General features: G+C 46.8%; 20 protein-coding genes across 20 annotated transcripts; 13 read left to right on the plus strand and 7 right to left on the minus strand.

Annotated features, from left to right (window-relative positions):
- Positions 1-298: 298 nt before the first annotated feature.
- Positions 299-1,862, plus strand: ACRALDRAFT_2045052 (uncharacterized protein; the record flags this gene model as incomplete). The annotated part of the gene is made up of 3 exons (XM_071021491.1): positions 299-532; positions 667-1,188; positions 1,269-1,862. 3 exons carry the CDS (start codon positions 299-301, stop codon positions 1,860-1,862), a joined length of 1,350 nt encoding a protein of 449 aa, XP_070870826.1.
- An 8,773-nt stretch (positions 1,863-10,635) lies between these two features.
- ACRALDRAFT_213747 (uncharacterized protein) lies at positions 10,636-12,993 on the plus strand (the record flags this gene model as incomplete). Its single annotated transcript, XM_071024133.1, has 1 exon — positions 10,636-12,993. One exon carries the CDS (start codon positions 10,636-10,638, stop codon positions 12,991-12,993), a length of 2,358 nt encoding a protein of 785 aa, XP_070870827.1.
- A 997-nt stretch (positions 12,994-13,990) lies between these two features.
- Positions 13,991-15,080, minus strand: ACRALDRAFT_1066296 (uncharacterized protein). The gene has a single exon (XM_071017317.1). The coding sequence runs from the start codon at positions 15,019-15,021 to the stop codon at positions 14,047-14,049; it is 975 nt and encodes a 324-aa protein (XP_070870828.1). The 5' UTR covers positions 15,022-15,080; the 3' UTR covers positions 13,991-14,046.
- A 1,568-nt stretch (positions 15,081-16,648) lies between these two features.
- ACRALDRAFT_1073120 (uncharacterized protein) lies at positions 16,649-17,443 on the plus strand (the record flags this gene model as incomplete). Its single annotated transcript, XM_071018066.1, has 1 exon — positions 16,649-17,443. One exon carries the CDS (start codon positions 16,649-16,651, stop codon positions 17,441-17,443), a length of 795 nt encoding a protein of 264 aa, XP_070870829.1.
- Positions 17,444-17,805: 362 nt separating this feature from the next.
- On the plus strand, positions 17,806-18,605 carry ACRALDRAFT_1078269 (uncharacterized protein). Its single transcript, XM_071018754.1, has 2 exons — positions 17,806-17,923; positions 18,004-18,605. The coding sequence occupies exons 1-2, from the start codon at positions 17,872-17,874 to the stop codon at positions 18,429-18,431; spliced, it is 480 nt and encodes a 159-aa protein (XP_070870830.1). The 5' UTR covers positions 17,806-17,871; the 3' UTR covers positions 18,432-18,605.
- A 241-nt stretch (positions 18,606-18,846) lies between these two features.
- On the minus strand, positions 18,847-19,411 carry ACRALDRAFT_2045057 (uncharacterized protein; the record flags this gene model as incomplete). Its single annotated transcript, XM_071021492.1, has 2 exons — positions 18,847-19,110; positions 19,223-19,411. The coding sequence occupies 2 exons, from the start codon at positions 19,409-19,411 to the stop codon at positions 18,847-18,849; spliced, it is 453 nt and encodes a 150-aa protein (XP_070870831.1).
- Positions 19,412-19,893: 482 nt separating this feature from the next.
- ACRALDRAFT_1037654 (uncharacterized protein) lies at positions 19,894-20,899 on the minus strand (the record flags this gene model as incomplete). Its single annotated transcript, XM_071015068.1, has 2 exons — positions 19,894-20,679; positions 20,738-20,899. The coding sequence occupies 2 exons, from the start codon at positions 20,897-20,899 to the stop codon at positions 19,894-19,896; spliced, it is 948 nt and encodes a 315-aa protein (XP_070870832.1).
- Positions 20,900-21,963: 1,064 nt separating this feature from the next.
- Positions 21,964-27,618, plus strand: ACRALDRAFT_1058992 (uncharacterized protein; the record flags this gene model as incomplete). The annotated part of the gene is made up of 4 exons (XM_071015964.1): positions 21,964-22,322; positions 22,399-23,806; positions 23,906-26,263; positions 26,326-27,618. 4 exons carry the CDS (start codon positions 21,964-21,966, stop codon positions 27,616-27,618), a joined length of 5,418 nt encoding a protein of 1,805 aa, XP_070870833.1.
- A 21,416-nt stretch (positions 27,619-49,034) lies between these two features.
- ACRALDRAFT_1073124 (uncharacterized protein) lies at positions 49,035-50,740 on the minus strand (the record flags this gene model as incomplete). The annotated part of the gene is made up of 4 exons (XM_071018067.1): positions 49,035-49,728; positions 49,801-50,068; positions 50,134-50,559; positions 50,620-50,740. Coding segments are annotated over 4 exons (1,509 nt in total), but the record flags the coding sequence as incomplete, so codon positions are not given.
- Positions 50,741-51,796: 1,056 nt separating this feature from the next.
- On the plus strand, positions 51,797-62,075 carry ACRALDRAFT_1053174 (uncharacterized protein; the record flags this gene model as incomplete). Its single annotated transcript, XM_071015766.1, has 9 exons — positions 51,797-52,327; positions 52,402-52,529; positions 52,600-52,882; positions 52,950-54,028; positions 54,104-57,065; positions 57,184-60,482; positions 60,519-60,660; positions 60,729-61,705; positions 61,786-62,075. 9 exons carry the CDS (start codon positions 51,797-51,799, stop codon positions 61,898-61,900), a joined length of 9,516 nt encoding a protein of 3,171 aa, XP_070870835.1. The 3' UTR covers positions 61,901-62,075.
- A 578-nt stretch (positions 62,076-62,653) lies between these two features.
- ACRALDRAFT_1073126 (uncharacterized protein) lies at positions 62,654-68,686 on the minus strand (the record flags this gene model as incomplete). Its single annotated transcript, XM_071018068.1, has 10 exons — positions 62,654-63,925; positions 64,027-64,539; positions 64,608-64,856; positions 64,888-65,157; positions 65,225-65,450; positions 65,524-66,704; positions 66,803-67,104; positions 67,205-67,444; positions 67,515-68,280; positions 68,372-68,686. 10 exons carry the CDS (start codon positions 68,684-68,686, stop codon positions 62,654-62,656), a joined length of 5,334 nt encoding a protein of 1,777 aa, XP_070870836.1.
- A 9,801-nt stretch (positions 68,687-78,487) lies between these two features.
- ACRALDRAFT_1078271 (uncharacterized protein) lies at positions 78,488-79,755 on the plus strand (the record flags this gene model as incomplete). Its single annotated transcript, XM_071018755.1, has 3 exons — positions 78,488-78,708; positions 78,766-78,785; positions 78,844-79,755. The coding sequence occupies exons 1-3, from the start codon at positions 78,573-78,575 to the stop codon at positions 79,753-79,755; spliced, it is 1,068 nt and encodes a 355-aa protein (XP_070870837.1). The 5' UTR covers positions 78,488-78,572.
- Positions 79,756-80,443: 688 nt separating this feature from the next.
- On the plus strand, positions 80,444-82,059 carry ACRALDRAFT_1045432 (uncharacterized protein). Its single transcript, XM_071015396.1, has 2 exons — positions 80,444-80,854; positions 80,941-82,059. Exons 1-2 carry the CDS (start codon positions 80,564-80,566, stop codon positions 81,874-81,876), a joined length of 1,227 nt encoding a protein of 408 aa, XP_070870838.1. The 5' UTR covers positions 80,444-80,563; the 3' UTR covers positions 81,877-82,059.
- A 329-nt stretch (positions 82,060-82,388) lies between these two features.
- Positions 82,389-82,891, minus strand: ACRALDRAFT_213758 (uncharacterized protein; the record flags this gene model as incomplete). The annotated part of the gene is made up of 4 exons (XM_071024134.1): positions 82,389-82,441; positions 82,550-82,656; positions 82,691-82,762; positions 82,803-82,891. The coding sequence occupies 4 exons, from the start codon at positions 82,889-82,891 to the stop codon at positions 82,389-82,391; spliced, it is 321 nt and encodes a 106-aa protein (XP_070870839.1).
- Positions 82,892-84,405: 1,514 nt separating this feature from the next.
- ACRALDRAFT_1037560 (carbohydrate-binding module family 1 protein) lies at positions 84,406-85,254 on the plus strand (the record flags this gene model as incomplete). The annotated part of the gene is made up of 1 exon (XM_071015065.1): positions 84,406-85,254. The coding sequence occupies one exon, from the start codon at positions 84,406-84,408 to the stop codon at positions 85,252-85,254; it is 849 nt and encodes a 282-aa protein (XP_070870840.1).
- Positions 85,255-86,196: 942 nt separating this feature from the next.
- On the plus strand, positions 86,197-86,481 carry ACRALDRAFT_2062822 (uncharacterized protein; the record flags this gene model as incomplete). The annotated part of the gene is made up of 1 exon (XM_071022006.1): positions 86,197-86,481. A coding segment is annotated over one exon (285 nt), but the record flags the coding sequence as incomplete, so codon positions are not given.
- A 607-nt stretch (positions 86,482-87,088) lies between these two features.
- Positions 87,089-88,132, plus strand: ACRALDRAFT_2114879 (uncharacterized protein; the record flags this gene model as incomplete). The annotated part of the gene is made up of 1 exon (XM_071023710.1): positions 87,089-88,132. One exon carries the CDS (start codon positions 87,089-87,091, stop codon positions 88,130-88,132), a length of 1,044 nt encoding a protein of 347 aa, XP_070870842.1.
- Positions 88,133-88,777: 645 nt separating this feature from the next.
- ACRALDRAFT_2128524 (uncharacterized protein) lies at positions 88,778-90,825 on the plus strand. The gene is made up of 2 exons (XM_071023963.1): positions 88,778-89,146; positions 89,220-90,825. Exons 1-2 carry the CDS (start codon positions 88,990-88,992, stop codon positions 90,617-90,619), a joined length of 1,557 nt encoding a protein of 518 aa, XP_070870843.1. The 5' UTR covers positions 88,778-88,989; the 3' UTR covers positions 90,620-90,825.
- A 950-nt stretch (positions 90,826-91,775) lies between these two features.
- On the plus strand, positions 91,776-93,212 carry ACRALDRAFT_1073131 (uncharacterized protein; the record flags this gene model as incomplete). The annotated part of the gene is made up of 1 exon (XM_071018069.1): positions 91,776-93,212. One exon carries the CDS (start codon positions 91,776-91,778, stop codon positions 93,210-93,212), a length of 1,437 nt encoding a protein of 478 aa, XP_070870844.1.
- Positions 93,188-94,418, minus strand: ACRALDRAFT_1066303 (uncharacterized protein). Its single transcript, XM_071017318.1, has one exon. The coding sequence runs from the start codon at positions 94,288-94,290 to the stop codon at positions 93,493-93,495; it is 798 nt and encodes a 265-aa protein (XP_070870845.1). The 5' UTR covers positions 94,291-94,418; the 3' UTR covers positions 93,188-93,492.
- Between the last annotated feature and the right edge of the window lie 12,527 nt (positions 94,419-106,945).

The raw sequence follows: 106,945 nt of genomic DNA on the forward strand, positions 1-106,945 counted from the left end.
GTGAGTTCCACCGAACCAATACAAGTGGGGCGGGCACGGGTGGGTGGCTTTGCTGGTACGTCGCGTTCGAGAATACGGAGTACATACCGGGCTTTGTGAGGATCTTCGAGAACAAGAGCCAAGTTATAAACTACGAGTGAATGGCCGAATCGATATTGATGAAAACTCGATGCGAAAGGTTGATAGTAAACGAGTTTCTTTACGAGTTTCTTTCTCTGATTCTTTCTTTACACATAACAAGTCATTGAACCAATAGCCATCTAGTGGAACACTGGAAACTACTAGTAGTCTATCTAGCATGGATTTCATCGCCCAACTCGTCGACTCTGCAACGGCCACGGCCGTTGATCTTAAGAAATTCGTTGCAAGCTGTCAAGAGACATTCGGAGGGATATCTAACGAAACCGTGGAATTTCCACGACGCCTTTCGAACGAGCTTCGGCAGTCAAAACAGGTAGTATTAGCTGATATTGTGGAACTACAGCGCTTAATCATGGGCCCGTCGGATTTAATCCAGCAGCTCGCATGTCATGTGAGTCTCTCTCTCTTATATCCGTTTCCCGTTACGTTGCTTCGCCCCATTCTCTTTTCTCTGGGTTTATGAAAGAGGACGGACAAAAAAAAAGATATATAAAAAAAAAGCCATGGCTGAAACAGTATTCTTAGGCCCAAATACTAGCTTGTCTGCACTGGCTATGCCACTTTCAAGTCTTGGCTTGTATTCCGCTGCGCGAAAGCGCGTCGACCAGAGACATCGCGGACCTAGTCGGCGTCCCCGAGCCTCAATTGAGTCGTATTGTACGCATGACAGCGACCTATGGCTTCTTACGTGAGCCGGAGCCAGGCAAGGTCGCACACAGCGCATTGTCGGCCGAATTTGTCACGAACCCGTCACTTCTCGACGCTATCGTGTTTCTCGCCAATACGGCGGTGCCGGCAGCCCTCCACATGCCAGCCAGTACCCAACGATTCTGCGATTCCAGATTCCCGTCCGAGACGGCCTATAACCTGGCCAGCAATTCGCCCGTCCCTTTCAGCACGGCGTGCGAGCAGCGACCCCAGCTAAGGCGGCAGTGGGCTGCTTTCAAGGAGCACGGCACCACAAATGTCGACGGGACCCTGGTGGGACTGCTAGAGTCGTTACAATGCGCCGATCGACTCCTTAGCGAGGCTAGCGCCATCGTGGAGGTATGTAAAGCCAACTCCTGCCGGTTTGGGTCTAGCCGCTGCTGATATACATTTCCCGGCCACTCTACCCCGCTCTGAAGATTGGCGCTAGCTCAATGACGCAGGCCGTCATGATCGCCAATCACTTTCCTTTACTCAAAGTCTTTGTGCAGGTAGAGGAAACCAATTCGGTCTTGCAAGGCCGATGGCCGAAGCCACTCGGCCCCGGCTCAACGCCAGAACCGCAACAAAGCCTCATGGATGGGCGGGTCTCTCTCCAACGGCGCACTATGGGTACCCCCCAGCCGGTACGCGATGCTATCGTGTACGTTTTCCACCTAAACGGGTTCGCAAACGGAGGCTTGGGCGCCACAGCTCGGGAGCGCATCCAGAGCGAGCTCAAACAGCTCGTGGACATGATGAAGATGAACAGCTCGGCAACGGTCGTTCTTACCTCCGGCTTGATCCCGGACCTGGGCAGTATAGGCGCCAGAGCGGAAGCTCGGGCGCGTTTGCGTGACATGACGCTTTTTCAACTCACGAACCAGCAGGATAATGAGCTGGGCGAAATCCTGGCAATGCTGGCCACACTGAGCGACATCACGGGTCGGCTGGTTCTGGTTAATAAAAATTGCTTACCGAGAACTGGCGACCTGGCACTGGAGCTTAAGTATCAGGCGTTTGTGCAAGGGTAGTAGTAGGTATACCAGTCAGGGTACTCCGTAGAGAGACAAAGAACAAGACAATGTTACCGCCGTGCCCCATCCCTCCCTGACAGTTCTTGGACTGTCCTGAACCCTCTATACTCCACACACACAGGAATTATTATTAATCTTAGTCCCTCCCTAGTCTATTTCCTTCTCAGCGAGTCGGCGCTAGTAAAAGCTTATAGCTCGGGGCCCGCTATGACCCGTGCGCCCGATGTTAAATCTGGCTAAGCTTATTGGTTATATTACTCCGACCCGGTGGCTATTGCACTTAACTTAATGTTGTTTTGGTTCCCGCAGATAGCGTTAGCCACTTTGTGTACAAGCCGCCGTACCGTCGTTCCCCGAACTGCGCCAAGATAATGGCCGGAATCCGAAGAAACAGGCTAATGGCGGATACAGGGAACTTTTTCTAATACTAGGACCTGCCCCTAGGGCAGGCTGCTAAGCTTATAAGTTATCGGACTATATCGGTATAATAAACGGTATGCGTTTACGGTAAAGAAAGTTATAATCCGTATCGAGAGACAGGCTTAATACCGATCCATCTAGTATACCTCCGATAATCTAGATTAGGAATAGCATAGATCTTATCTAGTCGATAACGCGTAGCGAGAGCCGATAATTTTTAAGGCCCGTGAGAATATCTTAACACGTTAAGGGGCAGATTATTTATTATTAGCTTTATTCTAGTATCGTGATAGGCTATACAATAAGAGCGGCGCTCTATACCTATACCTCTCTAAGGATTAAATATATTAGTTTATATATAATATAATATAACTAGATAAGGATCGGTAGTGTTATAGGCTGACCCTATAGAGATAATCCGGTAAAGCACCGGATCTTCCGACTAATCATAGTATACTCCTAGTAGGTCGCCGTGATATTATATTTAGGTCGTAAGCACCTATAGAGTTTTCCCCTTTCCTTCTTTTCTCCTTAGCTTTAGATAATTTAATTATTTAGCCTTACTCTATAAATAACTCGTAACTAGCCGCTTATATATCTAAAGCTTAGCGAAACCCATATACTACGCTAATAAAGATAGACTATCACTTCGATCTACCTCCCGGCGCTCCGTTACGCTTAGCGGGCGAGTCGCCTAAGGCTACGGAGTGGAGGAGGGAGATTATTAACCTTTTATAGACTTAAGTCGTGACCTTAACCACCTAGATCTAAGAATAATAGAATGCTATTAACTAGCTACTATAGGCGATATAAAACTAATAATATATAACCACGCCTTATCTCGCTATACTATTAGAAAAGACTATATAGGGCCCTTAGCCGCCCGTTACTACGCCTATACCCGATATAACGCCTATTCCGAACCTTAGGACTAAAGCGCTTCCACTACCCTAGAAGTTTAATAGTAAACGCTCTGAGTATATAAGCTAGTTATCCGAGATTCGTAAAAAGCTCCTACTTAATTAATATCTTTTCTAGAACGCTCACGAAAAGTGGTATTTTATTAACGCCTACTTAGACGAAGCTCCCCGCCGTGTTATCGCCTCCTTCTAGGCCGTAGGCGGAACCGATAGTTAATATAACCCCGAAGACTTCCTTAATTACCTTAACCGTATATATAAAGACGTTAACGAATAACCCTATGCGGCTAACGCCCTAAGAATATTATACTAGCGTAAAGACTAAGTATTCGGAAGCTTTATACCCGGTTTCGAATAATAGCTTATTATCGCTAAGGGAGGTTAATAGGATAATACTACGAAGATCACGTTCCTAGAGGGAGCTCTTAGTAATCGCCTTCGCGCCGCCCTTATTACCGCGAAACTACCGAATAACTACTACGCTTAAGTAACCGAAATATAAAGTATCGCTTAGAGACTCGAAGCCCTCGCTATAAGGCTATGGTTTAGCTAAGCGCTATATAATAATAATAATAATAATCACGCTCGTAATCACGATAGCGATATAAAGATAGGAGGAGTTAATCGAATATAAACTAAGAAAAAAAAGATAAAAGAGTGCTATAACTACGGAAAAAAAGGATACCTCGCTAAAAGATACCGCTTAAAGAAAAAAGACGCCGAGGATTATAAAGAGAACCGCGTAGCGAAGGTCTTAGTAGCCTCGGATAATAAGATAATCTATACATAAGTCACGGATAATAATAAAGACTCGGAAAAAGAATAGCTCTAGTATAAAAACGGGTACTAGAGCCTATTATAAAGGAATAAAGGGATTAAAAAGAGTTTATATTATAATCGCGTAGTAATTATTTAGCTCTTATATAAGCGCGGATTAATAAAAAGTTAGTTACTACTCTTATAGATACTAGATATAACTATTATATAACTATAAGTAAACGTCTTATAAAGTCCCTCCGCCTCCTATTAGTTAATAGGACTAAAAGACCCCTTTTAGGGTTCTCCGATACTATAAGGTTTACGAGGAGTTCCGGTATCGCTATATACGATCTTAAAATCGGTGGATATATATAACGATTATTCGCCTATATAATACCAGGATTAGATTATAATATATTCCTAAGGAAACTATAAATAAAATATAACGATATTACTTATTACGCGAAGAGATATCGCCTTTACTATAAAGTAGCCCGGATAAATATCCGACTCTAAGGCGAGGAAGAACCCGATAATATTAAAGCTATCCGTGGAGCTTAGGTAGTAACTAGGTCGGTGTTTATTAGTATTATATAGCGATTATAAAGGAGATAACGGTTTAGTAAAAAGGAACTCGCGCTTTACGCCGTTAGTATTAAGGATATCGATAAGGCCCTCCGAAGTAAGTCCCTAGTTAACCCCCGGAAGTATATCCTAGAAAAGATACTATAACGATTTCCGGACCTATTCTCCGACTTATAAGCAAACCGCCTTCCCCCTTATCGACCTAGGGTTAACTATAAAATAAACCTTATATAAGGGCCTAACGGTAAGGAGCCAGAATTACCCTAGGGCCCTCTTTATAATATATCCAGAGAGGAACTCTTAGTCCTACGGAAGACCCTTACCGACCTTATCGATAAAGGGTTTATATAAGCTAGCAGCTCCGCCGCTAAAGCTCTAGTTTTATTTATAAAGAAGCTAGGAGGAGGGTTACGATTCTATTACGACTACTATACCTTAAATACGATCACCCAGAAAGACCGCTATCCTCTCCTATTAATCACGGAGACACTCCGAAACCTAGAGTAAGCTAAGTGGTTCACAAAGCTTAATATAGTTACTATATTCTATAAGATCCGAATAGCCGCTAGCTATAAAGCAAAGATAGTGTTCCGAACTCGATTCGGCTTATTTAAATAGTTAGTATACCCTTTTAGACTTAGTGGCGCCCCCGCGTCCTTTTAATAATATATTAATAAGACGTTATAACGCTACCTTAACGACTTTATTACTATATATATTAATAATATCCTGATTTACTTAAGCGGGTCCCTCCGTGACTATAAGAAGAAGGTTAACCTGGTACTATAATCGCTAAGCGACGCAGGATTAACGCTTAACCTAGTAAAGTACGAGTTTAGCGTAAAGACCGTGAAGTACTTAGGGTTTATAGTTATTACCGGCTAGGGCGTTTTATACGACCCCGATAAACTAAAGGCGATCCGAGAGTAGGAAGCCCCGACCTTAGTAAAGGGAGTCCGAAGCTTCCTAGGCTTTATAAACTATTACCGTATATTCGTGGAGAACTTTGCCTATATTATATCCGCCCTAATAAGACTAATAAAAAAGGATCGAGTATTCTCCTAGGGTCTTAACGAATAAGCGGCCTTCGAAGAGGTTAAGAAGAGGTTCTAGGAGGAACCGATCCTACGATAATAGGTCTTAAGTAATAAGACCTTTATAAAAACCGACTATTTAGGATTTATACTAGGAGGTATATTAGTTTAAGAAAACGAATAAGGACGTCGTTATATAGTCGCCTATTACTTAAGGCGACTTATAGGAGCCGAGTATAATTACCCTATCTATAATAAGGAGATATTAGTGATTATAAGTTATATAATGTATTAGAGAGTAAAGCTCCTAAGTTATAGTCGCTTTATAATCCTGTTTAACTATAAGGCCCTGGAATACTTTATAATAAAGAAAATACTTAATAAGAAGTAAAGCCGATAGGCCGGTAAGCTCGCCTAGTTCGACTTTATACTAGAATACCGTAAGGGTGCCGATAACTATACCGCTAACGCTCTCTCGCGAAGAGAATAAGATAAACTAAAGGACTTCTTTAATAAATAGGAATAGGCGCGATATATATAGTTAATCCCCGAGACCTTAATTCCCCTAAAGATCCGCCTCCTTCGCGAACACCCACGAGTATTTAAAGCTAATAACGAATTATAACGGCTATAGGACGCCATGGCAAAAGAAGATAACTAGTATCGCTAAGCTATATAAGCCGTATCTAAAGGCGATCGATAGTTTTCCCCCTTATTAGGTCTCCGAGCCTAAATTACCGAATACGGGATTACCTTATAAGGACTACTAATATTCCGAGATCGCTTATAGGTACTAGGAGCCTAGGAAGGGAGTATATTACGAATATAAGTAATCTAATCTATACACGACTCTATAATTAAAGGTTACCCGGGGTAAGATAATATAATTACCCTTATAGCGAGACGCTTCTTCTAGCCGGGAATAAACTAAGACGTACGCAGGTTTATACGTAACTATAACGTTTATAACTAAAGCTATATATAGCGGAACGCTTAATAAGGACTCTTAAAACCACTCCTAATTCCCGAATAAATAAGGAGCGACCTATTAATAGACTTTATAACGGACCTGCCCCCCGCTAAGGAGAAGAAGTATAGATACTTATAGGTTATAACCGATCGACTTATAAAGGCTATTACCCTTAAAGCGATAGACTCTATAAAGGCGGAAGCTTATACTAAACGGTTCCTATACTATTATTTTCGGTTTTATAGTATACCTCGCTTAATCGTAAGTAATAGAGGTTCTAACTAAACGAGTCGCTTTTAGCGATACTTCTATAAATTAGCTAAAATCGAATAACGATTAAGTACTACGTATTACCCCTAGACCGATAAAGCCACCGAATAAGTAAACTAAGAAGTATAGGCGTACCTCTAAGCCTTTATCTGCTATATATAAGATAATTAGGACCGGTTATTACCCGCCGCCTAACTAGTATTAAATAACTAAGAAAGCTTTACTACTAAGATAAGCCTATTCTTCCTTAAACACGGATACTATATCGACCCGATCTAGATCCACGAGGAACTAAGCAGCGATACTCGGGAGTTTATAGCCTATAACCTGCTTCGCTATCTCTAAGAAGCTATAGAGTTCGCCTAAGCCTTAATAGCGGCCACGTAGCTATAATAGGAAGAGTCGGCGAATAAGCGCCGTATCCCCGCTAAACGCCTTCGTAAAGGCGACCTTATATAACTCTTACTCGCGAACTACTTTACCCTAAGACCGTTATATAAGTTAAGCTAGCTATACTAGAAGTATAGAGTTATTAAGGTTATTAACCCGTATATTATAGAACTAGATATGCCTTTAAACGTATACCCGAGGTTTTATATAGACCTCCTATAATATATAAGCGAAGACCCGCTTCTTAGTTAAATTCTACACGACCCCTAACCCGGACTAATTCATAACGGCCTTAAAGAAAATAAATAAATAGTAAAGGAAATCTTATACGCTAGGAATAGGAGGGTAGGTAGAGGCGTAAGGAGAGAGGTATTAGTAAAGTAAAAAGGATATACCTAGATATCTTAGGAACTAATAGAGTCCTTATAAGAATTAACCGCCCTAGACTATTATAAAAAGAAGTATAGCCCGATTAAAGTTAATAACGGACTACGCGAATAGTATAAAAAAAAGAAGAGTTATAGGAAAGGTAATAAGAGTTAAGTAAAGGTTAGGATAATAGTAAAGCCGTCTATATTAATTAAGTCGGGGCGGATAAGCCCCGCCCCTAGCTATCGGGTTTAGGTATCGAGATTAATATCGTTATAAGTATCCTTATAACTATTAACGCTTTTAGCGATAATAGGAGATAACGCAGACGCTATAACCTTAGCCTGCCTATCCTTTTTTTTTCCTTTAAAGGACTTAACGTCCTTTACCTTAACACGAATAACCCCCACGATATTCTTAACCACCTATAAGAACCGGTTAAGCCGGCGTAGGCCTTCTACCCCTATAAAGGTAATCGTTATACTAGGAATAGGCGTAACGATAATAGGAGGCGCCGCGATAGGTATAGGTCTACCTGCTATAATATAAGAGTCCTCGCGGGGGGGGGAGGCGGTGGCTTATACCGATAAGTAAGGCTTACTAGTACCCGAATCGATAGGCGTTAAGATAGGCTTATCCTTTTACGAAGTGCTAAAGGTCTTTTTTAAAACCCCGGACGCCTTTTAAAAGGCCGAATAAGCCGCTATAAGCGCCTCTATCGCCTTAGGGCTATAAAAGGGGTTATCGTTAACCACCTTCGCCGCCTCTAGGAGTGCTACCGACGGACTAGTTATCCTAGGCGGAGGAGGAACGCACCTATAACCGCCCTTTAAGTAATTATAGCACTTAGGATCGGGTATCCTTACTCCGGGTCCTAACTAATCGCGGTAATACCGCCTATCCTAGCTATTTATAATAGCCTTTACGTAAGAGTAGTAGAAGACTAAACGGGTCCCTTTAGGAGGATGTTTTATTCCACGAGCACGCTTCGCGGGGCTCTTAACCACTATAAAAGCTTTGCCCGCGGAACGCTTACCCTTAGCCTTAGCGGCTCGGGCTAGCTAGGCGCGGCGGTCTATAGCCGAGGCAGGAGAAATAATCTCCTTACTAGCCAGGGCGGGAGCAGGTGCCTCCTTACCGGTATTATTATTATTATTATTATTAGCCCCCTATATTATATATATAAGTTAGTAAACATCGCGCGAAGCTCTTAGGAAGAACAGGAAACGTACCTTAGGGGCCGGAGATAATCCTAAAAACTTAAATATCTTCTAGAGAGAGAGATAAGGGGTTAGAATAAAGAAACGGCGTGTAAAAGGGTGGTGGGCGATAGAAAACGTACTATTAGTAATAAGGGATATTATTAAAGAAAAGAAAAAAAAACGAGAATATAGAGGTAATAGTAAAGTTAGTATTATTAATAAACGAGTTACACGGTTAGGGAAGGTACGCCTATCGGTTCCTTATATAAAAGGAACGATCCTATAACCCGTCTATAAATAATAATAATAGCTATATATAACACGTTAATTAATCGTATAACTATAAAGGCCTACCTTAAGCGCTCTTTAACGAATAAAGAGGCTATTCGGGATTAAAAAGCCACTAAGGGTTATTATATAATTAATAAAGAGGCGTTATTCGATTAAATAATAACGCTCCGCGAACCTATACCAAAGACTAACGACTTACCGAGGGGGGAGGGGGGTAATATTACGGGCTAACCCTATAGAGATAATCCGGTAAAGCACCGGATCTTCCGACTAATTATAGTATACTCCTAGTGGGTCGCCGCGATATTATATTTAGGTCGCAGGCACCTATAGAGTTTTCCCCTTTCCTTCTTTTCTCCTTAGCTTTAAATAATTTAATTATTCGGCCTTACTCTGTGAATAACTCGTGACTAGCCGCTCACAGGTAGTAGCCCTATAGGTATAAGCATATTTAATTATAGGGGGAATACTTATATCACGATATATATATACCTATTTAAATTTTAGTACCTTAACTTAACCACTATTAATAGTCTATATCACCGCTATCCCTCTTAATAAACTAATATATTCTTAATAACCTAATGTAGGCGTATAGGAGGCTATATATTCATAGAGGTTATCGTGAAGAGCTTATTCTAATAAATCTATTAATATCTTTAAAATAGGGGTCGTTAAAAATTTAATAAAGTTATAACTAATTCTAGTTCGAGCGTTTTAGTCTATATATAAGCAGGAAGTAGTAATGGCTTTAGATGTTCTTTACCTAATAGACGTTAGTCTTATGCTATTATACTAGTTTATACCTCTCTATATAAATTTATATATAAAGATACCGATCTACGGTATAAACCAATAACCGCTTAGGATATAGGACCAAGTTATAAACTAACGTATTTAATTCTTATAGAGGTATACTAAGTATAGCTAGTATAGTTATATCTTATATCTTCTCCCGACCTAAAATAGTAACTCGTCGTTTTTAGTCGCTCGCCTAGACTACTTTAACTCTCTTATCCTAGGCTAAATAAATATCGGGGAGAGCATAGCATAACTATGTTTATTATAATCAGCGGGCTTGTTTAATATAGATACTAATAGAATTAGTGACTGTTGCTTAAGTTTAAGGGCCGATTGAAAGAAGAAAACAAAAAGAAAACTGTTAACGAATTCGCCAATCACTACCTATCCCGACTAATCCGTCGTGTATATCGACTCTAGTCTCGGTACACTCCGAAAGACAGTCATGCCCGGGCGCCCGGCTTCATATGTTAAACTTCGGCTTCTCGGGCTTGCCACTCCCGCCACTCCCAACACCCCGATACTGATGAGCGAGTATAGACGATAAGCACCCGATAGATAGCTACTAACGTTACATCTAGACTCTTAAAGTGAGGAAGGCCGAGTGGGAGCGAAGTATACGGACTGGTGCTTCTAGTCAATATATAACGTTCCTTTCACAATCGAATTTATAAAAGAAGCACACATCTATCAAAACCAATCACCCCCCCTATTGACTCGGTCAAGGTAGCTACTGCTACTCCCAAAGATACCATCGTCATGTCTACGACCACTGTGGAACCGACAGTTGAGACGCCATTCACTTCGGGCGCCGTCAGGAGTGGCAGCAACATTGACTTCTGGCGTTCGTACATCGAATCTCGTCCAAGCCCAACCGAAGACTTCTTCCAGCTCATCAATGAGTACCACCAAAAGCACGGAGACAACACATCCGACATTGCTCACGATGTCGGGACGGGCCCCGGAAACATTGCCGCGAGACTGGCAGCTTACTTCAAGCACGTTGTTGGTTCCGATGTGAACAGCGAGGCCCTGGCGGTAGCACCAGCACTCATGCCACAACACCTCCACGGCAGGCTTACCTTCATCCACTCTCCGGCGGAGGACTTGGCAGATAAGACACCCGCGACCTCGGGAGGAAACGGGACCACCGACTTGATTACCGTCAGCGAGTGCATGCCTCTCCTCAACGCGCCCAAGGCGCTCAAGGCGTTCCATCACCTGCTTCGCCCGGGGGGTACGCTGGGCATCTACTTCTACGGACCTTGCATCTTCGCTGATGGCGCTGTTGAAGAGTGCAACGCGGCATACGACAAGGTTGCCACACGCATCTGCGCCTTCAACCAGCCGATGAAGGGCACACCCGGCTTTCCCTTCCACCTCCACGCTGCAGAGACCTTGGAGAGCTACATGGACAACATCGCCTTTCCCGCCGAAGACTGGGAGAACGTGGTTCGTTACAAGTGGAACTGCGACATGCCCCTTCTTTTCAACTCCAAGGCCGGATTTGACTTTGACTTTGGTGCCGTGGATCGCAGATCCGAGGGCGAGGTTACGGAAGAGGCCATCAACCGTGACTTTTGGGGTGTAGAGTGGTCTGTTGCCGATGTCAAGGCCTACCTGGACTCGGTCTATCCCAACTATCGCGACAAGGCCGGCGCCCGCTACGCCGAAGTCGAGGCACTGCTGCAAGAGCTCGATACTGCCATGGGCGGGGAAAAGAGAAAAGTGACCTTTCCCGTGGTGCTGCTGCTGGCGACAAAGAAAGGAAGAGCCGTGTCCACAACCAAAGCTAGTCGGGTTCAGCTCTCTGCCGATTGTGGCAGCCTGGGTCGAGTCAACGAGATTCTAGGGGACGCTGTGCGAAAGACGGAAGAGCTGTTGCAGAAGAACCACGACGAGTTTCATGTTTTCTGGCGTGACCAGAACGGCCACAACCACATGGCGCACTCTCTGCTGACAACGTTTGCCCTCGGAGGCGACGCTCAGGAGGTGCAGCGTGCCTACGAAGACGGTCTGGCCGTGCAGCGCGCGCAGCCCGAAGCCGACCATGAAGTGATCAAGGGACTGGCCAATGACGAAAACATGTTTGCCATCCTGGGTCAAGTTGCCCAGTATACCAATGTCGTAATCTTCTTCGAGCAGCAGATGGATCAACGCGGCTGGAGAGACGTACTCGACAAGTACTGTTTCAGCGGAACCAAGCTGGCCGATATCATCTTGGCTCGTATGTACGAGGGCGCCTATCATCCCATTATCCATCTAGGCCTCGGCGTGGAGTTTGAGCAGCCAAGTATTATCGCCGAAGCCCTTGCCCAGGCCATTACGCATCCGGTGTCTGGTATTCCCGACTGTCTCCTCGCGACCTCGGAGATTGCCGACCAGGCCAAGGGTGGTCGGATGGACCTCTCGCTTATCGAGTTGTTCAACACGGCTCGAGAAAATGATGTTATCTTCCGTGGTCCACGCTGGGAGGACATGACTCTTAAGATGAAGGACGGCGTCTTAGGCAGGTCGAGAGAGGCCATTGTCAGACTGGCAGCGCAGTTCCGAGTGGACCCGTCTGACTTGGAGCGACGCGCCGCCGAGTCCCTTAATGGCAGCGCTTACCTCGCCGGCGCATCACAGCGACCCGGCAAGGCAGCCAAGATTGACTTCTTCCACATGCACGCCGTCACAAGCTCCATATTCCTTACCGTCTTGGTCCGACAGCCTTGGATCAGCCTGGAGAAAAAGGTTCGCCTGGTGGAATGGAAAGGCCGTACCGATCTTTTCTGGTATGCCGCCAGCGGATGCAGCAAGCTCGACGTCCGAGAGATCAACGACTACAAGGCCGGTGCAAGCGCCGGCATGGGCTGGAGCGAACTGTACCGCAGCATCAACAAGATGCACGACGATGGGCACGTGGCCAAGTTTGTTCGTGCACTGAAGAGCGGCCAGGATGTCTCTGAACCGTTTGAGCAGGCCAATCAAGCCACTTTCCGCCTTCAGGGAGACGCCTGGTTGAAGTTGGCTCGGATGGCATACGACTCTACTGTCGGCCTGCCTGACGAGATCAAGTGGATTTGGGGTGCTGGATTTGCCCAGGCCTGGGGCAATGTGCCTGCCAGAGCGTAAGGGGGTGCGAACAGCAAATCACGTAGTGAATCTCCTAGGTTAGCTACTTACATTCGCTTACGAACATGGTCAAGAAATGGCTACTCGTCAATGTCAACTGGTTTCAAAGTGCGCAGTCCGTGACTATAGTACAAATCACTCGTACATAATCCCTATAACTAAGCTAATAGTGCTGAGTTGCTTAGGCGCCGAATTTCATATAGGTACGGTTAGTCCGACTGGGGCACTTGGTTATTCCGACTGGGGCAGTACTGATAACACCTGATGCCAGCCGCCACGACTTCTTTTTGTACCTAGATACTTATACTGTAGACACGTATTGAGCGTATCGTCGTTACGATGAATTAAGCGTCACTACGATTAATTAAGTGTATCGGCATCACGATTAATCAAGTGTATCGTCGTTACGATTAATTAAGTGTATCGTCGGTATCGTTAGTATCGTCGCTATATCGATTGAGCGTATCGTCTCTACGATTAACTAAGTGTATCGTCGGTATCGCCTCTACGATTAATTAAGTGTATCGTCGGTATCGCCTCTACGATTAATTAAGTGTATCGTCGGGACCGTCGCCACGATCGATTAAACGTATCGTTATTAAGATTAATTAATTAAGTGTATCGTCGGTATCGCCTCTACGATTAATTGAGTGTATCGTCGTTACGATCAATTGAGCGGATATCTTGTAGTATGTGAAAGTATCTGGGTATAAGCGGAACACGGGGGCGGGTGTCACCGGCTGTCAACATGGACCCCAGTCGGAATAACCAAGTGCCCTAGTCGGACTAACCGTACCCTTTTATATATTATTATGCTCGCTTATGCCTTAATCTGTGGTGGTGGTACTGTCTTCCTGATCCAGCGGCGAGTATATCCTCACTTGCTGGGCCGCTGAGTGTCGACGACATTACCTAGAAGGCAAATAACGACCTGGAAATATTTCACTGGTGGCATATGGGTGGGGAGGCATAAATGGCTTGGACAAAGAAAGGAAAACAAAAGATCATGTATAATAAAGGTTGTCATATATCTCGGCCAACTTGGAGGCTGAGTTAAAAGTTGCTCATACACTGCGGGTGGATACCCTCAAGCTTCTTCCACAGCTCGTCCCACACTCTCTCCTGTGCCTTCTGCCCTTCCGCACTGGTCACAAAGGCGGACGGGGTGCCCGTTCCGCAGTCAGTCATGTACTGGCCATGGGATTCCACCCCTTGCGAGGCGGCGTGCACCAAGGTCCTGCTGCCAGCCTCGGTCGACCGAGCCAAGAGCAGCTTGATGAGCCAAAATGACCATGTCGGAATGTCACGGCCCAGCTCGGAGTGGCACAGCCCCGGATTGACCAGGTTGATGGTGACGGAAAAGGTCGAGGCAGGATATCTCTTGGCCAGTTCTCGTACGGCGAAGACGCCGAGAATCTTGGAGACGGGATACTGCTCATCCCAACGCTTCTCGCAAGCCTCCTTGTCGCTGACGGCATCCAGGATCTTTCCCTCGGGCGCCGATTTCTGCGGGAATGTGGTGTGGGCGTGGACATCGGACGACACAATGGTGAGCGTGGGCCTGATGTTGTACGCCTCGGCCGTGCTCTTGAGCTTGGGAATCACGAGTGCGGTAAGGAGCATGGTCGAGACAAAGTTGACCGTGATGCTTGCTTCGTTGCCCTCGGCCAGCGCGTATTTCCCCGGAGCGATACCAGCATTGGCGAGGAAGATGTCGACGCGGTCCAGTTCGCTGTTGACGCGCGCCGCGAACTTTTCTACGCTCGCGTAGCTGGCCATGTCCACCTCCCAGACGTCGATGACGTCCTTTAGGCGGCCCGTCATGCGCAAAATGTCCTCCTTGGCCTCCTGTCCTCGTTGGAGATTGCGCACAGCGAGAATGAGCTTGGAGGCGCCCATGCGAGCGAAGTGGCGCGCTGCTTCTTTGCCAAGTCCTACATTGCTTCCTGTGATGATAATGGTTTGGCCTGAATAATCACCGGTTGGGTATGGGAGGTGCTTGAATAACTGGCTATATAGGAAACCCATGTTGAAACTTGGATTGGTATGTGCTGTTGTCGTTGGGTAGCCTTTTTCGTTTTGTTTTCTTTAGGGACTTAATCGACTGTGAGGGAAGAAAAATACCTTGCCCTTGAAGTAAGCTTCGAAGGGAAATGCTAGTGGAGCGCGTACGTGGAGCGGTCCTAGGGGGAGACCCCCCGGACTCCCCTTTAAGAATACGTACCCACGTACCACGGGAGCTAAGGATACTAAAGCCATAAACCGTATAAAGTATATACGCTAATCAGGAGCACCGGTCTTCCCCCACCCCCTGCTCGTTCTTCCGGGTCTTCTTAAACCCTTATAGGCTAGAATAATCCACTACCCTGTATAACCCGAAATTAGGTGTATTTTAAAGATATTTCGAAGTATATAAATATCTATAAAGGAAAGAGTATTAGGAATAATATACTAAAACACTATGCCTAAAGCGGGCATAAAAGCATAATATTATTAATTCGTTATATACGCGCGGCAGCTATTATACTTAGCATAGCTACCTACTTTATAATAGCTATGGCTATAATAGCTGCTACTATAATAGCTATTACCGTAAGAGCTACTACTGCTATAAGAGCTGCTACTGCTTAGGTATAGGGTAACACGTTTAAAGTAAAAGGTAAAGGAGGAGGAGAGTTACGAAATAGATTAAAAATTTAATATAAACCTATAAATTTAATATATATTATATAATATAATATTCTATTATATACTATATAATATATTATATAATATAATATTTTCGTAATATACGATAAGTATAGTGATTATATAATTTACTAGTTACGTAACTATATTACGTAGCTTATATATCTCCTATAACCGATTTCTTACTTTATATAAATATAAAGAAATAAAAAGAATATACTCTCCTTTAAATGCTATACTATTATAGGTAGTCCTCTTTGTTTCCTTACGCGTTTCGCTCTGTTTATACTTATATATATCGAAATACCTTTAAAATATAGCTAATTTCGGCTTATAGGGATATAGTGGATTATTCTAGCCTAGAAAGGTTTAAGAAGACCCGGAAGACCGAGTAGCGGTTAGCGGAAGACCGGTACTCGCTAATTAGCGGCCTAGAAACTTTTGCACTAGTTATTAGCGCCGTTTTTCATTGCCTTAGTTAAAATCAGCTACGCGCTAAGGGGCGGTTTATACCTGCTATTGCTCCCTTTCGCACAGGACGCTCCGCTATACTAGGTCGACTAGTAAGCGGAAGTCGGGGGAGGCCGTTAGGAGGCCCACTTCGCTCACCGAACTGCAGGTCAATAAGGCCATTCCTCCAAACATCCGATAGACAACCTGGCACGCCCTCACATAAAGCATCCGTCAATAATTGTCAATTAACAGTAGTCGGCGTCGTTTTGGAAGTGTTGTACTGTACTGTGCTATACTGTGTAGCAAATATCTTCAAGTCCCATCACGTACCCCGTATATATCGGACAAATATAGCCTGCTTAGGAAATTAGGAATCAGGGTAGTTAGACGAGACGAGCACCAGCCCCCGCTCCCTTTAACAACACCAATTTTTTCTCCTTGCCGCATAGTTACATACCTACCGTCTTTAGCAAAAACACCACTCGCTGTCAGATCCACATTCCACATCGTCAACATGGTCTCCTATGCTATCTTGGGCGGCACAGGAAACTGCGGGTCTGGCCTGATCCAAAACCTGCTCCGGTCGTCAAACGCAGGCATCAACGTTTACTGCCGCAATGAGGCCAAGCTGTACCGCATGCTTCCAGAGACTGCCGACAACAAGCGTGTCAAGGTCTTCGCAGGCAGCATTCAAGACGTTAAGCTCGTGGAAAACTGCATTCGCGGCACCAAAGCCGTCTTCATGACGGTCACGACAAACGACAACATTCCCGGCTGCTCCCTGAGCCAGGATAGTGCCTCGAGCGTGATCCAGGCGCTGCAGAACATCAGGGCCGCTTCCCCCGATACCTTCAAGGCGCCCAAGCTGGTGCTGCTAAGCTCGGCCACAATCGACGACCACCTCGCACGCCGTATGCCCTTCTGGTTCCGCCCAATCATGCTGACCGCGGCTTCGCACGTGTATCGCGACTTGAGGCTCGCGGAAGAGTATCTGCGGCGCCATGAGGACTGGGTGACGACCATCTACATCAAGCCGGGAGGTCTCTCGCTTGACATTCAGCGTGGTCATCAGCTGAGCTTCGACGAGGAGGAGAGCTTCATCAGCTATTTGGACCTGTCGGCTGCCATGATTGAGGCCGCAGACGACGAGCAAGGACAGTACGACGGCAGGAATGTGGCCGTAGTGAACAAAATCCGCGGTCAGGGAGCCAAATTCCCACCAGGGACGCCTTTGTGCATCCTGGTCGGCCTTTGTCGGCATTTCTTTCCATTTGCTCACAATTGGTTGCCCAAGACGGGACCGGCGTAATGGACGCATGTGTTGAATTCAGGGGCTGTGTGCTCGGGGGGGAGCGATGATCTCAGGAATGTATGATTGTATTCGATATAAGAAACGAAAGGAAAAACAGGAAGGTGTGCGTGTTCTAGATACATCTACCCAATTAGCATCTCGTACGGACATCAATAGCTATGCACCAATGAACATGAAATCGGGGAAAACGGACCCCGAGGGCCCGAACCCGATAAAAGTATCGGCACGGGCTTATCATGGTCTTATCATGGTCTGATCGTGACTTTTCCACGTCTCTAGGATGATACCGTAGGTATGTAGATAAAGGCGCTCTTCGCAGCGCCCCTGTGATACACTCCTTCAGGTCATAGCAATACACTCCCTGCTTTAATTGCCAACTTACCACAAGTTCGAACCCTCCGACTCGTCCAAAAAAACCAGCAGCCATGGCGAAAACAATTAACGGAGCGGCCGCGGTTATTTCGGGGTCTTTCCTCTCTGGTTTGTAGCACCCAAGGGCATAAGTCATCGCGGATGTGCTTCACTGGAGTAACTAAACACGACTAACACACTCCTCTCAGGGGCGATGATGTCTCTTTGCTTTATCATGGTCCCCGTCCTCTTGGATCTCGCAACCGACCCTACCCTCCTCGTTTCCCAATGGCGACACATGTATTGGTGCGGCCACAAGACAATGCCATTCCTGGCTATCGGTACTTTCATTATGTATGCCTCGGTGTGCATCCGGCTGCGTCGGGCGAGAAGATCCTGGCGCGTCCCCGCCCTGGCCGCAGCGACTACGCTGACCATGCTCCCCTTTACGTGGATCTGCATGGCTCCCACGAACAACACGTTATTTCGATTGGATGCCGAAGGACAATTAGGACCACTGGATATTGGTATCGAGGAGGCAAAAGGGTTGGTGGTGAAATGGGCCTGGCTCCATTTTATGCGATGCCTGTTCCCCCTATCAGGTGCTCTCATCGGAACGTTTGGACAGCGCTGAATCGCTTGCTTGATCTTGTCTTGTACATCTTGCTCTGCTCTTCTACTTACGAGTCGTCAACTTGCCAGAGCTCAGTATGGACTCTGGAGGGGCGACGAGAACGAATAGGTATGCAGCAGAGGGCACGTAGATAGATAGCAGCTAGGTCCAAACAAGTAAGTGTGACTATCTCCGAAAGGCGTGAAGCAAGCAAAAGACCCCTACGCCGTAGATTTATAAATCATAGCTGTGCCGGCGCAGTTCCCTCGCGCGTGATTGATTCTTTTAGTGCTCCCTGCGGATTCTGGGCTCTGGCAAAAAGCGCGGCGTCTTTAGATCATCTCAATGCTATCACTCGCCATGGGCCATAGTACCGGAAACGTAGTCTGGAGCAAGCGAACATAAACGTCATTGGCATCTATCTAAGCACAGGCTTCTAAGCCTTCTTATCATGGACTACAACCCCATCGTTAATCAGCTCCGTGACCCAGCCAATAGTCATCATGCTCCGCTTAGTATCGGCAAACTTCTCATGATCGCCCTGTAAATGCTCTTTATACCACGGGTCCTGCTTCATTCGCTTATAATCGTCCACGCTGTGGAACACGACCTGGCTAAAGCAGTCAAAGTCTGCGAGCTGCGTCATCTGGTGGTCAAAAAGCCGTGTCATAAGACCGCGCGTCTCGGTAGTGTTGTGGATCTGTGGCTCCTGTCAGAAAATGACTCGAGATTGGGAGAATCCTGGTGCTTCATGACAACGAAAGACGAGATGACGTGGGGGTAAATTGGTAATGCAAGATAAAGCCACTCACCATCGCCCACCTTTTAACGCCATATTTCACCATCAAGCCACTTGTCATTGGTGCCGAAACTTGGGTCATATGATGTCTATAGTCCTCCTCGCTCATGCCAGGTCGTCGATAGCCGCAGATGGTCAAGCAGAGGAATTGAGTATTAGGGTCGCCGGGAGGGGCGGCGGGAATGTCTTGGTTATCAGACATGTTGCAGAGCTTTTGTGAAGTGAAAGGCTGAGTAATAGTAAATGTATCGTTTCTTAGAAACCCATCGGTTTTTACTTAATACATGTACCCTTTGGTTACATATCGGGGAGCCTTATAAAGTCTAAGCGCGGGGTTACCGATAGTTGAAGATAATGGATTTCGGCAACCCACAGAATCTGGTTAGACCGAAGTTGGCCAGGCTGCTGACTGACAATTGCCCGATCGGGCAATTGTCCCTAGTCCGACCCCCGACCCCCGATCCCCGACCCCCGACCCCCGACCCATATTACTTGGCGCATCGGCCGGCGGAGCCATACTGTACATGTTACATGTCACATGCCACAATGACATCCACTGCGAATTCCCAAGTCGGACTGTGGATATATCATACATCAATCAATTTGAAGGAAAAAAAAAAACAGAAGAAACGAAGACAGAGCCCCGAGAGACCGGGAGACCGGGAGACCGGGGGAGATTGAGAATTAGCCCGCAACATCGACTGCATACCACTTCCTCTCCTTCTCCCCCCGTCGGAACTGAAAACCAACCCGACAGTCCCCCGCCAACTTACGGAGCACCTCATCAATAAAGGGCTCCAATGCCAAGGTCCTCATGCTTTTGTCCAGCGATTCGCCGTAGATCTCCGTCACAATCTCCTTGACAGTGACAGTCCTCGAACCACGGGCCCCAAGTCTCCTCAGTGCCTGCATGACCTGCCTCTCTCGTCTCCATTTGCTCTCCAACTCCCTCTCGATCTTGGCCGGCAGGTCCATGATGGTGATTCCGTGCGCAGGATACCCGATGGTGCAATGTTGAGCGTGCATATTCTGCAGGCTGTCCATGAACGTGCCCAGGTCCTCTGCCACACTGGTTCCGTGTCCGAGAACATTGTCACCGGTGAACATGGCATTCTCTTCCTCGAGCACGAAGCACATGTGATCATCCGAGTGTCCAGGGACATGGAGAGCGCGCACAGTCGCACCTTCAACCCGGAACACCTGACCATCGTAAATGTCCTGCTGGCCATCCTCTGGCTCGTTCTTGTAGATGGAGTCTTCCAGATGTGGATAGAGTCGGATCAGGTCCGGTACGCCGCCGGTATGATCTCCATGCCAATGTGTCAGTAGCACGTGGGAAAGGCTGATGCCCATCTGTTGCAGTGTAGATGAGATCAGTTCAGCCCAAGTCGGTTCGCCTCCGCCCGTATCCACAATGAGTCGATGCCTGCCGGTTCCGACGACATAGGTGTTCGTCCCTTGATATGTGAACTGCGTCAAAGTGTGAGCAAAGCAATATATCGTCGAAGCGTAGTTAAAATGTGAATACCTTTCCCGGGTTCTGGCCTAATATGCGTAGGACGCGAGGAGTGAGCTGTTCGACGTGTGGGAGATCGGGGAGATTCGCTGTCTGGCCGTTGAGATAGTCTTCGAATGCACAGATGTTCAGAGATTTATTGATCTGCCTGTAGCCGCCCTTGTCGGCAAGCATGACTTCGGTATCCGTTGTGTGTATCATGTTGTGTCTTGTCGACCTCGCCCAATCAACACAATATTGAAAAATAGACTAAGTATTCCGAATTCAGGCAGTAGTCTTTTGAAGATTTTGCAATATGTGGTCAAGGGATGAGCAAGAGGTTTGTTGAACATGGGAAGTCGAGATTCATGCCATCCATGCTCGCAAAAACCATGTTCACTACCTCGCATGGAACGCTATGGGCACTCAAATGGAGACCGGAGGTCTCTTGAATGCTCGGATAAGTGAAGAAATTGCTTGGTGAGCTTTGGTCCTAGACCCGTCAAGTTCGGAGTCCGATTCGGCTGCCGCAAGTTCACATGGCATGGCGACGTCCAGTTGTCCTGGCATCTAACCAGCCACAGTTTTTCTTTCATTATACTGTTAGCTAGGACTTCGTACAACTTCTTGATGGTATGAAATCCCGAAATCGGCCTACAAGGCATCCCGTCAGCGGTTACATCATGCTCGGGCGCGGTGTATTTGCGTAGTCGCCCACACTCGGGCGCCACTCAGTCTCCGAGTAGCTCAACCAACACGGCACTGGAGGTTTCGGGAAAGCTGTAGCGTCAGTGTCTAATGCGGACACAGAGCTCAGAGCCCGGTCGCTTGCAAGGAACACGCAGAAAAAGCTCAGGTCCGATCCACTCCATCAGTCCGGTCTCAGGTCTCTAGCACCGATTCTACGACCGCTGTCGATATGGCGGGTCGCTTATGTCCCGTTACCGAACTTGAAGTGATAACTTAAGCATAATTGCATGTATTTAATGTATAGACGAGAGGTTCCCTTCTGTCTTTCTCAAGTTCCAAGGTAGTTACAATAGTTTCAGCCGCTAAAACGAAGCGTTCAACACACCATCGAGATTCGACACGGATGCTCTCAACTAGAGTCCTTGACTCCTTGTCAGGACCTTAAAGTGCACTCCCGCATAGTTTTTCGTTTGAGCTGGGCACGTGCTGAGACCCGAAATCCTCAACATTCATTCATTCTTTTATTGATCCCCGTTTTCTCTCCCTCGCGCTCACTGTATCCTCCAGCCATGGTTATCTACACTCCCAAGACACCATCACGGAGTGATGTCGATAGCGATATGTGCAAAAAAATGAGTTTGATGTACTTCAACAACGACTTCCCTAGTGGTAATCTACAAGATCAGCTACGCCATCTGCACAACCATAGCAAGGACAACAACCACCCAGTACTGGCTCGATTCATCGCTGAAGCGACGCGGGTGGTTAAGGAAGAGATCCAGAGTCTTCCGATGGACCTGAAGACGCTGATTCTGCCGTTTGACAGTATCTTCAGCTGGGCCGAGAATGCAGAACTCCGAGAGGGTCTTGTTTGTGGTGCGGTCGAGGGAGTTCTTCTCATCACACTTCAACTCGCAGCGTACATTGGGTAAGGTGTCATCTTCATCTCGGGCTCTCTTGGGTCCCATTACTTGTTTTCCATTTCCACTAACTATCTTCGAAAGGTATCTCGAAAAATATGCGGCTGATTTGCAGGATGCCTCCGGGCTCTGTGGTTTGGGCATTGGCCTCCTGGCTTCCACGGCCGTCTCGTTGTCACCCACAGTGCATGAGCTGGCGCTGGCTGGTGCGGACGCGGTCCGATTGGCATTTCGCTTAGGCATTCATGTCCTCAGCGTCTCAGAGCATCTTGAAGCCCGAGACATGTCAGAAAAGCCCGACTCGTGGGCGTACGTGGTGCATCGTGTCGATCCGGCCGAAGTGCAGAATGAGCTCGACTCCATCAACACCCGGTCCAATACCCCCAGTACCGGCAAGATCTTCGTCAGCGCTGTCAGTCCAACCTCGGTCACGATCAGCGGACCCCCTTCGACACTCAAGAAGCTGTTCAACAAGTCCGAGTTCTTCCGCAAGACAAGGTCCATGCCTCTGCCCGTATACGGAGGCCTCTGCCACGCGCCCCACATCTATCGTCGCGAGGATGTGCAGAGCATAGTCTACGGCAGCCAACTGAACACTGTCACCGCCAAAGCCGTCCCTCTGACTCCGGTGTACTCAACGAGCACCGGACTCCCTTATTCGGCAGCCGATGCCGGCGCGCTCTTCGAGTGCGTCATCTCCGAGCTGCTCGAGAAGGCGATTCACTGGCATCAAACCATCGGCGGTCTCATCGACCGTATCAAGCGGATTGGGGCTGAAGACGTGACGGTCCATTGTTTTGGGAGCTCCCTCCCCCTGAACGATCTTACCGCCCATGTGAAATCTGCTCTCCAAGACGTAGCAGCAGACTCGGAAGTCTTCATCAATGACTTGACATCCTGGATGGGCCAAGCCGCTCCGCCTGCTTCTGTTCCCCGCGGTCCAGGCCAATCCAAGCTCGCCGTTGTGGGCATGTCGTGCAGGCTTCCAGGCGGCGCGACGAGCAACGAAAAGTTCTGGGAGATTCTCGAGAAGGGCCTGGACGTCTCTCGCCAGATCCCCGCGGATCGCTTCGATATCAGCACGCACTATGACCCAGAAGGCAAGCAGTTGAACAAGAGCATGACGCAGTACGGCTGTTTCATCGACGAGCCTGGCATGTTTGACGCTCCCTTCTTCAACATGTCCCCTCGCGAGGCGCAGGTCGTCGATCCCCAGATGCGGCTTTCTCTGGTCACGGCATACGAGGCGTTGGAACAGGCCGGCTTTGTTCCCAACCGCACACCGTCCACGCAGTTGCACCGTATCGGCACGTACTATGGCCAGGCAGCTGACGACTACCGCGAGGTAAACCAGGGTCAGGAGGTCAGCACTTACTATATTCCAGGTGGGTGCCGAGCTTTTGGTCCTGGTCGGATCAACTACTTCTTCAAGTTTGCCGGTCCGAGTTATAGCATCGACACGGCCTGCTCTTCGGGGCTTGCGGCGATTCAGGTATGTACATAGAAGATGTCATTGACCACCAAAGAAACACGCCACACTATGTCCAAGACACATATGTCTAAGACACATGCTAATATCGTCATGTGTTAGGTTGCCTGTCAAGCTCTCTGGTGTGGTGACGTCGACATGGCCGTCACGGGTGGTGTGAATGTCCTGACCAACCCGGACGGATTCGCCGGCTTGTGTAATGGTCACTTCCTCACCAAGGGCCCCAACGCCTGCAAAACCTGGGATGCCACGGCGGATGGGTACTGCCGAGCAGACGGTATCGGGTCTCTGGTAATCAAGAGGCTTGAAGATGCCGAGGCGGATAACGACAATATCCTCGGCGTCATCCTCGGTGCCGGGACCAACCATTCCGCCGAGGCCGTGTCCATTACCCATCCTCACGCAGGCCATCAATCCGACCTCTCCCGTCAGGTCCTTCGGCAGGCGGGCGTTAACCCATTGGATGTGTCCTATGTCGAGCTGCACGGGACAGGCACCCAGGCGGGAGACTTTGAGGAGATGCAGGGCATCATGGACGTGTACGCGCCTCTGACCAAAGGTCGCAGCAAGGACAAGCCCCTTTACATCGGCGCCGTCAAGGCCAACGTGGGACATGGAGAATCTGTCGCGGGCACGACGGCGCTGATCAAGGTGTTGCTCATGTTGCAGAAGAACGCCATCCCGCCACACGTCGGCATCAAGACAGAGATCAACCCTCGTTTCCCGCGCGACTTTGACCAGCGCAATCTTCATATTCCTCTTGAAATGACCGACTGGACCCCTGTTGGAGGTAGGAAGCGGTTCGCTGCGGTGAATAACTTTGGTGCTGCCGGTGGCAATACCACCATGGTCCTCGAGGAGGCGCCGACGCGCCCCGCCACGGAGCCGGATCCGAGACAGACCCATGTCGTCACCGTATCGGCAAAGAACAAGGTATCTCTGGCTGGAAACATCAAGTCCCTGATCGCCTATCTCGAAGACCACCCTGATACCAACCTCGGCAACCTCTCTTACACCACGACTGCTCGCCGGTACCAGCACACACATCGCATCGCTCCCGTTTGCTCGAGTGTAGATCAACTCAAGAAGCAACTGACGATGAGCCTTGACGGAATCGAATCCATCCGCCCGGTTTCCAAGTCCGGCCCGCAGTCCATCGCCTTCGCCTTCACAGGCCAGGGCGCTTCCTATAAATCCATGAGCCTGGAGTTATACCAGCATGTTCCCGTCTTCCGCCAGACCATTGACCGCCTCGACTCTCTTGCACAGCGGCAAGGATTCCCCTCTTTCATTCCCGCACTGGATGGGTCGCATGACAAGGATCACGAGCACTCGGCCGTGGTTACGCAGGTTGCCTTGGTCAGCACCGAGATTGCCCTCGCCAAGTACTGGGCTTCGCTTGGTGTCCAGCCAGACGTCGTCGTCGGCCACAGCCTGGGTGAATACGCGGCGATGCACGTAGCCGGCGTCCTTACCGCCAACGATGCCCTGTTCATGGTCGGCCGTAGGGCCGAGATGATGGAGAAAAAGTGCACAAGAGGCAGCCACTGCATGATGGCTGTCCGAGCCTCCTTGAAGCAGATTGCCGACGCCGCACCGAACGAGCGGTATACCATCGCCTGCATTAACAGTCCTTCTGATACAGTCCTGAGCGGTACAGTGCAGGAGGTGGATCGTGTCGCTGTTGTCCTCGAGGCAGCTGGCTTCCGGTGTATCAAGCTGTCCGTCGCCTATGCTTTCCACTCGGAACAGGTCGACCCTCTCCTCGATGAGTTCGAAGCCGTTTGCAAGACCGCCGTCGGTTTCCAGGAGCCCAAGATTCCCTACATCTCGCCGCTACTCGGCAAGGTCGTCTTCGACGGCAAGACGCTAAATGCCAACTACTGCCGTCGCGCGACGAGAGAACCAGTCGACTTCGTCTCCGCCTTGGGGAATGCCCAGAACGTTTCCACCATCAGCGAGGACACGGTCTGGATCGAGATTGGTCCTCATCCGGTATGCACCGCCTTCGTCAAGACCACCATGCCGTCAACTCTGCTTGCCCTGCCTTCGATTCGTCGCGACCAAGACAACTGCAAGACGATTGCTGAGAGCATGGCTGCCTTGCATCTTGTTGGGGTCAAGGTCGCGTGGGCCGAGTTTCATCGCCCCTTTGAGAACCGACTTCGACTGCTTGATCTACCCACCTATTCGTGGAACGAGAAGAACTACTGGCTGCAGTATAACGGCGATTGGTGCTTGACCAAAGGAAACACGTTCTACGGCACGCAGCAGACCATCGGAGCCAAGCTTGGTTCATCTCCGTCGAGTCGTCTCCAAACTTCAACGGTCCACGAGATTATCGAGGAGATATCGGATAACCCTGGCTGCTCACTCGTCATCCAGTCCGATCTTATGCAGTCTGATTTCTATGCTGCAGCATACGGGCATCGTATGAACGACTGCGGCGTTGTTACATCTGTAAGTAGTTGAACGGGAAAAAAAGAAAAACAAAACATTAACGTGGCTAACACACAACGCAGTCTATCCACGCTGATATCGCCTTTACCCTCGGCGACTACCTCCACAGAAACCTACTTCACCTCAAGGGTAACATGACCGACATGAACGTTGCGAACCTAGTCGTCACAAAGGGTCTGGTCGCCAACAGCAATACTTCATCGCCTCAGCTGATTAGAGTGACCGCAACCACAGCTGACACGAGGTCCGGCGCAGTCGACTTGACATGGCAGAACGTGGCCAACGATGGCTCTGCATCGGAGCCATTCGCCACGGCCAACATCTTGTTTGGCGATGCAAGCGAATGGCTTGCATCGTGGAGCCCTCTGACGCACCTCATCCAGGGCCGCATCGAAGCGCTCGAGCGCATGGCCGCTGAAGGAAACGCCAGTCGCCTCTCTCGCAACATGGCCTATACCCTCTTCGCCAGCAACCTGGTCGACTACGCTGACAAGTATCGCGGCATGCAATCCGTAGTGGTGCACGAGCTCGAAGGCTTCGCGGACATCCAACTCACCAGCAAAGAAAGCGGCGTATGGACCGTGCCGCCCTACTTCATCGACAGCGTGGCCCATCTTGCCGGCTTCATCATGAACTGCTCCGACTTAATGGACTGCAAGAACAACTACTGCGTGACCCCCGGCTGGAAGACCATGCGTTTCGCGAAGTCGCTTCTGCCAGGCGCCAAGTACCGTTCGTACGTCAAGATGATCCCAACCGTGCAGGATCCGACGGTCTACTTGGGCGATGTGTATATCATGCAAAAGGACGAGATTATCGGCATGGTTGGCGGTATCCAGTTCCGCAGCTTCCCACGCATTCTGCTCAGCCGCTTCTTCTCGCCACCAGACAAGGGCGGCGATAGCGCACACGCTAAAGGCAAGACGCAGACCGCCAAGTCCTCCTCGCACACAGCCGCGGCTAGGGCCAGCCATGACGATGCTCTGAGTAAGCCGTCGCCGCCTGTCAAAGCCACAGCGACAGCTACTGCTGCAACACCACCACTCCTTTCACAGCCTGCACCCAGTGCACCCAGTGCACCCTCTGCCACCTCATCCCCCGCTATTACTGCGGGAGCTCTGGGCGACAGCCTTGCCGACAAGGCGTTGCAAATCATTGCGAGGGAGGCAGCCATGGAGGTCTCTAGCTTGGAGGACGATGCCAGCTTTGACAGCCTGGGCATTGACAGCCTCATGTCATTGGTTATTGTGGAAAAACTAAAGATGGAGCTAGATGTTAAGGTAGGGGGCAGTCTTTTCCTCGACTACCCGACGATTAGTAATTTCCGTCAGTGGCTAGAGGAGTATTCTCCTTAAGCGGGAATAGAAGCATTATCCCTTAAGGGGCAAGGGGCAGGCAGGATTAGGGTTAATCACTATTCCAGAGACTTATATATAACACCCCCTCGGGGGCCTCGGATAATAATAGTAAGTTCCTAAGTAATATTAGAAAGATAGTATTACTATAAAAGGCAGCGAAACAGGTAATAACTATTATTAAAAATACACTTATAACTACTAGTATACTTGTTTTAGGTTAAGGGTATAGTATATTATTATAATTTATTAGCTAAATCTAGAATAATATCTTATAATAAGTTTTAGTTATTTATTATATCTTTATAAAGTATATAACCCTTTTAAGTTTTAATAGTTAGCGCTAGGATTAGCGCTATCGTTATAAGCGGCTGGTTACGAGTTATTCATAGAGTAAGGCCGAATAATTGAATTATCTAAAGCTAAGGAGAAAAGAAGGAAAGGGGAAAACTCTATAGGTGCCTACGACCTAAATATAATATCGCGGCGACCTACTAGGAGCATACTATGATTAGTCGGAAGATCCGGTGCTTTACCGGATTATCTCCACGGGGTTAGCCTATAATATTACCCCCCTCCCCCCTCGGTAAGTTATTAGTCTTCGGTATAGGTTCACGGAGCGTTATTATTTAATCGAATAACGCCTTTTTATTAATTATATAACGACCCTTAGTGGCTTTTTAATCCCGAATAACCTCTCTATTCGTTAAAGAGCGCTTAAGGTAGGCCTTTATAGTTATACGATTAATTAACGTATTATATACGGCTATTATCATTATTTATAAACGGGTTATAGGATTATTCCTTTTATATAAGGAACCGATAGGCGTACCTTCCCTAACTATATAACTCGTTTATTAATAATACTAACTTTACCGTTACCTCCGTATTCTTATTTTTTCTTCTTTTCTTTAATAACATCCCTTATTACTAATAGTATGTTTTTTATTGCCTACTACCCTTTTACACGCTATTTTATCGTTCTAACCCCTTATCTCTCTCTCTAGAAGATATTTAAGTTTTTAGGATTATCTCCGGCCCCTAAGGTATATTTCCCGTTCTTCCTAAAAGCTTCGCGCGACGTTTTTACTAACTTATATATATAATATAGGGGGCTAATAATAATAATAATAATAATACCGGTAAGGAGGCACCTACTCCCGCCCTGGCTAGCAAGCAGATCACTTCTCCTGCCTCGGCTATAGACCGCCGCGCCTAGCCAGCCCGAGCCGCTAAGGCTAAGGGTAAGCGTTCCGTGGGCGAAGCTTTTATAGTGGTTAAAAGCCCCGCGAAGCGCGTTTATAGAATAAAATATCCTCCTAAAAGGACCCATTCGGTCTTCTGCTACTCTTATATAAAGGCTATTATAAACGGCTAGGATAGGCGGCGCTATTATAACTAATCAGGACCCGGAGTAAGGATACCCGATCCTAAGTACTATAATTACTTAAAGGGCGGTTATAGGTATATTCCTCCTCCGCCTAGGATAACTAGTCTATCGGCAGCACTCTTAGAGGCGGCGAAGGTAGTTAATAATAACCCCTTTTATAGCCCTAAAGCGACGGAGGCGCTTATAGCGGCTTATTCGGCCTTCTAAAAGGCGTCCGGGGTTTCGAAAAAGACCTTTAGCACTTTATAAAAGGATAAGCCTATCTTAACGCTTATTAACTCGGGTACCGGTAAGCCTTATTTATTAGTATAAGCCACCGCCTCCCCCCCTTATAGGGACTCCTATATCGTAGTAGGTGGACCTATACTTATTACGGCGCCTCCTATTATTATTACGCCTATTCTTAGCGTGATAATTACCTTTATAGGGGTAGAAGGCCTACGCCGGCTTAACCGGTTCTTATAGGTAGTTAAGAATATTATAGGGGTTATTCGTGTTAAGGTAAAGGATATCGAGTCCTTTAAGGGAAAGAAAAAGGATAAGCAGGCTAAGGTTATAGCGTCTATGTTATCTCCTATTATCGCTAAAAGCGTTAACGGTTATAAGGATACTTATAACGATATTAATCTTGATACCTAAACCCGATAACTAGGGGCGGGGCTTATCCGCCCCGACTTAATTAACGTGGACGGCTTTACCGTTATCCTAACCTTTACTTAACTCTTACTGCCTTTCTTATAACTCTTTTTCTTCTTATACCGTTCGCGTAGTCCGTTATTAACTTTAATCGGGCTATACTTCTCTTCGTAATAGTCTAGGGCGGTTAATTCTTATAAGGACTCTATCGGTTCCTAAGATATCTAGGCGTATCCTTCTTACTTTACTAACGCCTCTCTCCTTACGCCTTTACTTACCCTCCTATTCCTAGCGTATAAGATTTCCTTTACCGTCTATTCGTCTTTTATAAGGCCGTTACGAATTAGTCCGGGTTAGGGGTCGTATAGAATTTAACTAAGAAGCGGGTCTTCGCTTATATATCGTAGGAGGTCTATATAAAACCTCGGGTATACGTTTAAAGGTATATCTAGTTTTATAATATACGGGTTAATAACCTTAGTAACCCTATACTTTTAGTATAGCTAGCTTAACTTATATAATAGTCTTAGGGTAGAGTAGTTCGCGAGTAAGAGCTATATAAGGTCGCCTTTATAAAGGCGTTCGGCGGGGATACGGCGCTTATTCGCCGACTTTTCCTATTATAGCTACGTAGCCGCTATTAAGGCTTAGGCGAACTCTATAGCTTCTTAAAGACGGCGAAGCAGGTTATAGGCTATAAACTCCTAAGCGTTACTACTTAGTTCCTTATAAATCTAGATCGGGTTAATATAGTATCCGTGTTTAAGGAAGAACGGGCTTATCTTAGTAATAGAGCTCTCTTAGTTATTTAACGCTAATTAGGCGGCGGGTAGTAACCGGTCCTAATTATCTTATATATAATAGATAAAGGCTCGGAGGTACGCCTATACTTCTTAGTTTACTCGTTTAGTGGCTTTATCGGTCTAAGGGTAATATATAATACTTAATTATTATTCGATTTTAGCTAATTTATAAAAGTATCGCTAAAAGCGACTCGTTTAGTTAGAACCTTTATCGCTTATAATTAAATAAGGTATACCGTGGAACCGAAAGTAATAGTATAGGAACCGTTCGGTATAAGCTTCCGCCTCTATAGAGTCTATCGCTTTAAGGGTAATAGCCTTTATAAGTCGATCGGTTATAACCTATAAGTATCTACACTTTTTCTCCTTAGCGGGGGGTAGATCCGTTATAAAGTCTATTAATAGGTCACTCCTTATTTATTTAGGAATCAGGAATAGTTTTAAGAGTCCTTATTAAGCGTTCCGCTATATATAGCTTTAGTTATAAACGTTATAGTTACGTATAAACCTGTATACGTCTTAGTTTATTCCTGGCTAAAAGAAGCGTCTCGCTATAAGGGTAATTATATTATCTCGCCCCGGGTAACCTCTAATTATAGAGTCGTGTATAAATTAGATTATTTATATTCGTAATATACTCCTTTCCTAGGCTCTTAGTACCTATAGGCGATCTTAGAATATTAGTAGTCCTTATAAGGTAATCCCGTATTCGGTAATCTAGGCTTAGAGACCTAATAAGAGGGAAAACTATCGATCGCCTTTAGATACGGCTTATATAGCTTAGCGATACTAGTTATCTTCTTTTACCGTGGCGTCCTATAGCCGTTATAATTCGTTATTAGCTTCGAATACTCGTGGGTGTTCGCGAAGGAGGCGAATCTTTAGGGGAATTAAGGTCTCGGGGATTAACTATATATATCGCGCCTATTCCCGTTTATCGGAGAAGTCCTTCGGTTCGTCTTATTCTCTTCGCGAGAGAGCGTTAGCGGTATAGTTATTAGCACCCTTACGGTATTCTAGTATAAAGTCAAACTAGGCAAGCTTACCGGCCTATCGGCTTTACCTCTTATTAAGTATCTTTTTTATTATAAAGTATTCTAGGGCCTTATAGTTAGATAGGATCGTAAAGCGACTTTAACTTAGGAGCTCTACTCTTTAATATATTACGTAAATTATAATCGCTAATATCTCCTTATCGTGGATAGGGTAGTTATACTCGGCTCCTATAAATCGTCTTAAATAATAGGCGATTATATAATAACGTCCTTATTTATCTTCTTAAACCAATATACCTCTTAGTATAAATCCTAAGTAATCGGTTTCTATAAAGGTCTTATTACTTAAGACCTATTATTATAGGATCGGTTCCTCCTAGAACCTTTTCTTAACCTCTTCGAAGGCCGCTTATTCGTTAGGACCCTAAAAGAATACTCGATCCTTCTTTATTAGTCTTATTAGGGCGGATATAATATAGGCGAAGTTCTCCACGAATATACGGTAATAGTTTATAAAGCCTAGGAAGCTTCGGACTCCCTTTACTAAGGTCGGGGCTTCTTACTCTCGGATCGCCTTTAGTTTATCGGGGTTACACGAAACGCCTTAGCCGGCGGTAACTATAAACCCTAAGTACTTTATAGTCTTCACGCTAAACTCGTACTTCGCTAAGTTAAGCGTTAATCCTGCGTCGCTTAGCGATTATAGTACCAGGTTAACCTTCTTCTTATAGTCGCGGAGGGACCCGCTTAAGTAAATCAGGATATTATTAATATATACGGTAATAAAGTCGTTAAGGTAGCGTTATAATATCTTATTAATATATCGTTAAAAGGACACGGGGGCGCTACTAAGTCTAAAAGGGTATACTAACTATTTAAATAAGCCGAATCGAGTTCGGAACGCTATCTTCGCTTTATAGCTAGCGGCTATTCGGATCTTATAGAATATAGTAACTATATTAAGCTTTATAAACCACTTAGCTCGCTTTAGGTTTCGGAGTATCTCCGTGATTAGTAGGAGAGGATAGCGGTCTCTTTAGGTAATCGTATTTAAGGCATAATAGTCGTAATAGAATTATAACCCTCCTCCTAGCTTCTTTATAAATAAAACTAGAGCTTTAGCGGCGGAGCTGCTAGCTTATATAAACCCTTTATCGATAAGGTCGGTAAGGGTCTTCCGTAGGACTAGGAGTTCCTCTTTAGATATATTATAAAGAGGGCCCTAGGGTAATTCTAGCTCTTTACTATCGGGCCCTTATATAAGGTTTACTTTATAGTTAACCCTAGGTTAATAAGGGGGAAGGCGGTTTACTTATAAGTCGGAGAATAGGTCTAGAAATCGTTATAGTATCTCTTCTAGGATATACTTCCGGGGGTCGATTAGGGACTTACTTTAGAGGGCCTTATCGATATCCTTAATACTAATAGCGTAAAGCGTGAGTTCCTTTTTACTAAACCGTTATCTCCTTTATAATCGCTATATAATACTAGCGAACACTAACCCGGTTATTACCTAAGCTCCACGGATAGCTCTGATATTATCGGGTTCTTCCTCGCCTTAGAGTCGGATATCTAACCGGGCCACTTTATAGTAAAGGCGATATCTTTTCGCGTAATAAGTAATATCGTTATATTCTATCTATAGTTTCCCTAGGAATATATTATAATCTAATCCTAGTATTATATAAGCGAATAGTCGTTATATATATCTATTAATCTCGAGATCGTATATAGCGATACCGGAACTCCTTATAGACCCTATAGTATCGGAGAACCCTAAAAGGGGTCTTCTAGTCTTATCGACTAATAAAAGGCGGAGGGACTTTATAAGACATTTACTTATAGCTATATAATAATTATATCCAGTATTTATAAGAGCGGTAATTAATTTTTTATTAATCCGCGCTTATATAAAAGCTAAATAACTACTACGCGACTATAATATAAACTCTTTCTAATCCCTTTATTCCTTTATAGTAGGCTTTAGTACCCGTTTTCGTACTAGAGCTATTCTTTTTCCGAGTCTTTATTATTATCCGTGACTCCCGTATAGATCGTTTTATTATCCGAGGCTACTAAGACCTTCGCTACACGGTTCTCTTTATAATCCTCGGCGTCTTTTTTCTTTAAACGGTATCTTCTAGTAAGGTATCCTTTCTTTCCGTAGTTATAGCACTCTCTTATCTCTTTCTTCTTCGTCTATATTCGATTAACTCCTCCTATCTTTATATCGCTATTATAATCATAAGCATAACTATTATTATTACTATTATATAGCGCTTAGCCGAACTATAGCCTTATAGCGAGGGCTTTAAGTCTCTAAGCGATGCTTTATACTTCGGTTACCTAAGCGTGGTAGTTATTCGGTAGTTTCGCGGTAATAAGGGCGGTATAAAGGCGACTACTAAGAGCTCCCTCTAGGAATATAATCTTCGTAGTATTATCCTATTAACCTCCCCCGGTAATAATAAGCTATTATTCGAAACCAGGTATAAAGCTTCTAAACGCTTAGTCTTCACGCTAGCGTAACATTCTTAGGGCGTTAGCCGCGCGGGGTTATTTATTAACGTCTTTATATATACGGTTAAGGTAATTAAGGAAGTCTTTAGGGTCGTATTAACTATCGGTTCCGCCTATAGCCTAGAAGGAGGTAATAACACGGCGGGGAGCTTTATCTAAGTAGGCGTTAATAAAATACCACTTCTTATAAGCGTTCTAGAAAAGATATTAATCGAGTAGGAGCTTTTCGCGAATCTCGGATAACCAGCTTATATACTCGGAGCGTTTACCGTTAAACTTCCAGGGTAATAGAAACGCTTTAGTCCTAAGGTTCGGAATAGGCGTTATATTAGGCGTGGGCGTAGTAACGGGCGGCTAAGGGCCCTATATAGTCTTTTCCGATAATATAATAAGATAAGGCGTGGTTATATATTATTAGTTTTATATCGCTTATAGTAACTAGTTAATAGCGTTCTGTTATTCTTAGATCTAGGTGGTTAAGGTCGCGACTTAAGTCTATAGAGGGTTAATAATCTCCCTCCTCTACTCCGTAGCCTTAGGCGATTCGCCTACTAGGCGTGACGGAGCGCCGGGAGGTGGATCGAAGTGATAGTCTATCTTTATTAGCGTAGCGTGTGGGTTTCGCTAAGCTTTAGATATATAAGCGGCTAGTCACGAGTTATTTATAGAGTAAGGCCGAATAATTAAATTATCTAAAGCTAAGGAGAAAAGAAGGAAAGGGGAAAACTCTATAGGTGCCTACGACCTAAATATAATATCGCGGCGACCCACTAGGAGTATACTATGATTAGTCGGAAGATCCGGTGCTCTACCGGATTATCTCCACGGGGTTAGCCTATAATAATCGTTATAGTAATACTAAGATTCTATATATATAGTATACTTAGCTACTTAGTAAGTATAGATATCTATATTAGATTTCGTTAATTCTAACCCTATAAAGGTATATAACCTATTCTTATATTTATCTTATAGTTCTTAAATCTAGAACTTTACTTATTATTAATATTAAAAATAGTATAATAGTTAATTAATAGATATTATTAAAATAATAAGGAATCGTTAAACGAGCGCTAATCTAATCATTTATTTAATCTAAATATATATATATAGTAAAAGAAATTCTTATTTTTAATATAGTAGTAAGTTTTTTAATTACTAATTAGTTAATTAGTAATAATTATTCTATAACTATTATAGTATTAATTATAGTAGTCCTAAGAATAATTGATACTATTAGTATTTATATAATAAGCACCTTAGATAATAAATAGCTTAGTTATCTTACCTAGATATATATAAGAGGCTTAGTAGCTCTTGTATTTATAGTCTTTTTGTTATAGGTTTTGTGTGAGGAGTAAAGAGAGTCGTTAAGACTATAATAATAACAGATCACGAAGCTAACCTTAGGGGGGGGAATAATTATAATATTATCTGTTAAGCCCTTTTAACTTAAGACTTAACGTATACTGTACTTAGGAACTAGTGACTGCCCTCCCTAGGATCTGTTTATAATAACCTAAGGCTCTAAGACTATAGGTCTTAAGCCAGCTTAATAATCTTAACGCATAACTCGGTCCTGAATATCCCTAGGGTTAACTAAAGGGCCGGTTCCGGATCCTTAATATATTCCTTAACGCCTCTAAGCCCTATCCTAATCCCTTAAATAGAATATCCCTAATATCACGCGCCTCCTTCTAAGGCTAGACTGATTCCTTGCCGTAATCGCTACTAACTGCCGCCGCCGCCGCCGCCTGGCTTGCGCACGAAGGACCTGCGAGGTCACCTCTATGTCTTTAAGGTCACCGTCCTTCGGGCCTGCGTCTTCGAGACGACGTCTTCAGGAATATACTGTAGAGGGGTAGACCCGTGTTCCGGGTCTGGACGTTATGGATATCACGTAACCACGTACGCGGTCCCAGAGATCTAGTCTTATATAGGGCTATTCTTCGGAATAGACCCACTATATCTAGCTAGCTTTTCGTCCGATCTTTCACGATCGTCACCTATCACCTATCATAATCACAATTTGCATTATCCTTCCTATTTCGGATATCTAGACTATCCAGAAGAGCCGACTATAGGCCCGCCTGCCTATCTAGCTATTCGTTCCCCTAATCAGACTACTACCGACCCTTTTAGAGGCCCGGCGACCGTCTCCTCGGGACCCGTTTAGCTCTAGATACGGACCCGTGACGAGCCCGACCCTCCCTTCGGCTAGCCTATTGGTTGGTTGTTTGTTTTGGCCCTGCGCGGAGCCGTTCTGTATAGTAACGGCTTCGCCTTTCTTTACTAATTATCGATTTATATAACTATAGATAGCTCTTTAATTAGCTTATAAATATATACCGGCGGTTTTATATAATTACGCCGGGGTGCCGGTTATTCGGTAAGCTTCTTTATAGTTACTCGATTAATCTTACTCTATTACTAGAAATATAACAAAAATATTATAATTAACGCCTCTTATATCGATATCGAGGGGTTAGTAATAGATTACTAATTAACCTACGAACTACTGCCTTTAGGACTAAGCGTAACCGGCGTGTCTATTAACCCCTTATTCCTATTTTTATCCGGTCCCTGCTCGGGCACCGTTATTATTACTTTAGATATAACGGGCGCCTCCTGCCCGGCGTCCGCTTCGCTAGCTCCCCCGAGGGGGACGCTTATTCTTTAAGTCCTTCTTAGTGGTATCTTCGGCCTAACTACCTTAAAGGTATAGAAGTTAAGGAATTATAATAAAAGGAAAGTCCGTAGACTTTAGTTAAGGAAAAGATATTATAGAAAAGGCTTAATAGGTTACATCTTAGAGTGATCGTAGTATACTTATTAACTAAGCGCTGACTTTAAACTAAGACTTTAACTTAAGGGATTAAACTGGTCCCTTAACGTATATACAGAGATAGGCTCGGACCGGTGGTCCGTGCGCGGCCATCCGTCCGACTATATACCGATAGGTCTACGATTATCTTATTATATTATAATAGTATATTCGTTTACTAGGCGCTAACTTTAAACTAAGACTTTAGCTTAAGGGATTAGACTATATCTCTTAACTCGTATTTAGGATAGGTTCGGATTAGTAGTCTATACGCGGCTATCGGTCTGACTATATACCTATAAGTCTATAATTATCTTATTATATAACGCTTTTACCCGTCTATAATAAAATATAAAATAGGATTACTAGTCTTAATTAAGTAGTTAAAAGCGTTCTAGTTACTATCTTTCTTTAATATAAGTGATTATATAAATTTATATAATATATTAATCTATAGTATTTAAAGGCGTTATAGTTTACTATTATAGCTATATTTAGTATAGAGGGGCAGACCCGTGTTCCGGGTTAGGACATTGGATATCACGTGACCACTCGGTCCTAGAGATCTGGTCTTATATGCGGCTATTCTTTGGAATAGACCCACTATATCTAGCTAGCTTTTTGTCCGATCTTTCACGATCGTCACCTATCACCTATTATAATTATAATTTATATTATCCTTCCTTTTCCGGATATCTAGACGATCCAGAAGAGCCGACCGTAGGCCCGCCTGCCTATCTATAGCTATTCGTTCCCCTGATTAGACCACTGCCGATCCTTCTAGAGTCCCGGCGACCGTATCCTCGGGACCCTTTAGCTCTAGATACGGACCCGTGACGAGCCTGACCCTCCCTTCGGCTAGCCTATTAGTTAGTTATTTGCTTTAGCCCTACCGGAGCCGTTCTATATAGTGACGGCTTTGCCTTTCTTTAATTAGTACTCGGAGGCGGATATAATCGGCGTGGGGGATCCTTCCTACGCATAAGGGTAGTTCCGGCCTGCCTAAACGAACGGCCTGTTAATATTATTAATACGATACGGTCACGGTTTTCCCTTTAAGTCTTTAGTCTAGAGTCTTGGTTTGGTTACGATATAGCTTTGGTTTCGATATAGTTTTGGATACGATATAGCTTTGGTTACGATATAGCTTGGGATATAGTTCGGTTTTAGATATAGCATAGTTTTGGTTATAGATTACCCTCTAATAACGGCCGAAGGGCTTAGGTTAAGGCCCGGAAGAATAGCGCGTTACGTGGGTAGCAGAAAAGAAGAAAGGGAAGGTTACGATATAAGTTCTGATTCCGGATATAATATAGTAATAACTATAAAAATAATAAAAATAAAAACAGTTTCCCGGGGCCCGAGTCTCCGGAAGAGCGATCCCGATAGTGCTTCGGAAGAGCAGAGACTGCCTGCTTAGAAAGAATAGTCTATCCCGACGCAGAGGCCGCCTACAGATTAATAGCCATATACTATCCCGACGCAGAGACTGCCTATATATTAATAGTCGAATATAAAGAGGAAGATATCACGATAGCGATATCGTGGAAAAAGGAGGGCTTAATATCAGGGTGGTTAGAGCCGCGCGTGGGATATATTCTTATTCCTCTTAATCGGGTTAACCTTATATTTTAAGGTCCTCGCGAGAGTTATGCTTCGTAGCTATAAAAGAGCCTTAGAAGAGCTCTACGCTCTAAGGTCTAGTCACGATATCTCTTTGCCGTTATTTACTTCCTGTTCGTCTAATTAGACTAACGGTGACGTCGCTTATAGGTAATCTAGCCTAAGCCGAAGCAGTAGTCGGAAAAGCCGCCGCCGCCGCGGTAGAAGTACGACTCCACGGCAGAGTCAGGAAGAGAGTCCCGCCGCCCGGTATATCCCTGTTTACCTGATTAGGTGCTATTCCTGCGGTTAGGATAGTTATTATCGGTATACGTGCCCGGGAAGGAAGAGCCCTGTTAGCTCCGTGATCCGGAAAAGCTCCTATAATAGCTCCGCGCTTTAGGAGAACTGGCGTATTAAGTCCGTTAATCCCGTTATTCCGGCGCCGAGCTTCTATGCTAGCTTTATTACGCCTAAGGCTTTAAAGAGCTCCCCTACCTTTACCGATTCCGTGGCACCGGCTCCGGTTACCGCCGCCACCGCCCCTCCCGCTATTCCTCTAATCCAGAGTCCTCCCGTAGACTCTATAGATAAGAAGACGCCTACCGTTCCTATAATAAAAAAGAGTCCTCCTATAGACTTTACTGTCCCGCCGTAGAGCTCTTATATTAGCTTTGCCGCGCCTACTATAAAGAAAACGCCCGCTATGCCTGCTATTCCTATAATGGAAAAGAGTCCCGTAGACTCCGCTATTCCCTTTATTCCGCTATAGAGCTCTCGTGTTAGCTCTGCCGCGCCCGCCGTGGAGAAGAGCTCCCGTGCTAGCTCCCCTATCTCCGCCGATTCCGTGGTACTGGTTCCGAAGAGTCCTCCTATAGACTCTATAACGAAGGAACCTGCCGCCCCTCCCGTTCCTCTAACCCGGGGTCCTCCTATAGACTCTACCGTTCCCGCCGTTCTTATCGATTAGTCTTTCCGCCTGCCTCTAGGCTTAGAAGACGAAATACATATATATATCGATAAGTATACGGCAGAGGATAAAGAAAAGGAGCGGCGATATACTATAGGCCTGCCTCCTATCATAAAGACCGTTACTACTAACCCGTTTATTAACCTCCTTACCCGCCTACCTAAGTAGACGGGCTTCCTTTTACCCGATAGCTTCGAGAATCCTTATCTATAGTGGTATATAGGCTATCACAGTCTATTAAGCCGGCTATAAATTAAAGAGATATTCGGTAGCTCCCTGTAAAAGGAAGTAAAGAAGGTGGAGATCTAAGCTTTATAGCAGGTAATAGAGACGATAAAAGCAGAGGTATAATAAAAGCAGGGCCTTTATAATTAGGCGTTAAGGTAATCGTTTTTAGGAGATAAAGACGTTCGTGAGATTATAAGAGCTTTTTCTAGTTCTTAACGGGCGTTAACGTCTTTAGTGGATTTACCTTTAGGGCTAAGGGATTTTTAATCCTATTTTCCTTACTATCTTCCTCCCTCCACCTACCTCTTTTCCCTTTTTCCTTTTCCCGCCTTTCCCTTTACCTGATTAGGGTAATAGAATCGTTTTCGGAAGTAGAAGTTGCTCGAGGATTACGTAGGAGCTATTCTAGCTCCTAACGGGGGCCGTGTCTTCTAAAGTTCGTGGGTTCGAATCTAGGGCCGTGTCTCTTTTTGATTACGCCCTAGGGCCGGATTTTTTTTTTCCCGAAGCTACTCCGTTAACCTAATCAGGATCTTTTTTTTTTTATTATTTTTAGGTTATTTAGAAAGCTACGCTCGAGGGGGACCTCTTCGTATAGCTTTAGGGCCGATGGATATAGAGTCCTGCCCTCCCCCGATTCTACCCTGCCAGCCTCTTTTCTTTTCTACGCGAATACCCTGATCGCGAGGCTATTCCTTTTTCTTCCCTTTCGTGTAGAAAGCTATACGCGCAGGAGCTTCTTCGTATAGCTTTAGGGCCGATAAATAACTAGGCCCAGGGCCTAGCCTATAAGTCTATAGGAGCCTGCCGAATTTTTAGCCTTTTCTTAGACTATATCTTTTATAGTTCTTTACTATTTCTTTTACTTATAACCACGTTAGCCTGATTAGGATAAGCCGAATCGAATAGTGCCAATTTCGATTGATTTAGCCTGCTGGTTATTAAGTTATTAGTTGGCTTAGTGGTACGCGTTGGATATCTTCGTTATATTTAAAGCAGACTATATACCACTAATCCCGCCTACCCTTTTTAATCCTGCCTGCCGTTTTCTGCCGGCAGAGTCACCACGAGCTTAACCTGCTTACTCTTTTCTTTATTTTTCCTCTTTTTCCTACCCTTTTACTACCCTTCTTTTCCCCGATATCTTTATTCCTCTAATCGGCCCGAGCCTAATCCGCCTACCGGTAGTTAATACGGTTAATCCTGTTAATCTGATTAATCCAGTTAATCCCGTTGATCCTGCTACTCTTCTTCTTCCTGTTCCTTCGAGCCCGGCTATAATACTACCGCCTCGAAGAGTCCTGCCGATATTCCTGCCACGAGACCCGATTCCGTTCTTCGCCGGCCGACTCTGCGAAGAACCGATAAACTAACCCTCCTACGTGCCGTGCCACGCTATAAAAAGATCCGACCTGCGTGCTTTATGCCTACGAACTAAGAAGTGGACTGCCTGCCTTAATAATAGATAGTGGAAAGAGATAGATATACTCTATATTATCGCTTAGTTCTATATTCTGCGTCGTTAATCTTTTACTAGGGCCGCCGCCTACCCTATATATAGGTTCGTTATGGTCTTCTCGAAGACTATGCTAGGGCCGCCACTTATTTACTGCCGCCTACTATTACGGGCTAACCCCGTGGAGATAATCCGGTAGAGCACCGGATCTTCCGACTAATCATAGTATACTCCTAGTGCGTCGCCGCGATATTATATTTAGGTCGTAGGCACCTATAGAGTTTTCCCCTTTTCTTTTTTTCTCCTTAGCTTTAAATAATTTAATTATTCGGCCTTACTCTATAAATAACTTATAACTAGCCGCTTATATATCTAAAGCTTAGCGAAACCTATACGCTACGCTAATAAAGATAAACTATTACTTTAATCTACCTCCCGGCGCTCCGTTACGCCTAGTAGGCGAGTCGCTTAAGGCTACGGAGTAGAGGAGGCAGATTATTAACCCTTTATAGACTTAAGTCGCGACCTTAACCACCTAGATCTAAGAATAACAGAACGCTATTAACTAGCTATTATAGGCGATATAAAACTAATAACGTATACCCACGCCTTATCTTACTATACTATTAGAAAAGACTATATAGGGCCCTTAGCCGCCTATTATTACGCCCACGCCTAATATAACGCCTATTCCGAACCTTAGGACTAAAGCGCTTCTATTACCCTAGAAGGTTAACGGTAAACGCTCCGAGTATATAAGCTAGTCGTCTAAGATTCGCGAAAAGCTCCTACTCGATTAATATCTCTTCTAGAACGCTTATAAGAAATGGTATTTTATTAACGCCTACTTAGATAAAGCTCCCCGCCGTATTATCGCCTCTTTCTAGGCCATAGGCGGAACCGATAATTAATATAACCCTAAAGACTTCCTTAATTACCTTAACCGTATATATAAAGATATTAATAAATAACCCCGCGCGGCTAACGCCCTAAGAACGTTATGCTAGTATAAAGACTAAGCGTTCGGAAGCTTTATACCCGGTTTCGAATAATAGCTCGTTATTACCGGGGGAGGTTAATAGGATAATATTATAAAGATTATATTCCTAGAGGGAGCTCTTAATAATCGCCTCCGCGCCGCCCTTATTACCACGAAACTACTAAATAACTACTACGCTTAAGTAACTAAAGTGTAAAGCATCGCTTAGAGACTTAAAGCCCTCGCTATAAGGCCATGGTTCGGCTAAGCGCTATATAATAATAATAATAATAGTCACGCTTATAATCACGACGACGATATAAAAATAGGAGGAGTTAATCGAATATAGACTAAGAAAAAAAAGATAAGAGAATACTATAACTATAAAAAGAAAGGATACCTTATTAGAAAATACCGCTTAAAAAAAAAAGATACCGAGGATTATAAAAAGAACCGCGTAGCGAAGGTCTTAGTAGCCTTAGATAATAAGACGATCTATATAGGAGTCACGGATAATAATAAAGACTCGGAAAAAGAATAGCTTTAATATAAAAACGGGTACTAGAGCCTACTATAAAGGAATAAAGGGATTAAAAAGAGTTTATATTATAGTCGCGTAGTAGTTATTTAGCTCTTATATAAGCGCGGATTAATAAAAAGTTAGTTACCGCTCTTATAGATACTAGATATAACTATTACGTAGCTATAAGTAAACGTCTTATAAAGTCCCTCTGCCTCTTATTAGTTAATAGGACTAAAAGACCCTTCTCGGGGTTCTCCGATACTATAGGGTCTATAAGGAGTTCCGGTATCGCTATATATAATCTCGAGATTAGTGGATATATATAACGACTATTCGCCTATATAATACTAGGATTAGATTATAATATATTCCTACGGAAACTATAAATAGAATATAATAATATTACTTATTACGCGAAGAGACGTTACCTTTACCACGGAGTGGCCCGGATAAATATCCGACTCTAAGGCGAGGAAGAACCCGATAATATTAAAGCTATCCGTGGAGCTTAGGTAATAACCGGGTCGGTATTCGCTAGTATTATATAGCGATTATAAAGGAGATAACGGTTCGGTAAAAAGGAACTCGCGCTTTACGCTATTAGTATTAAGGATAGCGATAAGGCCCTCTAAAGCAAGTCCCTAGTCGACCCCCGGAAATATATCCTAGAAAAGATACTATAATAATTTCCGGACCTATTCTCCGACTTATAAATAAACCGCCTTCCCCTTTATCGATTTAGGGTTAACTATAAAGTAAACCTTATATAAGGGCCTAATAGTAAAAAGCCAGAATTACCCTAGGGCCCTCTTTATAATATATCCAGAGAGGAACTCTTAGTCCTACGGAAGACCTTTACCGACCTTATCGATAAAGGGTTTATACGAGCTAGTAGCTCCGCCGCTAAAGCTCTAGTTTTATTTATAAAAAAGCTAGGAGGAGGGTTACGATTCTATTATAATTACTATACCTTAAATACGATTACCTAAAGAGACCGCTATCCTCTCCTACTAATCACGGAGACACTCCGAAACCTAGAGTAAGCTAAGTAGTTTACGAAGCTTAATATAGTTACTATATTCTATAAGATCCGAATAGCCGCTAGCTATAAAGCGAAGATAGCGTTCCGAACTCGATTCGGCTTATTAAAATAGTTAGTATACCCTTTTAGACTTAGTAGCGCCCCCGCGTCCTTTTAATAATATATTAATAAGATATTATAACGCTACCTTAACGACTTTATTACTATATATATTAATAATATCCTGATTTACTTAAGCGGGTCCCTCCGCGACTATAAGAAGAAGGTTAACCTAGTACTATAATCGCTAAGCGACACAGGATTAACGCTTAACCTAGCGAAGTACGAGTTTAGCGTAAAGACCGTAAAGTACTTAGGGTTTATAGTCACCGCTAGCCAGGGCGTTTTATATAACCCCGATAAACCAAAGGCGATCCGAGAGTGGGAAGCCCCGACCTTAGTAAAAGGAGTCTAAAGCTTCCTAGGCTTTATAAACTATTACCGTATATTTATAAAGAACTTCGCCTATATCACGTCCGCCCTAATAAGACTAATAAAAAAGGATTAAGTATTCTCCTAGGGTCCTAATAAATAAACGGCCTTCGAAAAGGTTAAGAAGAGGTTCTAGGAGGAACTAATCCTATAATAATAGGTCTTAAGTAATAAGACCTTTATAGAAACCGACTACTTAGGATTCGTATTAGGAGGTATATTAGTTTAAGAAAATAAATAAAGACGTTATTACGTAATCGCTTATTACTTAAGGCGATTTATAGGAGCTAAGTATAACTACCCTATCCACGATAAAGAGATATTAGCGATTATAAGTTATATAACGTATTAAAAAGCAGAGCTCCTAAGTTATAGTCGCTTTATGATCCTATCCGACTATAAGGCCCTAGAATACTTTATAATAAAGAAGATACTTAATAAGAGGTAAAGCCGATAGGCCGGCGAGCTCGCCTAGTTCGACTTTATACTAAAATACCGTAAGGGTACCGATAACTATACCGCCGATACTCTCTCGCGAAAAGAATAAAACGAACTAAAGGACTTCTTTAATAAATAGGAATAGGCGCGATATATATAGTTAATCCCTAAGACCTTAATTCCCCTAAAGATCCGCCTCCTTCGCGAATACCCACGAGTATACGAAGCTAATAATAAATTATAATAGCTATAGGACGCTATAGCAGAAAAAGATAACTAGTATCGCTAAGCTATATAAGCCGTATCTAAAGGCGATTAATAGTTTTCCCCCTTATTAAGTCTCTAAGCCTAGATTACCGAATACGGGATCACCTTATAAGGACTACTAACGTTTTAAGATCGCCTATAGGTACTAGGAGCCTAAAAAGGGAGTATATTATAAATATAAGTAATCTAATCTATACACGACTCTATAATTAAAGGTTACCCGGGGTAAGATAATATAATTACCCTTATAGTAAGACGCTTCTTCTAGCCGGGAATAAACTAAGACGTACGCAGGTTTATACGTAACTATAACGTTTATAACTAAAGCTATACGTGGCGGAACGCTTAATAAGGACTCTTAAAACTACTCCTAATTCCTAAATAAATAAGGAGCGACCTATTAATAAACTTTATAATAAATCTGCCCCCCGTTAAGGAGAAAAAGTATAGATACTTATAGGTTATAACTAATCGACTTATAAAGGCTATTACCCTTAAAGCGATAGACTCTATAAAGGCGGAAGCTTATACTAAACGGTTCCTATACTATTATTTTCGGTTCCACGGTATACCTCGCTTAATCGTAAATAATAGAGGTTCTAACTAAATAAGTCGCTTTTAGCGATACTTCTATAAATTAGCTAAAATCGAATAATAATTAAGTACTACGTATTACCCCTAGACCGATAAAGCCACTAAATAAGTAAACTAAAAAGTATAGGCGTACCTCTAAGCCTTTATCTATTACGTATAAGATAATTAGGACCGGTTACTACCCGCCACCTAATTAGCGTTAAATAACTAAAAGAGCTCTACTACTAAGATAAGCCCGTTCTTCCTTAAACACGGATACTATATCGACCCGATCTAGATCTATAAGGAACTAAGCAGCGACGCTTAGGAGTTTATAGCCTATAACCTGCTTCGCTGTCTCTAAAAAGCTATAGAGTTCGCCTAAGCCTTCGTAGCGGCTATATAGCTATAATAAGAAGAGTTAGCGAATAAGCGCCGTATCCCCGCTAAACACCTTTATAAAGGCGACCTTATATAGCTCTCGCTTATAAACTACTTTACCCTAAGACCGTTATATAAGTTAAACTAGCTATACTAAAAGTATAGGGTTAGTAAGGTTATTAACCCGTATATTATAGAACTAAACGTGCCTTTAAACGTATACCCGAGGTTTTATATAGACCTCCTATAACGTGTAAGCGAAGACCCGCTTCCTAGTTAAATTCTATACGACCCCTAACCCGGACTAATTCGTAACGGCCTTAAAGAAGACGAATAGACGGTAAAGGAAATCTTATACGCTAGGAATAGGAGGGTAGGTAAAGGCGTAAGGAGAGAGGCGTTAATAAAATAGGAAGGATACGCCTAGATATCTTAGGAACCGATAAAGTCCCTATAAGAATTAACCGCCCTAGACTATTACGAAAAGAAGTATAGCCTAATTAAAGTTAATAACGGACTACGCTAACGGTATAAGAAAAAAAAAAGTTATAGGAAAGGTAATAAGGGTTAAGTAAAGGTTAGGATAATAGTAAAGCCGTCCACGTTAATTAAGTCTGGGCGGATAAGCCCCGCCCTTAGCTATCGGGTTTAGGTATTAAGATTAATATCGTTATAAGCGTCCTCGCGACTATTAACGCTTTTAGTAATAATAGGAGATAACGCAGACGCTATAACCTTAGCCTACCTATCCTTCTTCTTTCCCTTAAAGGACTTAATATCCTTTACCTTGATATAAATAACCCCCACGATATTCTTAACCACCTATAAGAACCGGTTAAGCCGGCGTAGGCCTTCTACCCCTATAAAGGTAATAGTTATACTAAGAATAGGCGTAATAATAATAAAAGGCGCCGCGATAGGTATAGGTCCACCTACCATAACATAGGAGTCCCCGCGGGGGGGGGAGGCGGTGGCTTATACCGATAAATAAGGCTTACCGGTACCCGAGTTAATAAGCGTTAAGATAGGCTTATCCTCGTATAAAGTACTAAAGGTCTTTTTCGAAACCCCGGACGCCTTCTAGAAGGCCGAATAAGCCGCTATAAGCACCTTTATCGCCTTAGGGCTATAAAAGGGGTTATCGTTAACCACCTTCGCCGCTTCTAGGAGTGCTACTAATAGACTAGTTATCCTAGGTAAAGGAGGAACGCACCTATAACCGCCCTTTAAGTAATTATAGCACTTAGGATTAGGTATCCTCGCTCCGGGTCCTAACTAATCGCGGTAGCGCCGCCTATCCTAGCCGTTTATAATAGCCTTTATATAAAAGTAATAAAAGACCGAATAGGTCCCTCTAAGAGGATATTTTATTCTATAAACGCGCTTTATAGGGCTCTTAACTACTATAAAAGCTTCGCCCGCGGAACGCTTACCCTTAGCCTTAGCGGCTCGGGCTAGCTAGGCGCGGCGGTTTATAGCCGAGGTAAAAGAAATAATCTCCTTACTAGCTGGGGCGGGAGCAGGTGCCTCCTTACCGGTATTATTATTATTATTATTATTAGCCCCCTATATTATATATATAAGTTAGTAAACGTCGCGCGAAGCTCTTAGGAAGAATAGGAAACGTACCTTAGGGGCCGGAGATAATCCTAAAAACTTAAATATCTTCTAGAGAGAGAGATAAGGGGTTAATATAATAAAATAGCGTATAAAAGGGTAATAGGCGATAGAAAACATACTACTAGTAGTAAAGGATATTATTAAAGAAAAGAAGAAAAAATAAGATAACGGAGGTAATAGTAAAGTTAGTATTATTAATAAATAAGTTATATAGTTAGGGAAGGTACGCTTATCGGTTCCTTATATAAAAGGAACGATCCTATAACCCGTCTATAAATAATAATAATAGCCGTATATAATATATTAATTAATCGTATAACTATAAAGGCCTACCTTAAGCTCTCTTTAATAAATAAAGAGGTTATTTAGGATTAAAAAGCTATTAAGGGTCGTTATTTAATTAATAAAGAGGCGTTATTCGATTAAATAATAACGCTCCGCGAACCTATACCGAAGACTAATAACTCACTAAGGGGGGAGGGGGGTAATATTACGGGCTAACCCCGTAAAGATAATCCGGTAAAGCACCGGATCTTCCGACTAATTATAGTATACTCCTAGTGGGTCACCGCGATATTATATTTAGGTCGCAGGCACCTATAGAGTTTTCCCCTTTCCTTCTTTTCTCCTTAGCTTTAGATAATTCAATTATTCGGCCTTACTCTATAAATAACTCGTGACTAGCCGCTCACACCTACTACCTACTACCGCCGCCGCCGCGTTACTTATTCCTTATACGGAACCGAGGAAGCCGCCGCCGCCGCCGCCTGGCTTACGTATAAAGGACCTATAAGGTCACCTCTATCTTCGAGGTCACCGTCCTTTAAGCCCGTGTCTTCGAGAAACATCTTTAGGAATACACGCGCAAGGAATAAAGGAAGCTATTACTGGATAGGTTACTTATAGAATACCCTGATCAGGGTAATAGAGATATATCTAGGACGGTTATCTAGTTATTACTTTTATCTATAATAAAATTATTAAAACCACGGGGCGTGGCTTAATAATTTAGGGCCGATTATAGAGGGGCAGACCCGTGTTCCGGGTCAGGATATTAGATATCACGTGACTACTCGGTCCCAGAGATCTAGTCTTATATACGGCTATTCTTCGGAATAGACCCACTATATCTAGCTAGCTTTTTATCCGATCTTTTATAATCGTCACCTATCACCTATTATAATTATAATTTATATTATCCTTCCTTTTCCGGATATCTAGACGATCCAGAAGAGCCGACCGTAGGCCCGCCTACCTATTTATAGCTATTCGTTCCCCTAATCAGACCACTGCCGATCCTTTTAGAGTCCCGGCGACCGTCTCCTCGGGACCCTTTAGCTCTAGATACGGACCCGTGACGAGCCTAACCCTCCCTTCGGCTAGCCTATTGGTTGGTTATTTGTTTTGGCCCTAGCGGAGCCGTTCTGCATAGTGACGGCTTCGCCTTTCTTTATTAGTATTCTAAAATTAAAAAAGTTTGCTTTATATTAGAACTATAATCGGAATATCTAAATAGTATTCTTTATCTTATACTTTTCTTAGGTCTAGGCTCTAGTTATAACGCTATATCCGGGTCTTTAAATTGCCTGGTTCCCTAGACGCCTCTATATTACCCTTGTCTAGAGGTAAGCCAGACCCAGTGTCTAGGCCCTCTGGCTTAGAGACATCAATTTTCCGCCACTCGATGAACCAACTTACAACCTCTGCTAGAACTGTTACTGCAATGGGTACAATGAAAGCAGTCGTGACAGAGTCGTTCAAGGCCTGGCGGAACTGCTCCCGAAGGCCGACCTCGAGTGTCTTCATACTCTCGACCATACGCTTCAGCCCACTATTAGCAAAGGCAACAGCTTCCTTAGGCCCCACGATCTCCCTCAGCTCGTCTCTTAGCGTGCCGAGAAAGAGATTCTGCGCAATGCTTGCCCCAACAGCGCCCCCGATCTGTCCACACAGCATCTCTGTCACACAAGCCGTGGGCATGTCTTCTGGCAAGCTCACTACTTGCACTGCGACCAATGATACATGAATGCATAGGCCAAATCCTAGACCGGTCAGTACTTGATATCCTAGGTACTGTGCAGTCGTGCTGGACGGCTCCAGTAGATGGAACAGGACACTTCCGGCGAGGAAGATAAGTGGTCCTATCCATATAAAGGGAACGTAATGGCCCCAGGCAGTGATCGAGAAGCCGGTGATAACGATGCCTACGACGCTCACAATCGTCATTGGCATATAGTAGATCCCGGACATGGTGGCAGTCGCGCCATGGACCGTCTGGAAGTATGTCGGCAACAGCATAGAGTAGGTGATGCTCGCGATGCCGTATAAGATGGAGAAGATGCAGCACACAGCGACCGTTCGTTGTTTAAGAATGCGAAGCGGGATAATGGCCCTGAATATAGTAATCATCAGTCCACGGGTTTGGGGAAATTCAACGTCCACAGGAATTAATGGGTATGCTCACTCATCTTTCCTCCAAGTCTCCCATGCTGCGAAAGAGATGGCGAGCAGGCCGAATCCCAGGAAGCACCCCCATACTTGCGGCGATGAGAATGGCAGCACATTGCCTCCCCACTGTAGCGCGAGGAAGAGGCACACGAAACTGCCCGTGAGAATGATAGCGCCTCCGGGGTCGGTTCCCCAGATCTTCTGAATTAAGGGAACATCGGCCCTAGGACTAGGGTATCGCTTCACAACGAGGAACACTGCAATGAATGACACAAAGCCAATAGCTATAAGTCAAATGTTAGCTGAACTGCCTTTGTGTTATCGTCCTTTCGACATTGACAAAACTAACGTAAGTTTATCCAGAAGTTAAATCGCCATGTCAGCCATGAATCGGTCAAAACGCCGCTCAATATCGGACCGGCCAGATAGGCCACTGACTGCAAGGCAGATATCACGGCTAGACCACGGGGCCGTTCTCGCATTGGTGCTGTGTCGCCGAAGATGGCCAGGGAACCGCATATAATGCCGGCGCCCCCCGACCCGGCGACGGCGCGCCCGAGAACCAGGGCAATAGACGACGGGCTTGTGGCACAGACGATGGAACCGACCAGGAAAATTACCAAGGAAACTAAGTAGAACATCTTCGGCTCGTAGAATTGCAACAGCCTTCCAAAAACGGGCTGGCAGCTCATCTGGACCAGCAGGTAGACGCTGCTATACCAGCCGATGTCGTCGACGGTGCGGAACTCGGTTGTGATGGCTGGGAGCGCAGGCGCTAGAAGCGAAATTCCAGTCAGCGCAGATGGACACAGGAATGATCTCGGGAACTTCGTACCCATAACACTGGCATCAAGTGCCATCATGGTGTTGGCGATGCCCAGGGCAAGGAGCAAAACGTAGAGTCGCCATCCTGTTAGCTGCTCCCGTATGGTTGCTGGTATGACTGGTTCGGCCATGCTAAGAGGCCGATGGATGAGACTTCGGAGGTTCTTATGCCCGGTAAGCTTAAATCTGACCCGAATTGAAGTCTGGTGCTTGAATTGGTGTAGTCTCGTCCGAGTCTATATTGTTTAGCGACCTGGAGGAAATCCAGGAGCTGCTCTGCTGCTAGGAAAACCAAGAGACGACGCCCATTCGCATATAGCACGTTAAAAAACCCTAAAATTTCTAACGGACCGCCGATGCTGCGTTCCTGTCCTTAAGGGTTAAGTGTGATTGGTTGCAGTTAGACCGCGCCGCACGCGTGCGGCGTAGCCCCAGCCCCTTTCCCCGGGGACATATTTCAGGGCCGACAAAGCGTCAACCCGGGAATCCGGGATCAAACCCCGCTATATAGGGACAGGTTCCTCTAATGGCCTGCTATTCGAGATCCTGGTTATCTAGATTCAATCTTATTTTCTCGCCAACAAGCCAGCGGATATGTTTAGTCCATAGTCGGCCACGGGTTATATTGTTACACAATGTGCTACATAGCGACATGGCCCCCTATTATGCTCCTTCGCGGCACAGGACTAACCACCATAGTTGCGGCACAGCTTGTCTGGATGTATGCACCGAGCCTTTAAGATAGCTTTGAACGTCGGTCACTGGTGGCGAGGCATAAGCTATGAACCGAAACCATCCGTTCTCGAGATGGTCCGCGTAGCAGTAAGCAACGACACCCATAGACTCGTGCTCGCAATATCCTCTTTGGGCTACTAATGAGCGGTCCGAAACCCGGGCCCTATGTTAGTGTCACGAGGTTTTTTGCTCCAGAACGAGCACACTTAGGGTCCAACGTCCAAAGATGCATGGATAAAACCAAGCTTGGTGGTGTATAGCAAGAGATCCAGGTAAGCGGCAGGTAATAAGCTAGGCGAGGGGAGTAATAGTATCTAGCAATCGTTGTATTGTTTTTTGCTTATATATCCCTCCGCAGTGCGCACCCAGAACTGTCTCTCGATCAGATCTCACTCAAGGACGACTGACTACCTTATATATACGACTAAACCCTTGATAGTTTCCCAGTCATAATGTCTTCCCCAACCCCTATCGCCGTTATTGGCATGAGCTGTCGCCTGCCCGGTGGCGCTAACAGCCCAGAGGAGCTCTGGGATATGTTGTCTAAAGGCCGAAGCGCCTGGGGCCCAGTGCCCCCCGACCGCTGGAACGCTGATGCCTTCTATCACCCCGACACCCGAGCAAAGGAGTCTCTTGTCTTCCGCTCCGGATTCTTCCTCGACCAGGACATTGCGGCCTTTGATGCACGGTTCTGGTCCATTCCTCCTCGGGAGGCTAACGGCATGGATCCCCAACAGCGCCTTCTCCTGGAGTCTACGTACGAAGCCCTTGAGAACGCGGGCATACCCCTGAATAGCCTGAAAGGGTCCAAGACAGCCGTGTATGTCGCCGAGTTTCCTCGCGACTATGATAGGATGGCCTATAAGGATCTTCCCCAGCTTCACCGTCTGCACGTCACCGGAAAGGGGGACGCTATTCTCTCTAACAGGATCTCTTATCTTTTGGACCTCAAAGGTCCCTCTTTGACGATAGACACTGGCTGTGTACGTACCGAGAAGATTCTGTGACATCCAGGTCGTGGCAGTTAAGGTTGGCTGACGATAGAATGGACAAACAGTCGGGCAGTCTGGTCGCTCTGCACCAAGCATGCCAGAGCATTCGTACCGGCGAGTCGGACTTGGCCATCGTCGGAGGCTCACAGCTGATACTGCACCCTGACCAAACTCTTAGCATGAACCAAATTGGGTAAGCACATGCAGTTCCTCGCAGTTTTGAGATATGTTTTTACTCGAAACCCTTCTCTAACTTGACATAGAATGATGAATCCCGACGGAAAGTGCTATGTCTTCGATGACCGGGGCGATGGATACGCCCGTGGTGAGGGCACTGCTGCCGTCGTGCTGAAGCGACTGGATGAAGCTATTAAGGATAACGACCCTATCCAGGCAGTCATTGTCCACTCCGGGGTCAACCAAGACGGCAAAACGCAGGGCATCCAGCTTCCGAATGCCGACGCCCAAGCGGCCCTGGCTAAGTCCGTCTACGAAGAGGCAGGGCTTGATCCGGCAAAGACCGTCTATGTCGAAGCCCATGGAACGGTGAGTGCACGAACTCTCGAGATCAATCTCACGAATACTAAATTAACTCCATGTCCGTTTATTTTAGGGCACACAAGTGGGCGATGCGGCAGAAATGTCGTCCATTTACCAAGTCTTCTGCCACGGCAAAGAACGAGAGAGGGATATTCTCGTTGGTTCCGTCAAAGCGAACATTGGCCATCTCGAATCGACCAGCGGTCTTGCCGGACTCTTGAAGGCCATCCTCACGCTCAAGAACGGCCAAGTCCCTGGGGTTTTGGACCTCCAAACACCGAAGCCGGCTTTGGAACTGGGCCACCGACCGATCAAGGTGCCCCTGGAGACAACTGATCTGGTTCCCCACGACCACCATGGCCCTGTACGAGTATCTGTCAATGGATTCGGATACGGCGGGACCAACGCCCATCTCATCCTAGAGGCGGCACCAGAGCCTAATATCACTATTAATCAGGCCGTTAATGGACATTATGGAATCACAAACGGACATCCCGAACCCAAACCGGTCCAGAATGGTGCCGGCAAAGTCTCTGGCGGCCCGAGTCCTGAGGCCACTCAACCTAGATTATTCGTCCTATCGGCCGCCTCGGGGGAGTCCCTTCGCAAGGGAGCTGAGAATCTGAAGGCTTGGGTTACCGCAGTGCAGCCGGATACCACTCAGATCCGCGACTTGTCTTTCACTCTCCTCTCTCGTCGTACCCACCATACCCACCGAGCTGTTATTGTTGCATCAGATGCGGCGGAGCTTATTGAGAAACTTGGCCGTGTCGACGTCACGAGGAGCAGGGAGCCCTCCAACGTCCAGGTGACCTTTGTTTTCACCGGCCAGGGCGCTCAATGGTACGCCATGGGCCGCGAGCTGCTCACAGCATCGGCCAAGTTTCGAGATTCTATTATCAAGTCGACCGAGTTCCTCAAGGCCTGGGGCTCGGAGTGGAATCTCCTCGGCGAGCTGTCCCGGGACGAGGCAGGCTCCAAGTTGAGCGTCAGCGAACTCGCGCAGCCTGCGACCACAGCACTCCAGATTGCACTTGTTGATATGCTCTTTGACGCTGGCATTAGGCCGCAGGCAGTTTGCGGGCACAGCTCTGGAGAGATTGGGGCTGGATACGCATCCGGAGCTTTGACACATGAGGCTGCACTCAAGATGTGAGTGAAACAATTGAACCCCTTTTCCCAGACGTCACATCACTCTTTGAAAGAGATGCTGATAGCAGCTTCCAGATCTTATCTCCGAGGTATCTGCTCCTCTCTGGCTAAGAAGACCAATGCATGCCCTGGTGCTATGCTTGCTGTTGGCCTGGGTGAAGACAAAGTCGCGCCTCACGTCGAGCGCGTGAAGAGTGGCCGCCTGACCGTGGCGTGCATCAACAGCCCTGAGAGCACTACCATCTCAGGCGATGAAGCCGCCATCGATGAGCTTCGCGACACTCTCGAGAGCTTGTCCATCTTCAACCGCAAGCTGCAGGTCGACACGGCGTACCATTCGCACCATATGATGACAGTGGCCGACGATTACATGTTGTCGCTCAAAGACATCGAGCATTCGGTTCCTCGGCCCGATACTACCTTCTTTTCCACCGTATCCGGCGAAGCGAAATTGTCTGAGTTCGGCCCTTCTTATTGGACGCAGAACGCGGTATCTCCCGTCCAGTTCGAGAGGGCCTTGGCAGCGGTCGCGACTGCCATGAGGTCTGAGAATTCCTCAGCCGCCAAGGTCTTCGTCGAGATCGGCCCTCACTCTGCACTCCTGGGCCCGGCGAGGCAGATCTTCAATAACCTTCAGGGCTCTTTCTCCTACACGTACACCTCAGTGCTAGTCAGGAAGAAGAATGCGCTCCAGACCACGCTCGAGTCGGTTGGGGAACTTCATAAGCTCGGCTACGCTTTTGATCCGGCTTCGGTCTTGTCTCCGACAGCCAGCCCGTCGGTTCACCCCAAGCCCCGTGTTCTCCAGGATCTGCCAAAATACCCCTGGGACCACAGCACTACCTACTGGCATGAGTCTCGTCTCAGCAAGTCCCACCGGCTGCGCCAGTTCCCTTACCATGACCTTATCGGCTTACTCGACGTGGTCGGGGACGCCCAGAGCCCGAGATGGCGGTACCATGTCGGCATAGATCCCTTGCCCTGGCTGCAGGACCACGTTGTGGACGGATTCGTCATTCTCCCCGGAAGCAGCTACCTCTGCATGGCCATCGAGGCCATGACCCAGTTTGTCCAGATGCAGGGAAAGAGCTCGGCTGCCATCAAACGCTTCCTCCTCCGCAACATCACCTTCTCCAAATCTCTCGTCATTCCTGGGGCTAGGTCTGACGGCGACAGCCAGGATGTTGAGTTGCAGGTGTCTCTCGTCTCTGATACTGCCTCGGGGGGTAACAGCAACGCACCTTGGAGAAACTTCCGCATCACCTCCTATAATGCCACCGAGGGCAGTTGGCTCGAACATTGCACTGGCGCCATTGGCGTCGAGCTGGAGCCGACTGGTGGCGGCGAGTTCGACGCTGACAGAGAACATGAGGCAACCAAGACCAAACTCCTGGGCTTTCTGAACGACACAAAGGCGCTCTCGACAACCGAGCTTGATATAGAGGAAGTCTACGAGGACCTCGCTGCTTCGGGCAACGTGTTTGGCCCGACATTCCGCGCCGTCACGGCCATGCATCTTGGCCCCCGCAGCGCCCATGCAATGGTCACCATCCCCGACGTCGCTCGCTCGATGCCGGCCAACTTTATGCGTCCTCACACCATCCATCCCGCGACTATGGATGCGATCAACCACGTGGCAGCTGTCTTATTCAAGAAGCGGTGCAGGAACTCGCCAGTCATGCCGACGTTCATCGGGGAGCTCTCCATCTCCACAAACATCTCGAGTCAAACCGGAGACAGTCTCCTGGTCGCCGCGTCCATGAAACCCCAAGGCAACCAACTGGTGTCTGGCGACACCTTCGTGTACCAGGGCTCGGGGGAAAGCATCCAACCCGTTATTTCCGTGCACAGGTGGGAGCTGATGGCCATCGGCGAGGCCCAAGGAGAGGACGCACTGCTTCCGTATCAGCGCCGCATGACCTACCGAATGGAGTGGCAACCAGATGTCAACCATTTGAGTGACAAGACGTTCCATGGGCTTATGGAGGACGCCGAGCTCTTTGCCGTTGGCTACAGAGACGGCGTTAGCGCATCGGAGGCCATCCAGTTAAACGACAAGGCCGCCGTGATCCTCCTGCGCGACACCCTGCGCCAGATAGAAGGCCGGGAACCCAGCGCTCCCCACTTCGAGCGGCTCCTCGACTGGATGCGCCGTTTCTGCACCGAGGATAACATCAAGAGCATCCTGGGCGGCGAGCTTGATGCTGACCAAGAACAAGCCCTCCTGAAACAGTCATCCTCCACGACCGGTGCTCAGGGGGAGATGTTGGACCGCGTTGGAACGAACCTTCTAGATATCCTGACTGGCAAGGTCGAGGCCCTGTCTGTCATGCTTCAAGACAACTTGCTGACCCGGATCTACACCGAGGCGCTCGTCAAGTCCAGCTACTTGCAGATGGCCGAATACGCCAAGATGCTCGCTTTCAGGCAGCCACGGATGAACATCCTCGAGATCGGGGCTGGAACCGGCGCGGCCACCGCGTCGTTGCTGCAAGCTTTGGACAACCCCGTGGACGGTCTCCTGCTCGACAGGTACTGTTACACGGATATCTCCATGGCCTTCGTCGAAAAAGCACGCGAGCGGTTCCGCCGTTGGGAAGACCGCATGGACTTTAAAACATTGGACATCTCGAAAGATCCCCTGGAACAGCCTGGATTTGCAGGCCTTGAGGGTAAGTTTGACCTCATCGTTGCCTCCAACGTCATCCACGCCACTCCTTCGCTGGATGCTAGTCTGGCGAATGCCCGCAAGCTGTTGAAGCCCGGCGGCCGCCTTATCCTCATCGAGGTCACGCGTCTCACCACCACAATCAACACCATTTTCGGGACCCTGCCGGGTTGGTGGATGTCTGAAGACGGCCGCGAGGACTCGCCGCTCCTTCCAGTTTCTGGCTGGGACGAATGTCTCCGCCGCCAAGGCTTTGGCGGTGTCGAGATAGCTACCCCTGACCATCAGGGCGACACTGCCCTAACTACTATGATTGTCGCGAGGGCTGAAGATCGTCATATCAACGGAGCCAGCGGTCACCAGGTTCAAGTAAGCATCTTCTTTCCTTTTATTATAGCCTAGGAGGCTAAGCCCCTGTGAACCACTAACTGATATTTCAAAGATTGTTTGCGGCAAGCAAAACCCCATAGCCATTGCTCTCTCCAAGCAACTTCATCAGGCCTTGGCTGGGGTCAATATCCAAGCGCAAGCCTCGAATTTCGAGACGCTAAAGATTGGGAATGGCGCCAAGTATGTCTTGCTTGACGTCGCCGAAGACGCCCTCCTGAAGGAACCCTCCTCGGCCGAGTTCAAGACCCTCCAGAGGCTTGTCACCCAGGAGGCCAGCGTTTTCTGGGTCAGCTTCCGAGAGAATGACACAGCCGATATGCAGGCACTGCAAGCCATGGTCCACGGTTTCTCCAGGACCGCCCGTCGCGAGAACGATTCGATCAACCTTGTTAACCTGGATATTCGTGAGGCATTGTCCGCTACCGACACGAACCTAGAGCCCCTTTCCAAGGTTGTCGCCGACTTAGTAAACGGCAACTTCTGGGGTCCCGAGGATGAGAACGAACTGGCTATATCCCACGGCCAGGTTCTCATCCCTCGCATCCGGTCAGACGTTAGGTTCAACGAATGGGTTGACAGCAGACGAACCGACGGGACGACAAGCCTGCAGCCGTACCGCAGTCCTGACCGGCCCCTGAAGCTCGAAGCCGAGACACCGGGTCTGCTTAACAGCCTGCGCTTCGTCGACGACCCGGTGCCCAAGACAGCGCTCGGCCCAGACGAAATCCAGGTCGAGGCTCGGGCCTACGGCATTAACTTCAAGGACGTGTTCGTGGCCATGGGTCAGATGGCCCCCGACGTCGTCATGGCCGGCGAGGCTGTCGGTGTTGTCACAGCCGTCGGCGACAACATGCACAAGCTGTATAAGGTGGGCGATCGTGTCGCTTGTATGCATGCTGAACCATTCGCCAGCCACCCCAGAGTCAACGGCTACCACGCTCACGTCCTACCCCAGGGCATGAGCTGGTCTGACGGCGCCTCCGTCATCGGCATCTTCTACACCACCTGGTGGTGTCTCGACCAGGTTGCGAAACTCCGCAAGGGGCAGAGCATCCTCATCCACGCGGGCTCAGGAGGTGTTGGCCAGGCGGCCATCATGCTCGCCCAGCACGTCGGAGCCGAAATCTTCGTGACGGTTGGGAGCCAGCACAAAAAAGACTTGGTCATAAGCGCCTACGGCGTTCCCGAATCGCATATCTTCTCGACACGGTCCACTACCTTCAAGGACGGCGTGCTGCGGCTGACGGGCGGCAGGGGCGTGGACGTTGTTCTCAACTCGCTCTCCGGCGAGCTGCTCGATGCTAGTTGGGAGAGCGTTGCAGCTTTCGGGACGTTCGTGGAGATTGGAAAAGCCGATATGTACAAGCGCAAGACCATCAGCATGTCGCCCTTTGACAAGTGCGTGTCGTTCGTCCCCGTGGACTTGGCGCTGATGACCAAGGCCAAGGTCGAGATGACGCACGACGGCCTTCGCGAGGTCTTTTCCTGGTTCGAAAAGGGAATCTTCCGGCCTGTCACACCAGTCCAGACTTTCCCAATGGGCGACATCTCGGATGCGTTCCGTCTCATCGCACAGCGGAGACACGTCGGCAAGCTAGTCGTCGTCGCAGACGAGAGCACGATGGTCAAGGCAACGCCTCCCCCGGCGAAGCAGCTGTCTCTCGAGGGCCAGGGTACCTATGTTGTCGTCGGTGGTCTGGGCGACCTCGGGAAGAGGATTGGCCGACTGCTCGTATCGCGAGGAGCCACGCATATTGTCACCCTGTCTCGAAGCATCCCCGGGGACGATATCCTCCAGCCCTGGCTTGAGGAGATTAAGGGGCTAGGCGGCTCTGTCCACATGATCCAGTGCGATGTCACCGATAAGGAGAGCACTAAGAGGGCTGCCGTGGAGTGCGCATCTGCTGGCCTACCCCCGGTCAGGGGTGTCGTGTATGGAGGTATGGTTCTCAGCGACCACGCCCTGGAAAACATGACACTTGATCAATATAACACGGCTGTCAAGCCAAAGGTCCATGGCACCCTCAACGTACACGACGCGTTCACTTCGCCTGACCTGAACTTTTTCATCCTCCTGTCCTCCACTGCCGGAATCTTGGGAATTGCAGGTCAGGCCAACTACTCGGCCGGAAACACATTCCAGGATGCCTTTGCCCTCGCTCATAACGCCAAAGACGGCAACAGGACACGCTACGTCTCATTGGATCTTGGAGCCATCGAGGGCACCGGGGCCATCGACCGACTTTCGGCTAAGAGCAAAGACGTGTGGCGCCGAAGCACTATTGTTATGAGCTTCGAGGAGCTTTATATTGCTCTCGAGTACGCTATAAGCCCCAGGGCCGCCGAGGACGGCTTCACGCACTCGATCCTGGGCTTCGACCGTGAGTCCATTGCCTCCGTTTCACTTGACACGTACACCTTTAGCAACCCCGTGTTCTCTCTCCTCCCAACCTCAGCCGTGAGATACGGCGAAGAGGAAGAGGTCAAGGAGTCCGAGAGCGGCCAGAACCAGGTCGACCCGACGAAGCTGCTGCGCGAGGCCAAGACCATCGAAGAGGCCGAAGCTGTGATTCTTAACGCGACGGCATCCAAGTTTAGTATTTTCCTGGATAGCGACATCCCCACCGACATCCCCGTTGCCCATCTGGCACTTGACTCGCTGGTCTCCATCGAGTTGAAGAACTGGATGGTTCGAACCTTCCAGGCGCCCCTTCAAGCCTCTGAACTTGCTGGCGCTCTTAGCATCCGGGCTCTCGCCAAACTGCTAGCCTCGCGTTCGCGGTGCATCAGCGACGAGATTCGCGGTCGACCCGCCGAAGAATCTATCCCTGAAGATGGAGAGGTGGCTCCTCAAGTCGACCAGGCCGATACGGATGTCGCACTTGCTTCTCACGGATGGGAATGCTGCAAGAACTCCAGAATCCTCCCTCGCTACCCTCTCGTCGGCCTCGATGAGGCCCTGGATTACTTCATGGACAACACCGGGCACTTCTGCACTCCGCAGGAGCTCGAAGTGCTGGCCGATGCCGTGGACGAGCTTCGGCAGCCCGATGGTCCAGCGCGGAAGGCCTATGCCCACCTGTTCAAGCTTTACAATGACAGCTCCATGGACAGTTGGATGTACGATCTGATTTCCGACTCGGTCTACCTCAAGCGCCCGCACCCCGTCGCTCCATTCTCCAACGTGATGGGCACGCACTTTGAGAGCCCTATCCCGCACACCCAGATTGAGCGGGCGGCAGTCGTCACCCTGGCCGCCTTCGACTTCCAGAAAAAGCTTGTCGCCAACGAGGTTGAGCCCTACTGGTACTTTGGCATGTCGTCTTGCACGTGGCAGTGGCGCTGGCTCTTCAACGCCTGCCGCGAGCCCGGCGTCGACGGCGACAAGATGAGGATGTACGACGGCCAGGACTATATCATTGTTCTGCGGAGAGGCCACGTCTTCAAGGTCTCGCTCAAGGAAGCTACGTATGAGAGCTTGAAAGCGACATTCGCCGCCATTATTCGCGCAGTGGAGGATGAGGGTTACTGGACTGGGATCTTGACGACTGACTGGAGGCCTTCTTGGGCCAAGGTAAGAAACCGTGGACTGACCCTATGACTGTTGGTGATATCTGTTCAGGTCGCTAATATACATTATAGTACCGTGCCAGGGCTATGGAAATCTCTCCCAGCAACGTCGAGTACTTCAAGGCCATCGACGAGGCAACCTTCATAGTGTGCCTGGACGAAGGGAGCCCCAAGACCAACGAGGAGCACGTCCGGACGGCGTACCTCAGCGACGGCTTCAACCGGTGGATGGACAAGTGCACTCAGTTTATGATCGCCGAGAATGGCAAGTCTAGCTTCATCATGGAGCACGGGGCCATCGATGGCATCACGGCCAGCCGGGCCTGCGACTTTATCCACGAGGCTATCCAGAACCACCAGCCCGAGTCGACGAGGACCAATGGAGGCACGGTGGGATTGATGGTGGCTCACGAGCAGGCCGCCCCCGACGTCCAACTGCAAGAGTTCCACTTCCAATCCGACCCCGGGCTGGACGAGCACATCATCAAGCTGCGAAAGCAGTACATCGAGTCCGCGTCGAGTATCGGCTACAAGAACCACAAGATCACGGCTTTCGGCACCGACCACCTCATGTCCTGCGCCGTGCCCGTCAAAACCGCCCTCGACGCCACGGTCCAGCTCGCCATCCGCCTTCACTACGGCTACAACACGCCCTGCTGGGAAGGCGTATCCATGGCGCACTACCACAAGGGCCGGCCCGAGGTGATGCAAGTGGCCACTTCAGACGTGACCGCATTCTGCGACCTGGCCCTCGACGAGTCCGTGCCCCTGGCGGAGAAGCGCGCGGCGCTCTTTCGTCTGGGTCGTTCCATGAGCGGCAACATGCAGAAGACGCTGACGGGCCAGACGCACCTGCGCCTGCTGGACCTGCTCAAGGTGTGCTGGCCTACAGATGCGCCCACGGCGAAGCTATTCCAAGGGGACATCTTCTGGCGGAATCCGTTTGTGATTGCGAATCATGCGCCGTCGGGGAATAAGGTTCAGGACTCTGTGTATGGCGTACAGGAGCCGAATTCGATTTGGACCATGATCACGCCGGGGAATGACAGGTATGTTGTCCGCTGACACTTCTCCCCTGATTTGGATCTTCGTTGTGGGAGTAATTTCCGAATGCTGACGTTGAAAATAGCATCCGGGTTGCTGTCGCGGGTGCAGCCGGGGAGAAGACAGAGGCGTTCGCGGCCCGTCTTGACGATGCAGCAGAGATTGTTAAGAAGATTGCTGAGAGCGAGTGGACAAAATAAAAAACGAGGTACATGTTGAGTCTTCAAAGGCGGCTATTCAAATTTCACCGTCAATGGTCAGGGGCCCGACGAAGAGAGAACACCGTGTATATAAAATAGGGGTAAGGTTATTCTCACTGGGCAGTACTGACAACGCCTGACGCCAGCCGCACTCCTTCCTTAGGTACCTAGATACTTATTTAAGCGTATTGAATTGAATGTATATATACTAAGTAGATATCTCGTAATATATAAAAGTATCTCGGTATAAGCAGGCAGAATAGCTAGGCGGGTATTACCGGTTATTAATATAGGACCCTAATCGGAATAACTCTATAATAGAGATTAATAGTTTCGGTAACTAGTAGTCTTTAGGTAGAAGAGGTATTAATATTAACTAGACTAACCTATGCTATTTAGAATATAGGGGGCAAGGAGTTATATATAGTAGCCTAGAATTAAGGAAATAGTATTACTAGCAACTGCTTTATATCTTTATATTAACTCTATAAACTATATATAGTAAGGGAGGGGTCTAATCACTTATATCCAGAAGAGATACGACTTTATAAAACTGGCTAGGACTTAAGGCAATGCATATGCTCTAAAGACTAAAAGCTCGGTTTAGTTATTCCTGTCTTTTCACTACACGTGTTCTAATACTAACAGAAACTCCCCAATATTCATAATACCAAACCTTAGCCCTACGAGTCTCCCTTGGTCCCCCTCACCATCCTCATCGCCGTGCTCTTACCGATACCCTCGGCCGGTATCTCAGAGGTCAATCTTCAGTACACTATGAGCTTTGTCTCCGTTCGTGAAGCTCTCCACAATCTCAATGGTACTCGATGACTGCAACTTGCCAGCCCAGGCCGCGCTGATGCTTTTCCCCTTGCCCAGGATGATATTGCCCATCCAGTTCTCCTTCTCATCCCGCTTGCCTTTGAGAGAAAGGTTGTAAACCCAATACTTAGTCGGCGTCTCCCGCAATAGGCTCGGCGATAACGTCGGGCTAACCGAATCTTGCGGGGAGACGGTCAGCGTTCCGCCCTTGTCGGCATCTTCGTCTGTGCTTAGATGGAAGCTCTCGTCGGAGAAGAGACACTTTTCCCCGTGTCCCGCGTAGATGGACATTTGCGTGTACGCCACGCGCACTTCCTCGCTGCTCTTGTTCTCGCCCGAGACCGTGATAGTACCTTGCCCGTCCTTGCTGCCCTTCGTCGTGAAGTCGTAGGTGAGTTTCGGGCTCGGGGGTTCTTCCCAGTCCTTGATGAGATCGGCCGCGACGTTTTTGATAAAGTCTCCGACGGGGTCCGGTGCAGGCTCTGCGGTGTACATGTTGACGAACATGGACACAATCATGAGCGCTATGCCGATGAGTGCCAGCACGGCGCCGACAATGGGTAGCGCCACGCTTAGGACAGACGACGCAATAAGCCCGGTGGTAAGGGCCAGATCGACTACGTCGACCACCACGGACAGGATCTGGACAATCACCGAAAGCGTGTTGATCACCTTGCCCACGTCGGTGAGCTTGTCCCATTCCTCCACCAGGCTGTACGTCATTGCGGCCCCGACCGCGAAGCCTAAGACGATGTTGAGTCCACGGATCCATTTGCTGGTGGTGCTGAGCTTTCCCGCTGCCTCTTCCTCGTTCGGCAGCAAGTTGTCTGGCTTGTTCACCTTTTCTTCGTTCCAGACCTCGCTTTCGCCCGGGATATGCTCGTCATTCGACGGCAACCCACCCTCTTTAAACTTCTCGGCCATGACCCCTTTCACGCCGCCGTCTGGGTTGAATTTCTCACCGAGCTCAAAGAGCCCCTCGCCCTGCGGTTGAGTGATATTTTGACGTAGCTGTCCATCCAGGACGGCTGAATCTTGCGCCTTGACCTGCTCGGAGGTTTTAGAGGACCTCCAAGACTTAAACTCCTCGAAGGCCTTGTCTGCAGCACTGAGCACCGCCCGCAAAGGCTCCAGGACACCGATCACCCGTTGGGCCGGCGTCAGTTTGTCCCAGCCCCTGATGACCGAAATAAGCGGCAACACCTGTCCGACAAAGTAGCCAACCTGAGTAGTTATGCCGTCAATTAGCATTGAGAGCACAGTATAATAATGTCATCGAGTTAGGGGAGGTGCCATGTACTCACCACACACAATGCACCTAAGCCTTTCGAGATCTTCGTTCCCATGGGAACCTTGCTCATGGCGTTTCCAGCCTTTTCGGCCAGCTTTCCTGCGAGCAAAAAGAGCTTGCTGCCCCCAAAAACCCTGGCAAGTCCGTTGCCGGTGATGGTGAGTAGCCGTGCCACCTCTACCGTGAACGAGGCCATGAGTGACACACAGGCGCTGACTTTCTTCTCCAACGAATCGTTCTGGTTGATGTTGTTTTGCTTCATAAACTCGTTCAGGTCCTTCTCCAACTGGTCACGGACGGGGCCTGTAAAGCTTGGGTCGTTTGAGAGCACCTTGGTGATCAGCTGGCGCATGGATTCCTCCATGTAGTCTTGGACGTATTGTCCATTTTCGTCCTTCAAGAAGGGCAGCTCGATGGTGTTGGCGATGGCATAGTCCGTGATGATCTTGAACCATTTGTCCGGATACTTCTCCTCCGGGTGGAGGGTGTACAAAATGGCAACGATCTTGTTGATATTATCTCCTCGCTACAAGGGACCTTGTCAGCTTGTATCCCGGTGAGAAATTACAAGCAATGTAGGAAGTAAACACTTACATCGTCTTCTTCCAGTATCTGACTCATCTTCACATCTCTTGACACGGCGGCGAACAAGTCTGCTCCCAACTGACGTGCAGTAGCGACATCCAGGTCGAGTTCCTTGGGGTGCAATTTCTTCATTGCGTGGGCAGCAGCCAGCCTGTTCAACTTGTTGAATTCTTTGGAGTTTGAGAGGCATTTCTCGCCCTGGGACAGGTGATGGCGCGTGAGTAGACGGTTCCCTACGCTTGCTTTGGGATAAAGGGGCTGGACGCGAGGGAAGAGTACTTGTGCTTACATTACCCGACCACCAGTACCACACCTTCTCGGTGTCTCCAGTTTTGAACTTCTTCTTGAACTCTTCGATTTGCGTAATGCTACGCGTGATAAAGGCCGGTGCGTAGGTGTTTTGAAGCCACTCCCTGATGTCATCCGGAAGCTGGGTGGTGAGCTCAGGTCCGAGATCCTTTGGATCAGGTCTCGATCGGGTAGTGAAGTTCTTGCGATCCTCATCCTTCATGTGGTAGAACATGGCCTCGTTGATCATAAGCTGCTGCAGGCTGTTGACCTGTATTTGATGTCAGTCTTCGTCATTAGGAAGCAAATATACCTCATATCAGAGAGCGGTATCTTACGTCGCTGGCATTGTACGGCATGCTATACAGTCTCTGAAGCGCTGGGGGCGACGTGCTAGACAGCATAGCAGTGATAGGAGCTGGCTGTAGCTGCGAGTCCATGTCGTTGCTGACGGCGATTCCGGGCCTTGCGATGCTTGCAAAGTGCTTGGATACTCGAAGGCGGTTTGCTTCGTTGTCTGCTTTCGCCGCTGTTGGTTCCGCCCATTTCCCGTGCACGTAATATCTAAAGTTTCCATGTGTCAAAAGCGGTTCGATATGTATGTGTAGTTGAATCACGGCATGCCGTCATGACCTACCTTGACCCCTTATTCCCGCGCTTCGTCGGATCATGAACGAAGACAGCGCCGGACACCTCATCCCCTTCCGTGTTTCGATCAAAATACATCGACTGAAACAGGACGGGCAGTGTAGTAGAGATCCCAAGGTTCTTCTTGAATGTCAGGTTGAACGGTGATGTCGACTCGGGCCCTTGGTCTGAAAGGAAGAGCAACGTTGTGGCCTCCTTGAGCTTGATGAATCGGCGGTCCACAACCGTGTCCTGCCCATCATCATCTTTCCCCCGGACTCGGCTCATGTAATAAGTGTACATTCTTTCAAGAGGCTTCTTGCCGTCGGCCTGACGGATCTTGTTCATTGCGTCTTGGATCTCGTCGATGGCGGGGACTGTGGCGCCGAAGAGATTGATGTCCTTGGGGACGGGCAGCAACCCAGTGGTGATTACACCAAGAGACGCCGGGTCTTGGGGCTCTGTCCTCGTTTCTCCCTGCTTCCATTCTTTCATATCAATCGTCATGTCCCACCGAGCCTCGAGCCTGAGTTTGGGGGCCGTGGCGGCCTGGGATGGAGACGAGACGAATCGAGAGAAGAAGGAGCTCGACTTTGCGGTATCGTCTGGCGACGCAGCGTCTGTGGCAGCCGCAGTAAACTTGGTAATGCGACCTTGGTCGAGACTTCTGGGGTTGGCCTCCGACGAGTGAAAAAGGGAACCGGCTCCAGCCGCATCGCCCCGGAAAATTTCGATCTGGCCATGCTCGTACATTTCCGTGCCAGCAATCTTGCGAGTCCAGCTGACCGTGCGGTCTTTGTCGTTGATGGCGGCACGGCTTTGCACTTCGCCGTCCAGGAGCAGACTGCCATCCAACATCTTGACGTGTGGGAGTCCGGCACGGGATCGTTCTTCGGGTTGATCCACGGCCGTCAGATCGTAGCCTTGGACTAGGTGCAAGATGGAACCATTTCGTGAAATTGGAGACCGGTTACGCGCGCCCGGGCTACTATACGAGGCCGAGTATGTTGAGTTTAGCCACGGGTTGGTTGACTTCTTTGCCTCCAGAATCTCGAGCTGCAGACGCTCCCAGATCGTCTGCGTGTCAAAGGTCCCCAGGAGAGGGGCCAGCTCTTTAGACGAGGACAGGATACGCAGCTGGTCGGCAGGGGAGAACTTTCCAAGCAGGGCTGACACGTCGCCGACCCTAACCTAAGGGGGCAAGTCAGCATTGACGGCTGACACCGACTAAGGGAACATCAAATGAATCGACACATTTAAGAGCCGCGATAAGCAACTCAGATACATACCTCAGGGTCGTTCAAGCTCGTGAGATACCTGTTGACGTGGTGAGACCGTACGCCCTTGTCGAGTCCCAGGGCAAACACGATCCTCTTCTCCGGGGTCGTCCTCTCAATTGACTTGACTTCTACCAGCTCGTATTCATCCTGAGCCGACGGCTGTTCTTTGTGGCGGTACATGATATGGCCAACAGCCAGGCGTCCGATTTTGGCCCATGGATTCTGCATCATGGCGGCATGCGGGTTGACCGCGCGAAGACCGCTAGTCGTATAGAACACTTGCGCAGGGGTAGCGAAGGGCTTTTCGCCATCTAGTACAAGTAGTCCATGGTCAGAACTTGGAAACGCTCAACTTGCTTCGGCCCGCCAACTGTAAAACAGCAGAACGGAGGCTAAAAGGGTCAGACTCACTAAAGCCGATTAGACCAGCTGTAAGCTCCATCGGGAACACTTCCCTGCTGATCTTCGTCGTCTGGGCCTGGGTAGCCGACGTCAGAAGCAGGTCCCCTTGTCTGAGCGTTTCGACGTTTCGAAAACTGCCATCGGCCATGGTGACGGCACTGCCCGCTGTAATATAGGCGCCATTCGGGGCGACATCGCGTCTGAGCATCGTCTTGCTTCCGTACGGCAGCTCGTCTTCCCAATAGTACCCTATGATGACCTTGTCAGTCTGATTCTCGTGGGAGACTCGGCCAGCGACGCGAAGCATCACGTAACATACCGTCGGTAATCCACTGCTTAACGATGGCTTCATCGTCCTTCTCCATGGCTTTCTTCACGGCGTCCCTCCAGAGAGGATATGCCGATGCCAACCAGGCGCCACTTAGCTCCGTGTAGATGGACTTCCAAGTATCGAGGTCATCCTCGATAAGTTGCTTGAGCGCCTCCCGTATTTCGTCCGCATAAGAATCGCCCCCCTGGTCCTGGTCCAAAATGCTCTTGTACACTTCGGTGGTGACTTGATAAGTCGACGGGATGGAGGCCATGTCTGCAGGGTAGTGGACGGCGGTGGCGACTTTGCCGCAGAATTTGATGATCTCCTTGGTCTGCGACAGATTGCCTCTGCCCTTGCGTTCCCAAAGGGAGCGGGACCACGTCTGCAGGATCTCAAACGACGGCCTAAAGGCGAAGCAGTTTCCATTCTCTGCCGTGTATGGATCGCCGGTCATAAAGTCAGCCAGGAACAAGATGCACATGCTGCGAAGGTTGTCCCCATGGCCGGCGTCGTCTTCGATGATCTTTTCGATGAAGTAGTCACGGGTGAGCAACTCTTTTAAGTATTCGCCGACCACGTTGTGTCCAAAGCCGCACGTGTAGACCCAAGTAAGCATCCTCACATCCCTGAGGTTGTTTACCTTGCGCGGTCCGAGTATGTCCTTGTCGTAGACCTCGATAGGCCTCTCTCTAAGTGTCATGTTGACATGCTCTACAAAGCACAGGTAGGCAATTGTGCCCATCTGCTCCGTGTAGGCCTCGTCGCAGACAGTCTGAGAAGATAGGAGACTTGATCAGCAAAGCACGTCCGTTTATACGCATTGACAGTTACAACGCAGTTGAGTGTTAGGAAGGCAACAGTACCATGTCAATCTTGGACTGCAGCGGGCTGTTCAATTGCTTCAGGGCGCGGGCAACAGTTGTCTGAGCAAGATAATTGAGTCGATCACAAGCTGAATAGCCGCCCAGCTCAGAAGTCCCAGGGTTATCGTCGTAGCCTGGCCATGGGCTTCCCAGGTCCAGGAGATTGTTGTCTCGAAACTCCATGGCACGCCTGGATCGAGAGGCTTTGTAGTGCAACCGACCAGCGAAGTCGGTGCTCGGAGGGGACTTGAGAAGCGACGTGAGGTCCACCAGCTTCTGGCCGATGCCTTTAGCGTCAATCTTGTCCTCTGCCATGATTTCAGTGTAGCGTGTAGTAAGTTGAATGTTGTCTTGGTATGTCTGGAATACTTGGAGTGATAAAGTTGTCGAGGTGGAAGAAGGCTGGGATAAGAGTTGGTGAGACGAGGGGACTATATATACATGTAAGCTCTGATTTCAAATTTGGGCACGCCCTGGCTTAGCCAAAGCTGCACGGTCTATGGTTTGTCCTCTTTTGAGACTGTGATCCAGGAATCAGCGAAGAAGAAGCCGGGATCCTCGTGCTTTCGGTGATGCAGAAGTGTCTGGCGGCAGACCATGCCATGTCGTCACAACACACGTGCATCAATTGGCACATCAATGATCAAGCCTATGATCCGAGCTTGAGCCTTCAGTGTTCACTATACATGTTGTTTCCAATGGAATCGTCCTTTGCATCTGACGGTCCGACCCACTCTTCATAGGAGGTAAACTGTATGTCTTCAATGGACACCGAAAGGAGGGCCCCAATAGAGCCCGCATGCGGTTTCAGGTCCAGCTTGAAAAAGGGGTAGATCTCTGCCGAATGTAGACTCCATGTCTCGATGCTGCGTCGTATATATGCTTCAACTTCGCTATGCTGTCCATCACCTCCCATCTGGAAATATTGTCTCGGTCACACACTTAGTCCCGTCTTGTTGTGGCATAAATTGTGCACGTTGTCGTAATACGCTGAGACACGCAGACATGAGTGATAAGACTCATGAATCATGTTATCAAGCGCTGACTTGGTCAGAAAGGAATAGTCTGATCCAGCAACTCAGTCTCCTTCGGCGAAATGCTGCCAGTGGCCACACAGGTCTCCGCACGCGTGCTTTCCTCCTATGAGGCTCCGGCATATGCTGACATCCTCCGGTTATGTACGACACGCATGATGCGGCTGAGACAGTCGTGTTACTTAGCCAGGACTATTTGCCAGCACAGGTTCGGATTCTTGATTTGAATAATTGATCCCATTACATAGCCATATACATATGCACGCTATGCTGATCACGAATCACAGCTGCTAGGCGTCAGTATAGCAGACACTTCTTACCGGGGATTTTGTTAATATCTACCAAGACTCGACCATTGGCTGCCCGCGTGCGAAGTCGTGATAGTGATGCGGCTTCGTTTTCCCCGCCCGTCTGAGGTGTCCGTACAGCATATGTAGTGTGATTAAGGATTCGTCCGAGATGACAATGCCGTCTGGTCTGGTGTCTCGGGACATGGACTCTTGGCCAAGGCGGGATACGCCGTTAGTGCCCGCCCGCGTGTGGCGTTTTCCATGTGATACCGTGAATCGATCACTCGAGAGTCGAGCCCAGACTCTTGTCCCGTTTATGACGTTTATTGGTTCAGAACTTCAACCCTGCTTGAATTAAACCCCTCAACTTTATATGAGTTCAGCTTGGGAGCTCTGGATGATCGGCATCTCCATTGCCGTTCTCGCCCCTCGGCCCACTTGCCGCCCCTCCACTATGCAACGTGAATGTGTAGCCGCCTACATGTTGTATGTACGAAGTACCATATAACCCCTGTTTTATTGTGTTAAAGGTATATTCGTGGTTTACCCTTTTAGGAAATTCAAAAAGGCTCAAGAAGCGTACCTTCGCTAACAGGACCTACAAGTATAACGTGCAACGTATACTTAGTATATAACGTATTTGTATATCATATCAATACCTATCCTGGATCCGATTCTAATCGCTAGTCAGCTCTAGATTCGAACAGCGAAAATACCAGCCAAAATAACTATCCGGCCCCCGAGCAGTCTCAAAAAGAGAACAAGGACAAGGGCAAACGAGGGCAAGGACGATATTATGTTATGTTGTTAAGGAGCTACAAAGTGGACTAGCAGGGTACTTAGTCCCCCTGGTTTGGTATATCTAAAGCCCTGTTTTTATATATAAAGTGCCCTGCCTTTGGTGTACCTACTTGTACTCTATCCGCTTATTCCCGTGATGCCATTGGTTTATTTGGATCCGCAAGCACACCACACATAATTAAACAGGGGTTGGGGTGTATATATATAAACGGCGGTGACAGTAATTGTAATACCTACGCGGGATGGTGGTTGTAGGTTAGAGCTTGAACAGAGGACTTTACTCTGACTAGAGCCAGGTCAGAGGTTAATATAATATTCTAAGACACTAGGCTCTAACCTATAAACCCCGAAACCCGGGTAGGTATCCATAGATAGGTACCAGGTATATATCTAGGTATTATTAAGCCTAGGTACCTATATATCCGGCTAGAAGTACTAGTACCTTCGCTAGAACGTACTATACTATAAGCGGCTAGTCACGAGTTGTTTATAGAGTAAGGCCGAATAATTAAATTATCTAAAGCTAAGGAGAAAAAAAGGAAAGGGGAAAACTCTATAGGTGCCTGCGACTTAAATATAATATCGCGGCGACCTACTAGGAACACGCTATAATTAGTCGGAAAATCCGGTGGTTTACCGGATTATCTCCACGGGGTTAGCCCGTAATATTACCCCCCTCCCCCCTCGGTAAGTCGCTAACCTTCGGTATAGGTTTATAAAGCGTTATTATTTAATCGAATAACGCCTCTTTATTAATTAAATAACGACCCCTAGTAGCTTTTTAATCCTAAATAACTTCTCTATTCGTTAAAGAGCGCTCGAGGTAGGCCTTTATAGTTATACGATTAATTAACGTGTTATATACGGGTATTATTATTATTCGTAGACGGGTCGTAGGATCGTTCCTTTTATATAAGGAACCGATATACGTACCTTCCCTAACTATATAACTCGTTTATTAATAATATTAACTTTACCGTTACCTCCGTTATCCCGTTTTTTCTTCTTTTCTTTAATAATATCCTTTATTATTAGTAATACGTTTTTTATCGCCTACCACCCTTTCGCACGCCATTTTATTGTTCTAACCCCTTATCTCTCTCTTTAGAAGATATTTAAGTTTTTAGGATTATCTCTAGCCCCTAAGGTACGTTTCCCGTTCTTCCTATAAGCCTCGCGCGATGTTTACTAACTTATATATATAATATAGGGGGCTAATAATAATAATAATAATAATACCGGTAAGGAGGCACCTACTCCCGCCCTGGCTAGTAAGGAGATTACCTCTCCTGCCTCGGCTATAAACCGCCGCGCCTAGCTAGCCCGAGCCGCTAAGGCTAAGGGTAAGCGTTCCGCGGGCAAAGCTTCTATAATAGTTAAGAGCCCCGCGAAGCGCGCTTATAGAATAAAATATCCTCCTAAAAGGACCTATTCGGTCTTCTATTACTTTTACGTAAAGGCTATTATAAACGGCTAGGATACGCGGCGCTACCGCGACTAATTAGGACCCGGAGCGAGGATACCCGATCCTAAGTGCTATAATTACTTAAAGGGCGGTTATAGGTATATTCCTCCTCCGCCTAGGATAACTAGTCTATCGGTAGCACTCCTAAAGGCGGCGAAGGTGGTTAATAATAACCCCTTCTATAGCCCTAAGGCGACGGAGGCGCTTATAACGGCTTATTCGGCTTTTTAGAAGGCGTCCGGGGTTTTAAAAAAGACCTTTAATATTTTATAGGAGGATAAGCCTATCTTAACGCCTATCGACTCGGGTACCGGTAAGCCTCGCTTATCGGTATAAGCCACCGCCTCCCCCCCCCGCGGGGACTCCTACGTTATAATAAGTGGACCTATACCTATCGCGGCGCCTCCTACTATTATTATGCCCGTTCCTAGCGTAACGATTACCTTTATAGGGGTAGAAGGCCTATGCCGGCTTAACCGGTTCTTATAGGTGGTTGAGAATATTATAGGGGTTATTCGTGTCGAGGTAAAGGATATTAAGTCCTTTAAGGGAAAGAAAACGGATAGGTAGGCTAAGGTCGCGGCGTCTATATCGTCTCCTATTATCGCTAAAAGCGTTAATAGTTATAAGGATACTCGTAACGATATTAATCTTAATACCTAAACCCGGTAGCTAGGGGCGGGGCTTATCCGCCCTAACTTAATTAATATAGACGGCTTTACCGTTATCCTAACCTTTACTTAATCCTTACTATCTTTCCTATAACTCTTCTTCTTCTTATACTATTCGCGTAGTCTATTATTAACTTTAATCGGGCTATACTTCTTTTCGTAGCGGTCTAGGGCGGTTAATTCTTATAGGGACTCTGTTAGTTCCTAAAATATCTAAGCGTATCCTTCCTACTTTACTAACGCCTCTCTCCTTACGCCTCTGCCTACCTTCCTATTCCTAGCGTATAAGATTTCCTTTACTATCTATTTATCTTCTTCGAGACCGTTATAAATTAGTCCGGGTTAGGGGTTATATAGGATTTAACTAGGAAGCGGGTCTTCGCTTATACGTTATAGGAGGTCTATATAAAACCTCGGGTATATATTCAAAGGCACGTTTAGTTTTATAATATACGGGTTAATAACCTTAGTAACTTTATACTTCTAGTATAGCTAGCTTAACTTACGCGACGGTCTTAGGGTAGAGTAGTTTATAAGCGAGAGCTATATAAGGTCGCCTTTATAAAGGCGTTTAGCGGGGATATAACGCTTATTCGCTAACTCTTCCTGTTATAGCTGCGTGGCCGCTATTAAGGCTTAGGCGAACTCTATAGCTTCTTAAAGACGGCGAAGCAGGTTATAGACTACGAACTCCTAAGCGTCGCTACTTAGTTCCTTAAGGATCTGGATCGGGTCGATATAGTATACGTGTTTAAGGAAGAACGGGCTTATCTTAGTAGTAAAGCTCTCTTAGTTATTTAACGCTAGTTCGGCGGGTAGTAACCTATCCTAATTATCTTAGGCGTAGTAGACGAAGGCTCGGAGCTACGCTTATACTTCTTAGTTCACTTATTCGGTGGCTTTATCGGTCTAGGGGTGGTATATAATGCTTAATCGTTATTCGATTTTAGCTAATTTATAGAAGTGTCGCTAAAAGCGGCTTATCTAATTAGAACCTTTATTATTTACGATTAAGCGAGGTATACCGTGGAACCGAAAGTGATAATATAGGAACCGTTCGGTATAAGCTTCCGCCTTTATAGAGTCTATCGCTTCGAGGGTAATAGCCTTTATAAGTTAATCGGTTATAACCTATAAGTATCTATACTTCTTCTCCCCCGTAGGAGGTAGATCCGTTATAAAGTCTATTAACAGGTCGCTCCTTATTTATTCGGGGATCGGGAATAGTTTTAAGAGTCCTTATCGAGCGTTCCGCTATATATGGCTTTAGTTATAAACGTTATAGTTATATATAAACCTACGTATATCTCGGTTTATTCCCGGCTAGAAGAAGCGTCTTATTACGATAGTAATTATATTATCTCGCCCCGGGTAACCTCTAATCGTAGAGTCGTATATACATTAGATTACTCGTATTTATAACGTGCTCCTTTCTTAGGCTCCTAGTACCTATAGGCGATCTTGGAATATTAATAGTCCTTATAAGGTGATCCTATATTCGGTAATCTAGGCTCGGAGACCTAATAAGGGGGAAAACTATCGATCGCCTTTAGATACGGCTTATATAGCTTAGCGATACTAGTTATCTTCTTTTATCGTGGCGTCTTATAGCCGTTATAATTCGTTATTAGCTTTAAATACTTATAGGTATTCGTAAAGGAGGCGGATCTTTAGGGGGATTAAGGTCTCGGGGATTAATTATATATATCGCGCCTATTCCTGTTTATCGGAGAAGTCCTTCGGTTTATCTTATTCTTTTCGCGAGAGAGCGTTAACGGTATAGTTATTAGCACCCTTATAGTATTCTAGTATAAAGTCGAACTAGGCAAGCTTACCGGCCTATCGGCTTTATCTCTTATTAAGTATTTTTTTTATTATAAAGTATTCTAGGGCCTTATAGTCGGATAGGATCATAAAGCGACTATAACTTAGGAGCTCTGCTCTCTAATATATTATATAACTTATAATCGCTAATATCTCCTTATTATAGATAGGGTAGTTATACTCGGCTCCTATAAGTCGCCTTAAGTAGTAGGCGACCACGTAACGATATCCTTATTCGTTTTCTTAAACTAATACACCTCCTAGGGCGAATCCCGAGTAATCGGTTTCTATAAAGGTCTTATTGCTTAAGACCTATTATCGTAGGATCGGTTCCTCCTAGAACCTCTTCTTAACCTCTTTAAAGGCCGCTTATTCGTTAGGACCCTAGGAGAATACTTGATCCTTTTTTATTAGTCTTATTAGGGCGGACGTGATATAGGCGAAGTTCTTTACGAATATACAGTAATAGTTTATAAAGCCTAGGAAGCTTCGGACTCCCTTTACCGAGGTCGGGGCTTCCTATTCTCGGATCGCCTTTAGTTTATCGGGGTTATATAAAACGCCCTGGCCGGCGGTGACTATAAACCCTAAGTACTTCACGGTCTTTACGCTAAACTCGTACTTTATAGGGTTAAGCGTTAATCCTATATCGCTTAGCGATTATAATACTAGGTTAACCTTCTTCTCGTGGTCGCGGAGGGATCCGCTTAAGTAAATCAGGATATCGTTAATATATATAGTAATAAAGTCGTTAAGGTAGCGTTATAACGTTTTATTAATATATCGTTAAAAGGACGCGGGGGCGCTACTAAGTCTAAAGGGGTATACTAATTATTTAAATAAACCGAATCGAGTTTAGAACGCTATCTTCGCTTTATAGCTAGCGGCTATTCGGATTTTATAGAATATAGTAACTATATCGAGCTTCGTAAACCACTTAGCTCGCTCTAGGTTTCGGAGTATCTCCGTAATTAGTAGGAGAGGATAGCGGTCTCTTTAGGTAATCGTATTTAGGGCACGGTAATCGTAATAGAATCGTAACCCTCCTCCTAGCTTTTTTATAAATAGAACTAGAGCTTTAGCGGCGGAGCTGCTAGCTTATATAAACCCCTTATCGATAAGGTCGGTAAGGGTCTTCCGTAAGACTAAGAGTTCCTCTCTGGATATATTATAAAGAGGGCCCTAGGGTAGTTCTGGCTCCTTACCGTCGGGCCCTTATATAAGGTTTATTTCGTGGTTAACCCTAGGTCGATAAGGGGGAAGGCGGTTTGCTTATAAGTTAGAGAATAAGTCCGGGAATCGTTATAGTATCTTTTTTAGGATATATTTCCGGGGGTCGACTAGGGACTTACCTTAAAGGGCCTTATCGATATCCTTAATACTAACTATATAGAGCGCGAGTTCCTCTTTACCGAACCGTTATCTCCTTTATAATCGCCGTATAATACCGGCGAATACCGACCTGGTTATTACTTAAGCTCCGCGGATAGCTCTGATATTATCGGGTTTTTTTTCGCCTTAGAGTCGGATATCTATCCGGGCCACTCCGTGGTAGAGGCGACGTCTCTTCGCGTAATAAGTAATATCGTTATATTCTATCTATAGTTTCCCTAGAAATATATTATAATTTAATCCTGGTATTATATAAGCGAATAGTCGTTATATATATCCACTAATCTTAAGATCGTATATAGCGATACCGGAACTCTTTATAGACCCTATAGTATCGGAGAACCCCGAGAGGGGTCTTTTAGTCTTATCGACTAACGGGAGGCGGAGGGACTTTACTAAACGTTCGCTTATAGCTACGTAATAGTTATATCTAGTATCTACGAGTATAGTAATTAACTTTTTATTAATCCGCGCTTATATAAGAGCTAAATAACTATTATACGACTATAATATAAACTCTTTTTAATCCCTTTATTCCTTTATAATAGGCTTTAGTGCCTATTTTTATACTAGAGCTATTCTTTTTCCGAGTCTTTATTATTATCCGTGACTCCTATATAGATCGTTTTATTATCCGAGGCTACTAAGACCTTCGCTACGCGGTTCTTTTTATAATCCTTAGCGTCTTTTTTCTTTAAGCGGTATCTTTTAGCGAGGTATCCTTTCTTTCCGTAGTTATAGCACTCTTTTATCTTTTTTTTCTTAGTCTATACTTAATTAACTCCTCCTATCTTTATATCGCTATCGTGGTCACGAGTATAACTATTATTATTACTATTATATAGCGCTTAGCCGAACCGTGGCCTTATAGCGAGGGCTTCGAGTCTTTAAGCGATACTTTATATTTTAGTTACCTAAGTATAGTAGTTATTTAGTAGTTTCGTAGTGATAAGGGCGGTATAAAGGCGACTATTAAGAGCTCCTTTTAGGAACGTGATCTTTATAGTATTATCCTATTAACCTTTACCGGTAATAATAAGCTGTTATTCGAAACCGGGTATAAAGCTTCCGAACGCTTAGTCTTTACGCTAGCATAACATTCTTAGGGCGTTAGCCGCGTAAGGTTATTTATTAACGTCTTTATATATACGGTTAAGGTAATTAAGGAAGTCTTAGGGGTTATATTAATTATCGGTTCCGCCTATAGCCTAGAAGGAGGCGATAATACGGCAGGGAGCTTTATTTAAGTAAGCGTTAATAAAATACTATTTCTTATAATTGTTCTGGAAGAGATATTAATCGAGTAGGAGCTTTTCGCGAATCTCGGATAACTAGCTCGTGTACTCGGAGCGTTTACTATTAAACTTCTAGGGTAATAGAAGTGCCTTAGTCCTAAGGTTCGGAATAATCGTTACGTTAAGCGTAGGCATAATAACGGGCGGCTAAGGGCCCTATATAATCTTTTCTGATAGTATAGTAAGATAAGGCGAGGTTATATATTATTAGTTTTATATTACCTATAATAGCTAGTTAATAGTATTCTATTATTCTTGGATCTGGGTGGTTAAGGTCGCGACCTGAGTTTATAAAGGGTTAATAATCTCCCTCCTTTACTCCGTAGCCTTAGGCGACTCGCCCGCTAAGCGTGACGGAGCGCCGGGAGGTGGATCGAAGTAGTGGTCTATCTCTATTAGCGTAGCGTGTGGGTTTCGCTAAGCTTTAGATATATAAGCGGCTAGTCATAAGTTATTTATAGAGTAAGGCCGAATAATTAAATTATCTAAAGCTAAGGAGAAAAGAAGGAAAGGGGAAAACTCTATAGGTGCCTATAACCTAAATATAATATCGCGGCGACCTACTAGGAACACGCTATAATTAGTCGGAAGATCCGGTGGTCTACCGGATTATCTCTACGGGGTTAGCCCGTAATATATACTTATAATCAACTAGTATTATCGCGATATACCTATTCCGTACTATTATACTTATTTACCTATACTACCTATATACCTATAGTAAAACTTCTTAGTAAATATATCACTTATAGTAACCTAGGTAAAAGGGTAGGTAAAAGGGTAAAGCCTATACTAATTATAGAATAGGGTTTACTGCTACTACCTCCCCTTTAGTATATACTATATAAACGCCTCGGCAATCTAGAATTAGAATTCTTAAGTATAAGTATATTCGTATAGCTGCTTAAGCTATATATATAAGTTATATTTTAGTAGTCTAGTAGCTTTGTTATGGTTATATAATAATATAAAAAAATTATATGTGAGGTCTCTCTATTAAAAACGGTAAGGTCCCCCATCCAGTCTCTGTATTAATCATCGTACATAAAAAGGTGTAATGGAACCTTTCCGTATAAGGATATACACTATAACCAGCTAGGATAAGAGAGTGGTTCGTTTATTAGGTACTTCGTATTTCCTATAAGTATGCATCACACTAGTCAAGGATCTCGCCTTATGTCCCGGGAGACAGACACAAGCGGGATTTGTCATCTCTCTCAGAGCCGGGCGTTCCATAACATTGTGATGTCACCGTCGCCATTGAGTGAAATAGCCTGTACGTAATCACCCAGCTGGCTCGAATTAAAGATACATGTAACTACCTATAAAGAGCAGACGGCCCCGATGGATTAAAGGTGTAGATGTATTTTCCAATCTTCAAGTTATCCGCCAAGTATACTCTTCGATCAAAGCGGTTTCCATTAGTACAATGTCAACTCAATCTATCCCATCGTCCGTCCGAAAGTGGACTGTCACCTCCTTTGATGGCAAGGCAGGGTTTGACGCCCTGAAATTTTCAGAGGCGCCTCTGGCTCCGGTCGGCGACAGTCAGGTTTTGGTTCGGAGTAAGTCCATAGAATTCCCGCGCAGCCATGGCTCTCCCCGTTAACCCGAAGTGCTAGTCCAGGGTGCATCCCTCAATGTACGTAGCCGGCGTCCTGGCAGAACAGTTTGCACCTTCTAACAACACACTCAAATAGTATCGCGATCTTATCCTCCCTCTCGGCAAATATCCATTCCCAGCCTCGCCTAACGTCATTCCCGGATCCGATGGTGCCGGCACCGTCCTGGCTGTCGGCAAGAATGTGACACGCTTCAAGCCCGGCGACAAGGTTGTCACGCTCTTCAACCACGGCCACATTGGCGGCTCTCTCGACCACCTCAGCATCCAGACGGGTCTCGGCGGCGCGGTCGATGGAACTTTCCGCACCGTTGGTGCCTTTGACGAACAGGGTCTTGTCCCCATGCCGTCGAACCTTGACTTCCACGAGGCGGCCACACTGACCTGCGCCGGCCTTACGGCGTGGAATGCGCTGTTCGGCCTCGCGGACAAGAAACTCTTGCCCGGTCAGTGGGTCCTTACTCAAGGAACCGGAGGCGTCAGTATTTTTGCAGTTCAGTTCGCCAAGGCGACTGGTGCCAGGGTCATTGCGACAACAAGCTCAGACGAAAAGGCCAAGCTCTTGGAGAAGCTCGGGGCGGATCATATCATCAACTATCGCACCACACCCGATTGGGGAGCCAAGGCAAAGGAATTGACAGGAGGAGTCGGCGTGGATCACGTCGTCGAAGTGGCCGGCCCGACATCTATGGCACAGTCTCTGGAGAGTATCAAGCTCGACGGCATCATCACCATTATTGGCTTTGTCGGGGGCACGGGTGAAAACGAACCATCATTCATGGAGAACTTGAGCAGGCTTTGCACCACGAGAGGCATCTTGGTCGGAAACCGAGTCATGATGGAGGAAATGTGCCGCGCGGTCGAAGCTAACCCGGAAAAGCTCCGACCGGTTGTGGATCCGAAGGTATTCTCTTTGGACCAGCTAAAGGAAGCCTACGAATATCAGATGTCCGGCAGTCACCAGGGTAAAGTTTGTATTAAGATCGAGTAGTCCATAGGGATTGCAGGAAAAGCCGATTAAATGAGGCAATAATTATATCTAGTGTCGAGAAACACGATATGGGTACGTGGTGTTGATTGTGTGCACGTGTAAAAGCTGCGTGGTACGACAGCGGGTATGTACACGTGTACAACAAGGTGCCTGGCATTGACCCGAGGTAAAGGATCCTTCCCCAAGTCGCGGTTACCTAATTGGACCATAGAATTACCGTGACAGTTACATTAACCGAGCACTGTACAAAGTACCCAGGTAGGTACCACAATGTACAAGGCGCTACGGCCTAGGTACCTACTGGGACACTCGATGTAACTCGGCCCTTACAACCTACTGTGCTCTACCTGGTTCTAGACCCCACATTGCCAGGCATCCCGGAATTCCTTAGAGAGAGCCATCAGTGACGGTAGGCGTTTACTACCTAACAAGCACGCGTCTCCTGAATTCTTCGTAAATAGCAAGGCTTAATGTCTAGGTACATATTAGGTCGATTGGTGGGTTTCTTTGCTTCAGCGAACCCGGTGCCCGCCTAGGTAGTGCATAGACACCAAAGCTCGGGACAACCTTTTCACCGAACCACGTGCAAGTGACGAACATGACGTCAATCCAACTCCGATATGACAACACCAAACAGTCGTCACGCACAACGTAATGGTGGTACATCATGGCCGTCTCATAACGTCTCATAAACTATTTCAGGGCATTTCAATAGCTAGCCAGGCTACGAGTAGTCTAGATATCGTTCATGTTATTTTAAGAATTGCAACCACACTCATATTTCGACACAACAAACACACTCCTTAACATGGCCTCACCAGATCGTGTATTCCAGCTTAGCGGCACGTGCAATAACTACGATTGGGGCAAAAAAGGGAGGTCGTCGCTTGCCGCCCGTATCTGTGCGCAATCAAATTCCGACTTTGCAATTGAAGACAAGCCCTACTCTGAGCTCTGGTTCGGCGATTACCCCGACTTTCCCGGTCGCGTCCTTGCGACTGGCGAGACACTACGCGATCATCTCCAAAAGAACAAACAAGTCCTCCTTGGTGACAAGGTGGTCCGAGAGCTAGATGCGCAGTTGCCGTTTTTGCCAAAGGTTGGTTAAACACGGACAGATTGCACACGTCTCCTGCTCTTGTAATGACCATTGGCAGCTCGCTGATCTACATGGTGGTGAACTAGATTCTCTCTATCAGCAAGGCTCTCCCTCTCCAAATCCACCCCAATAAGGAGCTCGCCTCCAAGCTTCACAGCCAAGACCCGGACCAATTCAGTGATCCCAATCACAAACCCGAGATTGCCGTTGCTCTTAGCGACTTTGAGGTCTTTGCCGGCTGGAAACCGCTGGCTGAAATAGCACCCATCTTCGACAACCCGCTCTTCCGCTCATTCCTCCCCGATAAGACCATTTCTTCCTCCGCGTGGACGAATGATACCCTACGTCGAGTTACTCGCGATATCCTTCTCGCAGATGATGCAACCGTCAAGCGGGCCCAGGACGCTCTCCGTGCCATGTCGAGGGAGGATCTCGGGAATAACGCCTATGTCCTCGACCTGTTGCCGCGACTGCAGGAACAGTATGGAAATACGGATCCAGGCAACCTAGTAGCTCTGCTCTGCATGAATTACTTGACATTAAAGCCGGGCGAGGCTCTATATATCCCCGCGGATGGAATCCACGCCTACCTCAGCGGGGACATCATCGAATGCATGGCCAGAAGCAACAATGTGTTGAATGCAGGCTTCTGCCCGCGGGCGGACAGGAACAGCATTGATCTATTCGCCGAGACATTAACTTTTACGCCGCACTCTAAGAACGATGTTGCATTGCCACGAGAACAGAGCACGAAGGGGAAGAGCGGTAAAACGTGGGTTTACAAGCCCCCCATCAGCGAGTTTGACATGTTGGTTACCGAGCTCGCAGGGGGTGAAAGTGAAACCATCAAGGCTGGGGGCGGTCCTGGCGTTTCCATCGTCACTGATGGCGAAGGGACACTCCAAGGAGATGGCAAGACGTTCGATGTCAAGACGGGGCATATTTTCTTCATTGCACCCGATGTTGAAGTGAAGTGGACCAGTTCCAAGGCATCGATGCAGATATATACAGCAGTCGTGTAGGTCTTAAGGAAGGCATTCCGGCTTACATGGGTGTGCAGTGATATCCGAGTCCAACTCGGAGGTTAAGTGATTTCAATGTTAGTAGTATTACGAAGTATGTCTAGAACATGGCAGACTAGGGAATCGTCAACCTGGCATACAGACATCAGCGCGTGCAATATCATCAATATCTACATTGTTTCCCTTCACGGATTTCTATCACAACGCATAGAATCACATTACTATTTAGAGTTTCTTCTCTGGTCCTTGCAATTGAATGCTTTTTGTTAGCTTATACTGCCCGAGGTGCTCTTAACCTGTCATAAAAGCCCGTTGCTGGAGATACAGCGCAACGGCTGCGCGCCGGATTCTAGCTCAAGTGCCTTCTGAGGGTCGTGTCTTTGAATGGATCACATCGTCTTTATTACCTTCTTTTTTCCGTTCGTCTTTTTCTCCTTTGCCCATCTCTTCGGAAGCATCGTAGGCCTCAAAGTCTAATAGACCGTATTAACTTAGCCTCGGGTTTTCGTCCCTTAATCACGCAGATGCAGCTTGTCCTCGTGTCTATGTGTTTTATTCTGTGTTGCTCAGAATGGTTCGGAATGTCGTAGAAGTTGCCCGTTTAAGGTCGGCCGCGCTGGTGTTTACCGTCTGCTCCGTTGTAAGCGCTTCCAAACGGATAGATTATAGCAACAGAGTTGGGCCAGGGTGTGGTAGTTAATATACAACGATACGACGTATATAAGAGATATGTAAGCAATGCGGCACGTGCCATACGGGCACGGTTTGCGGAATCCGGGGCTTGGGACAGACACGATATACGGAACCTATCAACTCGCTTGATTCCCTGATGCGCCGGAAACCACGGAGTAGGCACGTCGTATCTAGGCTGTCCACGTTGTGATGTCTTGGCAACGAAGAACCAATAGAGGATATTATAAGCAGACACGGCAGTATAATGCGTCGGGTCCAAGAGCCCGTTCTTGGACGAGTCTTTTAATGACACCGACAAGACAGGAAACACGTCCATATCCATCCGCGATAAACGTCAACAGATTAGCGGACCAATCGCATCCCGTAAATATAAGAAAGGTAGCCAATAAGAGAACTGCCGATATATTTAAGGAACAGAGGTTAATATACGATCTAACCGAGTACAACGTGCCACGATAATTACTAACCGACCATGGCCGTCCCATGACTGTCCCCTGCAAAGGCCAATGCACCCCGGTCGATCTTCGGAGGTTGGTCTTCCTCTCATGAATTTACCAGGTTCTGTCAGCGCATCAGCCGCTCCGACTAGTCTAATGGCGCAGCTAAAGTGGGCCTGGCTCGTGGTAGTTTCAACTTTGCCCTGTCCTGTCACACCTTTGTCTCAACCTTAATCCTAAGTCTCGGCAGCGGTCCAAGCTCGAACCTCATAGCACAGAAGCTCCTAGTTCCAACTTCTCCTAGTTCCAACTTGTTTCTGCTGTGTAGCCCCTTAATTATCGCATGTCGTCGAGCTTTTTTTTTTTTTTTTTTTTTTTTTCTTCTTCCTCATCCCTGCCCAGGACCTATGCGCGGGAAGAACCCGACATAGACGACCAGCTAGCTGTCTATATGTGGCATTCTTATCCAATGCAAAGAATTGCCCGCTTCGCAAAGTCAGATGATCGTGCCTACTAACACTGTCGCGTTCGGAGAGGCTTCCTCCGGCGCTTGCCCACCTTGCAACGACTGGCAAACGTGTACGTTGTACTCGACATCTGGTGAGGGCGTCCTGCTTTGCGTCGGGGCTGGTTCCTAAGCAGTGGTAGCGTCGGAGCATCCACCCGTATGACCCGTGGCCATGTTTCGATCCTTGTAATTACGGAATAGGTACCCCATATCCCAGCAAGACGCCGGGTGGGTTTGCCAAGAAAGGATCAAACAAGCACGGGATTGTCAAGGGTGTCTTGTAGCTTGTGGTTTTGGCTGGGTTCTTCGTAGCTGGCCAATGGCGTCGACTGAAAATATACCAAATCTCAACATCTAGATAGATACCCATCGTGGTCGTGATTTGTTCTGACTCCTGAAATAGAAGATGGGCCAGTCGAGATGGCGAGATGGCACGCCACTTGTGACTTGGCGCTGGACATCCATCCCTGACGCTCCATTACCGCACCACTGACAGGAAGAGGTCGACAATTCCCCCCAGAAAATCAATCGGGGGACACTCCGCCCGAAAAGAAGAATGAAACACAAACTCCCCATGCGCCTTCTTCAGATGGATGAACGGAGGCATGTATTCCTTGAACGAAGAGGGGATCATGGCCGGCTTGGGTCACTTGACTGCCGTCTCCCTGCATCATATCGCTGGCAGTCAATAAATGGCTCGTGCTACGACTTGCGCATGGTTCAGTCTCTGAAAACAAGACTATAAAGACCACGCCTTGCCTCCGATTGTTGAATCATCTCCAAGTCGAACAACCCATCATCACCGGTACCGACCTCACCTCACCCTCCTCGCACCCGAACCTCTATCCGACTATGAAGATCTCTCTCGCCTCCGTGGCGGCTTTGGGCCTTATGGCTCAGACCGCAGCCGCGCATTACGTCTACAGTATCCTCCAGATCAACGGCCAAGACACCCGGGACTGGCAGTACATCCGCCAGAACAACAACAACATCCAGCCCACCAAGGAGTTCCTCCGCCCCAGCGACGACTTCCGGTGCAACTCTGGTAGCTTCGCCAATGCTGGCCGGACCGAAGTTGCTCGCGTCTCCCCCGGCACCCGCCTGGGCTTTAAGCTCTGGAATCGCGGCACCATCATCCACCCCGGTCCCATGACGATCCACATGTCCCGTGCCCCGGGCGACGTTCGCCAGTACCGCGGCGACGGACAGTGGTTCAAGGTGTACGAGGACACCATCTGCGGTCCCATGAACCCGCTCCGCGACAGCGACTGGTGCAGCTGGGAGAAGCCCAACGTCGAGTTTACCGTCCCTGAAGGCACCCCCCCTGGACAGTATCTCGTCCGCGTCGAACACATTGCCCTGCACGGCGCTCAGAGCGGCGACACCGAGTTCTACTTCACCTGCGCCCAGGTCGAGGTTACTGGCAACGGCAACGGCAACCCTGGTCCTCTTGTCCGCATTCCCGGCCTGTACGACTCCAACGACCCGGCTCTTCGATTCTTCATCTACGGCGCGCGCGAGTACCCTTACCGCCAGGTTGGTGCCCACACCGTCTGGAGGGGCGGCAACAGCGGCGGCTCTCCCCCCAGCAGCCCTCCCCCCAGCAGCCCTCCTCCCAGCGGCGGTGGCGGTGGCGCTGGCATGTGGGAGCAGTGCGGCGGCAACGGTTGGACCGGCCCGACGACCTGCAGAGAGGGTACCTGCCAGGTTCAAAATGAGTGGTATCATCAGTGCCTGTAAGCATTGAGCATGGAAAGGAACACGCATGCGTGGGTATCAGTGTCTCATGCCACGTAGGAGTGATGATGGCGGAGATTCTCACGGTATTCGATTCGAGGGGAGGGATTCACGGTATTCGATTCGAGGGGAGGGATTGACGGTATTCGATTCGAGGAGAGGGATTATTAAGACCTCGGCTTTATAGGCCGGGGAGGATTAGAAAATGGAAACACAGAATTCGAGGAGGCAGCATGAGTCCCTTTGCTATTCCGTTGATTATTGTGCCGTGACATGAGAAACCACATGCAGAAACGGTCGAGGCCCGTTGTCGTCTGTCGTTAACGAGGCGGTTGTCGGAAGGTCGTCGTGATTAGGCAGGGAGAGATAAACCCGATCTGCGGATCGACAAATCGACGCATTCTGCTGATCACCGTGATCTGCATGATGTGATGATCCGGAAGCTGGCGCCGAGTCGAGATGTCATGAGGTGCATACAACGTACATACTATGTTGCGTCAAAAGACTGTAGTGTAGTTCGACATGATTGTCACTGCTCCTTGAATGAATACATGGAGGTGAGTAGAAAGCATCAGTAACGGAATAAAAAAAAAGAAAAAAAGAAAAGAGGCTTATGTAATACCTTACGCAACGTCCTGGATTAGGAATGTCCGGCATTTCTGCGGTATTGCCGGTTTGGGGACATTTATTTCCCCATTGACCGTGCAAAAGTTCCATGTTATTCTACTCGATTCGCACGCGTGCTTCGTCGCTTTTTAGATCCAATTACCCAAGTGCTCATAGTGGTTCATCTATTCGACCATCTTCGACCACCACATAATGTTTCGTTCAGCTCGGATTGCCAGCAGAGCGACCAGACTTTTCAAGCAAGACTGCCAGCATCACCGGAAACACTGGATCTTCAGCCACGACATTGCGTCCCATACCACGTCTCGCGCCATGAGTTCCAGTTCGAACCAACCGTCCTCGTCCTCTTCGCCATCGCCGCCCAAGTCGGAACCCCTCGCACTCCCCTCCACCAGCGACTCCAGAGACAACGATGGCACGACGACGATTAGCAACGGCGCCACAGTCAGCATGGACGCGTGGGGTCCTGTGGTAGTCAACGTGGACGGGACCATGTCGAGAATAAGCAACTGGACGGAAATGAGCGAAATCGAAAAACAAAACACGCTGCGCATTATCGGTAAGCGCAATCGTCAACGCCGAGCAGCCCTACTGGCGAAGGAAAAAGCGGAAGCGGAGGCGCAGGCTGGTAGCGACAGGGGCCAGGAGTCATGAGAAGCGGGCGGTAGCTGTCGGGCGAAGAAATACCTATACTGTGCTACGACTACGATACCCAGGGGTCTTCTGTGGTAGAGCGAGGAGCGGCTACGGATGGTATAAAAGATTGGACTCGGTGGAGTGTGTTGAATCCGCTGGGGCGGTTCAACTGGTAACACTGGTGTTTCGAAACTGCTGCATGCGCATCTACTACCCAAGTCTGCATGGTGGAATAAGACCCTGGTATGTGGTGGTCAATCGAGTCCACGAATGCTTGTGGTTCTGTCGGCATGCAGGCACCTGCATGGCCTTTCGGGTGGTCTAACCATTCACAGCACGACGTCGTGGCAGGGCTGATGTGGCGGAGCAGGTCCCTTTGAACGATTCCCCAACCCTCAGCCACTCAATCAGGCAGACGCGACTACCTAGTAGGAATTGAGGGGAAGACCATCTTCGCAGGAAGCATTCCATCTCTTCGCCTATGTGAAAACATTGCGTTCCTCAACATTCACAGACGGTTACTGAATACTGTTGAAGCCAACGGCTATCACCACTCGCAAACGAGCAAACGACCATGTCCTCGCCTGGAAAAACCACATCATCGGCAGCCGGCCAACTCTCCCTGCGACAATCACGCATCGTCGGGGCCCTCCTCGGCCTCCATACCGGGGATTGCCTGGGCGCAGCCGTGGAATTCCAGTCCTGGGAGATAATAGCCCGGGAGTACCCACAGGGACTGCGCGACATTATCGGCGGCGGACCATTCGACTGGCCCCCAGGCCACGCCACGGACGATACAGACATGACCCGCGGCGTCCTCCTCGCATACAGGACGTTGCACGACCCCACCATAACGGACGATACGATCGACAGGGACGACATGGACGTTGCACGGCTGGCGGGGGAAAACTTCCTGCGATGGATGGACGGGGAATGGCCCGACAGGACGCCGGGTTCGCCGCCCAAGGATATAGGCGGTGCAACAGCGCGCGGACTACACAGGTACCGTGTCTCGAGGGACCCCGAACGCGCTGGGGCAGGCCAAGGCAACGCGGGGAACGGAAGTCTTATGCGCTGCCTGCCCACGGCTCTGTTCCAACCCGACCTGGAGAAGCTGATGGCCGAGAGCATCCGGATCAGCATGATCACCCACGACGACGTTCGATGCACCACGGCCTGCGCTGCGTACAACTCGATTGCCGCCGCGCTCATTTACGGCGCGTCGGTCGATTATGCCGTGAGGGCGGGAGAAGCGGCTGCGATTCGTCTCGAACGGCGAAGGGACGGACCAGTCATCCAGGCTATAAGGAAGGGCCGCGAAGTAGATATCGCCGACATGGCTTCCCGCGGACCGCCGGTCGACATGGTGGGCCAGTGTAGCGGCTATGTTCTCGAGACGTTGACAGTGGCGGTGGCGGCTGTGCTAGATGTCAGGAGCCTAGAGGATGTCCTGGTAGACGTGGTGCGTATCGGCCGAGACACGGATACGAATGGCGCCGTGGCTGGGGGGTTGCTGGGAGCCAGAGACGGAGAAGAGGCCATTCCTATGCGCTGGAGGGAGACATTACAGTTTGGGGAAGAGTTTCGGGAGATGGCTCTCGAGATGGTCGATTATTAACACATTCCGGATGAGTGGATGGGATGAGTTGACGCACTTTTCGAAGTACCGAGATTGACATGGGGTTAAAACATTAAGCATTAATTAGTCCGAGAAAATAACAAAAAAAAAAAAAAAAAAAAAAGGTCATGGATATTCACGGCATTAGCGCCCCACAAGAAAAGGGGTCGGGAATTTCTTTAGCTTGGCCTTAGCTAAGCGGGCCGTCAGCCAATTGTCCAATCATAGCAGCATGATAGCCGACCGGTCTGCCGGATCTCGGTAGTCGACAACAAAAATCTTTTCAAGCATTTCAACTCCTCGAATCATTCCAGAATTCCTCTTCTACCCTGTGCTCGACCCACGTCTTGGCCTTCGGTCACCCCGGTTTGCTGTGTAAGTTGGTCCACTTGATTGACAATGGCGAAGAATGTGTGTTAACATGAAAGGTACAATGTAGACCCTCTTTATTCCTACCAATCCAATGGTCAATGCAAGTCTCAAAGACTCAACCTCGTAGCACCTTTACTACGCAGCGATCGAATTAGGCCGAGGTCTTGTGGCCAATTTTCGACTAGACCGGTGGGCCTTGAATTACCAGGGCCTGTGCCACGACAGACAAGAATGGAGCTATTTAGATTCAACATGTGCCCTCGACCCCTTCGACCAAGATGTACCCGGGATGCTGCGTTTTCTTGTCTGAAGGATACCATCTCTTCTAAGCGCCTGACCTTGGACCTGCGTCGTATAACGGAGTACGACACGGGAGAATCGCCGAGCCCGGCTCCGAAACCTCGTCCTTTCGGCTCCGAGTCGAGTTTGGCCCCTGACTCCCGACGCACTCCATAGACGCTGCGCTGAATCTTTCACAAGTCGTCATGTGGTCCGAAAAGACGCCCCGGGCCAGTGCCGTAGGACAGAGCGATCCGCCTTCTCCGGCCGAGCCTGATCTCAAGGTCGATGTCGAGGTGCCCAATGCTGCACCTGGCCTCCAACGGCACCTGCGCGCACGCCACTTGCAGTTCATCGCAATAGGTACCACCATCCCTCCCCTCCCTGAATCTCACTTCAAAGTACTTGACCTTTTTAACACGGAACTCGTTCGCAGGCGGCACTGTCGGCACAGGTCTCTTCCTCGGCACCTCGTCCGCCCTCTCCGAGGCTGGCCCCGTCGGCGCCCTCATCGCCTTCATCTTTATCGGCACCGTAGTCTTCTCCGTCATGACCTGTCTCGGCGAGATGGCCACCTATATCCCCGTCGCCGGCGCCTTCACCGCCTACGCCACGCGCTTTGTTCATCCGTCGTTCGGTTTCGCCATGGGCTGGACCTATTGGTTTTCCTGGTCCGTTACCTACGCCCTGGAACTTGTCGCCGCCGCTCTCATTATCCAATACTGGGACTCCGGTCTGAACCCCGGTATCTTCATCGCCGTCTTCTGGGTCGTCTTCACCGCCCTGAACTTCCTACCCGTGCGCTGGTTCGGCGAGATCGAGATGTGGTTTTCCATGATCAAGGTCGTCACCATCGTCGGCTGGCTTATTTTCGCCATCTGCATCAACGCCGGCGTGGGCGAAGAAGGCTATCTCGGTTTCACGTACTGGGAGTCCCCCGGCCCCTTTGTCGAGTACATGGTCCCGGGATCCATCGGCAAGTTCGTCGGCTTCTGGGCCACCCTCGTCATCGCCGGCTTCAGCTTCCAGGGGGCTGAACTGGTCGGCATCGGCGCCGGCGAGGCCCACAACCCCCGTCGCAGCGTACCGCGCGCCATCCGCAACACGTTTTGGGGCATTTTCATCCTCTTCGTCGCCACCGTCTTCTTCATCGGCATCCTCGTACCTTCCGACGACCCCGGCCTGCTGAGCGAGAGCCAGAACGCCAACGCCTCGCCGCTCGTCATCGCCGCCAAGCGTGCCGGCGTCCAGGTTCTTCCCGACATCATCAACGCCGTTCTTCTCACGGCCGTGCTCTCGGCCGCCAACTCGGACGTATACTCTGGCAGCCGCGTTCTCATCGCTCTCGCCGAGGGAGGCGTTGCCCCCAAGTTTCTCACCAAGACCAACAACAATGGCACCCCGTATTACGCCGTCAGCATGACCGCCGCCATGGGTCTGCTGGCCTTCCTCAACCTGAGCGCCGACGGCGGCAAGGTCTTCAACTGGCTCCTGAACATCAACGCCGTGGCCGGTTTCGTCACCTGGGCCGGCATCTGCCTGTGCTACCTTCGCTTCAGGGCCGCCCTGAAGGTGCAGGGCATCGACCGGAGCACTCTACCCTACATCGCGCCGCTACAGCCCTACCTGGCGTGGTACGGGCTCTTCTTCATCCTATTGATCATGTTGACCAACGGCTTTACCGTGTTCATCGATTGGGACACGACTAATTTCTTCGCTGCCTATGTTTCCCTCATACTCTTTGTCGTCCTATTGATTGGACATAAGCTCCTTTCCAAGAGCCGTCATGTCAAGCTGGCCCAAGTTGACCTGATCAAGGGAAGGGTCAATATGTAGGGCAGTGTTTCTGGATTCTATAAGCAAAGGGAACGTTGAGGACTTGAGGTTCGGTTTGAATGTACATGAACGGTGGCGTAAAAGCATGGCCGCCAAGCGGACGGCATTGTTTCGAGCGAGTCCTGATAATGACTGCACGTTTTATATATAGTTGGACATCAACGTGATTCAAGACCGTTGATTATGTGTAGAAAACGATACCCTCCTTACTCAGTTGTGCCTGTGCGTGCTGTCTTTGAGCCTCGACAACCTCACATGTCGTTGACCACCTGTCATGTCCACGCAAGTCATCTACGGGGCGGGTCATGTCCAAGGCGGGCCTCTCTTTCGAAACTCCGGCCATCTCAGCGGGTACTTGTTAATTATCATCAAAGCTTACGTCTATTCTTAGCAATTTCTGAAAAGATCTTGATATGTACACCGTGGTTGATTGTGACTAGGATCAGGGAACGAAACCACACAGTATCAAATACCCACGATAAGACGGATTGATATCCATCCGCACTGGGATTTGGGCTGTCTTTTATTTTACCCCAGCCCCTTCTTTTACAATAACCCCCTTCTGCACCCGATGAGCTCAGGCCATTGGCTTTCCTCTCACAACCCGATCAGCTGCGAAGATTGCAAAGGCTTTTCTATAGATACCCAGACATTTTTCTATCTCTATACGTCGATCCAGAGTTTCTGCAGGCTGCTGTTGAATTCACTGTATAACGGTCAGCTTCTGCTATAGTGCCCATGACCCAAAACTTTCATTGTTCTTAGAACTAAAGTGTTAATCCTTGTTATCCCCATCCCCCCGTGGACCCCTGTTAGTCCCTGAATATTGCCACGGATCGACATGCTCTTTTAAGCATCCCTTGGGCCCACTGAAAGAGCACAGTGTAAGACACTGTCGATCGTCAGGCAGATTATAAACGCCAAAGGGCGTTTTTATGTTTTATTCTTGGCTATCAGATACGTTTCGACCCTCGTCAGCTGCAAGGCATACTCAGATATGCCGATCTCTGTAAAAAGCCGTGTACTAATAAAGCTCATGTCCACGGTGACTGCCGCATCTACATGCATCCAGTAATGCCTTCTTGCCACAGCACCTGTACGTCGTACGTCAAGTTCGCATGTCTTATCACGACGACCTCAAGCTTCATATCGCATCATGAGGTTGTATCGGGCCTTTGGCCCCCTTCTGCTCTTGGCAACCCATACTGCCGGCCAGTCTCTTGACCGAGAAATCGAAGAAATCCTGTCTAGACCGACATTTGCCGATGCAACAGTTGGAATTAAGGTCCGGGATCTTGATACCGACGAAATCATCTACACCCTCAACGAAGACGTCCCCCTTACGCCAGCTTCCAACCAAAAACTCGTGACTGCCACCGTGGCCCTTGCCAATCTGGGCCCCGATTTTGTCTACAACACGACCGTCGTCGCGACCTCGGCGATAGACGCAGATGGCACCCTCGACGGCGATCTCTGGCTCGTCGGGTCAGGCGACCCCTCCCTGAGCTCCGCTCGGCTGGCGGACATGGCCAAGGAAGTCGTCGAACAGATGGGCCTAAGGAAGATCACCGGTCGCGTGTACGGCGACGGTACGGTTTTCGACCGGGAGCTCCTCGGCGAGGGTGTCTCCCCTGATGACCAGGCATTCTACTACGCCGCCCAAGTGGCCGGTCTCAACTGCGACCTCAACGTCGTCAATATCACGGTGGGCCCAGGTAATGCCGTCGGCGATCCGGCCCAGGTGACGGTGAACGGGTTGGAACCGGAGGACGAGGCGTACGTCGAGGTCGACTCTAGTGTCAACACGGTCGAGGCCAGTACCGGCCAAGGGGTCTCGTTCGACAGGTTGAGCGGAACCAACACCATCGTCGTGGTGGGGTCCCTCTCGCTCGGCATCAACCCACCAGCGTATCTGACCGTCACGATTCACGACCCGACCGCCTACGCAGCGTATCGATTTGCCCTCGCATTGCAGGGCCAAGGCGTCGAGGTCTCCAGCACGCCGACGGAGCCAAAGAAGGCGCCGGCTCATGCGACGCAGCTTGGTTCCTCCACCTCAGAGCCGCTTTCCGACCTTCTCAAGCACTTTTTGAAAAACACCGACAACATGTACGGCGAAGCTCTTCTCAAAACCCTCGGCGTCGCGGCAAATCCCGACACGCCGGGGAGCAGCGTGAGGGGTGTCGGGGCCGTGCGGGCTTTCCTGCGGGGGGAGGCCATTGACACCACGGGCGTGGAGACAGCGGACGGTTCTGGCTTGTCGCATTCGAACGACCTGACCGCACGGTTTCTCGACCATCTTCTCGTCTATAATCGCCGGTCGATTTCAGAGGTGGATTGGAGCGTCTTCTTCGATGCCCTGCCTGTTGGTGGCGTGGATGGGACCCTGAGCGAACGCTTCGTCGACTCGCCTCTGGAGGGCAAAGTTCGGGCCAAAACCGGCACGCTGACGGGCGCATCGGGCTTGTCCGGCTATCTTTCCGGCCATGGCGGAAGAGAGTACGTCTTCTCTATCCTCATGAACGGCTTCACTGATGGGTTTGGGGCTCGACAGGCGCAGGACGACATGGTCAGGGCTTTGCATAAGGTGTAGATATCGACGTACAGGCGACAGGATAAGCAGCTATTTTCATCTCCTATCTATGAAATTTGCCTGGCCAGTCCAACCCTGGCGCCAAGTAGACGCCATGATGGCAATGTCCAAAAGAAAAGAAGGGATCCAATGTTCATTAGGTTCAATATCTACTTACATTACAAGCCCACCAGGGCTGGGGCATTGGGCATTGCCGCCCAGCAAAGTGTCTTTTGCCCAGGTTTCCCTTGGCAGAGTGACGACTGTGTGCCGTGCTTGCGATCACCAGTCCAAGCAGTCATTAGTATGCGACGGCAATACACGCCAAGGCGACGACGCTAGTGGCAAGAAGGCTCACGACCGTGTTGGAGTTGGCGGCCGAATCACCGTCATTGCTGCTGTCGCTCTCGTCGTCCTTGTTATCCTGGGCATCATCGTCGTCACCGCTAACGTCCGAGCCGCTGCCAGTGTCGCTGTCGCCGTCGCCGTCGCCGTCATCATCATCATCGCCGTTTCCGTCGCCGTCATCCGAGTTATCCGTGTCCTCGACTTGATCACCCTCCTCGTCATCGTCGTCCTCGTTATCCTCCGCCCCATCATCCGAACGAGCGCCGGTTGGCGTTGGTGTCGGTGTCGCGGTCGGCTCCGGCCCGCCTAGTCCGCTCGTGACGGCGAGAGCAATGTCACTGCAGTAGTGCGAAACGGGGTAAGCCTGTTCGAGGAACGGCCAGCCCTGGCACCCCTCATATATAGCTCGGAGCAGAGTATGGTGCTCTCTAAGGTAAGAAGTATAGGCCGAAGCCCAGGAGGAGAACGGCTCAGCGATGGCGGCGTCGGTGATCACGGGCAGCTCGCAAGGGTCGGCTGTGTTATAGAACTCGCCGGCCATATAGGACACGGCCGCATCCTCAAAGATCTCGTTGTCAAAATGTGCCGGGGGGGTTATGGACGCGGCGGCGGTTTCGAGGTGTTCGAAGACGGCGTCGCAAGCTTCTGAGTTGAAAACCGGCGCTGGGGTGGGTTCGGAGACCTGTGCGACGACCGCCGTCATGGGTGATACGACGAGTGCCGCCATTAGAAGGGTGTTTTGGGCACGCATGCTGGATGTGTTTGTCTTTTGTTGTTGCAAATTGTAGCTTGCAGGGCTATGGGACGAGTCCCGGTATAGGTGAAAGAGCGACGATGGGACGTGTGGTTTCGAGATAGAGGCTGACGATGGATGAGGATGAAAAGGGAAGAAAAGGGGAAAAGGGGAAAAGGGGAAAAGGGCAAAAGGGGAAAAGGGGGAAAGGGGGTGTTGTTCAGGGGGAATCAGAAATTATGTGGGATTCTGGAATCACGGCGCAACCCGAGGTGCGGACACAGTCATGATTCAATTGTTCGGTTCCGTCTCAGCGGCAAACACCGCATTATGCGAGGTGATGATCATTTGCGTCCTAGTGTATTTTTGCCGCCCCTGTCCACCATCCTATCCGTCTTACGCCGTCCTGCGATGTGCCGGCCAGCGCCTTATAACCTCCCCAGCCCCTTTTTATTTCTCGCTGAGTCAACTCCGCCGTCCGACATAGCTATAATAGTATATAAGGGCAAGGTGAATGGCAGTAAAACAAACCGCCCCCGGGTTCTCACTCGGATAAAATTCAATAGTACTGTAGATAGACAAGGGTTATGCTTAAAAGGGTTTGTTTGGCTGCGTGGTATATAGTCGGTAGTTCGGTTCTTAAAGAGTTCAGGCCATCCTATCCCTATAGTGTATAAGAGGCAGTAAACAGGAAGATGTCGATTTAGTCGGTGTTTTCACATTAGTATATAGTAATTCGACACATTATATAACGATCCTACTCGTGCCACGCCGCACTTATTCGGATCTCGCTGAACTCGCACCTACTAAGTAGGTGCTTCGCACCCTAATACACAACCAACCCTATTACACAGCTTAAACTACTATAATAACAACCCTCTTATAAGAACCAGCCACGTATCTTATTAATCATCGAAAAATATAAGAGTATTCTTTATTATCATATCTTTATAGTCTATTTTAAAATTTTAATATAGCTTTATTATTTACTCTAATATTAATACTTTAATATATTTACTATTATAATATAAGTTTTAGCTTTATATCCTTTGCTTTTACATAAACCTCCTTAATAAATAGCCTAAAAAATACTATAAGTATAAGATTATATCTAATAGGTCTACACTAAGTCTTATATATAAACTACTCTTATATCTTTAAGTAAAGAAGTAATTATAACTTATAATTTTAATATTTAATATAAGTACTATTTTAGACCTTATATTAATAGTAATATACACTTATATATACTAAAATATCCCAATTTAAAGCTACTAATATATTCTTTTTAGTAGATATTAGTTATATAGCTTCTATATACTATTTATACTGTATATAGTATATCTTTTAATAATAATATTTCTTTCATATATTATATATGTTACTACTAATAAATATACCTTTATATAAAAAGAAACTATATTATAAGGTAGTCTAAGTTATATAATTATTCTTAAGTCTATTATTTATATATACTAGCTACTTATAACGTATTAGTGGTAAATTTACTTTATTATATATTTATATATAATCTATAGTATAAATAGGATTTTATAATATATACTAGTATATTAGAGTATAACTAAGTATAGTAATATATAAGCTAAGATTTATTAAGTATAGGTTATTCACTTCTAAGTCTTTAAGTAACGTATTTAGACTAAAAAGTATTTTATTAATATATTTTAATAAGTAATTTTATTTATTCTAAAATATTACCTTTACCTACTAGTTTTATTATATAAAATTTTCATAAAAGAAAACTAGATTCTTTTCTGATATTAACTATGGTCTTACTTTTATAACTGAACTTTACATGGGCGAGTAAAGTAGTATAGTTGTTATTATAATTATAATAATTTAGAACTGTGTAATAGGGTTGGTTGTGTATTAGGGTGCGAAGCACCTACTTAGTAGGTGCGAGTTCAGCGAGATCCGAATAAGTGGGGCGTGTTGTATAGGCTGGCCTAAAAGTAGGTTCGGAGCGGGTTGTTCCGGGCCCGAAAGTGGGAGTGGATCTGCCGCAGGAATAAGGGCAGGAACTTAGCACTACGATCAGAGATTTCTATAGAGTTAATTAAATTAATAAATCGATCGCTTATTTTACGTAATTAAGTTATACGCTGTTTGTAATAATTAAGAGTCTTATTTTACTCGATAACCTTTTAAAGCAAATTTACGCAGAGCTGCCTATAGCTATAACCGACTATAACCTTAAATACGACTATCTATACGAGCCACGAAGACTAGGAGCTATAGAAGCGCCTCTATAAAGTTAGGGCCCGTAGCAACGGAGTCTGGGATTTTCTACGCCCTAACGATCTAGCCCCTAGGCCGCTATAAGCTACCCGTCCCGAATTTACTTCCTACGCCTCTATCGCTAACACTAATAGGTAACCCACTAATATCTCCGAGCTAACGGTTATAGGCAAGGCCGCCTACACTAAAGACTACCGCCGTTATAAAGAAGATCGTAAGGACTATAAGACCTATTAGAAGGGTATTAACGGTATACTTAAGTGGGTGGAAGAGTTTATCGTAACGAAGAGACGGAAGGCCCTAATAAAGGGCATAACTCTAGAAGAAATCTATATAGTAGTATAAGCCGACACCGCACCCTATATCGCGACCCGTATAAAGGACTCCTAAAAGAACTATAATCTATATAAGAGTAAGCCACCTATAAACCCTAGGAAGGTAGGCGCCTGGCTAGACGATTAGCAGGACCGGCTTTAGGACTATTATAATATTAGGATATATAACGAGCCTTAGGAGATTTGGATTAACGACTTCTTTAATACTATACGACCTGCCTTAGGTAACTAGGTGGATATAAAGGAAGTAACGCTAGACCTTAAAATAGTGACGATAATAGCTTTTCTCGCGGAAGGGAAGAAGGCGGCGGAATAGCTTAACGTACCGCTTACTCGAAGCCATAGAACTACAGCCTTCCCGGCCCTAAACCTAGGCGAAGGTAACGATAATAATAAAGGACTATACCGGACCGGGAGGGCTAACCGGAGCGGAGCCTAGCGGGGCCGTACCGGCTATCCTAAAAGTAAGTTAACTAACCGTATAAGCTCTAAGCGCCGGTAATCACTCTTTTATAAGGATAAGTGCCTGGCGTGCTACCGGTATAGCTATAATCTACAGGGCTACTAGATTCTATTCCTAGAGTTAGCGCCGGAGGGCTTTTAAGCTAACAACCCTATTCGGCGGCTTATAGAGAAGACCCTTAGAATAGACCGGGACCTATAAGACGCTATGGAGAAGATTAGGTCCCGGAATAAAAAGAAAAGGACCGCTATTACTAATAATAATAACGAAGTCGGTGGCGGTGGTCGCGGCGGTAATAGGGATAATAATAACAAAGCCCTAGAGGAGGCGTGACTACGTATAGCGTTAAAGAAGACCGCGAAGCTAGAAAAGCTTATAGAAGCTTTATAAGGTAAGGCGTTAAATACCATCCGTCGCGATCTATGCCGGCTAGAAGCCCCGGCGGCCGCCCTCTTAGTAGCTGTATATCCTTTATATTAGTCCGCTATATTAGACTTAGGTGCTATATCCCACGTTTTCTATAATAAAAGCAGATTTACGGATTATAGACTGGCCCGCCCTAGTAACGTTATAATCGCCGGCACTATAACGGTGCCAATCTAAGGATATAGAGACGTTATTATAATAATAGAAGGAATAGCCGGCCCGACGAAGTTCCGGTTAAAAGACGTAGCCTACTACGAAGATTTTATCTATAACCTAGTCTTTAATAAAAAGATATAGCAGAACGGCTAGTAGTAGGATTAAGAGCCACTAAACGATTATATACGCCGCCGCGACCGATTAATCCTTTATAAGCTAAGTGTCTACTATAATTAAACTGTTATAGAGCTATCTTTAGTTACTAATGCCCCTATTACTACTACTTTTTTAGCCCCGAGTCTATTAATCCGAAAACCGATTAAAGGAGTAGCTAGCTAAGCCGATAGTAACCTATAGCACCTATGGTTAGGGCACGCTGGCCCCGATATAATAAAATAACTAGAAGAGTAGTTATAGAGCGTTAAACTAAAGGGGCCAGGAACGGTGGAGTGTGACGCCTACGCCTAATCGAAGATAGGTTATTAGATTAGCCAGAGGACCCGTATAGCTCTAAGCTACGCCGGCGAAAAGTGGGCGATCGACTTTACGGATTTCCTATTAACCGCCGATAGATACGTGCGGATTATGTTCTTTATGGATCGATATAGCGGTTTCGTGGCCTGTTACGTTATAACGTCTAAGAGGGCCCCTGATATTAGTGTAGTTATAAGCTAATATATCCGATAGGTTTAGAGCTAATTTAACCGGCAGGTACGGGTCTTTAAGTGTGATAACGAACTAATATAATCGCTTAAAATACAGGGCTTAACTAAGGGCTTTAGTATCTAATTAGAGTCATTTTTAGCAGAGACCCCCGTATAGAATGGTGGTACCGAAAAATCTAGGGCTATTATAGTGTAGAAGGCACGAGCTATACGAATATACTCCCGATTACCTGATTTCCTATGGGTTAAAGTCGTCCCTATTACCGCATATATATAAAACAGAACGCCTAAATAACGTCTAGGCTAGAAGACCCCGTTTAAAGTTATCTATTACCGTAAGCCGTAGCTGGGGCACCTTCGGGCCTTTGGTTATAAAGCTTTTCCTATAACCAGAGTAGCCCTGATAAGGTCTAGAAAGCTTTAAAATCGGCTAGCGCCGCGGGCCTATATCGGTTACCTTATAGGCTACTTTACAACGGTCACGAAGAGATGGAACGGAAGAGGAAGATCTAGAGGAAAAGAGGCAGTTTGAATTGTGGAAGACTGTGAAGACTGCAGAAGTAGGATACTAAGAGAAAGAGAAAAGGAAAGGAAGAGGGAGGCGGGCAGCCTAGTATATATAGTCCTTTCCTACGGTTTATTCAAGCTACTAATTTAGTATCCGGACTCTCGAGGTATAGGCGAGGGTCCGTGGGTTATTCTAAAGGTCCTAAAGGTCCGTGGGTTATTCTAAAGGTCCTAAAGGTCCGTGGGTTATTCTAAAGGTCCTGGAGGTCTATGGGTCCACCTAAAGGTCCGTGGGCCTACCTAGAGGTCCGTGGGCCTACCTAAGGGTCCGTGGGTCCACCTAGGGTCCCGGGGACCTACCTAAGGGTCCGTGGGTCCACCTACGGTCCCGGGGGTCTTAGGAGGACCCTGGAGGACTCAGGAAGTCCCTGGGGGACTCGGGAAGACCCTGGAGGACTCAGGAAGTCCCTGGAGGACTCGGGAAGTCTCTGACTTATAGGAGGTTTCGTATATCGTACTATACTGTATATAGATATATTTATTTTTCTGGGTATAGTACTAACACCCCCCCGTAAGCTGACTCCTATATAATAGATGCAGCTTAGCTAGTTATTTTTCATAGTCTATATATTTTTAAGGCGAGGAAAAAAAAGAAAAACCTCTATGTTTATTATCGTGTAGGGAAAAATTAAAAAACCCCTTTCTTAATTTTATTCTAGGAAAACCTATCTATAGGTAAAAAACCTAGTATTTGAGTTCTTTTATTTCTTTATAAGGTGGTAGGTTATATTCTAGTAGTGTATCGTCTTTATGACCTAGGTTTATATAGCCACAAAGTGTATTATAAGTCTCCTTTAGTAAACCTTTAGTTATTATATCGGATATATTGTATTTAGTATTTATATATACTACCTTTCTATTATTTTCCTGTAGTTATTGTCTATAGAAGTGAAACTGTCTGTCGATATGCTTTACTCTTTTATGAAATTCCGGGTTTTTAGCGATCTTTTTAGTACTCTCGCTGTCTATAAGAATAGTAGGAATCCTTGGTTTATTATTACTGAATTTTATATTAAGGTTATCTGTTAGTTTAGTATATAGATTATGTATATAGATTCCTTCTTTTATAGCCTCGGTTAGAGCTATATATTTGGCTTCTGTTATTGATAAAGCGACGACTTTCTGTTTCGATAAGGTCTAGCTAATAGGATTATTGATTCCTACGTAGTATATATATCCTAAGGTAGACGTTCTGTCTTCGAGAATATCTGAAAAGCTGGCATCAGAGTAACCGTATATATGTAGGTTATCTCTTTTATAGTTATATAGCAGACCTATATTAGGATATGCGTTTATATAGGCCCAGACCCTATTTAATGCTATAAAGTATTCCTTAGAGGGGTTACTTATATATCGGGCACACTTATTAATAGTATAGGTTACATCTGGCCTAGAGTGAAGAGCTAGATATAGTAAAGCTCCTACTTCTTATTAATATTTCTTTATGTCTTCTTTTAACGCCTATTTAGGGTTTGGTATTAGGACCTGTTTATGAATACACGGGGTATCTACCTTTTTAAGAGCTCGTTTATTATACCTTTCTAGTATTTTATTTGTATATGGTAGTTGGCTTATAGAGAGTGTCTTTTTAGTTATATTTATATTTATTTCGTTGCCTAGAAAGGTATATACTTTACCTAAGTTTTTTAGTAAAATATCTTTAGATATCTCTTTATAAAAGTGATCTATTATAGTATCTGAAGGACTTATAACCACGATATTATCTACGTGGCAGAGGAATATAGCTCGGTCTCCTTTATTATGATATATAAAGAGTCCTTTATCGAACTCGGAGACTTTATAACCTAGTTTAGTAAAGATTTTAACTAGGAAGTTATACCAGAGTCTAGGGCTCTGTTTCAGGCCGTATAAAGCTTTATTGAGCTTATAGATAGTTATACTATTCCCTTCTTGTTTTTTAAAACCCGTTAGTTAAACGGTATATATCAGAGTATCTATATCGGCGTGTACGAAAGCGTTTATTACGTCGAACTGCCTGAATTTCTAGCCTAAGGAAACGCCTAATAGGAAGGTAAGTCTATATGTTTCGGGTCTATAGGTTATAGAAAAGGTTTCTAAGTAGTCGATTCCGAGTACTTAATTAAAGCCTTATATAACCTATCTAGCTTTATATTTTATTAGTTCTCCTTTATTATTTAGTTTTATTTTATAGACCCATTATCCGCCTAGGACGTTATATTTTTCCTTTATTTTATCTAAGGGCGTATCTTTTATAGTTATTAAATCCCAGGTATTTCTTTTTTTTAGTTCTGTTATTTCTGCTACCATAGCGTCTATCCATTATGATTTATCTGAGCTTTGCATGGCCTTTTTATAGGTAGCTGGTTCTGATAGAGAGTTTATAGTTAAGAGGTAGTAAGGCTTTAATTAAAACTATAGGTTTCCGAGTATAGTATCTTCTATTAAGTATAATAAGCGCTTATTATTTTTATTATCAACTAATATATAGTCTTTAAAAGCTAACTTCGGTTTCGAAGGTATTTTAACTTATATACTAGAGTAGCCGGTGTTTTCGGGCCTATAACGAGTATGTATATCTACGTTATTATAGTCTAATACTGGTCGTAGACTCCTTAATTTATTTTATAGGTTATTATTATTTTCTTTTTTAGTTTAGACAGACTTAAAAGGTCGTTTTAAGACCCGTTATTATTATATAGTTTTTTCTAGAAGCTGATAAGGCTCTAGGTTAGAAACCTGTTCTTAGAGAGAGATATTACTAGTATTTAAGTCTAAAAAAGAGTGTATAAACTGATTTTCAAGTATGTATACGTCTCTAAACTAACCGATCCTTCTTAAGACTAGGTTATATATCTCATAGTTATAGTCGTTAAAACCGATAAGGGCACCACGAATAGCTCTGCTATTTAGTTTCTTCTAGTTCGGGTCGTTATTTTTATAATAGGCTATAGAGCCCTAGACCCGAATATTGTTTATATTTGGTTTCTTCTTTTTAACTATCTCGAAAGGGGTCTTAAAACCTATAGCTAAATTAGGGGTCCTGTTATATATATATACTGCTGAATATATAGCATCTCCCTATAGGTATTGAGGTAGTCCTGAGTGGAAAAGCAGGCTACAAACCTTTTCTATTATAGTTCTAATAGCTTATTCGATCGAGCCTTGAGTTTTATGGGTGTATAGTGGTTTTATATTATGTTTTACGCCTTGAAAAAGACGTTTAAAGGAGGTGTTTATAAACTCCTTTCTACTATCAGTATCTACTTCTTTTATTTTTATATCGTAGTTATTATTTTTTACTGGTATTTTCTACTCTTTTATAGCTAGAAAGACGGTTGCTTCTGATTTATTAGGCAGTAGTTTTGCCTAGAGGAACCGAGTAGAACGGTCTATAATTAATAGAATCTAGCGCTTTTTATTATACGTTATTGGCTTTATTAGGCTGTAGAGATCTATATATACCTTTTCTAGGTAGGGGAAGTCCTTGTATTTATTAACTGAGTCTTTATTAGCTAGTATAATAGCCTTACTACGGCGGCAGACATCGTAGCTATTTATATCTATGATTTCTTGTTCTGAGACTTTGAAGTCCTTGAAAAGAGAGGTATTGTTATATAGGTTTTTTAAGGCAACGGGGTTTATATGGCCTATTCTATTATGCTATAGTTATATAGTCTCTTTTATTTTTACGGTTCTTTTCTTATTATTTTAGTCTCTTTGTTTCTAGAGATTTAGACTTTTCTGGTTTCTTTATAAGATTTCCTTTATTATATTTATTTCTTTATTCCTACTTCTTAGGATAACTGGCCTAGCCGTAGCCTAGTAGAGTCCTCTAAAGAGTCTAGCTCTTATATATATATAAAGAGATTCTTTTACTATTTCGTTCTTAAAAAGGATAAGCTGTTTATTACCAGATAAACCTCTTACTTTGCTGTCGAGGTTTGGGAGACTTATTATATTAGTTCCTAGTTCAGAAATATAAAGGCACTCTTTTAGAAACAGTGTTTTTCTAGTATCTTTAAACTTTATAATACAGTTTCTAACGCCTATTATCTTTATTATATTTGCTTTACCCTAACTAGCGAGCCTGGTAGTGGTTTTATATATAGAGAAGAGAGATTTATTTATTATTATATAGGAGGTAGCTCCGCTATCTATATAAAAATTTATGTCTAAACTAAACCTATTCTCTGCCTGAATCCTGAAAATCCTTTTAACTATCCCACCTATATTCAGGTTAGTATTTAGAGTATTCTGGGGATTTTGGGTTATTATATTTACTTCTTTAACGTTTATTATATCCTCGGCTTCCGGATTCGGGAGGACGTCTTCGAATATAATCGATTTATCTTCTTCTTCTTCTTCGGGTTACTTTTTAAGGATTATATTCATAGAATCCTTGTTATTTGCGAGCGTCTAAAGCAGTTAATTCTTTAAGAGAGCTATAATAGCGTCCTCCTTTTTCTTATACTAGGGGTTTAGGGACCTGGATCTGCCCCTGGAGGAGGAGGAGGAGGAGGAGGACTTAGTGCTCTTAGAGACCCGATTCTACCGCTTTTTTCCGGTATTTTCCTTTATAACCTAGCCTTTAGGAGCCTTATCTGGGTGGAGGAAATAGCAGTTAGAGGAGACGTGGCCGGGTTTCTTATAGTTCTTATAAAACAGCCCCTTAGTCTTTTTCCAGGGTTTTTTAGACCCTTTAACGAGGAGAGTGTTATTTACTAGGGAACGCTCTATTTTCCGGGAGGCGTCTATTAATTTAGTAATGATTTTATTCAGCGTATAACTCTGGATATCGTGACGGAGGGACTAGGTGATCTAGTTAGTGATAGGGTCGTATCTCTTATTAAGGGCGTTAAGAATCCACGCGTAAATCACTTTATTAGGAAAGGAAATCTCCTTTTTTTCTAGAGCTAGCAGATTTTCTTGAACCTTGTATAGGAAGGATTCGAGGGTTTTATAGTCTAAGGGGGAATTATTAAAGAAGGTCCCTAGGGTATTAAAATTAGCTTAGAAGCCTTTCCTTTTATATAGGCTATTTAGCTTTTCCTAGACTTCGTGGGCTATATCTAGCCCTTAAACGTGTGCGAGAGGTCCTTTAGAAAGGGTGGAGAGTATTTTACTAGTAGCCTTAAGAGAGTCTTCCTTCTGCTTCTAAGAGGGATTCTAAAGAGGCTTAGTTATATCGTTCAGGAATTTCCCTTTATAGGCAAAATAAGCGTGTATAGATATCCTCCAGAAAGGAAAATCGGCACTGCCTTATAGTTTCTTGACCGTGGGGATAAAATCCTTATTGGTTATCTTCCTAGCTTTAAAACAGTGGTCTTTTTACTAGTATTAGAAGGGGGGAAGTGGAAATACCCGATTTCTGGTTCTGGTTACCCGAGGGGTTGGGTATATGGGTGAAAAGTGGGTCTAAAGCGGGGAAAAGTAGGGCCATATAGTAGTATAGTTCACGGATATTAAAAAAGTGGAGCCATTTCTCGTATATTATAAAGGAGAGATTGGCTTTTTTTAGAGACTAGGGTTTATAAGCCACGTAATATTATAGCCTTTATAGGGGTGTGGTGGGGCGGTATAGCTGGTATATAGGGGGTATGGATGCTAAGACTTAACTGTTCGGAACGGGGTCCTGTTACGATATTTTTCCGTTTTTTTGGAAAGGAAAAAAGGGAAAAGTGGAAAAGGGGAAAAGGGGAAAAGGGGGGGTGGCCTGAAAAGGGCTTTGGAGGTGGCCTGAAAAGGGCTTTGAGGGTGGCTTTGGTTAGAGGCGGCCTGAAAAGGGCTTTAGAGGTGGCTTTAGTTAGAGGCGGCCTGAAGAGGGCTTTAGAGGTGACTTTTGGGGTAAAGATTGCCTAAAAAGGACTTTGAAGGTGGAAGAAAGAGGGGATCTAGAAGTTCCTTTGCTTTTCCGGGCTTATAACCTTTATAACGGTCATGAAAAGATAGAACGGAAGAGGAAGATCTAGAGGAAAAGAGGCAGTTTGAATTATAGAAGACTATGAAGACTATAGAAGTAGGATACTAAGAGAAAGAGAAAAGGAAAGGAAGAGGGAGGCGGGCAGCCTGGTATATATAGTCCTTTCCTACGGTTTATTTAAGCTACTGATTTAGTATCCGGACTCTCGAGGTATAGGCGAGGGTCCGTGGGTTATTCTAAAGGTCCTAAAGGTCCGTGGGTTATTCTAAAGGTCCTGGAGGTCTATGGGTCCACCTAAAGGTCCGTGGGCCTACCTAGAGGTCCGTGGGCCTACCTAGAGGTCCGTGGGCCTACCTAAGAGTCCGTGGGTCCACCTAGGGTCCCGGGGACCTACCTAAGGGTCCGTGGGTCCACCTACGGTCCCGGGGGACTTAGGAGGACCCTGGAGGACTCAGGAAGTCCCTGGGGGACTCGGGAAGACCCTAGAGGACTCAGGAAGTCCCTGGAGGACTCGGGAAGTCTCTGACTTATAGGAGGTTTCGTATATCGTACTATACCGTATATAGATATATTTATTTTTCTGGGTATAGTACTAATAGCTACGATTTAACTAATATATACCGTATCTAGGTTCCTGGCCTTCGAAGGAACGGGATCGTCCGTATATATAACGTTATCTTTAACGAATAAGAGTATTCTAATAGTAGGCTCGAAGCCCTAAAGGATGATTTACGTTAATTAACGGAAGAGTAGCTAGCGGATATCGTTAATTAGATCCGCCTACTAGAGTTATATATAACTAAGTAAGGCGAGCCGTAAGAGGAGGCCGCCGATACGTTTATAATAGTATACTTCGAGCCTATTCTCTAGTCGGGCAGCGAGGTTAACGAACCTCTCCTAAGGGCTGCGCCTGCTAGCCTCGAGGCTTAGGGGGTAGAACCGTTTATAGAGCCTAAGAGGCCGGAGCTAGAAAAAGACTCTTCTATGGCCGCGATTAATCACTAACGCCCAAATAATAATCACCTTCTAACTCCACTAGAAACCCCTCCTTAGGCAGGGCTTATAGCGACTGCTTTTATAGGCTATATACCTATAGAGCAGGGGGGAGCTAAATTTCGAAGCTATAATAGTAACCGAGTCTGGATCTCTGCTTTTAACGCAGGAAGATATACCCTATTAGTCCGTAATTTAAATAGCAAGCCGCTAACGAAGTTAAAAATTAAAAAGGCACTTAAAAGACCCCGTAAGATATACCGTAAGTAACTACTAGCCCCTCTAAGAGATCAACGACACCTTAAAGACCACCTATACGAAATCCTGTTCCGATAAGCCTAACGGGATTACCTAAAGAGTTATAAAGAGATAGGCTCGTGGATCACGGTGCTAAAAGATAGGGCGAAGGGGTATTAAGTGCTGGGCTGTATATAGATAATAACCTATAAGTTTAATAAGCACGGTTTTTTATAGAAGTATAAGGCTAGATTAGTGGTCCGTAGAGATTAATAGTATCAGGACTTATTAAAAGATATATATATAGCCACTCTTACTAGTCGGTCCTTTAAATCGTTAATAGCGATTGCTGCTCGCTTCGACCTATCTTTAATATAGTATTAAAGAAAGGCGAAGCCGTCACTATACAGAACGGCTCGGGTAATATAATCTCGGATAAGTCTTTAATAATAGGAGTGCTTAAGACTATAAAGTGTATATAACCAAAATAATATATATAATAAGGAGACCTTTAGAAAAGGTTCCTAGGAGTGCGCGCTGCTCTGATCAGGGCAACGTAGCTTAAACGAAGTGAATATAATAAACGTAGCAAAACTTAGGGTTAAAAGGATAATAATTATATAGGATAATAAGCATCCTCTATGTCTGGGTGGCGTCGCCACGTATATAT

This window comes from Sodiomyces alcalophilus (assembly GCF_042370955.1).
Source record: "Sodiomyces alcalophilus JCM 7366 unplaced genomic scaffold ACRALscaffold_11, whole genome shotgun sequence".
In the NCBI taxonomy this organism is placed as follows: Eukaryota; Fungi; Ascomycota; class Sordariomycetes; order Glomerellales; family Plectosphaerellaceae; genus Sodiomyces; species Sodiomyces alcalophilus.

Bases quoted from the DNA above. Each gene is read 5' to 3' on its own strand.
- ACRALDRAFT_1066296 (XM_071017317.1), bottom strand. From the start codon at position 15,021: ATGGGTTTCCTATATAGCCAGTTATTCAAGCACCTCCCATACCCAACC.
- ACRALDRAFT_1078269 (XM_071018754.1), top strand. From the start codon at position 17,872: ATGGCGAAAACAATTAACGGAGCGGCCGCGGTTATTTCGGGGTCTTTC. The intron at 17,924-18,003 runs CTGGTTTGTAGC...ACACACTCCTCT, and splicing joins TATTTCGGGGTCTTTCCTCT to CAGGGGCGATGATGTCTCTT.
- ACRALDRAFT_1045432 (XM_071015396.1), top strand. From the start codon at position 80,564: ATGGCCTCACCAGATCGTGTATTCCAGCTTAGCGGCACGTGCAATAAC. The intron at 80,855-80,940 runs GTTGGTTAAACA...GTGGTGAACTAG, and splicing joins AGTTGCCGTTTTTGCCAAAG to ATTCTCTCTATCAGCAAGGC.
- ACRALDRAFT_2128524 (XM_071023963.1), top strand. From the start codon at position 88,990: ATGTGGTCCGAAAAGACGCCCCGGGCCAGTGCCGTAGGACAGAGCGAT. The intron at 89,147-89,219 runs GTACCACCATCC...ACTCGTTCGCAG, and splicing joins CTTGCAGTTCATCGCAATAG to GCGGCACTGTCGGCACAGGT.
- ACRALDRAFT_1066303 (XM_071017318.1), bottom strand. From the start codon at position 94,290: ATGCGTGCCCAAAACACCCTTCTAATGGCGGCACTCGTCGTATCACCC.